At 39.7% G+C, this 117,635-nt stretch overlaps 6 protein-coding genes and 2 long non-coding RNA genes across 13 annotated transcripts; 5 read left to right on the forward strand and 3 right to left on the reverse strand.

Moving 5' to 3' along the window:
• Window positions 1–4,985: 4,985 nt before the first annotated feature.
• gk5 (glycerol kinase 5) lies at window positions 4,986–23,918 on the reverse strand. Its single transcript, XM_032565428.1, has 17 exons — window positions 23,878–23,918; window positions 23,230–23,540; window positions 21,647–21,740; window positions 21,435–21,510; window positions 21,217–21,310; window positions 18,158–18,289; window positions 16,946–17,021; window positions 16,568–16,629; window positions 16,397–16,470; window positions 15,023–15,083; window positions 13,682–13,808; window positions 13,483–13,587; window positions 13,289–13,383; window positions 11,346–11,449; window positions 11,200–11,259; window positions 10,866–10,999; window positions 4,986–8,986 (listed from the first exon to the last, which is right to left on the reverse strand). The coding sequence occupies exons 2-17, from the start codon at window positions 23,365–23,367 to the stop codon at window positions 8,832–8,834; spliced, it is 1,587 nt and encodes a 528-aa protein (XP_032421319.1). The 5' UTR covers window positions 23,368–23,540; window positions 23,878–23,918; the 3' UTR covers window positions 4,986–8,831.
• Window positions 23,877–30,821, forward strand: LOC116721590 (nucleolin-like). 2 transcript variants are annotated; one of them, XM_032565439.1, is made up of 14 exons: window positions 23,877–24,019; window positions 25,093–25,153; window positions 25,243–25,305; window positions 25,572–25,685; window positions 26,576–26,647; window positions 26,729–26,852; window positions 26,953–27,110; window positions 27,449–27,575; window positions 28,940–29,091; window positions 29,177–29,324; window positions 29,403–29,536; window positions 29,613–29,739; window positions 29,856–30,031; window positions 30,546–30,821. In XM_032565439.1, the coding sequence occupies exons 1-14, from the start codon at window positions 24,005–24,007 to the stop codon at window positions 30,551–30,553; spliced, it is 1,479 nt and encodes a 492-aa protein (XP_032421330.1). In that variant the 5' UTR covers window positions 23,877–24,004; the 3' UTR covers window positions 30,554–30,821. The 2 variants fall into 2 exon arrangements, with proteins under 2 accessions (XP_032421330.1, XP_032421331.1); XM_032565440.1 differs by lacking the exon at window positions 23,877–24,019 and adding an exon at window positions 24,056–24,074.
• Window positions 30,822–42,704: 11,883 nt separating this feature from the next.
• Window positions 42,705–45,400, forward strand: LOC116721646 (uncharacterized). Its single transcript, XR_004339642.1, has 4 exons — window positions 42,705–43,364; window positions 44,152–44,313; window positions 44,447–44,608; window positions 44,904–45,400. It is a non-coding gene; the product is annotated as an uncharacterized LOC116721646 (long non-coding RNA).
• A 2,651-nt stretch (window positions 45,401–48,051) lies between these two features.
• On the forward strand, window positions 48,052–77,300 carry LOC116721570 (probable cation-transporting ATPase 13A3). Of its 5 annotated transcripts, XM_032565405.1 has the most exons (32): window positions 48,053–48,368; window positions 51,031–51,100; window positions 51,477–51,650; window positions 52,572–52,742; window positions 52,848–52,918; window positions 54,858–54,941; window positions 55,069–55,138; window positions 55,242–55,376; window positions 55,547–55,619; window positions 55,693–55,824; window positions 56,745–56,912; window positions 57,001–57,158; window positions 58,486–58,674; window positions 59,043–59,104; window positions 59,183–59,333; window positions 59,426–59,548; window positions 61,086–61,236; window positions 61,389–61,509; window positions 62,729–62,853; window positions 62,945–63,108; window positions 65,198–65,296; window positions 65,391–65,470; window positions 65,571–65,613; window positions 66,257–66,366; window positions 67,081–67,177; window positions 67,257–67,329; window positions 67,451–67,628; window positions 69,681–69,865; window positions 69,985–70,073; window positions 71,486–71,566; window positions 71,812–71,907; window positions 74,001–77,300. In XM_032565405.1, the coding sequence occupies exons 2-32, from the start codon at window positions 51,047–51,049 to the stop codon at window positions 74,181–74,183; spliced, it is 3,690 nt and encodes a 1,229-aa protein (XP_032421296.1). In that variant the 5' UTR covers window positions 48,053–48,368; window positions 51,031–51,046; the 3' UTR covers window positions 74,184–77,300. The 5 variants fall into 5 exon arrangements, with proteins under 5 accessions (XP_032421297.1, XP_032421296.1, XP_032421299.1 ...); XM_032565406.1 differs by lacking the exon at window positions 71,812–71,907 and having other exon boundaries at window positions 48,052–48,368; XM_032565408.1 differs by lacking the exon at window positions 51,477–51,650.
• A 1,637-nt stretch (window positions 77,301–78,937) lies between these two features.
• Window positions 78,938–99,467, reverse strand: LOC116721650 (uncharacterized). The gene is made up of 3 exons (XR_004339645.1): window positions 99,457–99,467; window positions 95,500–95,501; window positions 78,938–79,074 (listed from the first exon to the last, which is right to left on the reverse strand). It is a non-coding gene; the product is annotated as an uncharacterized LOC116721650 (long non-coding RNA).
• LOC116721605 (transcription factor HES-1-like) lies at window positions 86,688–90,956 on the forward strand. Its single transcript, XM_032565470.1, has 4 exons — window positions 86,688–88,551; window positions 88,649–88,744; window positions 88,830–88,917; window positions 90,299–90,956. Exons 1-4 carry the CDS (start codon window positions 88,090–88,092, stop codon window positions 90,727–90,729), a joined length of 1,077 nt encoding a protein of 358 aa, XP_032421361.1. The 5' UTR covers window positions 86,688–88,089; the 3' UTR covers window positions 90,730–90,956.
• A 234-nt stretch (window positions 99,468–99,701) lies between the features above and the next one.
• LOC116721585 (carboxypeptidase N subunit 2) lies at window positions 99,702–102,520 on the reverse strand. The gene is made up of 2 exons (XM_032565429.1): window positions 101,983–102,520; window positions 99,702–101,827 (listed from the first exon to the last, which is right to left on the reverse strand). The coding sequence occupies exon 2, from the start codon at window positions 101,820–101,822 to the stop codon at window positions 100,266–100,268; it is 1,557 nt and encodes a 518-aa protein (XP_032421320.1). The 5' UTR covers window positions 101,823–101,827; window positions 101,983–102,520; the 3' UTR covers window positions 99,702–100,265.
• Window positions 102,521–104,334: 1,814 nt separating this feature from the next.
• On the forward strand, window positions 104,335–108,011 carry LOC116721626 (claudin-1-like). The gene is made up of 4 exons (XM_032565498.1): window positions 104,335–104,557; window positions 105,561–105,725; window positions 106,639–106,723; window positions 107,564–108,011. The coding sequence occupies exons 1-4, from the start codon at window positions 104,335–104,337 to the stop codon at window positions 107,721–107,723; spliced, it is 633 nt and encodes a 210-aa protein (XP_032421389.1). The 3' UTR covers window positions 107,724–108,011.
• The last annotated feature ends 9,624 nt before the right edge of the window (window positions 108,012–117,635 follow it).

Raw genomic sequence — 117,635 nt, forward strand, 5'->3', positions numbered from 1 at the left:
AAAGACATTCGAGAGGATTTTCGTTTTCTTTTATTTATTTATTAAAGTTTGACATCATGGTTTTATTGTAGTTTAATCGATCCTGCATCAAAGTCGGAAGTGGTGAGTCACTAAACCAGGCTACACCCTGAGAAAGCAGGACACAGATATGAACCCAAGGTCCATTTAAAGGGCCAGTGCTACGTACTTTCCAAGAACATAGTGGGATTTTATAGCACAATCAAGAATGTAACCTTCAGTTGTTATGAAAATGTTAAGCGTAACTTTAAAGAAATGTAAGCAAATTAAGGTCTTGAAATTGGGCCTCTGTCTCTTTAAGAAGCTCATAGTCTGGCCTTGTTTGGGATCTTTTCTTACTGGCTGAGATATTTTCCTAACTTTAAGAAGATTAGGATGTCACTGCGCAGCTCTTCTGAGCAATTTACACACTTCACTACTACTGCTGGCTAAATGAGCTAGTTTTTCCTCTATACCAGATTAGCTTCTATAACTGTTATTATTGATTTATTCACGTTTCTTTTCCTCTTTTCTTAAGTTTCAATAAATGTACTTTTGATCTATTTTTTAGGTTCCTTCTCTTCTGCTCTTTATTTTACTTTATTTTTACACTCAGATGTATAAAAACATAACTAATTCTGTGCTTTATTTGAAAAAGTGTTTTTTTCTCTCTTTATGTTGCCTTGATGTGCTTGTCTGTTTTTTTGAGTTTTTAACCATTATGTTATAAAGGAAGTTGTACAGTTTGTTTTATTTGTACAATATGATGATTATCTTCTGAATATGCAATTTGTTAAAACCATTCAAAGTTAGGAGGGAAAAAAGAAGCTCCTACTCTTTCCAATTAACCCTTTAACAATATTTTTTACCAGCATTGCACTGTAATACTCAGTTCTTCTAGGTATTTGCTAATTGCTTCTGGCTAGTCTGAAGGAGCTGAGTGGGGGAGTTGTGGGAGGAGGGGCGGTTCGTGAGGCGGAAGCTACCCCGTAACGAGGAGCTGCATGGAAAATACATCACTTTGTGAATGCAAGGGTTTCACTCAGAATGGTTGCCATGGGAGATTCAAGGATTTCTCAAGTAGGCATGAAAAAAATCAAAACAACACTCCAGGTATGTTTTTGATGAGAAAATAACATGAGCTCAAAAAGTCAATTTTGCATTATACTGCATCTTTGAAATCAGCTGCAGTGTGAGAACAGGCAAGAACAGCCTGAGATGCTGCAACACTTACCATGGAAATTTGTGGGTTAAGCAGATCTCTGAGCATGTGGGTTGTGCCCAGGGGCAACCCTAGGCTATTTTTAGAGTTAGAATTTCTTTACAGAAAGGTGACTGCATGTTAACACATCAGACTGCAAGTGATTGTAAAGTTTTAACCAAAAACTACAAGATCTGAGTATTTGTTTCCCGAAGTACATTTTGCTGAAGTTGTCTTGATCAAATTAAGCACAGAAAAAAATGCAGCAGCTTGACTGAAAAAGCAGGAAGATGCCTTCATCTGAGGAGTTGCAGTTAATATGGCAAAAAGCAGCAAAGCTTTTGTTTCATACAAGGATATTTTTCATGGATCCTCTATATTTCCAATAGATTTTACAGTATATTTTAGTTCAATGAGCAGTGCATCCTTGCAGTTTCTACTCCTTGTAGTATCATCATATTTATATTTAGTATAAAATTGTAAGGTATTTAATTTTATCTAATATCTACACATGCTCCTGCTAACTCAGGTTATAAGGTAAGGCAAGGTCATTTTACTTACATAGCTCATTTTCAGCAACCAGGCAGTTCAAAGTGCTTAACAGAAAATAAGATTAGCCACCATATCTACATATCAGCTCTACATTTTGATTTTGACTCTGAACCCATGCATAGAACAAATAAATGTGTAGATGTGCCAAAACGTCTTCCAACTGAACAGAAACAAAACTGAAGTTATCTTAGAAAACGATTATCTTAGAAATGATCTAGATTGCACAGCTTCAGTTACTACAACTGAAAACCAGCGATCAGACCTAAAATCTGGGTGTAGTGATGGACTCTGATCTGAACCTTCAGAGTCACATAAAGACAGTTACAAAGTCGGCCTTCTATCACCTGAAGAACATTTCCAGGATTAGAGGACTAATGTCTCAGCGAGATCTAGAGAAACTCATCATTTTTCTTTAGTTACATTGATTACTGCAGCAGTATCTTCTCAGGTCTGCCTAAAAAAAATCTATCCTCATCCAGAACGCTGCTGCTGGTGTTCTGACTAAAACCAGGAAGACAGAGCATATCACCCCAGTTTTAAAGTCCTTACACTGTCTCCCTGTAGCTCAGAAAATAGACTTTAAAATACTTCTGTTTGTTTAAACATGGTGCCCTGCGACAGACTGGCAACCTGTCCAGGGTGTATCCCGCCTCTCGCCTGAAAAGTTTGCTGGAGATAGGCACCAGCACCCTTCCCAACCCCACTAGGGACAAAGGTGTACAGAAAATGGATGGATGGATATTTAAACATGGAGAAACAGCATCCAGCTTTTATATACCACAAATTGCCTCGTAGTTTTCAGATACACTGTTTAAAAAAGCCCAGGTAGGAACAAGTGCTGCACATTAGCTTAAGTTATAAGCACCATGACATGAGCATGGGACTGCCGCGTTATTCAGTTTGTCTATGTTAATGTGTCCCTATCAAATAAACCTAATAAGATGAAAATAAACGAAAATTAGGAACAAACGTCCAGAAAACTGTAAAACACTATAACACTTACTTCCTTTAAATCTCGACTAAAAATCCACTTGTTTAGAATTGCATTTGAAACATAATCAGTTACGAATTTAATGGCACTTGACTTAATGTAATGTTTTGATTATTGATTCTATGTTGCATCACTTTGTGTTTTTGTGTTTGTTATGATGTAAAGCACTTTGAAATGCCTTGCTGCTGAAATGTGCTATAAAAATAAAATTTGACTGAAATTTGATTGATTTGTATTGGGATCAAGGGTGTGGAACTCAGTGTTCTGTTGCTTCAGAATGGGGTGCGTTACCTGAATTGAAACCCTAATTTTTCAGCTGCGTACAAAATGTGCCTGAAGAGCAAAGGGGCAGTTTCAATCTCACGGCAACAAGCTCTGCAGCTGTAACAGTACACAGATGTTGTTTTTGTTAGAACAACGATCCTGCTTGGCATATTTGGAGCCCCGGAGGATTTGATTTGATCAAAGGCTACTTGCTATTCCTTTCGAGGGAGCATCGGAGAAAGAAGAAGGTATATTACTTTATTCAGAGAGCCTAACTGTAAACCGATGTATTAAAGTTAAAAAACAGAACATTTAGGAGTAGGAGTAAAATTTCATATTACTAATTTATATTTATTTAAATAAACTGGGCTGGGACAGAACCAACTCCCAACTCCCTCTCCTGCCCCCCAACTGAACAATCCCAGTGTGTCACAGAGAGCCGGAGAAGAAGAATGCAGAAGAGACAGTTATATAATGACAAGGGTCCCGCCTGCATGGGGGAAGGGGCCTGGAGTAGCGGTCACACTGCACTCACTTCCTGCTGTCACTCTGAATTTGTTGCAAGGCGAGGTCTAACTGAAATCATGCGATGTAGCACTGGCACACACACACGCAATCTCGTTTTTCTAGCAAAGACGTCCCACTGCTGATGAGAAGCTTTAGCAGGACTGCTAATGTCCTCATGTTTTAGTGACGAAGAGTTCTGCAGTAAACCTCCCAGAATGGACAGAGCTACGTGATGCAAACAACACTCAACTATGCTCTCCTTCTGACAGAATGAACACACAATCCTCCAATTGTCAGTGTGCCCCCACACCCCCCTTATTTGTCCACTCAATTAGCACCCCTCCCAATCCCACTTCGCTCCACCATACCAGCAGGAACACACACCCCGCTTGTTCTCAGCCACTCCATCCTCAAGCTGCCATAGCAACACTCGTAGCGAGTTTTTTTTTTGGTCACGTCAGAGGGACTCCAGACACATCTGACAGTCCGTGTTTCTGATGATTCCCTGGAGGTGAACACTTTGTGCAGCATCTGCTCACTCATGTTGTCAGTGACACCTGTGCAGCTGGAGGCAGCGGGACACGTCACCAGAGTCCATAATTTATTATTAGCCCTTTAATGACACACAAAGTCCTCTTTGGAGAGATTACACAAAAGAATGGGCTGCTTCCCACACATCTGGGCTAACACACCCCTGTGCGTGGGCATTTATTGTGAAAATTTCTTATAAGAATTTTGATTTATCATTGCCTTGATCAACTTATATTAATGTCAACAAACAAAACTGACATTATTGGAAATGTGTTTTTTTTAGTATTTTCTCCACTATTCCGCAAATGTCAGTAAATTTGAAAATATAATTAAAGTTACTGTGTGCAATTTAGTGATATAAATCACATTTCTTTAAATCTGCAGCATGTAACTTATCAAATATGGTATTTTTACATATTGGTTAAAACTATCACCATGTCATGACAGTTCCATATAAGACATGTAATCTGAAAAGATCGACCTCCTGACTTAATCAATAATAAATGTGTCGGAATTCATTGCTTGTGTGACGTTTCTTCTGTCCGGTAGTTTTGAATTCATTCCTGCACAAGAGACTGACAAAGTTTGAGTTATGGTTCCAGATTCTGAATGGAGTCCCAACTTAACTAAAGAAACTCTAAATGTATTAATAATTTCATGAATAAGTTATTAATCATAGTTATTAATAATTACATAAGCCAAACAGTGATGCAAGTTTTGATTCCCAACACCATACTTTTCGTATCTATTTGTGAAATGTGTTAAAAACAATGCATCAATCCTTCATCTTTGCTTCATCTTCATTGGATTGTGTCGGTCAATTGCATAAAAGGCTACTAAACTTTTACTGAAGTTTGAGGTTGTAACACAAAAAAGTTTGAGAGACATGAATACTAGACATATTTCAGAAAATTATGTAAAATCCAAACACCACCCAGCAGGTCAGAGGTGAAGAAAGAAGTTTAAAGTTCTCAGTTACAGAACAATAATGTTAGAAGAATGTCATCAGAGTTCACACTGATCATACGACATCAAAAAAATCTACAATAATAAGCAGAAAAGTATTGGAATGCTTCTTTTTTCTGCCAGTTCAACCATTTCTTATATCCCTGATTCCGTCTTTATAAAACATTATTTAGTACAAACGCTCTTAAATACTGAGTACAGAGGCTTTTACAGGTTCAGAGGAACAATCACATTTTAACAGTGAGTCAATATTTAACACCATTATAATTATAACATTATATACAGACATTCACAAAGGGTTTAAAATAAAGTTGATCCAAATTTCTCAAAGGAAACAGGTATTTTTTTTAAATCAGGTCCTCATCATTTTAAAATGACTATGCAAACATTTCATGTTAAATCACCAAGATGCAGCTTCATAAGAAAAAAAAAAATACTGGTTCTGAAACAACAAGACGTCAGGTCAGTTTATTTTAATCCAAAATGAACTGAAGTTTGTGCTTGAATCTGAATGGATTCTGGCTTGTGTCCCAGGATTAAACATTTAGCACTCGGTTGTTGCTATGGAGCACTCATGAATTAAAAGCTGATAAGCCAGTCGTTGGCGTCATAGCATCGGGTAATATTATTTCATTAACGAGACAAGGAGGCTGAGAAGTGAAATCCAATTTAGACTAGAATGAATAAAGTTATCTTCTGAATAAATGGCACTGTTGAGAAGAAATAATGGAGCAGGAACTTCTTCATGCTAATTGTTCTTTATGGACCCGGTTCAGACTTGGCAGTAACATTCACCTAAAAACGCTTCCTAAATGATCCGATCTGTTTCCAGATTGCTATCAAAATTTTAAAAAGTACTTAATCCCTTACAGATTTCTTCTGTTTTTGCTTTTTTTGGTCACATTTAAAGGTGTCATATCCAACCGTTTTAATATCAGATGATATCAATCTGAGAAAATAATTTTAAAAGAAGGACATTTCCATAAACTCTGCATTTCTAAGAAGGAGAATAAATGAAATTCTCATTTTAAAGCTGGATTTCTTATTTACTCAGATTATCTTTGATACTAAAATTTGTTGATATTCAAAATCATAAAAGTGTGGCAAAGAAACGTCAGAACACAAGAAATCTATACAGAATCCATGGCGACAAGCAGAACATCAGCTGGTCTCCTCATGTTTCTATGAAATCCCTAAAAACCTGAACTATAAAATAATCTTGAACACATTGGAGGTTTATGTGTTGTTGTTTTGTTTTTTTTACACTCACTTCACAAAAACAACAACCCATACATACACACATCTATTAGTGTATATCTTGATCATCTAGACTCTGTGCAGGACTGAAGTTTTTGTTAACTCTAACCACTGTTTTGCACCAATGCAATTACATGATTGCATAGAATTTTTTTCTCAGATCTAAATATTTATATGAATTATAAAATAAACTGTCAGAAAAGTGCTTGAATCTGGAGAAACAGCTGACAAACTTTCTGCTTAAAACATAGTTATTTAATATCAATGTGTTTGTTGTGACAATGACATTTTTGTTTCATTTTGTTTTGTTTCATTGCCAATCATTATGTATATAGAGCACTTTAGCCAACTGTGGTTTAGATGTTCTAAATAAACGCAGTTATCTTTGACTTGATATAAATGAAAATATTTGTATGTTATCTCCTGAAGGCTTATTGCACCTTATTTTGGACCATTTGACTCTTACAAAAATATGACTGATTATGATGAACCAAAATAGATCTGACCAACCTGCTGCTTGTACTGTATTTGTCTTACAATAGAAAATTTTTGCCTAAAAATCTACCTCTAGCTAGATACATAGATTAGTCATTAATTTAGTTTTTATTAGAGTTTCCTTAAAACCAGAAGAATCCAATGTAGAGCTTATATCCCGAGTCATGGGTGGACCTTTAACTGAGTGTTTGTGTTCAGACTACAACGCAAATAAGATTGAAGATATACCGAGAAATCAGATGGTGACCAGAATCTGATTATTTTTATAGTTTGATGGTCAGAAATTTAAAAAATCTGGTCTGCTTCCATTCACATATTTAAGTGCTTCCAGGTCTAACAATAGTCCTCGGTTACTGAGGAAAAAAGACTCAAAGTTAGCTATTTTCCTTTCCAATGAGGTGTTAAACACATTCATGGGAAGTGCAAAAAGTTGTGAGAAATATTTAAAAACAGAGATGCTTTCTTTAGTATGTTGCTTCTTCTTTCTTCCTGAATTTGGCAGGAATTTGGAAACATTGGAGTTAAGGCACTGCAGGGTTTCCCCCAGAAAACTTGCTAAGCCCGGTGGTCGGGGTGCGGAGGCGGTCCACCGTGTTTTTGTATTAAAAGATGTTAAGCAGACAGGAAAAGTAAAAATGTTACTGAGTAATTATATGTTACGGGAAGACATCGCCAGTGAAACAATATTTCGTTCATTAACCACTAAAGCTCCGGCCAACAGGGAACACATAATAAACCTTATCAGCTCACACAGAGCCAGGCGCTGGGCGGCGTGTTGAGATGGAAAAGCCGCACAAAATTCTTTGACCACAAATATAAATCATTCTCACCACTCGCTTAACAGACCTCTGAAAGCGCCACTACAAGCTATTCCTGCGGTTCACGTAGAAACCAGAGCTAACGCGGTGGGGTTTAAACTCCTACTTTGATCAAAAACTCTGGAAAGAAAAATAATTCCTCACTGGGGTTTCGATGTAAATATCCATACAGGTCAGCCTGTGTCCAGTTTGAGTAAAAGGAGGCGCCCGGGATCTGCACTGAGGTAAACTTAAGACATCCAGCTGCTGCAACGCGCAGAGGCAACGCGCAGAGGCAACGCGCAGAGGCGCCAGCGGTGTAATTGGTCCAGCTTTAAATGCATAAACTATAAACCTATCTTCTATAAACATATCTTTTAGGAATAAATCTTCTCCGCCAGTGAAACGCTCAGAGCAACAGAGACGCTTACAATCCAGCTTAAAAAAAAAAGGAAAAAAAGAAGAAGCGACTTTTAATTTATTATTATTTTCCTAAAAACATAAACAAGAAAGGCTTAGCCTGGCATTGGGGCTCGTAAAGCATGGCGGGTCGCCAGGCCTATAATATACTGGGGGAAACCCTGCACTGCGATCTCTATGAGGAACATATAGCGGCTCAGGAAGCTAACAATGCTAACTGCTAATATTAGATGCTGATGATGGTTTAAAACATTTGACTTCAATAATGTATTTGCTTTAAATGACTAAAACCCTGTTTTACAGCACTCCTCACACACAGTGTTGATATAATCAATATCTGACTGCTAGCGATAAATAGATGAGAGAAAATTTAGCACTATTTGGTTAGCTTCTTTTTTTTTAGTTCCCAAAGAGAAACTGGAATTTGCTAAGGTTGCTTTCAGCAAGTCAAAGCTCTAAATGAAAAGTCAATAGTTTCTGGTCGGTACTAGCAGAGTTAAGCTAGTAGCTGAGGTTGTTCATGCTTAGCTTCATGATCTGATCCCCCGGTTTGGTTATTAGTGCCAGGTATGAACAGGGGCTTAGATCAGTTCTGACTTCCCTGGAAAGCTCAGAAGATTTTCATTTTCAAGTAACTTTTGGTCCATTGTACACCTTCCACCAGGTCTCCACCTGCTGCAGTTTTAAGTACCGTGTCTTTAAATTACGCGGACCATGATTCACACAGATAAAGTTATATTCATTTGAAGGCACAGCTGATGGCGGTTAGCTCTGCGTTTCACGTGTACTCAGCAGCTGTTGTGTCGTTTCCATTGGTTCTGGTCCAGACCCTTCCTGTTGGTGCGTCCCACAGTCAGGGTTTGTACCAGTTCATGGAGCGCCTCAGGGCTCTCTCCCAGCTCTGGAGGACGGGGTTGTATTCCTGACCGGGTCCGGCAGCACCTTTAGGCAGGAACACCTTATCAGCGCTCTGCAGCTTCTTCAGCTCTTCACGGGTCATCCAGAAACCTACAGAGACGCAGTTAGCATGTCTTAAAACTAGGCATCCACTTAATCTGCAATAATCTAATTACATAATGCAGAACACAAGGAAATAGCAGGACTCATTTCTGCTTTTGTGGCCCTAGTCAGCAAAATAAAAATAGGACTTTTGATCAGCTTTCAAATGAACACTTGTCATGAGTTGCAATATATTTAGAGTATGAACACTGAAAAAAAAGGATTATTAAAGTGACTGCTTGATAAAGTGGCTTTTTATGTCCTCCATTTAGGTAGAAGAGCATTCCTACCAAATGCTCTTCTAGAATTGTTTATTTAATGAAGAAACATTAGAAAAAATAAAAAAATACAGCAAAAACAGGAATATGTGACAGATCAACTTCCTAAATAAAGTCTAATACCTTACAAATTCACCCAACTAGCAAATAGAGTCCATATTATAAATGCAGCTTTTCAGTGAAGGCCTCAGAAGTTTGTCAGAGAACATTAGCAAACAAACAGCTTCATGAAGACTGGGGGAACACAGCAGACAGGTCATGGAGGACGTTGGAGAGGTTTAAGGCAGATTTAGGATCTAGAATGATATTCCACGCTTTGATGTCACGGAGCTCCGTTCAATCTATCATCTGGCACTGAAATGTAGGACTACAGCAAACATCCCAAGGTGAACGTCCATCTTCACAATTCGATGCCAACTGGGAGAATCTGTTGGCTGGACAGGTTTGTAGAGCACTCCACAAACCTGGTCTTTTTTAAGGAGGAGAAGAAGAAGCCTACTGTTGATAGAACACCGCTGGAAGTCCTGTGTGCATTTAGCCACAGCAAACAAACAGATGAAGATATTCTGTCCAAACGAGACCAAAATTGAACTTTTTGGGACAATAGGCATATCGCTGTAAGCATCACCGTGAAAACACCATCTCCACATTGGTACATAATAGTAGATGCATGATGCTGTGGGGATGCTTTTCTTTAGCAGGGACAAGAAAGCTGGCTTGAGTTGATGTATTGATCAATAAATCCAAGGCAATCCTGGAGGAAAAACCTGCTGGAGAAGGCAGTGGAGGTTCAACCATCCTGATCATACAACCAGAGCTACAATGGAATGGTTTAGATCAAAGAACATCCAGGTGTTTAAAAGGCCCAGTCAAAGTCCAGACCTAAATCCATTAGAGAATCTTACATCCACTCTCCATCCACAAAGATAAATGGTCACAAATTCCAGTAACCAGATGCAGGAAGCTGGTGGAGACAAACCCCAAAGACTCTCATCTCAGCTGTTATGGCAACCGAAGGTGGAAGTACTTATGCTCAATTTCCATGGGACATTGCGGCATGGCTCGGTACGCTATTTTATCTGATTCCATTGTAAAATTCAACACAAACAACCGACCTGTACCACACCATTCTTGGCCCCCTTTCAGTTGTAAGCAGTGGTACAGTAATCCTACTGTACATCCGTACCACACGTGGAACACAACACAGTCTGTTGATTTCTGGACAGAAAAATGCCACTGCTTGTGTCACGTTAGTCACTAGTATGACATCAAGTTAGGCGTTTGGGTTTAACCTTGCCTCTGCAGGGAGAGTCTAACTGGTTCTCCCGAATATGCCGGACCGTAGAATACCACACCGCACCTTCTCCTGATGTACCGCTCAATGGAAACAAGGCAATAGTACTGACTCTGAGGGCTGAATAGTAATTACAGCCACCAGAAATGTAAAAAAAAAAAAAAAATCATGCATCATTTTCTTTCCACTTCTCAGTCATACACTATTTTGTCTTGGTCTGTCACATCAAATCCCTCCAAAATTAGAATTAATGGCTAGAGGTTCGAATACTTTTGCAATCTGGCGTTATGTTTTAAATGAGAGTGTGTTTGCCTACCCACTCCGAGTCCGGCAACAAAAGCGGCCCCCAGAGAGGACATCTCCCGGTGTTGGGGCCGGATCACCTTTCTGCCGAACAGGTCTGCAGTCAGCTGCAGGATGAAGTCGTTGGAGGAAACGCCTCCGTCCACCCTGAAAAAGAGGGGAGCAGAGTGCTCAGCTATCGCTCAAATCATTTCACTGTAACTATGTCAGAGGAGCATCTAGCCAGATAATGTATTATCGATACGCCTGCATTAGCTGGAGCGGGGTCCAGTGAAGTTCAGGCTGACACACCCAGCTTGCTGGATACAATCCAGGTTCCACATATAAGACTGGAGCATTAACCTTACCTGATCTTTGTGATGGGGATGCAGGTCTCTCTGAGCATCGTCTCATACAGCTGCTTGTTTCTGAGGAGAAAGTTAAACCAGTAAGCATGGAGGAGGAGGAGACGAGTTCAAACTGATTCGTTTGAAGCCTGCCCAAAGCCAATCACCTGAAGGCGACCGACTCCAGAATGGCTCGGACCAAATGGCTTTTAGTCGTGGAAGGTTTGAGGCCCATCAGGGAAGCACACGCTCTGGGGTCATTCAGAGGAGCCTTCAATAGGACACACACAGGTTAAACACGAGCCTCCTATCCGAATCAGCTTTCTCTTCATGCATTGACACAGTTATGATGAATTCTCCAGGGTGGAAGGAAAAAACAAAACACATCTTCAATGAACTAAAAACTGGGAGACCAGTGGGACAAAGCCACAATGGACTGTAGCTGATCATTTCTGTTGGTCTGTCACCAAAATGATTGACTGTTGTTTAGAGTTGTAAATACTCTAAACAGAATACAACGATGTCATGGAAGATCTAAGGAGGAGAATGTTTGGCTTATAGTCAATAGTGCCGTTTCTAAACAGCAGCGCCATCCAACCTCATCAATCAGATGCAAGTTATTAGTCTATGTCACCATTTGAACAGGAAGCAAACGGTCAACCTGAGGTGAAAGGAAATAATTTTGGATGTTCAGCGACAATCCAGAACCATCGAGGTTCAAGCTTGGCATTAAGTGGAAGGAGCTGGAAACAGAAGCTATTAGGCTACACTGGCCAAAATATGGCTGGAGAAATTCACCGATACATCGGCTCTGATTTCCTTCATTTGGGGCGATTGGACGATAATTACATGAGAAACTGATCTTATCCACTGTCCTCTTTAGCTCTGCTGTGAGAGAGGACTGACTGGTGTCATTATATAGAAATCCAGGTGGGATAGAAGTGTGGAGCTGAGATATGAAGTGTTTTGGTAGCAACTCATGCAAACCGCATCAAATATATTGTCAAGAAAAACAGGGGGTGAAGAGAAGTTTTCTATGTCTACCAACTCCTTTTTGGACACTTTGCTTTGCTTTCTTGTCTTGTATTTGACTATTTTTTATTTGTGCTTGAAATCAAATCAAATCAAGTCTGATTTGATTTGAACAAATCAAATTTGAATCAACAGTCAAGCCTGGTGGTGGCAACGTTGCATCCCTACCAGCGGTACAAACTCCTAAACCTTTTCAGGTGGATGGCAGACCCTAGACTTCTGGAAAGCACTCAGATCATGTTTTCTATAATCACTGAAGTTGACTGCTGTGTAATCACTCCACTCTGAAAATACAGCAGTTCAAACATAAAGCACAAAATGAATGGATTTCCAGGAGAACACTTAAAACCACTTGGTTAGTGTTTTACTGGAAATGTTGACACGGTCATTCAGCCATTTGATTTATGTTGAAGGAGGAACACAAACTGAAAACATGCAGGAACGCTGGCCATTTTCACTAGGCAACATTCGCCTGGCCAACAAGAGGAGGGGAGACATTTTCTAATCAGAACTAGAATATCAACATCCAGCAGAAAACACTTACAACTGCCAGTTCAAAATGGAGGGCAGAGGGAAAAAAAGAAAAGCATGTTACAGAGAGACAATGCGAAACCTGTGGCGGCATATTAGGGCCATTCTAGACAGAAAAAAAAGGAAAGGAGGAGTAGATTTCTGCTAAAAATCTCAATAAAAATGTCAAGAAAAAAACAAGGAAATATTTGAGTTTGCTAGAAATCTCAGAAATTTGGGGATCAAAAAAATTGTCTACAAAAAAAACTTAGACATTTCTGAGTTTGAAAATTTGCCAGAAAAAAAAATCACTAATTTTCTAAAAAAAAAAAAAAAGAAAACTGATAAAATTTCAGTTTTTTTCATGAAAGTTTATGAGCTTTTATTACAAAATTTCTGATTAATTTACTACTCTTTTTTTCTATCTATTAAGGCCCTAATACACCCTCATAGAAACCAGATGAAAACCATTACCACAACGCATGTGTTTTTATTAGAGGTGGAGATAGGCATGTGCATAAAAATATAATACGTCATATGTTAGCAACAAATATATGAGTGCATTTACCTGCAGGCCGCTGAAGGAAGGGACGAAGCACACTCCATCTGAGTCGCTGACACTGTAAGCCATGTCGCTGGTCTCTCCGACGTCTGAGAAGAGCTCTGCAATGTCATTTTAGATGTGAAGAGGAATAATTATTGGATTTTTTAAGAAAAAAAACCCAAACATTTTTACAATAAGCGACACGGTTCAGTCCTCACCAAGTTCTTGGGCCCATTTGATGGCAGTGCCCGTGTCTGCTGCGTTGCCCTCTGCCAGGTAAACGACGTCTGAGCCAATCTTCCACCCCACCAGCGGATACAGACCTGCAGTAGACGGGTTGGAATAATCCAGCAGGATTAAAATCTGGATGGAAAAAAAAACTAAACAAAACAAAAGAAACATGTGCTGCTCCTCTACCTGCCACAGATGTGTGTGGTTTGCTCCCAGTGTTGATGTCCATGAAGGTGCCGGTTCCCATTGTGATTTTCACGTCGCCCACGTCAAAGCAGCACTCTCCAAACATGGCCGCCTGCTGGTCCGCCATCTGCCACAGGAGGGCAGAGTGAGCTTATGGAGCAGGAACGAAAAACTCCAAGACGCGCCATCCCGTCGATGGGATGGCGCGTCTAAGTTTGACCAAAACTTAGAAAGTTTTGGTCAAAACTTAGAAAATTTTGACCAAACTTAGAAAGTGTTTGATGTTTAAAGTAGGGCTGAAACGATTAATCATGATTAATCATTAACTAATTGTTAACAAATTTAGTAATTGATTAATCGTTCACTGGAGAATACAGACTCCAAAAAAACAATTCATGAAAGAACAAAAAAATATATATATACACTTTGCATTTAAGATAAAAAAACATCTTTGTCTGTAAATCTGTTCTATTCAGAACTCAAGTGGCGTAGTTGTAGCTTTACCTGATTTGTTAAAGGAAAGTTGTTATTGTATTCTACGCTATAAAATGTTTATCTTCTTATTTAAAAAAAGGAGTATAACTTTATTGGTCTTTTTTAATGTATTTTCAATATTGCTTAAGAGGCCAAATGAAAAAAATCAGCAGGATGTGCCAATTTCTTCATCCAAATCATTGATTGATCGTCAAAAAAAAGATCAAATAATCAATTACTAAAATAATTGTTATTTACAGCCAATAATGCCCTGCGAGAGATTGGCGACCTGTCCAGGGGGACCCAGCCTCTCGCCCGAAATGTCTCCCTGGAGACAGGCACCAGCACCTCTCCCGACCCCACAAGGGACAAAGGTGTAAAAAAACGGATGGATGGAGCCAACAAATAAAGCACTTCACACCATTACCCTGGTGTTTCTACTTGGCTGTGAAACCTTCCCGGAGGAGGCCACTGTTACCTACGACTTCCTGTTGTCTTTCTACAGATGATAGAAACACCGGGTGAAGTGTGTTTCTTCTTGATACAAAAACATTGCTGATAGAAGAGCAACAAAGACTGGTCGGTGCTCAGGAAGCGAGGATGTACAAACAAAAGCATCACTCCGTAATTTAAACAGAGCAATTAGACACAGAAAAGCAGGAGATGAGGTCACTATCACCAATAAATTGTCCTTTGAATGTCTAATTAAACTTTGCCTGAGTGAAAATTTTACAGAGTACTTTTTTTTACATTTTAACAACAGAGTAAGTGAGATACGGAGGAACAAATGAGACACAGATTCACTGTGGCTGTTTATTATATTCATGCTGCTGCTGCTGGATTGTGATGCCAAGAACGTTCACTCACCACTGACATGATGGGAATGGACACTCCGAGGATGGACGAATCTGTGGAGCCGAACTTATGGCTGATGGATTATGAAAACAGAAACCAGAGACAACACATTATCTCCTGCTCTCGTCTCATCCATCAGCAATCTGTTCTAATGCAGGAACCGGACCGGGAACATGGCATAATGTACAATACGCTTCATCATAAAAACATGGTGAAATTATTATTAGACCCCCGCCCCCACCACCCCACACAAGCCTGTCCAACAACCTGTTAATGTTTCTACCTCACTGGTTTACCAGCGTGAAAGGAAATGGAGGTTATGTTATTAATACACAGATAGTAGTACGTCATTATCTTTAAAAAGATAAAAATCTAAATCAAATCCACCTACAAAAACTGGTAAAAAAAACTTTCCTAAACAGTTAAAGGGGCAGTGTCATGTAAAATCGACTCTTTTGAGCTGCAGTGTCCAAGCTTCTGCCTCACAGAGCAGCCCTCACCAGCTCTGCTCCTTCAGACTAGCCAGCAGCAATTAGCAAATACCTGGTAGAACTGCACATCTGATTAGCTCATTATACGAGCTACCTCTTAGTGCAACTCTGGTAAAAATGTTAAGGGGTTAACAGAGCCATGTTGTGATGACTTCCTGAAGGTGGAGCTTCAGACAGAGCAGGAGATTTTAAAGAGACAGAGGCCCAATTTTAAGGTGTGAAATCAGGAAGCAAAATTTCTTTTTAGTCATATTTGATATATATAGCATTTTTATAATAACTGAAGGTAACATAGTTACTTGATTATGCTGTAATATGTGCCTTATAAACACATAATACTGCCCCTTTAAGTCTGAATGTAGTCATACCTCCAGAAGTTTTAGATTTGAAATCAATTTCATTGATTTTAGAAGTCTGTATATAAACCGTAACAAAACAATGCAGAAGCGCCAATCAGTTTAGAAACAAACAAAAAAAAAATTGCATTTTCTATTTAAATGTCATGTTAACGATTTATACTCCTTTCAATAATCAAAGGAAACATCTTGGTTAGCATTACACCGATCGAAGCCTTCTTCTAATTGCTGAGCAGCTGTTTGATGTTTCCATGGGAATTTTGGTGATCAGCTGTGAGGTTGGCAGACCTCCTTGCCATCGCCCTAATCTTTAGATCCTCCCACAGATTTTCTGTCAGAGTCAAGCTAATAGTAAATTCCAAGCCTGATCAGCAGCCCTACACCTCCAGGAGAGAAAAGCTTTACAAAAACGAGAAATTGGCCACACAGCTCAGATTGACGTTCATCTCGTTTTTAATGTCTCTGTGTTCTTCTACCGGTAAAAACTTCTACTGACCAGAAGCTGAAACCTCGAGACTTGTAGTGAAGGTTTAACTTACCCTGTATTTTCTACTTGGGGGAATATTGAGAGGGGCAGAGAGACAAGAGAGCAGAGAAACTGACTCCAGCACATCTGTGAAACAACACATGACAGAGAGGTAAAAAAAATGTAAAATACAGTAACCCCACCATGCTGAGCAGAGAGGAAGCAGCAACATGATGCACCACACCTGGTAGGAGTCAAAAATCCCTGTTGAACTGGCGTTGGAGTAGTCTGTGGCGTGGACGCGACCTGAAACAGATTAGGTAGCAATATGTGAAGGAACTGTCTGGAAAAAAAAAAGTCCTAATCGTTTGTTTTCCACTTCCCCTCCTGCAGAGGGCTGAAACATTCCTCAGAAATTGCAGGCAATCAGCGATGCAAGAGAAATGTGTGAGACAAAGAGCGCCCTGTTTGGACCTTAATATCCTATTATAGAAAGTCCACAGAGTCAAACTGGCAGGTTTGGATCACACATTTCTACAAACGCTCTCTGTGTGTAGGTGGGAGCGACTGACTGACTGACGGACTGACTGACTGACTGACTGACAGACTGACTGACACCGACCTTTGGTGAGTTTGAACAGGAGCCAAGTGTCTATGGTTCCAAAGCAGCAGTTGCCTTCTTCGATCGCCTGATGGACCTGGAAAAAGAAGAAGCCATGATGAGGAGGAGGAGGAAGAGTACAGTCTGTTCCTGCTGGGATTATTGACCCGGTGTGGAGGTTGGTTTAGAAAACGAGCCACACTGGGACCATGTCTTTATGCTGCTCTCATTATAAACTACAGTGCCCTGAAAAAGTATTGTTTCAGATCGTTAAACAAATTCTAGTATTAGTGAAACGTAACCAGAGTTAATACAAAAACATTTCTTAAGTGGTGATTTAATTTATTAATAGTAAAAAGAAAAAAAAGTAAGCCACACCAGCCTGACCCTATTAGGACAGGACAGGCTGTCTTTTACATCTCAGTGGGACTCTTGGTCTCCTTTTCTTAGCAGGATTGTTTGAATTCAGCCCTGTGGAGACGTTTGAGCATGAACAGTCAGCATCCAGGTCTTCACTTTGTGTTTTGGAGCTATTCAGGCTAAAATGGCCGAGGTGCTTTTGTCACTATCCTGCTGTATTACCCAGCTTGAGCTCAAGTCCTTAAACATTTGGGATTTTCTGCTAGACAGCAGAATTCACAGTTCCATCAGTTATGACAAGTTGTCCTGGTCCTATAGCTGGAAACTCAAGCCCAACCACCACCATGTTTAACTATTACTAAAATATACTTTTATTTTTAAAATAAAGTTAGTGAATGATGAAGCACCTTCTAAAAAATTTGAGTTGCACCAATTGTAGTTCCCTGGCTGATCGCTGGATGATTTTCAAAAAGCCTGACCTGCCAATTCCGATTTTGGATGATTCTTTTTTTTTTTTTTGCGAAATAATGTGATAAAGTAAAGGAGGAGGAATTCTTTTTTCACAAAGGTCCAGATTCAAACTGCATTCTACATTAACTCAGGTTAGAGTTCATGTTAATGTTTGTTTTTTTACCCACTTAATTTTTAAAAAATTACCAAAAAAAACAAACCAAAAAAAACAGAACACAATTTGTAAGAGATCTAAAACCTTCGCAGCATTAGAGCTCAAGACGCTGCAAACCCTCTGGAGAGATATCGTTTTAATGCATGCTTGTGGGTTTTACTTTATCTACCTAGGCAGAAAACAGAAGCACATCAGCACAGCTTCATTTAAACTTCCTGTTGTGTTCACCAGCCGGGTCGTCCACACACCTGCTTGTAGTGGGCCAACACCCACACGAGGCGAAAGGTGACGTGCTGAGTGGAAAAGACGATGAGGCTCGCTGCGAGCGACCGCTTGTCCCGCGTCAGGAAGTAGGCCACCTTCATTGCACCGTGGATTATCTGAGAGTGTTAAAAAAAAAAAAAAGAATAAAGATAAAAAGATGGTGAATGAGTGGTCATCATGTTCAGCTCCAGCTCAGTCATATTTATCTAAAACCTGAGTCAAAGTCATGCTGCTATTAGCCACATGACTGATAGCGGGTATCTGGTAGTTTATATCCATGATGTACCCACTGTACTGATAATCAAGTTTGTTTGGGACTGATTATGTTGCTGCCGTGGAATACAAAGTATTAATGTGATTATCAGCGGGAATAGAGTTTACATACATCCTAAAGTTGTGTTAAACTAGAAGAAGAGCGACAGCCAATCACATGACAGAGTAGAGGTCAGAGTGCATTCCCACAACTTATCATTACACTGTCATTTTTACATTTCATAATTACATTAAAGAGTCATTTTATTATTTTTAAATGATGCCATGTGACGGCACCCTCCACCTTTATGTATCTCTGATAAAAATAAAAGAAATTTCACCAACATGACCTCACATTGAAAAGACGTTAAGCTCTCTGTTCTTCAGCGAACATGTTTTCTACAGGATTTAGGTCTGAGGACTGAGGTGGGCATGGAACTATGAGGAGTTAGTCTGGTGAAAAATCTCTATGTTGATTTGGACACAGGTTCTGGATCATTGTCCAGATTCCCACGCACCTTAGCAAGGTTCTGATGAAAGAGAAGCAGGCCCACAGCATCACGGATCCTCCACCATAAATGACAGTGGCCTTAATTTGCCGTTCTACATGTTCGTCCACATCAGCGAATCTCAGTATACGCAATATTATATTATTAGCCAGAAGGACTGTCATGTGGAAAGTTTCTGCGAATGTATTTTATATATAGCTGCAACTACTAATTGTTTTAGTAATCGATTAATCAATTAATTATTCTGACGATTAATCGGATTAAGAAAAAGTCACATTAAGCAGATTTTTCATTTAACCACTTAAGCTTATCTTATATATAATAAATAAGAAAATACAAATTGTATTGCCTAAAATGCAGTCACATGGCATTCCTTTAGTGAATGCATTTGTTTTATGAGATGCGTCCGCAGCTAAAATAATGTGAAAAGCTCAGGCCTTTCTGCTTGGCACGGCATCAGTACAGTGTCAGGTGATGTTATGATTAAGTTTTTGATTAAGCAAATGATAATTGTATAGCAAAATCTGCTAAACAGAATAATAATAATAAAACTATGCTACTTAAGGAGTTCAGGTTAGAACATATTACAGACAAAGAAGTTTTATTATTAGTATTTTTAAATGCAAAATGTATATTTTTTGTTACATTTTTGCTCAATTACTGCCCTGAATTTGTTGTTCTTTTAACAATTGGCTTTTTTTTTTACTTGCATACTCCCTTTAACGATTAATCGATTACTAAATTAGTTGTCAATTATCTCAATAATCGATTCATATCTCAATAAATGGGCCTGAAACTAGATTCATCGTTTCAGGCCTGGTTTCATGCGCCACAGGTTTCCACTCTGCAGTCAGTAGGATATTTAGGTTGTGGGATGGACTGGAAGCAGAGTTAAAAATGGCTGCCTAACCTGCAGAGCTTGTTGATGAAATGCTCATTCTTACGCCCCCTTCGGGCCGCTGCTCCAAATTACACACGCAAACATGAACCCCCACCCTATGAATCACTTACTGGTGTATCACACTGGGTGGACATGAGGAGAACACAATTACTCAGCGTTTTGAGTAAGGGATTTAAAGAGATTTTAAATAATTACACTTAGCAATTCCAATGTCTGGGAAAACGGATTATAAGCAGAAAACATTCCCAGGTCTGGCTGTTCACCCTGAAAGCAGTCAGCAAGATCCTAAAAGAAGTTACCAAACCTCTAAAATGTCCTTATGGGACCAGCAGCAGGCTGTTGCTACTGTTGATATGACGGTGCATACTTGTACAATCAGAGAGATACACTAGTTTAACTATCAAGGACGCTGTGCAAGAAGGAAACCTTTGTTCTGTACGAAGGCCAGAATAATGTTTACCAGGAACAACAGAAACAAAGACAAGGACTTCTGGAATCATGGCTGATCCTGATTTGGACCCCAGATCAGGGGTCCAGGGGCACGCCGAAAGCAAAGCATTCCAGAAAAGACGAGGAGGTGGAAGTGAAGCTTCCTAATTCAATTCTTTTAGCTCAACACCAGCTGGTATTGTACGAGGTGTGCAACTTTTTTCTTCAGTTAAGAGACACATTTCTATTTATGTCTTTAAATTAAAATCTCAATCTATATTGATTAATTAATTAACAAGCCAATTAGATTAATGCAACATGTAAATATTGCTCTATATTGTAAAGTTTAAGATACGTTTCTAATTTGAACTTCCGAACTTTGGAGTCTGGAATTGGATTGTGACATACTTTGTGTTATTGGCAAACACAAACGCTGTAGTCTAAACAAATCAATCTAATGTTTATAGATAAAGCAGGTGATTTTTATTTTACTAAAAATAGTAATCAAATATTTTTAATGGTCATATTTTATTGTTTTCTTTAATAGATTTTATCGCATCACAGAAATTATTGCGCTAAACTACGTATCTTCACTTTTGTGACTACTGTAAATAAATCTGTTTATTCCAGAGAACATCTTTTCTTAACGAAGAAAAGAGGATTTATATGTGCTTCTTTAAACAATACAAGTCTAAGAGTTTCTTGGAAAATCTCATTTAAAAAAATGAATTTAAAATATTTAAACATTCAAATCCCTATGTGGTTACATAAAGTACTACCTCTATGAAAATATACTTTCTTATGTGATGTTTATTAAAGATATATAAGAGATGTCAAGGAGCCCTGTAATGGACCAGCCTCTGGATGTATGTATGTATGTCTGTCTGTCTGTCTGGGTGGGTGGGTGGATGGATGGATGGATGGATGGATGGATGGATGGATGGAGATCCACCTTCATGATGCAGGATCTGTTCCAAGACTTCACCAGGTCTGCAGCTCTTTGGTCCTGCCAGCTGATGAAGTTGTGAAAAGGAACCCCCGTCCTTCTGTTAAAGTTCAAACACAACGAGAGAGAAGAGGAATCACAGCAACGTCAAACCAGAAGCGTTCTCGCTCACTTTCCAGCTTCTCAATGAATGAGAAACTGTCAGGCTGTTTCATTTCTGCGACCTGTCCCAGGTGGTGAAGGTTGCTCTCTGAGTGGAGATGCCGAGGGCCTCCATCTGGCACATCTGGACTCCTGCGTCTGTAACGGGAACGCAGCAACACTTAAAAAATATCAGCGTAATACTGTAACAGTAAACGCTGCTTGAATCCTGTTAGCATTGCTGCCCTGACACCGCTGCAGATGGATTCGATAACAGGACGTCGTGCGGCTGTACCTTGCACTGCCCCTTTGACCACAGTGATAAAGCTTTCCCACAATGCATCTGGGTCCATCTCTACGTGTCCCACCTCTGGATACAAAGGGACAACCTGGAACATTCACAGGGAATAATCTGGCTTTAAATGTGGCAGAAAAACAGGTTTACGCAAAGGTCTGCAAAATACTTAAAATACTTCATAACCGTTCTACATTTCTACATTTGCAGAGCATTTTGTTAGTGTGTTAAATAATAAACCAACACAAAGCGGTGCAGCTCAGGTGAGAGGATCTGTCGGCAGTAGGTATGCCACAATAACAAAGTTTGATCGGACAATAAATTGTTCCAGAAATTGTTGTGATAAACAATATCATTGTTGTTTTGAGACCATTTTCAAGGAATATAATGGTAGTGACATAATAATGCAAATTTGTGTCCTCAAAAGACCAAAAAAGTTTAATTTTGTAAAAGAATGCTTAATATTGAAACTAGAATATGTTTTAAATGACCAAACATTATTAGGTAGATAAAAACAATAAACACAATGACCAAAAATAATAAATAATACTACCCCCACACTACCGTAACCATAGATAAAATGGATTATGAAGATTCTGTAAATAAAACTGTCCTTCCAAATATATTAATCATCAGAGTGGAAATAAAGAACTCATTCTAATTTATCGTGCAATTAAATATTCTATTATTTATTGCGACAGGCTTGGTTAATAGAGAAACGATTAGTCAACCACTCCACAAATCTGGTCTTTTTTGTTGAGAGAATTGTTGTTGAAAGAAGCCAACAACAGGTCAGGTTGGCTACATGAGATGAAAAATGAACCATTTGGCCAAAATTTGGAATGATAAGTGTAAGAAAACAAACAGTCTATAAAGGCAACAACTACAGTAGTGCTGGACAATAAACGTGTCACCTAAAAAACATATCACGGTGTAAGCGTTTCACATGAGTCCATGTCGATAAGTATTGACTAGCTTTTTGATTTAAAATATCGGAAAGGCAAGCAAACTGCTGACGTCCCCTATCACTTTTTTATTATTATTTTTAAAGAGTTATGAGGCATGGTGACCACACCTGAAACTGCTGCTGCGCAAGTTACTCAACAACTTGCTGCTAGGTAACTTAGAAACGAGCTAGTTAGTTCATACCCTCAACTTTTCTTGGCTAGCCCTGAGAGGTTGAGCGGCTAAAGCATTTCCTCTGCCTACATCCCCCAGGACGCTGGGAGGTTCTGGCCCTGAGTTCAGATCCATCATTTCTGGATCTGAATTCTGTCCTATCTTGATCAAGTGTCTGTCGTGATATTGCTTTTCTGTCCAGCCCTTGCAACAACCCAGCCAAAGCTAGAGTGAAGCTCATACATACTGTGATCTAAGAGGTTTAGATCACAGTATATCTATGTGTTAGAACGGCCCAGTCATGTGGCTTGAGCTATTTTGCAAAGAAGAATGGACAAACATCTCAGTTTGTTATCATTTAGTACTTCCTGTTACTGTACCACATACAATCCCATTTAAAGGTTTACACCCCTATGAAAATAGCGGGTAAAAACTGAAGAATCTGTTAGATGTAAATATAATACCTTGCTGGTGCATGATCCTCGGATCCTCGCTTCCTTGTCATACACATGACATCTGATTGACGTTGTACCGACGTCCACCGACAGGATAAAGCTTTCCTTCGTTAAGCCGTTTCTCCGACTGCCCATCATTGTAAACATCAGATGAGTTAACAAAAAGAAAACCCTAATTAGGTGTATCGAGTGTTTCTCAGAGGAATCCCGGGTCCTCCATGGTCAGCTCCCACCGGCTCTGTTTTGAGCCTGGGCGGATGGTGGGACTGTAACTCGAACCCTGGACTTTGGTTTCTTTGAACTTCCAGTTCCAGTCCAACCTGCTCAGAAACAAACATAGTGCGGCAGATTACATTTCCGGGCAAACAAAGCTACAATCTGCTCTAATAACATACCGACATCCTGGAAAAAGCTAACACGATTACGTATCTGGAGAGTCTCTACAGACTGGGTGGTGAATACATAGGGAAACTATTAGATTAGACTCAAGCTAAGGCTACATGGTTAGCTGTTAGAAATAGATATTTAAATGATTATTTGTTTAAAATGAGACTGTTATAAACCATTACATGCTACATAGATAATGTTTACAACGTCGACGGTTGTCATTAAAGGAGGAATTCACAAACTGTTCAGTTGTAGTTTTCGCGTACGCACCTGAACAGCGCGCTCTCCCTGCCGGCATCCGTAGATTAGTGTAACACATGCGCAGTGTGTAGCATACGCTTAACTTGCATCTCTGACACGTGTGTTTTTCTGTCTACGCTTCCTGTTGGAGCATAACATGGCAAAGAAACAAGTAAGAATTGTATTTATGTTCATATTAACTGCTGCTGGCGGCGTTTGTAGACAACGTAAGTTAACCGTTATAAGTAAACCGTCAAGCTAACAAGTTAGCTTGTTATTTAGCAGCTTAGCTTAACAAAACATGGAACTTCTGCGTGAAAGGACTATTTTATGTATTAGAATTTCGTAACAAGTTAAATGTATTTTTTAGTGGCGATAACTTTATTAACTCTGTTATTACTACCGTTCTATTACTTATAGACCTGTACGGTTTTTAGTCACTTTCTGAGACTACAGCTACAGATGGACGTATATTTAAACGTGTTAGCAAAATATTAGGAAACTTGGAACAAATTGCCATGCAGATCTCTGTTGGTGACATGCCTTATATTATTCCAGATTTATATGCATACATAAAATAAATACTTTTGTGAAGCTTTTTAGCTTCCTCATTTTTCAAACTCTGAAACAAAAGGACAATATTGTTTTGTGGGATCCAGGAGATGTTGAAAAAAATCCAACAGGGAAATAAATTTTTCTGAGGAAGCAGCAAAAAAAAAAAAAAAAAAATGTAGTCAGACATTAAACCAAAACTTAGAAAACAGATGCAGTTAAGTTACAAATGTAAGATCTGATAATTGTGAACAGGAGTTAAGCTGGAAAATATGTGTAGGTTCCTAACACTGACCTCTGGAGGGATGGCCTTTTTTAAGTGTTGAATATTTACCCCAAATTTTAATACGGCCCAGTTTGTAGGAAAAATTAAGGATTGTCTGATAGTTCAGAGTGCAGAGTAAAATGTCTACCCACCTTCAAGTCCAGAAGTTGGCAAAAATCATTTTCTCAACCTTTGTAAGTGAAGTCATGAACATTCCCATCACTGGTCTGGAAATCCATCAAAATACACAGAATCCTGACATTGATTGTATTTTTTTATGCTTTTGGTGAGGGAACTTACCGCTTTCAAATGTTAGATTTAAAGACATCAATATGCACATTTATCAAACCCGATTTGACTGACAAACAGCCAGCAATGCAGACCCATAACTTTCTTGTTTTCTTTGTTTTTGTTTTGTTTTTTCTTAGAATAAGAGACATAAAAAAAGCCAAAACCACAACATAAAGGAAGAGAACACACACAATAATGGTATGTTATTTTGTCTTAATGCTTTATATGAAGTATAATCTCGTCTTTTCATTTGCATGATGATAATAAAAATCATTTCATTGCACCAGATTGGCAGCCAGAAGAGAACACAGAAGTGAAGATGCGACAGGAGGAGAGTGGAGACGAGCAAGGTACTGTGACTCATAACATGTAACTCTGAGAGGTATTACAAGCCGGATCTGAGATATGTTTGTCACAGTACACACAATTCAATCTCGACACAATATCAAGAATAATGCTAATAGCTTTATTATAAGGACAAGTAGCATAGGGTTCATTTGTTTAAACACAAATAAGTTGATTAAGAACAAAATGGCAACATTTTTAGGGAAACGCCTACTGTACAGCAGCTTTTTGATAAGTCCAATAATTAATGCAAAGTTCTTTTTTTTTTAAGCTCTTCAAATGGACATTGAGGTAAAAAGAAACGTTCCCACGGTAACGGTGTCTTGGGAGAAGAAGGATGCAGAAGGAGAAGACGACAAGACAGACGACAAGACAGAGAGGACAGGTGCTGGTCAGGGTTGTTTCCATGGTGATGCTGTGAGCTCTTAATTCTGGTTCAGTTTTACTAATCAGAAGTTTGTGACTGATTTAAAAATCTCTGGTTATAGAAAAGGTTTGACCTGCTGGTTTCTCCTCAGGAAATGATATAAAAACACACTGGGGCACCTTCCATGATGTACTTTCTAGTGCATCATGAGACAAGCATAACCATAACCATATAAGAAGTGGGAGGGGCTTACGGCAGTGATGGGTGCTTCACGTTTTATAGAGAAAGTTACTAATAACAGAAAAGAGTCAAAAGATTTGTCGTTAGTAGCCTTTAAAAAAGTTGCTAAAAAATCAATAAGTTGGCAACAATGCGCTAGACCTCATCCCCACACTTAGCCACGCTCTCAGTGTTTCTTGGCTCCTCCCACTTTGGTGGTTTTGACTGGTCGCGGGGTTTTGCTTTCACAAGGGGGGTTAGTTACACTTTAATTAGCTTCTGTGCTTTGTCTAATTTCATTTAAAAAACTCTTCACAGGTACTTAAAAAAAAGCTAGCGTTGAATTTCTTCTGTCAGTAACAGAGTTCTCCCTGAAGAGTGTTGCTGGCAGTAAAACATAGCAGCGCTTGTGTAGGATGAATTTAGTTTCTAGTGAATGATTTCAGTTCTGAGCTAAAGGCCAGTCCAGGTGAAATCGTTTGATTCTTGTTACTGGGGGTTTAGCATAGTGAAATAACTAGAGGAATCATAGCTCAGTAATGAATTAATGTGGTTAATGGTTTGTTTATTTTTCTAAAGATATGTTTTATTTCTTAGGCTGAGACCGTTTCTGTTTTAACAGCTGTCATTGGAGAATAAAGTTTTCTTTAATGTGTTGGTTGCTGATTGTCTGAATTTGTGTCTTACAGTAAATAGAAAACGGAAAGCAGACGCTGCCTCCGATTCTTCCCCGTCAAAGAAAACCAAACCGACAAACGACGGTATGAACTCATTCTGTTGTGGATACCCAAACGCCAGCTTCTTTCAGTAAACAGCGCTTCACATGTTTTCCTCCGTTGCAGGTCTTTGTCTTTATGTTGGCAACCTGAACTTCACCAAAACATCAGAGGAAATCAGAAGCTCTCTGGCGAAATGCTTCATGGCGCAAAGTCTGCTGTTTCAGGACATCCGGTTGGGACAGTCCAAGTGAGTTTGTTTAGATGTTCACGGTTGAGGTTTTTTTTTGTTATTGGAGCTGCTGATGTATGAAACGGTTAATAAAACGAACAACTTTCTGTTCCTGTAGGAGGCATGCGTTTGTAGATATGGCCTCAGATATGGACCTGAAGAAAGCTTTGGCCCTGAATGGAGAGGAAATCCTCGATAAGCCCATGCAGATGGCGAAAGCCAAAGTTAAAAGCAACGACCAGGGCAAGTCGAAAACGCCACCTGTGGATAAGAAAGGTAAAGCTGTACAGCAGACCCCAGATATTCGAGGGGGTGAATGTCTACAGCTCAAAGACACCCTCTAAAACACTTATCACTGCCTATTTGCAAACGCCAGCCAATGCTGTGTCAGGTAGCATTGTGCCTAAATATTTCAGCTTCCCAAGCTGCATTTTCTTTAAATATTTTAGATATTCTCTAAGGAGAAATTCGGAGTTCTGTTCCACAGAGAAATTGACTAATAGTCAGTTTTGCACCGTATGTACTGACCTGTAGAAGTGATATCAGAATCTGTTCTAAGAACACTGAAACTCACACCCAGGAAAATATATTTTGTATTTGTTTTGTTTTGTCAGTGAAAGATAAGCGGTGCTTGTTTCTGAAGAACGTCCCATACGACGCAACTGAAGAAGACATCCGAAAGGTTTTCCGCAAAGCCATCTCTGTTCGCTTTGCTGGCGGAGCCAAAAGTCCGACTCATGGGTGAGAGTTTGGACTTTTTAATGTTTCTCCCTGCTACAGTTGAAACCAAAAGGTTGAATTGTACAAGAGGGGTAACTATGGGTGGGCAATATGGACTTTAGCTTTCATCACAATGTCTTTTTATTCAGTGTTCAGATAAAAAGACACATGCAGAAGAACTACTCTTGTTTTAGGTCAGTTAGATTACTTTTGTTTACTAAATGTCACAGTAATAGTGTACAGTTGTGATAATAAAAATGATAATTAGGTCTTTCTTTTTTTATGTAGCTGTATAGCTGTGACTGCATGAGAGCATTTATAACGCCACAAACACAAATATTGTTCTTGGCTTTTTGAGGACACCACTTAACTAAAGAAGTGTGATCTATATCACTAAACTCCATACAATAACTATATTAATATTTATTGACACTGTCGTGGAACAAAAATGGGTGAAAATAGTAAAGCAAGAGTTCCTATAATACCGTCAGTTTTTGTCTCTTAACACCTTTTATTCGAATTTATCAAAACAATAATTAGTCAAAACAGTGATAAAAGCCCAGCTCTGCAGGTAACTCACTGCAAAGAAGTGATGAAGTTGAAAAACAAATCAAGATAAATGGAATAAAAGAACATCTAAAGCAGCAGTGCAAATGTTTTTTAGTTGCCTGATGTTTTTTTAGGCTCTCAGTTCAATGGGAATGTGACCAAATACAGAGGAAATGTATGTAAACATCTGATTTCAAGGATATTGTTGAATAAATCTTTGACTACTTCTTTCTGTTATTATTGTGGCAATTAGCAAAAAGAAATCATTCTTGTAATTCTAATTCTCAAACAGGTTTTTGATCTGATTTAACTTCAGACAGTAGCTGCATTTCCATACAAATGTATGCAAAACTATGTCAATATCTTGCTAATGTCGGACAAAACACAATTTTACAGTCGCGGTGTTTCCATTAAATAAGTAACAAAATTAAAATCCCATGTGATGAGCCACTTTGTGCACCATCATCCTCCCACCGCTTCCTGTCGTCATCTTCTTCGTGGTTTCCACCAGTAGTAACATCCGGTTGTTGATCATGCGATGCCAAAAAATTTTTTTCCATTACAGTTTTGTGAAATAAACCAGTTTTGATCCAGCAACAACCCATCCTCCAGCCCCCCACATCGTTCTAGCATCAGAACCTTTTATTAAAAACCAAGATTCTTTTTTAATTAGTGTTTCTATTAAGCAAATATATTTTAGAAATGTCAAATTATGTAGTGGTCAATGGAAACGCAGATAGTGAGGGGAAAAAAGCATCATCCGTCTTTTTATCGATGTTTTATGAGGAAAGCATTTCTCACAGATTTCTCATCTAATGGACTTTTTTTTTTTACAGCATTGCCTTTGTGGAGTTTAAAAACAAAGCCATTGCTGAGGAAATGCTTAAGAAAAAACAAAAAGCTCAGATTAAAGGCCGGGACCTGATCGTGGATCGTGTACAACAAAGAGCGGCCGCTAAATCCAAAACCAGCGGTAAAAAAACGAAGGGTAAGAAGACCTCATCATCAAAGAAAGTCTGTTAGCCGCCTGACATTTTTAAAAATGATTAAAGAAATCCTCTTAATTCCAACAGCTGCAGCTCCTCCAAATAACATCTTATTCGTAAGCCGTCTGCCTGGAAAAGCAAAAGAAATCCACCTGAAGTCCGCCTTTAAAAAAGCTGTTGGTGTGAGGATTCTCACACGGCCAGGAGTCACTGCAGGGAAAGACGAAAGAAAACGGTAACCCAACGATTTCTCTACTCTTTATGGAACGGATTCCCGTCAGGACCCTCACCAAGCATTTGCGATTCTCTGCAGGTTTGCCTTTGTCGAGTTTGCAACCGTGGCCAACGCTGAAAAAGCGCTGCAGTGGTCCAAAACTGTCAAGATCTGCAACCAAAAGGTCAAAGTTGAAAGGAGTCGCAGCAGTGTGGAGCCTCAGAAAGCTGAAGGTACTTTAAAGATTTCTTCATCAGTTGAATGTGCCAGGCTCTCCAGAAGCGAATAAGTGAGCGGTTTTGTGTTTAGGTCAGCTGAAAACCCTGTTTGTTGCCGGCCTGGCTGAGACGACGACCGCAGAAACTCTCCAGAGCGCTTTTGACGGAGCCGTCAGCGCAAGAGTCGCCATTGATAAGAACACCGGAGCTTCAAAACGGTTGGTGTCACGTGGTTTTATCAGTGGATCATGTTAGCTTTTTTAAAACAAACAAACAAAAAAACCATCTTTTTCTGATTACTCTGCTTTTTGCTATTTTACTATTTTTCCTCCAGGTTTGGATTTGTAGAATTTGACAGTGAGGAAAACTGTAAAGCTGCCAAAGACAGCATGGAGGACTGTGAGATCGACGGCAGCGGGGTCACTGTAATTTACGCCGCACCAAAGGGTGAAAGTTCATCTGGGCCTGCTGGGGGGCCGTCGCCTGGCACACACAGCAGGAAACACAAAGGTATACGGGACGGCATCACTGTGAACCCAACAAAGAAGGGCTGGAACTAAACGTTGTTTTACTAATCGATTTATTCTGGTAATTTTATTGGCTAAAATGCAACAACAACGTTCCTTCAGTGAATGCTTGATCATTTGTAACAAAGGAATCATCTGCAGTCAAACAAATCCTTCCAACATCAACATGTGAAAAGCTCAGGCCTTTCTGCTGGACTGATCTTTTGATTCATTCTTTGGTTAACAGATTAATAATTGGACAGCAAAAGATGCTTCATAAGAATTTTTGTTTTTACAGAATTTCAACCTAATACTATGCAATGATCTTTATATTGGACAAAATTTTTTGTCCAATTGTATTTTTGAGCTGAACCCACTCTTCTTTATCAGTTCAGCAAAGAAACTGTTTGGCCTCATTTTATTAAGAGACCAAACAAAGTGTAAAAAAATCATTTTTTATAAATATGTTCTTTAAAGAAGAAGATGATTTGCTTGTCTTTTTTGTGTGTTTTTTTTAGGTAAATGATGTGGATCTGGAATGCGCCACCAAGCTGCTGAAGAAGTGAATACTACAATTTAACTTCTGGAAGACTTTTCTGCTGATGTTTCTTTGTTTCAGTTTGTAACACCTTTAAGCTTCTTTCAGTACAACTGTAACATATTTTTAAACAGATCTTGTAATTAGAAGTCATGTTTTGGATTGTGAAACATTCACCGTTCATTTATTAAAAGTTTGCCAATAAAAACATTGTCAGATGATAAAGTTTTCTACCGTTGATAAATTATTTAAAACCCAACCTAGTGTTTTTGGTGTTTGTTAAATATTAAAAAGTCCAGCATGTAGATAAAGTCTCCTAACAAAGCATTGACCTTCATGTCCTTTTGACTATTTAAGTGCAAATAATTGATTATTTTCTAATACATTTTATAGCTTCTAGGATATTCATGAATAGAAGCTCAATGCTGTTTCTCCATGTTTGGTTCTGGTTCTGGAGATGCAGAGCAGAACCAGAAGACCTGAGAGGTTCTGGAAGGTTGAACAACAACAGCAGATCTTTAATGTGTTGTGCTAAACCGTTCAGTGATTTATAAACTAGCAATATTTTAAAGTGTAATTACTCTAGAACTGGGTGATGTGCTCTATCTTCCTGGTTTTAAGTTTTAGCTGCAGCTGCCTGATTATTCATTTATTTATTAGGCAGACCTGTGAAGACTCTGCTGCAGTAATCAATGTGACCAAAGATAAATGCATCTTAAGACCAATTCTCCAGACTTTTCAAGTCTTTGGCAGAAAGAGTCAGAGACGCAAGGAAAACATACAATCATGCAAATCAAGGTCGTTTTAATGTGTCATGTGATTAATTGATTTATTGCGACAGGCTTATGCATGAGGCTGAATGGCCCTAATGTAGAACCGTCTACAGGTGCTGATATTGGAGAGGCCCAGTGTTGGAGCCAATGACTACATCAGTGCAGCTACACCTGCTCCATGCTGCACCATGTTGGAAAGAGAAGACAGCATTTTAGGTAGATTAAACAATGCTACCCCCATGCATAAATAAAATGTGACCCCCAATCAAAGTTGTTTCGTCTAATGTCCATGCAAGGAATCTCCTGTCTGATTATCATTCAGTAGTTCACTGATGGGCATTTGCTGGGCATTATTAGATCATAGATGTGGCGATGTTCCTGTGGCACCAAAGAATGGAAGCTACACTTATAACACCTTAGAATGACTTATAACAAGATAACAATTCAACATTAATATTAAAATATTATTATGTTATAATTATATATATTAATATATTTTTTGCCTTGTAAGAGTGATTTGAACTGAGCTATGTGCTACAACACAAGGTGCCCTGCATGAATCTTTTGCTATTTAGCTGGTGCAATTTGCAACTTCTGTAGTCCAATTTCTCTCACGTACCAGCGCGTGCTTCCGTCATTGAGCCTTCGTCAATGAAAGTCATGGAAACGACGTCAGCGGCGGCAACCCTATAAATGACGCTGAGCTTCTGAAATCTTTCCCTTTGCTACGGGACTTTTGAAGGAGACGCCTGAAGGAGCATAACGCCTCGGAAGGTTTGAACCCATTGAGAAGTCTGCTTTGCAAAACTTGCTGAAGAAGAACTAAAACCCGCGAAAGATGGATCCTGGCCAGGAGAAGAATCAGCAGGGTGACCAGCTGGAAGGTTAATATCATTCTTCTACTATTTTTAATAAACAAAAAGAAGTTATTACTAAAATAATAATGAATTGTTTAGTTTATTTTGTGTTTGTGTGCGTGTTTTTCTACGAAATACTGCCTGCTGTACAAAAAAAGACAAGTAGCATTCTTGCTAGCATAGATCTTTCTTAATTAATGAGCCTTTTTCTTGACTTAATTTCCAGGAAATGTCAGGAATGTTAAACTGTAGAGTAGTGTTTTAAGAAATATATGCATTTTAGCTAATTAATGTCGTTGTAGTTGAATTAATGTCAAATTCTTGAAAAATTTGCTTGGTCTTGACAGTTATTTTTTGAAAAATGCTCCGATAAACACTCAGTTTCCATGGATACGCTAAATATAGTACATTAGCTATTTAATGTTACTTAAAAATCATTTAACAACATGTATTTTCCCCTACATGTATTTTCCCATTTGATAGCCTGTAATTTAATTGTTTGGTTTAGTTTTTTTCTTAAGAACGGAACGTGTAGACCTGTTTTAGTTGTTGTTGTTGTTGTTTTTTTTTTAGCATATGCTAAAATCTGCAGATTGGTTGAAACAAAGGTGCTATACTGAGAATATCAGATTTAATGACTTTGCGTCCAATGCTTTATTAACGCTAGTGTTTGAGAAAAACTGTTATGGTGATTTTGAAAAGAAAGTAGAAAAAAACTGTTCCGTTCAGTTGTTGGAAAGTTTGCTTGTTTTTGACCTTTATTTTTTGAAAAATGCCGTGATACACACTCGGTATCCATGGATACGCTGAATGAAATGCATTAAAAATTCTATATTACTTTAAAAAGCATTTTAAAAAAATGTATTTTCCCTATGACAGTCTATGATTTAATTGTTTAGTTTTATTATTTTTTCAAGATAAGGACATGTTGATCTGTTTTATAGCATAGCCAGGAATGCTAACGTGGGTGAATTGATTTGAAAAAGCTAAAACTTTGCTATTTAATCTAAGAGTATCAGGTTTGATGAGTTTGTAGTCCAATACTTCAAAATTTTGTTGACTTCTTTGAAATATATAGCTTTAATAGGTCTTTTTTGCATTTGTGGGATGAAACAAATTTGTGACGGGAAAACTAGCTTGTTCTTGACCGTTTTTTTTTTGTTTTTTTTTTAAATGCCCCGGCAAAACAATTTTGGTTTCCATGGCAATGACATCAGACTTGTAGAGGTTTATTAGTACACTCAAAGACGCTTTACATAAAATCAGTAATTTCCATTAATGCACACGTTCACACACTTATGATGATAAGCTAATGGATTGTAGCCACAGCTGTTCAAGCCATTGACCCTTCTGACCAGCACCAGCAGGAAAGGTGGGAGAAATGTCTTGACCAAGGACAGGACAGAGGCGGGCCATTGCAGGGCAAACTCCTACCACTTTCACCCCAGTAATAAGCATTATATGTGTGTGTGCGTGTCTGTGTCGTAGTGATCATCAATCAAAGCTGATTTTCAAATACAAAATAATTATTTGTGTGTGAAAATCAACTTTTATGACTTTGGTGTCCAATTTATTGGCAAACTGGATGGTTCTTTGCCCATTTTTCTTTTTGAAAAATGCCCAAGCATATTTAGTTTCCATGGATACATTAGGGAAGTTAAATAAAATGATTTCAATTAAGAGTTAAGAAAGACAACAACTTTTCAAACATGTACCTCCTATAATACCCCTAAATTATTTAGTTTATCTCTTTTAGATCTAATTTTAGAAATGTCACAAATGCTTATGGTGATTATCTTGTTTTGTTTTCAGACAATATTTAAAAAATATATATATTTGATCTAAAACAGATAAACAAACTAGATTGTTCTTGACCTATTTTTAAAATATGCCCTGAGAAGCATGTTTGTTTTCCATGGATGCACTGATCTGAATACAATAAATAATCCTAATACTTAGAATATGTACAACATAAATTTCTAATGATAGACTTTAATATATGTGTTTATTTTTCCTACATGGGTGAACTGATCTGAAAAGAAAAAAAAACATTATTTGATGGGTTGTGAATAAGACTGTCATGACACCGTCATTAACATGACATAACACCTGTCATGAACATGAGTAAGGCTTCATGAATATTTATGACTGTTGTCGTAAAGTGTCATTCGGTAAATCATGACACTTTTAATACAAAGTTGACATTATTCAAAATGTCTTTGTTATGAGAACTTGACATTAACCAATAAATCATGATCTGACATAAATTTGTTATAAAAGTATTACTGGTTAAATTTTAAAAATTATGTAGCTTTAAAAATTACATAAAATTATGTAATTTTAAAAATCAGTATTACTGATTAAAGCTAAAGTTTAATCAGTAATACTTTAATCAGAGACTCTGAGTGAAGATACTCTGTTTTCTCAAGACAGTCTCATGAAGAGGATGTTCATGATTGTTCTGATGTATTGCATTTGGAGCAATATAATTGTGTGAACATTCATCTGAGGTTATTGCTGGGTTGTGTGCAGCCATGATCTTCAGACTGATGTGATGAATTTCATAACACTACCTTCAGCCATGACTGAGCCATTTGGAGTAATATTAACATGTGATAAGACTTTGAGGCATCATGTGCACATAAGGGATACAGATTATTATTTTCATTATTTTGTCTGGCTTATCTCCAGACAAAATATAATGGGCATTTTAACACTGGATATGGATTTCTAAACCAGATAAACAGTTTTATTTTTGTAGGAGCCTCTTTTTACTGGATACTTGTGTCGACCTGTTTATTTAGATCCCCAGTCTTTAGAGTCTGACTTTTACAGATGTACATTTCTGCTGTTAATGGAGTATATAAATACATATGCTCCTGTACGTATAGGAGTATATGTATTTATTCATACTGTAGGTTTTACTGATGGGGTGTCAGAGTAGCTGTGGTTGTGATTCTGAAAATTTGTGGCGCTCGGGGGAATTAAATTTAATTAACTGCAGTTAGCGTTTTAGTAATTTAAAAATGCTAATGGAAACATATTAATTATTTTTTCAATTCTCTTATAGTGTTAAAGTTATGTAAGCAGTAATTTAAGTTGAATAGTAATGAATGGCTCATGTATCTTGTTTTGGCTATTAAGTTAAAACTTACCTGTTCAGCAGCATCAAAGATTTGTGAGAGTTATAGAAGGGTAAACTGAGTAACTTGTTGCAGTATTTTATTTTATTCACACTAATAGTACAATGTAAGATTAAAGGTATTTTATTAGCTATTAAAAAGTCCTCAACACAGGACATACTTCGTTAATTTATATTTAGACATTCTCTAACCTGGGTATTTTTTTATTTCAGTGTTCTCTTTAAACATTGCTTTGGATTTTTGTGAAGGTCTTGATACTGAACTATAGTTTTTTCTTGTTTTCCTTCACAGCTCATAGTGTAGCGCTTCCAGCAGATGGATCCCCAACGTTGGAGAAACATCTAGACGATGGTAAGGATCTTGGTAAGGTGTGGTCACATGTTTTCCCGGAAACCATGTCAGGCAACATGGTTTCTGGAGATCATGGAGAGGAGTCGCGGTGTAGTTCACCTCCTCTGTCTGTTGACTGTACTACCAGCTCCAGTAGTAGCTCCAGTCAAGATGACTGGGCTACCAGTTTCAGTGGTAGCTGTATTAGCAGCACCAGTGGTAGCTCTACTACCATCTTCAGTGAAGATGAGGTAGGTAGTGAGTGGACTAGCAGTTACGGTAGTATCAGTACTACCAGCTGTAGTCCAACAGTGGACCGTCCTTACGCTGAGCTCGAGATGGCTCAGACCTCACTTGAATCCACACGTGGACTTGACAAGCGGGAAGAGCCCCTTTTGAGTTCAGCTGACTACAGACTTTTTGGTATCTCACAAAGTCATCAGGTAGGATTGGTAGGGAATGTGGCTCGTGTGACATCTGTGACCGGCGTAAGAAGAAAGAGGACAAAGGGCAGTGACTCTGAAGAGGAACCCCCTGCCAAGAAGACTAGGGACACTGTTGCGGAAGAGGAGCTCTCCTCCAAGAGGACCAGGAAGAGTGATTATGCTGAAGAGGAGCTCCCCTCCAAGAGGACCAGGAAGAGTGATTATGCTGAAGAGGAGCCCTCTGCCAAAAGCACCAGGTATAATCAAACTAGAGAGGAGCTCCCGTCCAAGAGGACCAGGGACAGTGGTGCTGAAGAGGAGATCCCTGCCAAGAGGTCCAGGAACAGCGATGATGAAGAGGAACCTGTTCTCAGTCCTTCCACAAATACGTTGTGTGAGGATCCCCTTCTGTCATCCCCTGTTATCAGTCCCTCACAAGGGTCGGTGCAAGAGGATTCTTTTCAGTCATCCCCTGTCTCCAGTCCTTTGCCCATGACATTCTGGGTGGATCCCATTTTTTCACCCTTCAGTCTTTCACCTCAGAGTGCATGTGAGGATCCCATTCTGTCCTCCCCTGTCTTCAGTCCCTCACCAAGAATGCCATGTGAAGGTCCCATTGTGTCAGTTCATGCCATCAGTCCCCCAATCAGTGAAGATCCTATTTTGTCATCCCCTGTCCTCAGTCGTCCACGAAGGACAGCGTGTGAAGATCCCATTGTGTCTTCCCCTGTCGTTAGTTCTTCACCATCACCATACTGCAAAATTCCAAGTTTGTCATTCCCTTGCATATGTGTCTGGATGAAGTCTCAAATGGACAAAGAAGAGGAACCAATACCTTCAACATCTGAGATTGGATCTGACAGAACTGGAGAAAGAGTGAGTTCCAGACAAGTGTGGATTAGACCTCACTACGACTTGTCAAGTGATGACTCTGATTAGATTGGGATCTTGAGAAACTGAAGATCTTCCTGAGAAGTCCTATTAGGATACCACAATTTCTCTGTTTTTGTTAAAGCCAATGGCTTTCTAGCAGGACCGAGGATGCCTTAGGTAGCGTCTGGCACCGGGGCTTTTCTTTATCCCGCTGCTAGATTTTACATTTTAGGTGTTAAGGATTCTAGCAGGACCGAGGATGCCTTAGGTAGCGTCTTGCACCGGGGCGTTTCTTTATCCCGCTGCTAGATTGTTCATTTTACATGTTAAGGATTCTAGCAGGACCGAGGATGCCTTAGGTAGCGTCTTGCACCGGGGCTTTTCTTTATCCCGCTGCTAGATTTTACATTTTAGGTGTTAAGGATTCTAGCAGGACCGAGGATGCCTTAGGTAGCGTCTTGCACCGGGGCTTTTCTTTATCCCGCTGCTAGATTTTTCATTTCAGATGTTAAGAATTCTGGCTGAACAGGCAATGCTAACTTTTTTGCGATTAACCAATGAATGACTAAATGCTGGAGATGGCTAATTAAATTTTTTGAGGAACAAGACCATATTGCTGAACAAAAAACACTAAAAGGAGTCGGACATGGCTGGTGCATAAAAGATAAATGATAAAAGAAATGAGACAACGCTACAGGATTAATACTAAATCTAAAACAATCTTGCTGGGTAAAAATCAAACCTAAAAACGATTAAGACAACGCGGCTCGGGACACTGGAATCAATACAATTGAGACAACACTGCTGCAAATTTAAGACATGAAAAAACACAAATTGAGACACAATATAATCGGTTGAGCTGTGGTATAAACGGATTGAAACAGCGGTTTTAAAGTTATAACCATTTTGGTCTGGACATTATAAAATCCATTATAAAAATGAGGCGTTTTTGCGTATGAAATAACAACTGCAGGGACAATAACAATGGGAGTTAATTCAAATGTTCAAAGATAACAAGAGGAAGAGAGAAATGGGCAGGTCCTTTGAATCCCAGAAATAAACTGTTTGGTGGCTGGATTCCAAAACCCTCAAGTCCACATGTTAAAATGTCGTTGAACTCGGGTGATAATGGTTTTAAAAGTAGGTAATGCTGCTGGGTGTCAAGCCTAAAATCACTTAGAACTGAGAAGAGACAACACTTTTCGGGACAATTTCATCTCTCTAAGGATGGAGACAACGCTTCTGCGGACAAATGAAATCTTTCAAATAGTGAGAAATTTAAATCTTTTAGGACTAATATGATTCCATGGTGGATAAATTAAGATGTAGAGGAATTAAAACAACCCTGCGGAGTACAAATTAAAAATTTTAAGGATAAAAGAAAAAGACAGAGATAAATCTTTGGTTAATTCTTGGTCCAGTGACTTGGACCATCATAGATATATTCTGAGGACCACCAGGAGCTGCGGTCACCTTTCTGATAAAGCAAAAGTAAGTATCAGTCCCAGACAGAGCAGCGCGCAGTGAGACTGCTTCTTCCAAGATTCTCTCTGTGCTTCTGTCTCTGTTTTCCTCTCTGCTCTCCCATGTTTCAGGTGTAGTAGCGGTGCTTCCCCACACGGTGCTCTCTGATATAATTGTTCTCACCTGTTCTTCCATTAATCCACTCTCCCAGTCTTAATCTTTCAGGTTTTAGCTGCTAATCGCTGGATTCTTTCGTCGTTGTCCATGTGGTTCCTGTCCTCGTGGTTCCTGCTTGTAAGTTTTTGCATTCCACAACACATAATACTGCTTGTTAATACACCTGCTCATGGGTCAGACGTTGAATATTAAAGAATTTTAGAAACATTATAGAAAACCCAGCGCTGGTTTCTGATCCCAGATTCAGATTCTGCAGATCAATAGTGTCTCTGATTATCTCAGGTTGGATCTCCTGGACCTGCAAACCTCCACCTTCAACACCATCATTCAGGAAGAGGAAGATAAGAGAACCCAGTTGACAAAAAAAAGTAAGAACATTTACTTTTACACAACAAAAAGTTTTCAATATGCATGACGTTGAGGTCAATACTCAAATCTGATTCCTACTTTCTGCTGTACTTTTTCCTCACTGACCTTTTTGTTTTGTCTGGTTTTTTTTTTCATTGAGTCATTTCCTAACAGCAGAGCTTTGATGAGCTTTGTGCTGATGGAAGGAGGATCAGGAATAGAGCAGAGGACCTGCTGACCTACTGCTTATAGTAGACTTTATAAATGGTGAGGTCATGATTATAACTTGATCAGAATGTCTGATTCAATCATCTATTATTTTGACAGAAATTAAGGAATGTGTGTCTGATCATGTGTTGGTTCACTAGCATGACTGAAACTGTCAGGATCTGTGTTTTTCTATGTTTATTTAGAGTTTCTGTGTCCGTAAGTCTCTTCGTTGTCCTGTCCTCCCCTTGATTGTTCCCAGGTGTGTCTCGTCCCTGTGATTACCCTCCCGTGTATTTAACTCCACCTGTGTTCTTTGTTCCTCGTCGGGTCCTCGTCAATGTCTAGTCTATCCGTTGTCAGTGTGTGTACTACCTGTTGCTGGGTTTATTTATAATTAAAATCAACATTTTCATCATACCTGGGTCCGCTGCGTCTGCCTCACCACCTCAACACACCACCTCATGACAGAAGGACCCGACCATACCGAACGGTGAGGCTGCTAAAAAAATGGACCCAGCTGGAGTGAGGTTCCCTCCAAAAAGGCAGAGCGGAGGGAGGCAGAGATCAAGCAGGGAGGAGACGGAGCTAGCTGAAGCCCTCGCCGACCTGCAGCGGGAGCTATTCCGGGGGACAAGGCTGGTGTTGGCACCCCCCGGATACGGCCCCCGTCGATACCTCCGTCCGGGAAGCCAGCGACCTGAGCCGCCGGTGGAGCTGGCCCCTCGTCGCTTTCCGGAGCCGCCACCTCCGCTGTCTGCCCGGAGACAGCGACGTGAGCCGCCGGCAGACCCGGCCCCTCGTCGCTTTCCGGAGCCGCCACCTCCACGGTCAGCCCGGAGACAGCGACGTGAGCCGCCGGTGGACCCGGCCCCTCGTCGCTTTCCGGAGCCGCCACCTCCACGGTCAGCCCGGAGACAGCGACGTGAGCCGCCGGCAGACCCGGCCCCTCGTCGCTTTCCGGAGCCGCCACCTCCGCTGTCTGCTCGGAGACAGCGACGTGAGCCGCCGGCGGACCCGGCCCCTCGTCGCTTTCCGGAGCCGCCACCTCCACGGTCAGCCCGGAGACAGCGACGTGAGCCGCCGGCAGACCCGGCCCCTCGTCGCTTTCCGGAGCCGCCACCTCCGCTGTCTGCTCGGAGACAGCGACGTGAGCCGCCGGCAGACCCGGCCCCTCGTCGCTTTCCGGAGCCGCCACCTCCACGGTCAGCCCGGAGACAGCGACGTGAGCCGCCGGTGGACCCGGCCCCTCGTCGCCTTCCGGAGCTGTCACCCCCGCAGCCGGTTCCAAGGCTTCGCTGCGGCTCGCCCCCGCGGCCGGTTCCAAGGCTTCGCTGCGGCTCGCCCCCGCGGCCGGTTCCAAGGCTTCGCTGCGGCTCGCCCCCGCGGCCGGTTCCAAGGCTTCGCTGCGGCTCGCCCCCGCGGCCGGTTCCAAGGCTTCGCTGCGGCTCGCCCCCGCGGCCGGTTCCAAGGCTTCGCTGCGGCTCGCCCCCGCGGCCGGTTCCAAGGCTTCGCTGCGGCTCGCCTCCGCGGCCGGTTCCAAGGCTTCGCTGCGGCTCGCCTCCGCGGCCGGCTCCAAGGCTTCGCTGCGGCTCGCCTACGCGGCCTGTTCCAAGGCTTCGCTCCGGCGCACCCGAGGCCGAATCAGCCGGCGTTCCAGCCGGCGCACCCGAGGCCGAATCAGCCGGCGTTCCAGCCGGCGCACCCGAGGCCGAATCAGCCGGCGTTCCAGCCGGCGCACCCGAGGCCGAATCAGCCGGCGTTCCAGCCGGCGCACCTTCCGAGACTCCCAGTGTTCCTTCCGAGACTCCCAGTGTTCCTTCCGAGACTCCCAGTGTTCCTTCCGAGACTCCCAGCGTTCCTTCCGAGACCCAGACTCCCAGCGTTCCTTCCGAGACGACTCAGACTCCCAGCGTTCCTTCCGAGACGACTGAGACTCCCTGTGTTCCTTCCGAGACCCCCAGCGTTCCTCCTGAGACCCTGACTTTCTGCGTTCCTCCTGAGACCCTGACCTCCTGCGTTCCTCCTGAGACCCTGACCTCCTGCGTTCCTCCTGAGACCCTGACCTCCTGCGTTCCTCCTGAGACCCTGACCTCCTGCGTTCCTCCTGAGACCCTGACCTCCTGCGTTCCACCCGAGACCGAGACTCCCTGCGTTCCACCCGAGACCGAGACTCCCTGCGTTCCACCCGAGACCGAGACTCCCTGCGTTCCACCCGAGACCGAGACTCCCTGCGTTCCACCCGAGACCGAGACTCCCGGCGTTCCACCCGAGACCGAGACTCCCTGCGTTCCACCCGAGACCCCCAGCGTTCCGACCGAGACCCCCTGTGCTCCACCAGAGACCCTGCCTCGGGGGGCTCGTCGTCGCCGTCTGTGGGCGGCCCCCGGGACTCATCGCCACCTCCAGCGCCGCGGACGGCCGCCGGACCGCCTCCGTGGTTCCCGCCTCCAGCGCCGCGGACGGCCGCCGGACCGCCGCCGGACCGCCTCCGTGGTTCTTGCCTCCAGCGCCGCGGACGGCCGCCGGACCACCTCCGTGGTTCCCGCCTCCAGCGCCGCGGACGGCCGCCGGACCGCCTCCGTGGTTCCCGCCGCCGCGGACGACCGCCGGACCACCTCCGTGGTTCCTGCCTCCTTTGCCTCCGCCCACCCTGTGGGTAGTTTTTTGTTGTTTTTGGACTCTTGGCCCTTCCTGTGTTTCCGCCCACAATGGTGGGTTGTTTTTTGTTTTTTCTGGACTCTGGCCCCCCGTCCGGCGCCCCTCCGCCCACCCTTGTTGTGTTTTTGTTTTGTGGGCGTCTGGTAGCCGCCCTTGAGGGGGGGGTACTGTCAGGATCTGTGTTTTTCTATGTTTATTTAGAGTTTCTGTGTCCGTAAGTCTCTTCGTTGTCCTGTCCTCCCCTTGATTGTTCCCAGGTGTGTCTCGTCCCTGTGATTACCCTCCCGTGTATTTAACTCCACCTGTGTTCTTTGTTCCTCGTCGGGTCCTCGTCAATGTCTAGTCTATCCGTTGTCAGTGTGTGTACTACCTGTTGCTGGGTTTATTTATAATTAAAATCAACATTTTCATCATACCTGGGTCCGCTGCGTCTGCCTCACCACCTCAACACACCACCTCATGACAGAAACAAGTCAACAGCACTGGACCAATGAGGAGAGGGAAGACACAGAGGACTGAGGAGACACAGAAAACCGTGCTGGAAATCCAGAGAAGTTTCCTGATGCATCATCGGGTCACCTGAGGACGGGACGCAGAATAAAGAGACAGAGATCATGTGAAGTGGATCCTCATCAGCCTGTAATCCTCCACCTTCAACACCACCAGTCAGGTGGAGGAAGATAAGAGAACCCAGTTGACAAAAAAAGTAAGAACATTTTATCTAAACAACATAGCTAAACATTTCAGATGAAGCTGCGTAGAGTTGAGTTGAAAGTTAGAAACTGGTTCTGTCTGCTGTCCATGCATATTTTCCTCTTTAACTCTGTTGTCTTTTCTCTTTATTTCATTTCTCCGTCAACTCGTGTCACATGACTTGAGTTGACCAACAATTAAAGCAGAAGACCTGCTCCACCTGCTGTTCTACTGGTTGTAACAGATTGTGGGAAAGGTGAGGACATGATGATGACTTGATCAGAGAGTCCCCTTCAATCATCTGTTATTTAGACTGAATGTGTTGACTCTCCAGCATTTCAAATTAAAATTCACCTGTTCAGGGTAAGACGTTGAATATTAAAGAATTTTAGAAACATTATAGAAAATCCAGCGCTGGTTTCTGATCCCAGATTCAGATTCTGCAGATCAATAATGTCTCTGATCATCCCACGTTGGATCTCCTGAACCTGCAAACCTCCACCTTCAACACCATCAATCAGGAAGAGGAAGATAAGAGAACCCAGTTCAGAAAAAAAAATAAAAAAACATATTTTTACCCACCTAACAATTTAAAATACGGATGAAATTGAGATCACTGTCAAAACTGTGACAGTAACATTTCTTCTGTCCATGTGTATTCTCTTTATTTAACCCTGTTGTCTTTTCTCTGTATTTAATTTCTCTATCAACTTATGTCACACGATTTGAGCTGCTGATCTACTGGTTGTAACAGATTGTGAAGAGGTGACGTCATGATGATGACTTGATCAGATACGGTGACCAACAAGTGTAAACGTGCAGCAAACAGTGAAACGAGCTGCAATCAGGTGAAACGGCACAGAAAACGTGAAACAAAAAGATCTTTTTACATTTCCAAACTGAACTTGCTTATACCGTCACTGAAGCCAAAAACATGTTTCTCTCATTTTTTCAAGTGACAAGTTCACTAGTCAAGTGACAAGTGTATTGCTCCATAGTTTAATTTAACACTGAAACCATTTGTGTTTTGTGTTTATAAGACAATTCTGTGCAGGATAAATCAGATATTTACTGAAGGGGCAGTATTATGTATTTTCCAGGCACATAGTGTCATGTTACTGCACAATGAAGTACCTACAGTACAGACCAAAAGTTTGGACACACCTTTCTAATTCAATGGGTTTTTTTTTATTTTCATGACTATTTATAAGGCAAGAAATCCCACTTATTAACCTGACAGGGCACAGCTATGAAGTGAAAACCATTTCAGGTGACTACCTCTTGAAGCTCATCAAGAAAATGCAGAGTGTGTGCAAAGCAGTAATCACAGCAAAATGTTGCTATTTTGAAGAAACTAGAATATAAGGGGTATTTTCAGTTGTTTTACACTTTTTTGTTTAGTTCATATTTCCACATGTGTTATTCATAGTTTTGATGCCTTCAATGTGAATCTACAATGTCAATAGTCATGAAAATAAAGGAAACTCCTTGAATTATAAGGTGTGTCCAAACTTTTGGTCTGTACTGTATGTTACCTTCAGCTGTTATGGAAATGCTGTATATATCAAATATGATGTAAACGAAATTTGACTTCATAATTTAACATCTAGAAATTGGGCCTTTTCTTTCTTTCAGCACATCATCACTTTGCCCCTCCATAAGACCTTTAATAAGGCTGCAGCTTCAAGGATGAGCTTTTTAGACATAGACTTGGTAAAACAAAGATTCTTACACCGTCGCCATGGAATATTAAAGAATTTCTCAAACTTTCACAACAGAATCAAGGCAACACTCCAGGTATGTTTTTGATGAGGGAATAACGTAATATGATGTAAAGCTAAAAAATTAGATTTCACATAACACTGTCCCAGGTCTGCAGTAGTATATTGATTTATGTTTTTGGTTATTGTTCTCTACCATACATATCCAGTGCAGCTACGTTGAATGAAGATCAGTCAGATGACAGACATGGAAACATCTTACAAACTGCTGGTTGCTTTCAGTTCTCTGTGATTGTCGATGACAAAGAGAAGATTGTGAAAGACTTCGAACAGTGGTCCATCATTTACCACAATCATTTCTCTATTCAAAGGTAATGTTTCTCATCTTTAATTAAACAATTAGCTATGTTAATTAGTTACTATTTTGTTGCAGTTAAAATAAGTGAATGTAGGCTAAGAATCGACAGTAGACAAATAAGTAAGACCCTGATTCAAGTGCTTGACTAACTGGAGAAAATATGCAGTTAGTGGATTTGGAATATTACCTGTGCTAAACAAAAAACAAGATTAGAGATATTAATGTTTATGTGTGACAGTAAAACATCCATTTAATAGCATGCTCATTTTAGCATCATTAAAGTGATGGTTGTTCTAAATGTTTCCTAGATTCAAGAATGGCCTTTCAACCCTGGATTTCATTTATGCTTTGGAGCTTCATGCTTCTGCGTTCAGGCCCTTTATGTGCGGAAAAGCTGAAATGTTAGAGGAAATCTTTGAAGTTCGGCTCAGCGAAAAGGGCAGCACCAGATGACAAGAGGAAACCAGACTGCTAGGATTCTCCTGGAGACAGACCATACCTCGCTTTCCTGTTCAAACACTGTCAAAACACTAATGCCCAAGACATACGATCAGTTTCAAAAAAGACATGGACTTTGACTCGGTCATAAACTGTCCCAATTCCTCCTGGGAGTCTGGGGACCCACAGTCTGTTCTGCCAAACCGAGGAGTAAAATATGCACAGGAAAGTTTAGTTTAGTTATATAGTAACATTTCTTCATTCAACTGTCACTACCAACTGCTATGACTATTGTTGAAAACTGTTTAATAATGCTTAATTGTATTTATGTCATCAGAAATTGTTACAATAAAAAGTGACATACTAACACATGGCAGATTTTTTTTTTTGTTAAATTATTTTTGAAAGCTGCCAAACAGGCAACAAATTAACCATATGTTAATTAAATAAATGAGAAAAAATAACCAAAAAACCCTTGTTAGGTACGTGGTACATTACATCCGGATTACCAGATGCACCGTGAGACTGTTTAGCAGGTCTGATGGTATTTGTATTCCATCTTTCCTTGCTTTCATCAATGTCACATTGCAACATACCCGTGAACACAAACCGCACTAGACATGTCTGTACATGACTGCCACTAAAGACGTGTATCTCCTTCAGATCACTCATCAGATCATCCAGAACTGGAACTAACAACAAACCAAAAGTATAACAAATTAAGGAAAATTTCAGAGGAGAAGACACAAACAGTCTAGAATGACATTGGTTTCCAAAAAATTGATAATTTCTTAAATTTGCTCTTTGCGAAGGCTCATTTGAACATTGTGAACTGCTGGCAAGAAATCCAAAACTTCTGCGTGACTGTAGCCGTCATGAAAGTATGTCTTAATCAGATCCTCTTCTGAGAGCGAGTCCAGCACCGACCCTGTTAAACAAAATAGAGCAGAATAGAAATTCTTTCACTGTCCAACAATGGAGAAATTCAGGTGCTAAACTCAGATTTGTTGTGGTTAGTACCAAATAACACTAGGTGTTATCTGGTACATAAAATGGCGACATATTGCCTTCTGTTGCCATTCTATGTAAACAACCTAAATATAAATCAAATATTTGACACTCATATTTAGATATATCCCAATTGGACCATTCCATCTTTTTTTTTGCTTAAATTGATACGAAACAGTGCTAGGTGAAATCCATAGTTCAGAAGAAGAACAATCAATTTAACTTTGCCTTTATTACCTCTAATATTCATATAAAGTAGTTTTCTGCCATTATCCTGCTAGTTTGCTCAACCAGCTGGCAGACGCTGCATCTTTTTTTTTAAGCGACAGAAGGAGATTTGTTTCATCTGCTGTGGAAGACCCAGTTGCCAGGGCCTTTCGGGAGATCCCTGCGAACTTTCCCATACAGCTGGTGCCAACTTCACCTCTGAGCTTGAGCAAGAGCACAAGGTTCATTTGAGACGCCTTAAAAGACTTTGCTCGACTGAAAATTCATTTCATTTATTAATTTTTTTAAGTATCTTATTGAGGCCAACAGGAAATACTGCTGTCATGACATTCTTGTAAATTCCTTTCTTAACATTCTATTGCTGAATTCTTTCAAAATGAGGCAAAGCTTCACCTACTGAACAGCTTTCAGAAAATTCAAGATACGCCTTGATGCAGACCATAAGAACTTTAACTGGGACACTCTGACCTAGTTGGAGGTCTTGGTTACTTTCCTCTTTCCAAATACTTCATTTACAACAACTTTTTCATATGTCCACCTGCTGGATTTAGTGGAGGACACTTGTAGAAACAAGGTGCAAACTCTGAACCATGAGACAAAATATCAATGCTTGGTTGGACCTCCTGTTGCATGAATTCCTGCATTGACGCACCATGGCATAGGCGATCAGCCCAGATTGCTTCTGGTCATCTGCTTTGTTGGGTCTGGCTTCTCTCGTCTTCCTCTCCACAACAGCCCGTAGATTTTCTCGGGGGTTGAGGTAAGAAGAGTTTTCTGGTCAATCAAGAACAGGTACATGATGGTCACTGAAGCAGCTTTTGGCATTTTTGGCAGTTTGATAGATGTCTGTGTTGACAGTAGACTTCAGAAAACCCAGAGGACCAACATCAGCAATGACATGGCACCCCAAACCGTCACTGACTATAGAAACTTCACACTGGACTTTCTGTGTCTCTCCACTCTTCCTCCACACTGTGGGATGTCGATTTCTAAATGAAATGCAGAATTTACTTTCATATAGGACTCTGGACCTTTTCTCCTTAGCCGAGGTAAGACATCGTCTCTGGTTCCGGAGTGGCTTTACGTGGGAAAGGAACTTTTGTGTCTAGTACTCAGATGTCTTGCTGGTGGCTCCTATGGAATGGATTTTGCTTGACAGTCTGTTCCAAGCTGCGGTGCTCCCTGTTTTTGGTGCACCTTTTCCCACTTCTTAACTTCCACCCCGTTTTCTGTTAAAATGGTTGCACACAGAACTTTATGAGCAACCCCCTCCTTCAGCAATGGCCTATTGTGGCTTACCCTTCTTGTGAAGGGTGTCAATGACTGTCTTCTGGACATCAGTCAAGTCAGCAGTCTTCTCTATGATTGTGTCTTACTGACCAACCCAGAGTGAAAGAGGCGTTCAAAGGCTTGGGAAACCTCTGGCTTCGGTGTTTTCACTTGAAGCTGTTTGGGATGTGACAGGAGGAGTTTCCATTAACAACTTTTTTGACATTTTTCAAATTTTTTGAGACCCTAAATTTTGGGTTTTCATTATTTGTGCACGATAATCTTCAAAATTGGAATATGTCACTTCATTTTCTGAAAGTGCAAGACATATTGCACTTTTAAGCATTATTAATTTCTTACGTATTGGTAGTACTTGCAAAATACCAGTATTATTCTGCATTGGGTTAAGAAGCAGTCACATAATGGAGAGGTTGTTGGACTAAATGTCCACTCGGTTTGCCGTAGTTTCCCCGAGTCTTGAACGTGTCCTCTGAATACCTGCTGCGTGGACACGTGGACATGCCGCTGCCGTGCAACGATTTGTTTAAACTTCCAGAAACTCAACTTTAACCCCCCCCAAACAAACAAAAACAAACAAACAAAAAACAAACAAACACACACACTGTGTCCCCCGTGATGACTTCACATCCTGTTTTCCCCACTTCCTTCTGAATGATCGGCGTGGACTGGGACCGTCCTGTCTCCACGCACCGTGTGCCGCGATCGCACGCTGTCAGATCTGGGGGGACCGTGGAGTTTTTCCAAAGCGACGATCCGGACTCACAAGCATGCAGCGGCTGATTTGTTGACACAGAAGAAAGGAGGCGTCGGTAAGTCTCCACTGCGAGTGGAAACGTCCTCAGTTAAATTCTGGGATTTAAGGTGTTTTAAAAAGATCACATTCTAACTTTATCTGCAACTTGAAACTTGAATGATTTTGTGTAATCCATGGTACAAAATCTATGCAATGTGCTTGTTTTGATTGTGCAAGAGCTTTTCTTATGGCATCGACAACCTGACTGGAAATAAACAAAATATTCCGCTATGATTAACTTTTTTTTTTATTTCTGCATTGTCTGCGTTCTGCGTTGGAGTCCACTTCCTTGGCTCTTCAGGCTGATTTATGAGCTGAAAACTCCTGATATTTGCAGTAATCCTCTAATCTGAGTTCCTATCGCAGCTGAACTCTTGGTTCTGTGTGAATGGCTTTATGTCAGCTCAGCATTCTTGCATTCTTTCCTCTGAGCTGAAGTGTTTAGTTTGTGACAGCGACGCAGTAGTGATTTTTTGTCAGCACACCATGCACTCCCTTCCCCAGTGCTTGGGTGCCTCTTCCCCCCAGCAAGGTGCCGTGGTGTTGGGTGTGTAGAGTGTAGCTTAATATTACTCTTAGTAAAGAAAGAGTTATGTGTAGCTTTTATCTTCTACCTTATCTGCAAAGTAGAGGTGGGCGGATCAATCCAAAAATATTGATAATATCATTATCAATATGCCCCCACCCACCTTTTTTTCCCAGTCTGCTGTGAATCCTCAGGCTAGTTAGCATGACCACCGATGAAAGGTTTTCCTGTACCAGTGAGTTGTTTCTCCATATGAATACATGAGTATGATTGACAGCGCTAAGCCCCTCCTCCTGGCTCTGGTTCTTTGTTTTTGACCAGAAGTGGTGCATTTCTTCAGAAAAACAGTAGCAGCTCAGGGAGGAGGTGAAGGAGATCGATCTTTTCATATATTAACTGTCTTATACTGTAAAAACATCAAACAGATTAGATTTTTAGTCTGTTTGATTTTCTTTTTCTTTCTTGTTGTCTGTTGTTTTTAACTTTTTTGTACAAGCACTTTGAATTGTCTCTGACTGGAAGGGGCTATATAAATAAAGTTGCCTTGCCTTATATTGTCACGACATGGTGAGAGTTTTATCTAATATGTAAAAAACTTTTTCTTTTTTCTTTTTTTTTTTAATCAAATTTACATACTGCAACTTTAAGTGAAATAATCTGCCAGGAGAGCTAGTACTTTGTATCATCATTAAGGAATTATTGACTCAAAACAAGCTCCTGTCTCTTTCTCACTTGGAAGTAAGTTTTGTTTTATTTCAAGTGTTACTAAGACATTTGCGCAAGAAACTGGACAAAAAATACCTGGTAAGATTTTGTGGTTTTTGAGGTGCATACAAAAAACACTTTATAGCTTTTTATTAGTGAAAAATGCTGAAGATCAGCAGCCACATACAACCTGATTGAAGTACAATGGGTTTGTGGTTATGAAGTGACAAAATGTGAATAGTTTCACGTGAGGCGTTAACACTCTGCAGGGAGCTGAGAAGAATCTGAACAGGGTAATTCTTCTGTGTGCTTCAAAGAGCCGGGCTGCCTGAGGATCAGACGTTATTGTCGGTAAAGCTGTTCCAGAGTGTGAACATGTGTACATGGTGCCCAGGTTCAGATGTATTACAGCCTATATTCCACTGGATCGCTGGTTAACACCACGGCAGTCACATTGCACATGAGAAATTGCACAACAGTGTCAATAAAAGTTTAAGTAGAGATTGTCGGCATGGAGATCCAGATAATGTAAAGTTACAGGTTTTTCAACAGAACAGGAACCGTTTGGCCACACGGTTCTTGTTCTGGTAGTGATTTTTTTTGCTTCCCTTCCTTCTGTTTATGTCTTCCAACGACTCACAGTTAAATGCCTGACATCATCTTTATTCAAGTTTTGTTGCTAAAGTTATTTACCATTTAAGTCCTAAACGTAGTGGTGACGATCCAGCCAAATTTGTAGTACCGTGATTCCGTCGCACTGCGCTGTCTGAAAAATTCCAACGGTTTCTGAACGGGGAAGCGTTGCCCTTTCCAGCCAATATCAGGTTATTACGGTAATTTCACTCCCACCGTAGCAGGGAGTGAAATTAATCTTGGGACGCTTTTTTAATAGATGGTAAATTGCGAAAATAACTTGCTAGATATTGAAAGTTCTAGTTGTTATGGATAAATGGGCTAATATATGTACTCGCAGGACATTTAAAAAACTGCGTAAAATAAGCAAAAATATCCAGGTGGAGATTTTCAATTTAGTAAATAAAGGGTTAAATAGTATTAGGAGGCTTCTTTGTGTTAAAGGGGAGTTTTCCTTTCTGCTGTCGCCACATGCATGCTCATTGTAAGCTATTGCTGCAAACCCAAAGACACGAGTTGGTATTTGACAAAATATAAATTGAACTTCACTGCATATTTTAATAACTAGAATCACTTTGAAGTGTATGTAAATGACTTTGAATCAGTCTGTATGATTGAATAGAATTTCTAATTATTTATAATTATGTTGTGAATTGCTCTACACAAATAAACTGAATTGAATTAAATGTAATCTATTTTATGCTCTTGGTAAGAGATTATGTTTTAATGATAATGATAATTATAGAGAGTTAAAGTTTTGTCTCTGTAAGGAATAAAATTGATTTGTCCTCACGTATTTATATTTCCTTTGCAGATGTTAGGTTGACAAAATGAAGACAAGAGAAGATGTAAAAATAATCAACCAGGGTCTGGACGGTGAGATGGTAAATACAACTGTTTTGTTTCATTACTTATTGTTCAGACAATATTCCCGCGTTATACTAAAATTAGAAATTGTGACGATATATTTGGCTCCAAATACATGTAAACTCAATTGTTCTTACATTATTTTTAAGTTTAGCAAATAGAAATAATGTTGGTAATCCTAACTGATCTAAAACACAATGGCAGGTATTACAATACCTGCCATTGTGTTATTCACTAGTACATAAAAAAATATCACAGCAAACTTGATATTTTTTGGTTGTTCACGTAACACTTCCTTTAAAACACGGCGATGCATTTGACTGTGAAGCGTTTCAGCAGAAACGGTTGTGCGTGGGTGGGTGTGTGTGTGTGCGTGTGTGTGTGTGTGTCCAGGAAGTCAGCGGCTACCGCCCCTGTCTGTGGAAGCTGGTCCTGGTTGGGGTGGGTGCAGTTTGCTCTGGGGGTCTCCTCCTCCTGCTGCTCTACTGGCTGCCTGAGTGGGGCGTCAAGGGGACTTGCACACACACGTCTCTGAGCGATGCACACACCCTGCTGCTCAGAACCAAGGTGCAAAACAAAACCAACATTAAGCAACGAACTTTGATAATTTATTCATAACCTGTTTGGACTTGTTTTCATACGAGCAAAACATGGGAAGAGTAGAAAACACCTGATTTGTGTATATTCTGCATGTTGTATTTCCTTGATTAATTTGAACAGCAAATGTTAAAGCTCTAGTATGTAACTTTTATTAATAAAAATATATTTTTTTACATACTTGTTGAAACTGTCACTATGTCAAGAGAGGACAATATGAGACAGATAATCTGAAAAAATTGAGCTCCTCTGCATTGTCAGTCCTCTGCTCCTCTTTATCACCCTACAGCAGGGGTGGGAAATCCTGGTCCTCGAGGGCCGGTGTCCTGCAACTCTTAGAAGTCTCCCTTTTCCAACACACTTGAATCCAACAGCTGAATCACCTCCTAAGTGCAGTCAAGTTCTCCAGAGTCCTGCTAATGACCTTATTATTTGACTTAGGTGTGTTGAAGTAGAGATACATCTAAACGTTGCAGGAGACCGGTCCTCGAGGCCTGGAGTTGCCCACCGCTGCCTTACAGTGAACACAGCGTATCATGACTCCTAAGGCTAGTTAGCATAGCCACCGATGAAGGCGAATAAACAGTTTTCCTGTTGTTTCTCCGCCATTAGCACATTTAGTGACGCATACATGAGGATTATTGACAGGGTTAAGCCCCTCCTCCTGGCTCTGATTGGTTGTTTAGGTCAGGAGTGGCGCATTTCTTCAGACGGCAATAATAATTCAGGATAGAGGTGGAGGAGATCAAACTTCTCACATTATCTGTCTCATAGCTAACTGTCACAGCATGGTGACAGTTTTATCAAATATGTCAAAAACCTTTTTTTTAAAAATAAAAGTTACAACATACTGAAGCTTTGAGGAATGTCTTTTTTGGGTGAACTCTGTAGGATGAGTTCAGGCAGTGGTTTCGAGTCAGAGTCCACAGAATGCTGGCTCCAGGCAGGAAGCCCTTTGACGATTTGGATGTAAAACCCAGAAGTCAGCTCGCAAACGGAAACTTCGGTCACCAGGTCTGCTCTGTTCAAGATGAACAGCTTCCCCAGGAGCAGCAGGTTCAGGTACGTTATATTACATGTGGTTTTACTTATATGGAGTATATTATTGTGGAACATAATGACGAAGAATTTGTCCTCTGATCGTCTTAGTCTCCTTTCCCCCCTTAGATACAATACTTCACACACCACAGCTTTAGATACTACTGGAATGATGCCATCCAGAACTTTGCATTCTATCAGTAAGTGGTTCCCACAGCCATTTCACCTATATTGCCTTATATTGAGACAATAAACCACTAAAATGAACTAAGTCTCTACTTATGAAGTGATAGCACAACTTGTCTGACAAACTTACATACAGTTGAGCCCACAATTACAGTTCTGCTGAAATTGTGTAATATTAATTATTGTGCTGAGAAATAAAGTTAAATATTTTCATGTTTCAAGGAAACAAAGTCAGACAATAAAGCTGATGGACAATAAATCATCCATCAGGATGATTTGGTCAGATGTTATCTCTGCAGTCTCGCAGCGTTTTAGTTTCTGGTTCAGATTCTCTATCGGCTTCATATTTCTGGCTGGACTATTCCAAACTGTTGCCATTGTTTTCTGGTAACTGTCCACTCAGTGGGCAGAAAACTGTCCACTCAGTGCAGGTTGATGCAGGTTGATGTCCGATCTTTTCTGTATTTGTTTTTATTCTAGCTTGGAATTGGTAGCAGGTAGAAACCCAATGTTTCCCTAAAGGGGCGGTATTATGTGTTTTCCAGGCACATAGTGCCATTTTATAACTCAATTAAATAATTATGTTTCCATCAGTTGTTATAAAAATGCTACATATATATATCAAACATGACGTAAAAGAAATTTGACCTTGCAATTTAAGGCCTTGAAATTGGACGTCTGTCTCTTTAAGAAGCTCCTGCTCTTAGAATGTCATCACAAGAACCTTTCTCTGTTAAGAGCTGGACTGAGAAATAGTTCATGTAATGAGCTCAGGAGGTGACCAGTTCCACTTGGTGTTTGCTAATTGATTCTGGCTAGTCTGAAGGAGCAGAGTGGGGGAGTCGTGGGGAGGAGGGGTGCCCTGTGAGGCGGAAGCTCGAAGGCATCGCTCAGTTTCACCAAACGTTTTGCAAACCTGAATAGTTGCCAGGGGAGATTTAAGGATTTCTCACACATGCATGAAATAATGAAAGCGACACTCCAGGCATGTATTTGATGAGGGAATAACTTTATAACATTATGTAAAGCTCTAAAAAGTCAACTTTACATAATACAGCCCTTTTAAGGGGGACACATTATACTTCATTTTAAACGGGTTAGGATTGGTCTATGGGCTATACAATTTATTATTATTAAATTTTTTGTATCATTCTCATAAAATGAGATTTCACCTCCTCATCCTGCTTATTTTGAACTCATCTCAGAATGAACCGTTTTAGGTCTCTATCACTTTTATGCAAATGAGCTGTTGCTGACCACGACCCCCAACTCACTGTTTACACTCGACTTTTTCAGTAGCCACTGTACAGAGCAAACAGTGATAAAACCAGCTGACCAGCTTAGTTTGGGTTGCTAGGTAACAAATATATCAGTGCCTGCCAATTGTGACGCCATAATCGAGAGGTTTTTAAAACGGCTCGTTTTCCACACAACAAAAACACATGAACTTTTAGCCAGAAAATGATTGAATGTTTTTTTTCTTCTTTTTTGTTACTAAAAGCGGTACAGAACCAAGTGAAAGTACAAAAACATTTCAAAACAATAGTTCCCCTTCAAGTGAATCGACCGGCTCACTAGCTTGAACTGAAGTCATTAATCCAACCCACTGAGACTAATATTGTTATAAAATGGCAATTTACCATCTAACCATTTCTTCTTTCATCCTGTGGAAGAGGTCTGGTGAAATGTAGCATCTCAAATGTTACTCTGTGAAGAACAATAAGGCTCTTTCTGGTCTCTTCTTTAATCCAACATACTGGGTCCCAATTTTTGATCCAAAGTTTGGTTCAGACAGCACACACCCAGGTTTTTTTTTTGAAGAAAACAGCCAGCGTATTTTAGTGTGTAGCTGATGTGGATCTGTGCATGGTTTATGCATGAGGGCCCTGACGTTGTTATGAGTGGAAGAGCTGTCCACACGGCAATAGAAGATAAGACTCTGTGCTTCCCTAGAGGCCTGGAGGATGTGAAGGTGAGCTGTGCCCACATCCACGCCGAACACAGCCGTGGGCTGACCAAAGCACTGCAGGACTACAGGTATCTCTCTGCATTAGAGTTTTATTTTATTTATTTATTTATTTGATGAATAAAAAAAAAAGAGTCAATTCCCACAAATTTACTGGTGACAAAATAAAAAAGGATTAAATCTCAAACATTCTTTCAGGAGGTTGTTTTTCGGGGAGAATGAGATCGCTGTGAGAGTCCCCTCTCTGTTCAAGCTTCTCACCAAGGAGGTGAGCGTTGAACCCACGCCTCTTCCTTTAACACTCCCGCTTTAATCAGCTCTGCTTCCAACAGTTCCAGATGGTTTTTTGTTTCTCTCTTATTTCCCACCAGGTGCTGAATCCTTTCTACATCTTCCAGCTCTTCAGTGTTGTTCTGTGGACCGCCGAAGACTACTACTATTACGCCACAGCCATCGTTTTCATGTCGGTCATATCCATAGCTACCTCACTGTACACCATTAGGAAGGTGAGGCATAGACGAGCGAAAGCTGACCGGAGCTGACCCTGTTCAACTTGTTTCTCTTCTAGATTTCTACACATAATGTTTGTCACTGGAATTCTGGTAGTCATGTGACCGTTTCTTTTATTATTATTATTATTATTTCTGAGTAAATCTCCCTGCTGACTGTTCTGCAGCAATACGTGATGCTGCACGACATGGTGGCGTCTCACAGCGTGGTGCGAGTGTCGGTTTGCAGAGGAGACAAAGGCATGTTTGACGTTCTGCTGCACGTCGCTGCTGGAGTGCCCGCTCTCCTCGCTCACTGTTGTGTCCGTCTCAGACACAGAACAGGCCATGTCGACGGAGCTCGTGCCCGGTGATGTCATCGCCATCCCGGCCAATGGGATGGTGATGCCGTGTGACGCCGTGCTTTTCCAAGGGACCTGCGTTGTGAACGAGAGCATGCTGACAGGTGTGGATGTTTGCTGGGCTTCAGGTTCTTTTAAGTTTTAAAGGTGCAGTATGTAACTTTTATTTAAAAAAAAATGTTTTATAGAGTTGGGTAGTAACTAGTTACATTTACTCAGTTACATTTACTTAAGTAGGTTTATAAAATAAATGTACTTTTAGGGGTATTTTTAGTAATACCCAATTTCCTCATTTCCTCCTTAAAAAGAAGTACTTTTTACTTTTACTTGAGTAATTTTGTCATGAAGTATTTTTACTCTTACTTGAGTAAAATTCCAGATTCTGAATGAAAAAACAAACATGTTTTAACCAAAACAATTCACCGGACACAGACACACACCTGCAGATTTTTGTTAAAGTTTCATAAGTTTTATATGAAAATAAATAGATTTTGCAAAAATGTTCCTTATGAATGATCTTATTTTCTATTTACGCCATTTATATGAGTTATTTTCATTCTGGTCTTTAACATACCAAAATGTCCACAAAACTTTATATTTTGGTTCGTCTGATGACGTCATTTTTAATTGTTAAATGATTAATGTTTTGATCAGTTCAGTCGCCTTTTTACCAAATACTTTTTTACTCTAACTTGAGTAATTTCTTGGACAGCTACTTTTTACTTTTACTTGAGTGAAAACATGTTGAAGTAGTGCTGCTCTTACTTGAGTACAGTTTTTGGTACTCTATCCAGCTCTGGAAATGAGACAGATATGATTGAGCTAGCATAATGCAAGACTCGAAAAGTCAATTTTACATAATTCTGCCCCTTTAAAATCTTCATTTGTTCCTGACCTGTGGAAATATTCTGAGAATTATTTTCTACTAATGGCATCCTAAGTGCTACAGTTTGAGCTAAAAAGAAAAAAATCCATCCAAACTTGGCGTTCACTGGATATCTCTCCACATGCCTTCTTTCTGCAGGCGAAAGCGTTCCAGTGACCAAAACCAGTCTGCCCAGTTCAGGCGACGAGGCGGCGAGGAGATACAGCATGGAGGAACACAAGAGACACACGCTGTTCTGTGGAACCGACGTCATCCAGACCCGATTCTACGCTGGCGAGCTGGTGAAGGCCGTGGTGATCCGAACAGGTGAGGCACCAGCTTAAAAATGTCCGTCATCAAAACGCAAAAATGACAACAATCTCTATGACTTCCCTCCGCCTAACCCCCCCCACAGGCTTCAGTACAGAGAAGGGCCAGCTGGTGCGCTGCATTCTCCACCCTAAGCCCACAGACTTCAGGCTGTACCGGGACGCCTACCTCTTTCTGCTGTGTCTGGTCGGCGTGGCGGGCATCGGCTTCGTCTACACCATCGTCCTCAGCATCATGAACAAGGTCCCACTTCTGCTGTTCTACACACGTCTGCAGGGGCTTATCATGTTTCTCAGCGTAAAGATGTGGAAACGCATTATGTTGCAGTGGCATGAATTCAAATGAAAAAGTGTAGAAAAATCCAACCTTTAATTTGTACATTTATACAGTTGGGAGGGCGGGGGGGGAATACCACGTGAGTAAATAGTTTTTCACCAATATAAGCCGTGTGATAACAAATGTTGCTGGAGGATAAGTTATAAGTTGTGACAGAGGTTCTTGGCATAAACGATAATGTTGTTGTTTTGAGTCCATTTCCAAGTAATATAAGACAATACACCCAAACACCAGTCTCCCAGCTGAGTTTAGTGCATGTTTATCTTTGTGATAGTAGGACAGAATAGACTTTTTTCTTGCATAACTATTAAGCAATGTCGCTCCTATCTGCAACTGTCCTATCAGTAAGTTTTAGAGGTTGATTTGCCTCCCTTCCTTTGTTCTCAATGTGAGATATCAACGTAAATATAGGTGCCACTTAATCTGCATTCCCCTGGGAAAAAGGAGGCCATGGGTTACTTATTAAAAGTTCCTACAAACCCTGATCAGCTTTTAGAAAGTTTAAAGGAAATTGATTTCCTCTGTTATATTTTGTGTATTTGGGTCAGTGGAAATTTTGTGGTAACAATTATTTCTTAAAATGGATTCCCCCCGTTAAAGGGTCAGTATGATGTAAAATTGACTTTTTTAAGCGTTACTTCTTGTTATAATGTTATTCCCTCATCAAACACATACTTGTGAGGGTTGCTTTGATTCTTTCATGCAAAAGTTTGAGAAATCATTTTATCTCCCGTGGCAACCATTCAGATGTTGAAGGCAACCTAGTGCCAGCTGAGTGTCAGCCCTTCCACCGCAACGCCACCCCTTGGCTCCTTCAGACTAGCATATACCTTCTTTCCTAATTTGCAGCAATTAGCAAACACCTGGTGGAACTTTGTGCCTAATGAGCTCATTATAGGAGCTATTTCTCAGTGCAACGCTGGTAAAAATCTTGTTAAAGAGTTAGTAGAGGAGCCATGTTGTGATGACTTCCTGAAGGCAGAGTTTCAGAAAGAGCAGAGATTTTAAAGAGACAGAGGCCCAATTTCAAGGAGTTAACTTACAAAGTCAAATTTCATATTTGATATACAGTATATGACATCTGAAGGTGTTTTATAGCATGACGTTGCTATAAAATGGCACTACGTAGCTGCAGATAATGATGCCCCTTTAAGGCTTTTCCCATGTCTTTACTAGGGATGCCTCTAAATGTGGGATTTGTAGTTTTCATTGACGGTGTCTGAAAAACATGAAGGTTCCAGCTAAAACCATCATCATCGAGTCTCTGGACATCATCACCATCACCATTCCGCCGGCCTTACCGGCGGCCATGACAGCCGGCATAGTGTACGCACAGCGGCGTCTGAAGCGCGTCGGCATCTTTTGCATCAGTCCTCAGAGGATCAACATGTGCGGCCAGCTTAACCTGGTCTGCTTTGACAAGGTAATCCACCGCAACAAGACAAGTTCACATTTCATTAGCAGATTTTTTTCAGTTGCACCAAAACATTTTCCCATGTTGTTAGTGAAACAGTCTGCTAGTAGAACTGGTACTTTTAAAAAAAAATCAATTTTCAAGAATTATTGACTTTAAACAAGCTGAAAAGTTACTTGTAAGTTAGTTTTGTCTTATTTCAAGTGCACTAAGATATTTGCACTATGAACCAGATCAAAAATACTTGGAAAAGATTTTGTGTTTTTGCAGTTCTAAAAATGATCTCATGAAAAGGAAGCAGTTTAAGAGTGAAGCAAAGATCCTGACTGAAATACTCTGGTTGGTGCTTTAGCTGCATGTTTGTATTTATCCTGCAGACTGGCACCCTCACTGAGGATGGATTGGACCTGTGGGGCATCCATAGAGCAGAACATGGCAGGTAGAGGAAACGTCTCTCTCTCTCTCCCTCATTTCCTCCCTAAAAACAAACGCAGAACTCCGCGACTTGCTACTGCAGCTTTGTAGCTCCGGAGCCGGGCCCAGCCGAGGAGCGCCTGGTGAAGAGCGCCTTCGTGGCCTGCATGGCAACGTGTCACTCTCTCACCAAAATAGAGGGAGAGCTCTCCGGAGACCCTTTAGATCTGAAGATGTTTGCCTCCACAGGCTGGGTGAGTAAAACGTTCTTTCAGACAGAAAGGGTTTGAATGTGTTTCTGTTTCTCCAAAGAAATATTTATGGATTTTTTCCCCCCACTCTTTAGGTCTTAGAGGAGCCAACAGAAGAAGAAACTGCTCTTCACAATCCGCTGATGCCAACAGTGGTCCGACCTCCAAAGCGAGCCATCACTGGAGACGGTCAGAGCCAGTCACAAGTCCAGAACATGGTACATGTCCAACATGTCCACTTTTACATTAGTGCAAGACAGGACATTCACGTTCTGTCACATAACAACCACAAGCTTCAGCAGATTTGATCAGGATTCTATTCAACAGACCAACACAAAGTAGGGCGTAATTGTGAAGCAGAAGGAAAATGATTCATGTTTTGTTTTTTTTTCTTTATAAATAAAGGTCTGAAAAGTGTGGCATACATTTGTAGTCGGGTCTCTTCTACTGTGATGCTTCTAAATAAAATCCAGCGGAACCAGTTTCCTTCAGAATCATGAAATCAGTAAATATATCCGCTTGTAATTTAATTAGTGTCTGAATCCAGCTGCTCTGTGAAGAACACTGCAAAAACGCAAAATATTACCAAGTATATTTTGTCTGGTTTCTACTTCAAATATCTTGGTTCATTTAAAACCTGACATAACTAACTTACATGCAGCTTTCCAACTTGTTTTAAGTCAATTATCTTTTTAAAGGTTTTGTTGGCTCTAGTGGCCTTTATTTGAAAGTAGTTTGACAGGAAAGAGGATAATGAGAGAGGGGGGAAGATGATGCGACAAATGTCGCCAGGCCGGGAGTCGAACCTGCGACCACCGGCATGAGGACTAAGGCCTCAATATGGGGGTCGTGCTTTGCCCCTGCACTACCACAGCACCCCAAGTCAATAATTCTTGAATATTGATAAATAGTAACAGTTCCATTGGTTGATTGTTTCAGTTATAAAATGGGAAAAATATGTTGTTAAGAGAACAAAATATGCTGGTGAAACTACAACTTTTTATTAATATTCAAGAATTATTGACTTAAAATAGGCTCCTATAATCTTGTTGGAAAATTACTTGTAATTTAAATTTGTCTTATTTCAAGTGACCTGAGATATTTTCAAAAACTAGACCAAAAACTACTGAAGAGTTTATGTTTTTGCAGTGAAATCCAGTTGAAATGTTGCCATAAGCATTTTTGGGAATACTTTTCATAGCTGTGTGTGAGAGTTACAAAAACTGATCAAATCAAAACTGATCTCTGATCAAAACACTGATCATCACCACAGTTAAACACGGAAGTGACTGCATCGCGATGTAGGGTTTCTTTTTTTTCCCAGCGATTCCGGTGAAGGTAGCCAGAGTTGATCCAGGGAGAAAGGCTGAAAAAAAACGTAGAAAACCAACCAGATTTAATATTTTCAACATGTTTTCAACATTTAATGTTTTCAACATTAAATCTAACGATTCTGAACTGTAAAGTCAGTTTGTGGGCAAAGGGTTAGGATTAGGGTTAAAAAGTGCTTTAATGTAAAGCTCTTGGAACTGCCTTATTGCTGAAATGTGCTATACAAATAAACGTGATTGATTCATTTATAGCAAATTTTTTACTTTTGGTGCTCAGAATTTTTTTCTAGAAGATTTCGGAGCTTAATCTCAAAATTTCTGAATTTTTGGTGGAAATTTTCTCCTTTTTCTGTCGCCCTAACACGGCGTTGTGGGCATGGAGAAAATGAAAATTTTAAAGTTTTTATTAACGTTGTCTCCCCAGTCCTGTGAGTTGGGCATAGTGCGACAGTTCCCCTTCTCCTCGGTGCTGCAGAGGATGAGCGTGGTGGTCAGGAGGCTTGGGGACAAACACATGGAAGCCTTCCTGAAGGGGGCACCGGAGGTCGTGGCTGGCCTATGCAAACCACACTCAGGTCAGGCCTTCTTCTTTTGGGGTGAAGACAGCCTCTTCTTTTTTGTCTTCTTTATAATAATAGCAAGAAAGTGGCAGCAGAATGGTTTGGTCCCTCATCCAGGGGCCTAGTGCGTCCAGACCGGTCTGATCCCATCCTGTCCTTCCTTTCAGTCCCACAGAGTTTCACTGAGACTCTGGAGAGCTACACCAGGCAGGGCTTCAGGGTGATTGCACTGGCACACCGACAGCTGGAGTCCAAACTGTCCTGGCACAAAGTCCAGACGCTCAGCAGGTACGTCACTAATCCCAGATAAAAAGCGTTGGCACTGCATGCGCTCGCTCCCACCTGGATTCCGAATCTGTCTGCCCGCATTTCCACTGTTAATGTTTAAACTCCGACCCTGATCTTCTCCCGTCTCTTCTACAAGCAAATATGACTTTCACACTGCGTAAACTTTATGTTACATCACAACCACAAACTTCAATTTGTTATTTGGGGATTTTATTCCATTCAGCAAAACCTTTAACCTCCAGCTGTGAAACACTAGTAAAGAAATGCCTCAGAAGACGGGCAGCCATTACAACGCTTGGCGATATGGACTTAAAGTTTTATCACAATATTTTATGGTGTTATTGTGATAACAATAAAAGTGAGGATAAGAACTAATTATTACTTTTATTTTAGGTAACCATGTAGCTGTGACGACATGACACAGCAATCAGAGCCACACAAATACTGATTCGAAAAAGAAAAATCCATCTGTAACATGCTTTTTTAGGACCCTAGTCACAGAAAGAAGTCTAATTTGTATCACTAATATGATACACTAAGCTTGTATCATATTTTTAAATTAATTCATATGTATTGATACTTTTCTTGAACAAATATAGAGAAAACCGTAAAAATAACAGTCCTGACAGTTTTGTGGGGTTTTATTTAATTAGCTGGAATTTATCGTGGCAGCAATAAATCAAAAATCATATCAGACTAAGAAATTTAAACGGTACAATAAATGCCCAACCCTAAGCTAGTAGAAGAACTAATATGAAAATTTGGGTCAATTTCAATATCCCTGTAAGCATTGTTGTTATGGCCGACTGCCGATATTTACCGATATTGTATAATTTATATATCTCACAACACTTCTGGCACCTTAAAAAAAAAAAATCAACCACTCTCACTGTCACATGACCAAACAAGCACCACATGATCAAAAACCAGAAACAAATGGCAACAAGATAGAAATTAATATCGGTAGTTAATATTTTATACGACCGATACCGATATATTACTAAATGACTAATATCGGCCGATACCAATGACGCTGCTATATCATAGATCTCTAAGCAGAAACATTTTATTTATCATTCTCTAAGCACCTTATTTAATTTCCCTTTTGTATAAATAAAGTATTTTTCATTTGAATTTGGATTTCATCGACTCATTGTTTCTGTTTACTCTGATATTACAGTCAAACAGGCGTTTGGTTTTTTTTTTGTTTTTTTTTCAGAGATTTGATAGAGACCAACATGGAGTTCCTCGGGTTGATCGTCATGCAGAACAAAATCAAACAGGAGACGGCTGGCGTTCTGACTGAGCTCCGGAGGGCTAACATCCGCACTCTGATGGTCACAGGTATCTCCGCTCCGTGAAGACGTTCGCTCATCGGGGATAACGTACGCCGGTCCGCGCTGACGCCCTCTTTCTGACCGCTTTTCTCTTTCAGGGGACAACATGCTGACAGCTGTCTCTGTGGCTCGAGACTGCGGCATGGTCCGTCCACACGAGAACGTCATTGTCGCTGACGCTGCGCCCCCCAGAGACTCACTCCCCCCCTGCATCACGTGGCGTTATGTGGACAAACCCGCTCAGACCGCCAGCGATGATCAGGTGAGCCTGGAGGTTTCGAGGAATGCTAGGTTGAAGTCGTTAAAAGCAAAAGTAATGATTAAGAAACGTTTAAAACACGTTATTTTCAATAATAATGATTACTGTTTTAAAGAAAAAGAACAAAAGAAGGCAGGAACTTGATATTAATTTTTTTGTTGTCTGTTAACCAGTGGTGGGCACCGCTAACCAAAAGGTTAGCTGCCAAACCCTAAAGTACTAATAATAAACATTAGTTCCGCTAACGCTAAGGCATTACACCAACAATATTTTCAGAAGCTAATGCTAAGGCGCTAACTTTATTTCAAATCTTATCTGCCCTTGAAAGACTACAATCCTTCAGCACAAAATTAGTTGACATTGTAATTTCATTTACCATAATGCCCTTAGACATTGTATTTATGTTTATAGCTTGTTCTCATTCCCTGCCGTCTGTTTTATTGTTCCTGCATGTTTCTTGTTTGGAATAAAGCTATTTGGGGAGAAAAGACAGAGAAAGTTAGGAGACGAAATGGAACTAAACAGCTTCCAAATGAAGAGCAGGGATATAAACTTAGCGGTTTAGCTGAAGTGTTCCCATCACTGCTAGTAACCTGTCAAAGTTTATAAATATTTCTTTTGACTATTTCATAAAAAAGTTTCCAGAAAGAGATTGAAAGACTTTCACTGTCTAATACATGTACTCCATTTTTTTCCTCAAGAGCAAAAACAATTCAACAATCAAAATGATAAAAGTTACACACACTGCTCCTTACACACATTAAGTAAGGAGCAACCAAATGAGGTTAATCCTCAGATTTCTACATCATTACCAGCTCACAGATCTCTGCAGGACTTTCTGCTTTTCGCTCTTCCATGATGTCAATGATGTCATAGTATTTGTGCAGGTGTCTCCCCACATCAAACACTCAACCCACACACCCCTCCACCCACCGGGGACTCAGTTTTTAACAGCTTTCTGCTGCTATAGTTGTTATCCTGTGACAGCGAGCTTCTCAGACCTACGGCTCTGTGAACAAGTACAGATTGGTTCTGCTTGTCACACTGTCATATTTTAGATCATCAAGCAAATTTTAGACAAAGATAACCTATTAGTACAATAAGCAGTTTTCAGTTGATTATTTCATTTGTTTAGAAATTTAGCTATCAGATGCTTGTGGAAATTGACAGTAAGTGTTTTCTCCCACTCTAGAGTAATTTTGGCCCACTCACATAAAGTTGTTTTTAATTCAGGCAAAGTGGAGTTTTTTTTCAATTATTAATGACTTGTTTAAAGTCATTCCACAGCATCTTAGTCTGATTCCAGTCCACACTTTGACTTTGATGAAAACTTTCATTTTGATCTTTTTGTGAGACATTTAGAGGTGAAGTTGCTGATGTGCTTCGGATCATTTAAATGCTGCGGAATCAGAAAGTGATGGTTAAATTTTCTCCTTCAGTATTTTCTGCTGGAGATCAGAGTTAATGTTCCCATCGACTAAAACTACAACCAACCCTGGAGTCCCTGTGGAATGAGGCTGGTTCTCCAGCTCAGCTGTGGTCTGAACCAGGAAGTGACTAGAAGTCCAAAGGCAGTTCAGTCAAGGGTTTCGGCTTTTCATTATAGTTTAGTTTTATTTTCTTGTGGCTTTTTGTTTGACTAATTCATTCAGATTTAATTTGTTTTTAGAGTCTGTTTGCTAGTTATTAGTTAAATATTGTTTAGTTTTAGTTTATATCAGTTATTGTAATAGTTTTAGTTTTTTCATACTTTGGTTGTATTTATTCTTTTATTATTGCTTCTGGTGCTTTTTTTTTTTTTTTTTTGAAAAATTGAAAATCTTAAGAATGCAGGAGACAGACAAATAGATCATAAACCTCTAATAGTAACTTTAGCAAGATTCTTTGATAACAGCTGTTCTCTTCTGGTTGACATAAATATGTAACATAAAATAAAGAACAGTACATTTTCATCTCTTATGTAAATACTTAAATCAGTATTGAATGACTTTGTGTTGTTCCTGATTTAATTATGTTGTACATTGGTATAATAACTTGAGATGAATTGAGATGAAATTATCAGTTTGCCCACACCATGAACTATCTCCCTCAGACTGCACAGATCCTCGTGGAGGAGGAGATGTATCACTTCGCTCTGAACGGTAGAGCCTTTGCTGTTATCACAGAACACTTTCCTCAGCTAATACAGAAGGTACTTTCTTGTTTTTGCACGTTGACACGTTGTTTTGCTTTTCTCGCTTCTGTAGTTGTAATGACATTTTTCCTCCCACATGGGGGCGCTGCAGCTCGCGCTAAGAGCCACCGTGTTCGCACGCATGGCGCCAGATCAGAAGACCCAGCTGGTGGAGGTCCTGCAGGGCATTGAGTGAGCCTCTCTGATTCTGCTGCTGCAGCTGCAGCTGCACTTTGGCTCATTTCCGTCTGTTTTCACTGCTGCAGCTTCATCCACTCTGTTTACTTTCCAGCTACATTGTTGGAATGTGTGGCGACGGCGCCAATGACTGTGGGGTAAGTTTGGGTTCTCTAAACTGCTGGTGCATTGGCAAATCAGTTCATGTGAAATATGATGGGATGTTGCTCAGACAGCTCAGGTAGACACGTAATGGTAATATGCTCCACAAGCTGATTGATAATAATAATCTAATTTAAAATATATAGCACTTTTCCAAACAATCAAAGATACTTTACAGGAATCAAGTAAAATTACAAACAGAACACTAGGTAGATCAAACAGAATCATAAAGGAGAAAACTTAAATACACAGCACATTAAAAACAAACAGGAAAAGCAAAGAAATGTAAAATGTAACATTAAAAATCATATTAATTTAGTTTTAGGAAATATTGAGTACTAGAGTTTAGATTACAGTTTTTTTCAGCCTCTTGCAAAAGTATGTATTTCTCTGCAACAGACGACTTTATTTGTCTGCTGCATACTTTATTCTCGTATTATAAACACTTTATTCTGGTAATATGATTTTATTGTTACCTTACGAGGACTTTTTTTTCTCTTAATATTTAGACCTTATTTTCATATGACTTTATTCTCATAATGTTATGTTTTTATTCTCGTAAATTAGAACAAGAAATTAACTTAGAAAATGAATACTCTGTCGCCTGTCTCAGAGTAACCGAAGGCGTTTCCCTCTCAGGCCCTGAAGAGAGCACACAGTGGGATTTCTCTGTCTGAGCTGGAGGCGTCGGTCGCCTCTCCCTTCACTTCCTCCACCTCCAACATCTCCTGTGTCCCCAACCTCATCAGGTACGATGAAGACCAGGTCCTGACCCGGAGCGTCGATGAGCAAAGTGACACATATGTTAGCAACTTTTCACACTTTTCTCCTGGTGTCTGATAGAGATGCACCGATCTGATATTAATTTCTGTATTGGTCCTGATATTGGAAAAAAAAAAATTCTAGCTCAAGTGTTGATGACAATGTACCTGATCCGTAAGGGCAGATCTATTCAGTCTAATTCTATGCTTTTATACTCTCCACGACGTCATGCTTTATTATCTATTTTACATTATATTTAGAATTCCTAATTGCACTTTCTAAACCATTTGAAAGAAAGTTTGTTACAGTTTATTTTTACATGTTTGACCAATGTAGTCAGCCTGTTGTTTTTATCCGTTTCAGTTTCTTTGTCATTTATTTTCCATTGGCTGTTAGCCTCCTAATTGCTCTGACTGAACAAATGAAAGTAATTTTTTACATGTTTGTCCAAGCTTATGAAGCTGTTGGTGTATTTACCTATAGTGTACTGATGCAAAGTTATCAAATTAATTTGTAATAAGTCAATTCAGCACTATTTTTCTGTATCAGATCTTATCGGCTGACACAAAAACCTCAGAACCTAGTTAGTGTCTGATGGAAAACTACACATTTTCCATGAGATTAAAATTCTTCATTTAGTGATAATGATAAAATAATTGTAGTCGATAATGTGAAAGCTTGAATATTTATGTTTTCCAAAGGGAGGGACGAGCCGCCCTCATCACGTCGTTCTGCGTCTTTAAGTTCATGGCTCTCTACAGCATCATCCAGTACATCAGTGTCATTTTGCTTTACTGGGTAAATACTCCACTGATCTCTTTTTTTTCTGTGTCTTCTCCTTTTTATTTGCGCAGTTTTAACCTTTTTGTTAACGCAGATCCTCAGCAACTTGGGAGACTTCCAGTTTCTCTTCATTGACCTCGTCATCATTCTCATCATTGCCTTCACAAGTGAGCTCCAGCTGAACGGGTTGTCAGTCACCGGAGGTCACTCTGCTGATGCCTGTGTGTGTGTGTGTGGGTGTGTGTGCGTGTGTATGTGTGTTTTCTTTTTTGTTTGGCCTGTCTTCAGTGAGTCTGAACCCAGCGTGGAAGGATCTGGTGAGGCAGCGTCCTCCGTCCAGTCTTATTTCGGGCCCACTGCTCTGCTCGGTTCTGACCCAGATCCTCACCTGCCTGGCCTTCCAGGTATTGGCTTTCTACTTGGTGCAGCAGCAGAGCTGGTACGAGACATGGACGCCTCAGTCAGAGTGAGTCACCGTCACTGTGGGACACCGATGGCTTCCCCGGTCAGGCCACTCAGGCCTACCGCAGCAGCATCAGTGTGTTCGATCATTGGCTTTTCTTCAAGTTTGAGGTCCAAAAGTCTTGGTTCATCCTTTTTTTCTCATCTTTCCCTCTACTGAATCAGACTTGTCCTAACTTTTTTAAAGTAAAAAAAAAAAAAAATATATATATATATATATATACTGTATATATATATATACTGTATATATATATTTATTTATTTATTTTTTGCCTGTTCCATGGCAAGAAAGATCAAGATGTGTGGCGTAAAAAAGTGTAGGACATTGAAGTCCATCCGATTGTGTCAAAACTGGTTGAAAGGATTTTTTTGTTACATTAACAACCACAAATTATAACATGCAGCTCTGGATCACTTAAAATGATCCGTTTCTCTGATTTGACTTTTTATAGGCATATGTTTGTGTTGCGTCCTGGAAGTATTTTATTTAAATGACAATTTTTTTTTAATTTATGGATAAAACACTCTATTCATTTATTTAACATATTTTATTTGCCCAGTTGCTTTTGTTCAGCCGCAGAAGCATTACAGAATCTGAGCTGTGCGCTACGTCACCGTTTTGTTGCGTAGCTGGGGGTGTGTCAGTTGGTCAGTTGGTCAGTTGTAAGGTTGTAGCTCTTAAACAAGAAACTTTGTAGCGGTTTTGTTTCTGTGCGTCTGCTGCTTCTGAGAAGAACAATTCCAAATAAAAAAAAAAAAATCCACAGCCTGGTGCAAATAAAGTTGCCGAAGCTGAAGAAGGACTTCTGTCTGTTTCGTGAGTGCAACATTTGGGTAAAATGAACATGTTTTATTCTATGAACTACTGACAACATGTCTCCGAAATTCCAAGCAAACATTTTGCATTTATTTGCAGAAAATGAGAAATTGTCAAAATAACGACAAAGATGCATTGCTGTCAGACCTCAAATAATGCAAATAAACAAGTTGATATTCGTTTAGAAACTGAGTTAATACTAATGTTTTAACTCAAGAAGAGTTCAGAAATCAATATTTGGTGGAACAACCAGAAGGTTTTCAACAAGGTTCAGTGCAGTGGACTCTTCATTTGTCTCAGAGCTGTATGTTGTTCTACATGATAGACAAACACACTTTTGTGAGGTGGAAGGACAACTAAACTATACATGGTTTTCATGTTTTGCAAAAAAAAAAACAAACAACAAAATTCAATGTAGGTTTCCTGCATTTGCATTCAACCCTCTGGTTCAGTAAAGTTACAGCTGTACATATTTTGCAGTGTGTGTCTCTGGTGTTAGCTTTTTACCACAGCGTTATACGTGTCATTTAAAAACACACAGCCGATTCCTCATGTTTGTTGTGTCTACCAAACCACTTGCGGCAAAATCCAAGCATGATTTTTGTTTTGCTAGTTTTTTCCATCCAGCAATTCGTCAGTCTTGCCTAAAAGTTGCAAATTTGTGGAGTTACACAACTGAACGTAATCCTGTCAACAGATTCTATGCTTTTCCGAATAACACCCGATCATCCAGAGCCGTGTCTAAAATGACCAGTTACAAGGACTTGGTTGCAAAATCTGAAGGAATTTGGCATTTAAGACTTCCTCACCTTGGCCCGACTGGGGGTACATTTTAGCTACAAGAAACAATCTAATGGGACAGTGGAAAAGACTGTTGTGCTAAAAGGACAACAACAGTCCTTGTTGTTGGGAACATGTCGTCCTTCCAGGAGTTAGCCTATGAGCTAAGATATTCTAGTCTAAAATAGCATCTCAGTGGTAAACATTTAGCAGCAGCACAAACATTTCAAAATAAGAATTCTTTTTCAAAGAAATTCTGTGAATGATCAGGGTGCAATCTGAAGTTATATAATAGCACTTTATACTTTATCAATATATAATTTTTGATTAAAATGTGACCTTCCAATTAGGCTGATAAAAATTTTTCATCGATTCGCTGCATGAATCATTTTGATTTACAGAAGTTATTTTATTGTGGAATCAGTTTATTTATTTTCTTGCGTTCCCTCTGTCCTGCAGCGCCTGTAACGTCTCCCGACCCAGCAGCTTCTCCGACCGCCGGAACGGAACGACCTCTCACGACCACAAAAACATCCGCAATTACGAGAACACGTCCCTCTTCTACGTGTCGTCCTTCCAGTATTTAGCCGTGGCTATAGTTTTCTCCAAGGGGAAGCCCTTCAGGCAGCCGAGTTACAAGAACTGTAAGTCAGCTGCAGCGACGCGCGTTTATTGATGTGTTGCCTTTGTGATATGTGAAGTCAAGGCAAACATAAAAACACCATCTGAACGTCTCTTTTTTTTATTTTAAATCTTTCATAAGGGCCGTTCATGCTGTCCTGTGTCGGTCTCTACTCTTTTCTCCTCTTCATCATGCTGTACCCCATCTCTGCTATCGATAACTTTCTAGAGGTAAACGTTTTGACTACTTTTTCATTAATTCTGGGTGTAAATCCAAGGCACTGCTTAGTTGGTAGTTGCATGCTAATGGACGATAAAAGAATGCCATCGATACATTCATTCAAACATTCTTTTTTTACAGCATGATTAAAGCTGCAGTATTAAATATATATATTTTTTTACATATTTGTTGAAACTGTCACCATGTCATGAGAGTATGCTATGAAAGATAATTTGTGAAAAGATCCGAGCTCCTCTACCTTCTCCAAGTGTTAACTAGAAACAACCACAGTCTAACAAAAAGACCACAGATGTCATGAAGTGCGGTGGTGTTGGTGGTGAGGCAGATGCAGCGGACCCAGGTATGATGAATATGATGAGTTTAATTATAAATAAATCCAACAACGAGCAGCAGGCACCAGGAAACACAGACGAAACAGAAGCTAACATTGACGACGACTAGACTGGACATTGACGAGGACCCGACGAGGAACAAGGAACACAGGTGGAGTTAAATACACGGGAGGGTAATCACAGAGACGAGACACACCTGGGAACAATCAAGGGGAGGACAGGACAACGAAGAGACTAAGGACACAGAAAACTCTAAATAAACACAGAAAAACACAGATCCTGACAACAGAAAGTGTTCTTTAGTTATCCTTTATTTATTTAACCCGTTAGTCTTGGTGCATACTTTTATTAATTTAATTATCTATTTTGTTATTCTTTTTTCTCTCTCTTTTCCACTTCTACCCAAAATACCTGTGACGCTAGGTTAATTCAGGAATATTAGAGAGTAAGACAATAATAAATTTAAAGATTATAAAATTATTTTGCACAAATCTTTTGATCTGTAATGTTTGTTCTGTGTGCACTAATTTATAAACCCCCCCAAAAAAACAATCAATCAAAGCAAGGAAACAGGTCTTAGCGTTGTCAGTCATCCTCCGTGTGGCGCTGCTCATCCCTCTTGCTCCTTGCTATGCTACAGCTAGCAAAGCCTGTAGTGAATGCTACACTAGTTAGCATGCTCACTGTGGAAGGTGTATGAACAATTTTCCTGTAACTGTAAGTTGTTTCTCCACCATTAGCACGTTTAGCTGTGAATGCATGAGGATGATTGACAGCTGTAAGCCCCGCCTCCTGACTCTGATTGGTTGTTTTTAGTGCATTTCATCAGACGGTGATAGCTGCTCAGGGAGAAGGTGGAGGAGATCGATCTTTTCACAGATTATCTGTCTAATAACAAACTGTCACCACATAGTGACAGTTTTAACAAAAATATTAAAAATATATATATTTTTATAAAAGTTACATACTGCAGCTTTAAAGTAAAGTGACCGGTTGTGTGAGAAAAAGTATTTTGTGTGATGCTGTTTGCACTGCTCATCACGTCCCCCTCCAATCCCCCCACCCATCAGATCGTGTGTGTTCCACATGACTGGCGCGTTGCTCTGGTCATCGTTGTTGCAGCGAATGCCGTTGTGTCTTTCATGTTGGAGGTACGACATCACATCCTGTCTCTGACCAGTCTGCCTCAATATGCAGAGTGTGATTTGCATGCATTGAAATTTTTTTTTTTCCTTGACCAAAATCCTGCTTGTAGCTGCACAATTGCTTCTTAATGAATGAAAGACGTTAATTAAATCTTTTAAATTTGTGACACTTGCCGTTTTTCTGGTGCTGTAACTCGATCTTGATGATTAGCTGACTCTTGAAGTTCCCCTCCCCTGAAATCTCCCTTTAGATTTTGATCGTTGACATCATCTTGTGGAGGCTTGTTTTCAGAGGAAGTCAGGGGGCAAATGGCCCCAGAGAGTCCTCCTCTGGCGACACACCACAGGTTGGGAAGCCTTTTTTTTCTCTCTTACTAAAATCTGCTTCATTCGGTCTCACTGTTTAGATAGCACCTTGTACTTAACTCTAGCTCTCTTTCACTCCTAAACCTGCTGTCTGTCTTTTCTTGATAAGCGTGGTGGTTCAGTGTGTATGAAAATCTCGTTTTAGTGGGTTTAAATGTGAAGACAATTTTGCACATTTGGTGAAACATGAACATATGTGTGTTGCTCTTGATTCGTCAACATTTGGTATAGTGCATGGTACTCGGATCAAAGGTGTGCTACTGTGACGTCATTTCTTTCTTTTTCCTGCCTGACCATCTGATACTGAAAGCTCAACGCTTATTACAAAGTCTACGGATCAATCAAGATTTCTGATTGATCCAAATCAATCAGAAAATAGGCCAGATTTCACTCACTGAGCTATTTGTAGGTGAGCAGATCTTCATTAGTGCAGAAGGAGCAGCTAAATGTTTAGTTATGCTGTATAAAGATGTAGCCTTTTTATTTTTCATGTCTGTAATTAAATCAGACCAAACATGTCCTGTTTTCAGTTAAGGTCACCCAAATTCTGTCTTTTTCCCAAATGCCAAAAACATGCAAGATAAATTTTTTTGAGAGTATTAATTCATAGATTTCCATATTTTCTTAGTATTTGGTAGAATTGATATTTTTACTGAATGACTTAGCTCAAGCTTTTCACAGTAGTTTGCTGAATTTTGTCCCAGTTCTTCTGTGTAACTGAGGCTGCGTTAACAGTCTTCACCCACTTCAAAATAAGAGCGTTAATATAAATGCCTTACTACTTTAAGAATTCATAACAGTCAATGGCAAAAACGTCAACACAGATGTCGAACTTTATTCAACTGAAAGTTAACAAAACAGCCAAGTACATCGGCACTTTATCTGGAAAGATTTGTTTATGAAGAAGCTAAATGCGCTAAGCGTTTTCAAAGATATCAAAAATGCTCAACGAAAAGTTAGCTCTGCTATTAGCACATTAAAGGACTAGCAGATGTGCTTTTTCTTCCATGACGTCACCCAAGACGGCTTTGTTTAAGTTGTTGCCTTAAAATACTTTGTCATGATTGTCCCAGTTTAATTCAACCTTTTAAATGTAGCTATCAGAAGCTTATAAAGCCATGACATCACCACCTGGCTTTTCTCAAACTATTTAAACACAGAGCAATCTGAGTGTGTACAAACTTCCTAATTTGAAAAAAATTAATATTAAACCTGACAAATTAAACATTAAAGTTTAATTTGTTTCTTTTTTTAGACAGTGAAAAAAATTGTTGTGTTTCTCTATGAAATGTATGTGAATCTCTATTTTCAATGCTTTATGTACCAATCTAGAATGCTGAAGCAATATTTACCTCCAACCATTTATTTATACACTGCAAAAACACAAAGTCTTACTAGGTATTTTTGGTCTACTTTCTGGTGCAAATATCTTAGTACACTTGAAATAAGACAAAACCGACGTACAATTAATTTTTGAGTGAGATATAAAAGGTTGTTTTCAGTAAATCATTCCTTAATATTGATAAAAAGTAATGGTTCCACAGGCAGATTATTTCATTGATAACACTGAAATGTCATTGTTATAACAAGTGAATAACACTTGTTACTACATCTTAAGTCAATAATTAACTTAAGACGTAGTGCTAAAAAGCCACTTAAGTTACTTTTGTCTCATTTCAAGTGTACTAAGATATTTGCACTAGAAACTAGAGCAAAAATATCTAGTAAGACCTTGTGTTTTTACAGTGTAGATACACAAGACAGGTGTAGCAGGAGTAGATAGTACACGCTTTTATTTTGTTTAGTTTTTTTATTTTGGTAACTTTCTATGATGATGAAAATGTAGCAGAATCCTCTTAAAAAAGCTTTGTAAACAAATTCAGAATTTCAGGAATGTGTTTATTGTGCTGCTCATTTAAAAACATAGATTTCTGCATCTTTTTAGTTAAATATCAACTAAAAAGTTGATATTTGAAAGTTGATATTTCCTAGATTGAATAGCTAATCTAGGAGTCAAAGCACTTCTAGGAGTGCTTTGACTCCTAGATTTGTGTTGGTGTTGATGTGTTGACAGGTTGCTAATGACAGCTGGGGCGCGTTGTTCCTGTCCCGGTTGTTCTGTCGGAGGAACAAGCCGCCGAAGGTTCTGTACAGGCACCTGGCCCTGGAGCTGCAGGACGACGCCAACTGGCCCCCCAAACCCTCTACTGTCACATATGCCGCTGAAGCACAACCCCACATCTCTGCAACTCTCTGATCCCTGCAGGAGGTGGAGCCTGACATGTCCTACTGATACAGACTAACGCACACACACCCACGCCCACACACACGGTCTCCTACTTGATGTCCTTCATTCTTACCCGCCATATCAAAGTGAACTAAACTCTGAATCCTGGGTTGAGCCAGAGGTCTTTCCATTTCTGGAGCCTTGTATGCTAATGCTAATGCTCTGGAGCAACTGTCATGAATCATACTTGAATATTCTAATGAGTGCAGAAATCACGAGCATACCGTAAAAAATGGTTTGCCCTCATACAGATTTCATCTCTTTTGTTGTCACAGTTACATGTTTCAGATCACCAAACAGACAAAGATAACCTGACTAAATACAAATTGTTCAACAGACGTATGTAAAAGGTAAATTACTCCTGAACCTGAGAACTGCCTGATCTGGGTTGCGCAAAACTTTGCCAATATTCCCCTAATTAAAAAAAAAAACACAATTTTGCTAATGCGGTGTTTCCATTAAATAAAAAATGCAAATAAAATCACACGTGAATATGTTTGCTCAGGCGATAAGTCATTAAAAATCATTCCTCGCCATCATCCTCCAACTACTTCCTGTTGACTTCTTCTTCATGGTTTGTGCCGATGGGAACATCTGGTTGATGATCATGTGACTTCTGTGATGCAAAAGAAAAAAACATAAGTGTTTCCACTGCAGTTTTGCAAAATAAAACAATTTCAGTACGGCCAAAAAAATCCCTCCATCTCACCTTATCCCAAACCTTTCATCGAAAAACGAGATTTTTTCCTACAGTGCCGTGTTTCTATTAAGCTAAACTACTTTCATAATGTCACACTGCGTATCTATACAGTCAATGGAAACACAGCTTGTTTTACCTAGAGAGACAACAACAGCCTTCAAGAACTGCTGATTAATTTTTTACATGACTGTAAAAGAGTTGTGGTTCACTCTTTACGGCAGAATTCTTGAATTCAGTCAAACTGGAGAGTGTTTGAGCATGTACGCCCAAAGGTCGTACATGATGTACACTTAAAGTAATTTTCAATTCAGTCCAGTTTATTTATAATTCACGACACAAAATTATTTCAGCGAAAATCGCCTGCATTGTGTCATTAACTTTACCACAATCCTTCAGACCGATCATGCATGTAGCGATAGTGGGCAGGAAAAACTCCCCTTTAACAGGAAGAAACTTCCAGCAGAACCAGAACCTGGCTCAGTACAAGCAGCTGTCTGCCTGGGGGTTTGAGAAGACAGAGCAGAGACACAAAACAGAAACAGGAGTAACTTCATTGTTAATAAAAAAGTAAAAATTAACAGCAGGAGAGGGAGAAGGATTAGTTGATGGCAGTATTATCTCAGCTGGCGCCGTCTTCCAAGACGGAGTCACAGCCAAACAGAACGCCAGACCAGGCGTGGCCTCTGTGGAGAGAAGAAAACGGAGAGAAAACAGACATTTCAACGTTAAGATTAAATAACAATGAAGTTTGTTTCTCACCACTTTCTAGACTTGTTTAGATCGGGACGTGATGTGTTGTTTTTCGGGATCTCTGTGTGCCTCATGTTGTCAGACAGGTCCTGCTGTTGGCATGTCTGCAAACAGGTCTGGAACTAACCAGGCCTGGTTGTGGTTAGTAAAACTGAACCAACTCCCCTAACCCCCCCCCCCCCCCCCCCCCCCCCCCCAAAAAAAAACAACACCTGGTTAATCATAGTTAATTCATAACAAGATGGACTTTTACTCTTTCACATAGTAGCAGGTCAGTTAGAACAGCTTTCTGAATGAAGTCATCCCTTTCTGTATTTAATCAGGTTATCTGTCTGATGTCAAAATTGGCTTGTTGGTTTGGTGATCTGAAATACATCAAACTAAAGTAAGGGTCAGATACTTTTTTTTTCTTTTTTTTTTTTTTTTACAGTTGTGAGGTTTATATTTCATGTCCTCTCGTCTGCAAGTCATTTGCAACTTGAGTTATTAAAAGGTTCAGAAGTGGTACAGAATATAATTGCACATATTAAACACTGACTACTGTAATAATAGTTTTTTATGAATTCATCTTACTAGGCTAACAGTGCTGAGACAAAATACAAACACTGCAGGCGACTCCGAGTTTATCATGGAGTTTATTTTACTATCATCAAGCCGTCATTATTCAAATAAGCTTGAAGTTTAACATGACGATGATGTGATGCGTTTAAGGATAAATGGAAGATTTAGTCATAAACGAAAGAAAGCACACCCTCTTTCATTTCTAGGCTCATCTCTCTACAAGGTTGTAAAATGAATTCAATCTAACCTTCTGTCAAAAATTAACAACAGATGCAACTCTGTGATTATTTCTCTGGAGAACTAAGTACACCCCATGTCTAAGTAGCTTTAAGAGCAACCTGCAGCAGCATTAGGTCTCTGGAGCCGTTTTGGTTCATCAGACTGTTGTGGAGATTCTTTTGCTCACTTTTCTTTCCAGTTTGTAAAGAAAACTACTCCTGTTTCATTTCTTTGAGGTTGTCTGCCACATGGCGTACTAGAGCCCAAGGGAAGAGTAAATTTCCGCCAAAAAATCTCAGAAATTTTGAGATTAAGCTCAGAAATTTTCTAGAAAAAACTTGGGAAGTTCTTGAGTTTGAAAACTCAAAAATTTGCTAGAAAAAAATGATGAAATTTTGACATTAATCTCAGAAGTTTTCTAGAGACTGTTGATCAGTATTCCACTTACTGCTAATCAATAGTAAAAATAAACATTTGGCTTTTAATGTGTAAATGAACTCAGTGTTTTGGCCATTCTAGGAGTTCTTTCCATATTAATACAGCATAAAAGCTGAATGCTGTTTCTGATTGATAATACCATACAAATGAAAGAGGGTGTCATTTTACTGGTGATTGTAATCTAAGTTTATTAAAAATATGCAGGGCTGTTGTACTTTTGAGATAGAAAGCATTAAATTAGCTTTTTGTTTTCTTATAGAGACAGAATTCTTCCTGTGGAAGAGAAAAGAAACAACCACCTGTCTTCCTGTAGATGCTTTTGTCCTCCGTTTCTGATTGATATGACTCTCTTTTTTATGATTATGGTACATTCCACTTTAATAATTGCATATTAAAATGTCCTGGGACTGAAAACTTGATTTTATCAGATTTTTGTGTCCGTAGATTCTTGTTTACATAAAGTGTTTCCCAGTCAGCTCCACAAAAATAAATCTGTGAAAATGTGGAAAAAGTCTCATTTGAATGAAAATGTAATTCCGTATTTGTACATATATGTATCTTTTTTTCTTTTTCTTTTTTTTTTGATGCCAGTGTTTGCTCTGCAGAACTTCCATGAAATTCCCCCAGTAAATGTGTATTTGAAGCCAATGTTGCAGACTTCGTGGGGGGCTGACCTTGGTCACACTTTTTCAGCCAAGACTCACTGATCAATTATGGGCTTTCCCAGCCTCCTCGCTGCCTGGCATATGGGCCCTTAAGGGCGCAGGAGTGGAGGAGAAAGAGTGCTATCATTTCATGTGGAGATCAGGGCCTACGGGCCGTGAATGGACGGATTTAGCGGGGACCGTGAATAAGGGGAAGGGGTTCCTCGCTTGTAGCCAAAAGAAAGGAATCTCCCACAGATCAGGGAAGGGGCCTTTTATTTCAGGGGAATATTCATGATGAGGATGAGGAGGCATCATGAATTCATGTGTCTCTGTGACTTGTGGGATCATCTTTTCGGTAAACACCGATGTCTTGCCTTCGCCGGCTTGTTTGCCGTGTGGTGTTTTTTGCGGATAGTGTTGCCTCTGCACAGAGAGACGTGGGTTGGCGTGTGTGTGTGTGTGTGTACTCTCTGCTGTATTGCTTTTGTGTCCGTAGTCGGAACAGATGGAGAGTGGTGAAGACAAATAAAGAAGCTAAAACAAACAGTCTTTCTTCCTCGCAGCTAGCAACTCACCCAAAAAGATTTTCTCAAGCTTGCTCTCAGACGTGTGCTATTTCAGACATTGTTAAGTTTTTTTTTTCTTTCTTAATCTGTCTTTTAAGTAACACTTTTTTTTCTCTAGGTTGGCCACTTTCAAGATTTGTTTACACTCCCCCTTCTTACAGTGTCCCCTGAATTCAGCGTTAAATGGATAGTTCAGGATTTTTTAAATAAGGTTCTGTTAATACCTTCCAAACTGTTATTTTACTTTTAGTAAATGAAGCTCTTTGCGTCTTGTTCTACGCTTCACTTCGTCCAGAGGCAGTGGACTCTCGGCTATCAAGAAACGATTGCTTGCTGGAGGCGTGGACACTGCGGAAGCTTGAAACTTTACCCAACCGCTAACTTTTGGCTGTGACGCTGGTCGCTATGAAGCTAACCGGAAATTTTCTGCGCTGTAAACAACAATCCTCCATCGTGAAGAAGGAATAGGATGGCTGTTAATCCTATTCCATGGCTGTTAATTCAATATTTGGAGGTGTGGCCAACACGGACTGGACTGGACGACTTCCTCCGCCGCCGTTGCTAAAAGTACAGACAGACTGCAATTCTGAAAACCGTTGTCATCGTTCACAACTTCTCCTTCTGTTCATTGATTCGCCTGATGGAAATTCTACCAAAGGAATCAAATTCAATTGGAGAAAGCCCAGACGGAACACTGAAGGAAAATGAGCATTGAGCAGAATTGCGTAGAAAAGCAATGGCCAGACTATCCAAGCGGAACCAAGACAAAAGCAGATTTCTGCTCCGATATCAGAAACATTGTGGCATCATTCTGTGAACTTTTAAACTGTTATGTTGTTTTGAGTGTTTATTTATGGAAATGGAAATGTTGGACTATGTGATGGACTGGTGACATGTCCAGGGTGTACCCTGCCTCTCACCTAGTGACTACTGGAGAAACACACCAGACATTTTTTTTTTCTTTAATGTCTTTGCTATTACTCAGATGCTTTGTAATTTCTATGCAATGAATTTGAGATAAGGAATCATAAGCATTTAAAAGAAGGAGATCCAGAACTTGGCTGTAGCTAAATTAGATTAAATATTCTCCAAAAACAATTGTAGATTGACAGTGTTCCCTTTAATTGCCAGTTTTAAACTCCAGCTTACAAATAAACTTGAACTAAAACAGCGCAAGGACAAAGTGAGACAGAAAAGAAAAAGAGTGTTTCATTACTGTTGGGGTTTCTCGTGCAAACAGTGATTCACTGTTTTTAATAACTTCTGGATATACAAAGAGACTTTACGCTTGTAACATTTGAAAACTGCTTTTAAACATCTCAGCTAAGTATGTGGACATGCTGTGCAAACACAACACTATTTTCAGTTTCTCAAACTACTTTGAGCAGACCTGCAGTAATAATTCAGCATTTTTCATAATGTTACTGTTGTATCCGTTAGTCTTAATTGCAAAGGCCAACATGTTCTGTTTGTGGTTGCATACGAGATTGGTGCTGGTACAATGTTTCCTCCTTCCATTTCCTGTGTTAACAACCAGCCAATGACGGTGTGAAGAATCATAAAGTAGCAATAAGATAAACTGACATTTAGTCTAAACTTGTTTTAAGATGTAAAAGTCCCCTTTGGTCTGTTCCCAATCTTTAAACCAAATTAAAATGCCAAGAGAAATATGTATTGCTGGTAAGATATGAAATGCTTTTAAACTTTTAACAGATTTTTACAGCTCCCTGCAAAAATCCCGAACCATTACTTTTGTGACGATTTTTATCAAGTCTTCAACTTTTGTATTTCTACTTTGCAAAAGACCTATTTGCATGCTGTTTCTACTAAAGTTCTTAGACCCAGTTGAGGCCCCGTTTTTGATTAATAGTCGGGACATAAGGCCAGCCTGATGCTCACATACCAATGGCCTCATTTTACAGATGATACAAAGGCAATCACGTCTGGTAAAAGGTCTGTGACCCACCAGCTGGTCACAAAGCCCCTTTCCTCCCCAATGTCCCCCTGAGCATCGTCTCCTCACCCCGGGTCCTCATGCCATCGCTGTCCCCCTTCATTTATCAGTCCTTCCTGGCCTGAATGGGCTCTGTGGTTGGTCAATAAATTCAGTGATTCAGGGGGTGGACAGTTGCAGTCGTGTTAGCGTTTGTTCACAGGCTTGTCGGAGGGATGGGCGCCGCCCAGCTGCGCTTTGTCTCCTGTGGTCCCTCATCAGGTTAGAAGTCAATGGAGAGCCTTGTGCAGAGGTGGTTGGGGCATGGATGGAGCCGCCTCTCACATGGCGTTCACACAGGGGGAGGACTGCTTCGGATCACTGTGACACTTGTTCATGTGGGGCCGTGCAACATTGCCCGGTTGCCTGTCTTGTTCTCCCGCGAGGGCCTGTGCGATCTTCAGAGCTTAGAACAAACTAATGGCTGAGGCTGCAGACTTGTAGTGGGGGGGTAAGTTGATCTGCACTCCCAGGCCTCGCAGTGCCCGTGCTGAAAAGGAGCGCACAAGTCTATCTTACGATCTCACTTTACAGATGAGACTCACAATAAAATGAGGTCAGGCCTTCATTTGGGAGTGATGGTAAATCCACTCGTTAAAACTTGCCATAGAGTAGCACTTATGCACTTTTGTGTCTTCTAAAGATGTCACATTGTTGCGGAGTTTTGGCCCCTTTCTGTGGATCAGCTGAGCCCATGCATGGGAGCAACCAAAGCCAAAGAAAAGAGACAGAAAGCCATAGATAAGGCAACACAGGGACGGCAGAGGGCATTAGGAGACGGAAAACAGAGGACAGAAAAAGACGCTCTGTGACTGAAGAGGGACTTAGAGACATGACTGAAGCCTGACTGTCATGAGAAGATGAGTTTCCATGGCCACCCAGGCAGCATTTAAGCAGGGGAGGCTCGGGGGTCCTGGGTTCTGGGCCCAGGCTGGTGAATCACACGCAACAACTAGGGATTATGTGCATAAGTGATGAGCGCTAAGCTGGCAGGTGAAGAAGGGAGGCCCAGGGACAAGGACTGCGGCATCCCTCAGGACAGCACTGTCTGTAAGAAGCAGACTTTTTTCTTTTCCACCCCAAGTGAGGATGATCTGCCATGTGAAGGGGACTCAGCCAGAGGTCCTCGAGAGCTGAAAGGGCATCCCACAGGCGGCTTTCACACCATAAGTGGCCATAACGCTGGTCTTGTGAGTCGTCTTGAGTGGCAAGAATGGGGCATCTTCACATTCAGAAATGCCAACACAAACACCCTCATGGATATGGACTGAGCTCGCAGGAGGCTAAGCCCCACATGGCAGGGCATCAGCAATGCTCTCGCTGAGTGGAGCTTTTGACCTGCAGTGCGTATAAAAGAACAGAGGTTACATTGGCGCTCGTTTTGAGACAAGGAGCTCTTGTTTCTGTCCCCGATCAACAGGTTCGCAGGTTGTTCTGATGCAGGGAATCAACCCTCGTAATGTCCACGGCCTTTACAGGAATGCGTTTGAACTTTGGTGGCACAAAGAAATCGCATTCCCGTGGTGGCACGGAAAAAAATGCACAGTTCACCAACCTACCCCCCCAATACCTTTTCAAGACGACGGTATCCCTGAACAGATTAACATGTAAATACACTTAGATGCTTTGACAATGCACTGAAATGCATATAATCTACATGCTAACGAGCGCTTTAAAGAGTTGCCACGGCTGAATGTGGTTTAAGCAACACTTTCATGTCTGGGTTTTAAAAATTAAACATGAGGCCTCTCTTGGAATCTCGAAAAGCCTTTTTTTTTAATTTGTTGAGGGATAAGGCGATGGCTGGGTTTCCCTTTCAAAGGGACTTTAATAGGGCTTCAATCTCATTCCATTTGCCTTCAAGCTGAACATATCAATGCTGTTTTTTTCCCCACCCTTTTATGCAGGATCTTGCCACATTAGATGACAGATGGAAGGTTGTGATGGTGAAATACCAGTTACTATGGTGCCAGTTGTCCTCAGCAGCTTCTCCAGGCATACCGAAGCGTCCCTCCTGAAAACCCGTCTACTGACTCGGAATAAGCTGACTTGAATCTTCTCAGGTTGTTGTTGACAAACACGAGCCTGGATGAGTCCCCTAATCTCCCGCTCCTTTATTAGCCTTTTATTGCCGTATAAACTGGTCTGAATGGATTAAAAACTAAACCTCTGTTTTCAGCCTTCTCTTATCTCACCCAGGGTTTAATCTAATGCCCTCTACCCTTTAGACATCTCTGCCTCAGCTAAACTCGACCATATTTTTGATTCAACTCATCGCCATGGTAACCAGTTATTTCCCATCCTCGTGCTCCCACCCTCGGCTTCTCTCCTCCATTGACACTGCTACCTCCTCCCTGTGCCTGCGATTTCTTCAGTTTTTTTGTCCAAATAAAACAAAGCAGAGAGTGAATGTGCTCTGAGGTAGGTAAATGTATTCAGTGACATCAGCCAGGACGGGTCTATTCTGCCGGATTCCTGTTCCACTTGTTTCCAGCCTTGTCTGGGGGCTGGACACTCTGTTGGGCCCATTGTCCCACATGTATTCCACACAGGCCTGCAATTAATAGAGGCCTTGTCTAAGGCTCCTGGAGCAGAAACTGCTATTGGGGAGGGGGGACAAAAGGCAGGCAGAGACAGGGGGCTGGGAGTTGCTAAGGGAGCAGCCCCTCCCTTCTCTCTTTATGGGGGGAATTAAAAGGGAGAAGGAGGGACGAAGAGAGAGCAGAGCCCTGGATTGAGATCTTTAAGTGATCCCTTCTGTCTGCACCCTCCCCTCCTGGCCTGAGAGGTTTTCATACCAGCCTCTGAAAAGGGAGTCCTTGCTGTATTTGATGATGAGGATGATCATTTCACTGCCTGCACGGCAGGGTGCTTGCTGACTGGGTGGGAGGAACAGCAAGCAGAGGCTGTAGCTGATAAACCAGGTGAAGAGGGGAGTGAAGGTGACGGCACCATGCAGGTGGATGTGAAGAGACATCCACAACATTTTATGCATTCTTACGGGATTGCTTGGCTCCTTCGGTCACTAAGGAGGGTGCATACACACCAACCCTGTTTAGTTCTGAACTCGAGTAGTAACCATAGAAAGTCAGATTTGTTCTGAGAGGTGTGAAAGCGCAATCGAACTCTGATGCGGACCAAGAAAAGGCAAACTTTGGTCAACCTTCAGACCGAGGTTGACCTAAGTGCTTCGGCTAGGTTTAAGTGAACTCTGGTGTGGTGCGAATGTATATGTGAACGCCAACTCCCCCACGCATCTCCTTCAGACTAGCCAGCAGCAATTAGCAAAGACCTGGTGGAACTGCACATCTGCTGAGTTCCTTATACAAGCTACTTCTGAGTGAAGCGCTGGAAAAAAAACGTTCTTAAAGGGTTAATAAAGCAGCGATGTTGTGATGACTGTCTGAAAGTGGAGTTTCAGAAAGAGCAGGAGTTTTTAAAGAGACAGAGGCCCAATTTCAAAGTATTAATATTACAGTGTCAAATTTCTTTTAAGTCATGTTTGATATATGCAGTATTTTCATAGCAACAGAAAGTAACATAGTCACTTGATTGTGCTATAAATACATAATACTGCCTCTTTAAGGATAATTATAAATATTTTTTCTGTTTTTTGCTACGTCCGTGGATTGGATCCATAACTCTCCGCTCCAGAATATTCTTTTTCTGAAATGTTTGAATGAGTTTTAAAGCATGGAAGATGTGTATTAACACAAGGCTTGACTTATTTATTTTTTATTGTGTTAATTTAAACAGTGGATGTAAACAGTGACCAGCTTCTTGGGTCATTTCACCTCTGAAAAGGGCTTGAACTCTGTCAGAGAGGACAAGGAAGTCCTACCAGCCTAATAGGTCAGAAGGTCAAATAGCCTGTACACTGACAGTTCAATTTGATGCGTTTAGCATTTGGGATGGTATAGATTCAAGATCTAAATGCTAAAAACAATTATGTTGTTTTACAGTGAGGCAATTGAGGGGGGAAAATGCAGTAATAAACCACAATAATATGATAAACCTTCTCTGAACGCTGTGGGTAAAATGTGGTTTCAGGTCATATTTTCCAGATCAAAAGGAATCCTGCTATGAAAATGCAAATAAATAAGGGCATTTTATGGATCCTCAAGACAACTTTCTAATATTTCAGAGATAAAAACAAGTGGACAGGAATACTTTTAGACAGTTGGGAAAGCAAAACAGATTTCATGTGTGATGCATTCTTAAACTACAGAGGCGATGTTTCATATACAGTTGAAATTTTTAAAAAGTAACTTGATTTCTCTAAAAGTATACTAATGTCCATTTAAACCTAATGTTTTCTGTAAAAAAAAAAGTTTATATCTTTCAAAATACAGAATTACACATTGTATTAACTGTGAATTTAAGAATTTGCTCAAAAATGTATTTGCTTTAAATCTGTCTTAGTTGTGTCTAAACCTTTGTTTTGAAATGCATCTTGGGAAAGCTTTCCTGTCATCAAAGATATTTTAATAATATCTTACACAAAGAAAGTTCCCGACCAAAAGAAAAGCTCTTTTAGGTTTTCATGATGATGAAGACAATAAGCACAGACAATTTTTATTAAATGGGATTAATGTAATGCCAGAAGGGTATTCATACCCTTTGACTTTTTTCTATTTTGTCACATTGACACAACTGAAAACTTCAATGAGCGTTTTTTTTTAATTTTTGGTGATAGATTGAGACCATGCCCCTAAATTAAGTTCTCTGCAATCAACTGCATTCAGAAGTCACCTAATCAGTAAATCTGTGTGTATTATATTCTCAGTGTAAATCCAGCTAGTCTGCCAAGGTCCTCGGTGGTTTGCTTGAAAACATTATAGAGCAAACAAAACCTAGGATACCAGCAGGCACGTCACGGTTAACGCAGGGTTAAACAAAATCTCAGTAAAACATTTTGGTTGCGACGTTATGGTTTGGATATCAGTGGCATGGTCCCTGGGGGCCCCGGGCTGTTGGCCTCCCTAACAAGGAAGAGGGGGGGATCTAAAAATGACAAAGAAACTTAATTTTAAAAAATTATTTAGCGTAGTTTAATCTTAATAGTATGTGCCTGAATTTTCCCTGACAAACTCCTGTGGGTTCCAGAAATGGAGCTAAATAGCCAATCATATGTGGTTCCTAGGGAAAAATGAGAAAACATTTGACCAATCAGCATTGCTGAATTTAATAAGCAGGAAATATGACCCTGCTTAGAAGATGCCGGAACGTTTTTGGGTTGCTACGGTGATAAAATTCGTGATGGCGACGATGGCAGTCGAGGAGGGAAGCTTAGACAGAATTCTCCACCTTCAATGACAGTACAGAGGATTGTTCCAGATGGCCAGTAAGCTACAGCTTCCGTTGCTCATTGTGCTTTCTAAGTTTTAGCAACCATATTGCTCTGCTCTTTTTTTCGGTTTATTTTTCGTCAGCTGCTAACAACTGTTAGTTAGTAATCAGTTATGAACGTTGCCGTGGTTTATATGATGCTTTTATTGCAGTTACAATGCTAATACCGCTCTGGGTAAATGTTGCTAAGACTTCTTTTTTAGAAATCGTTAACAATAATAATGACTGCTTTTGGGTTTCTGCTGCTGTTCTAATGTTAACGTTTGGTTGATATGTTTGCCGGATATAAGATGGCCGTTCTGATGTGATGTAGCAGTAGGACGAGCTTAAGGCCTGTTTACTGATCTTTGAACAACCATATTTGTAATATTTGCAGCTGGATCAAACTTTAGAAAGTACGAAGCCCCCCAGGGGCCATAGGGAATTGTTCTTTTGCATTCCCCCGCAAATATTTTTTGCATTCCCTCGCAATACGTTTGGGTTACCACGCAATCATTTTTGCGTTCCCTCGCAATATTCTTACCGCAATATTTGCTGCTCTATTTTGTATGCGGTCACAAATGTCAATTTAAAATTTCAAATATATACACATCTAAAGAGCCTCAGTGAAAACGTGTTTATTATTAACTCATTGATGCGAAGAACTGATTGAAAATCGATTTATTCACTGCATGTTTATGTCTGTTTGTTTATGGTTGAGATGGAACCGCACATGAAATCGGCCCTTTATTAACCATTCAGACCAACACAAAAGAGACACAATCAAAACTGTCAGATGACTCACTACCCCGCAATAATAACTCAGAAAAAGTCCAAATAGTTTGGATGTATTATTTATTTATTTATTTCTTATGAAAAGTTTCTGTCTGTATCATAGGTTTGTGGTGTATTTCTATCCTAAAGAAAAAGATATAAAAGTTCAGATATTTCACAACGAGATATTAACATGTGGAAAAACCTCACAAAAGCCTTATAACACGGATGTCAGTCTCCAGTTCTCAAGGGCCACTGTCCTGCAACTTTTAGATGTGTCTCTGCTGCACCACACATTAGCAAGGCTCTGGAGAACTGATCTACACAAGGAGGAGATAATGAAGCCATTTCATTCCAGTGTTTCATACCTGAGGTACATCTAAAAACTGCAGGACAGCGGCCCTTGAGGACTGGAGTTTGACACCTGTGGCTTACAGTATTCAGTCATGAACTAATGACTAATCATTTCATTAATACGAGAGAACGCAATAGCAAAAAAAAAAAACATCGCCCCATCTCCTAAGGGGCCCTGTTGCCCAGGGTCCCAAATTTTGAAGGGGCCCCAAAGATTTTGATTTTCTGTTTAGTTTTTTTTTGTTGTTGTTGTTTGGTTGTTTGTTTTAAGTAGAATGTTTTACAAATGTTGTACTTTATACTTTATTTTATTTATTTATTTGATGGGGACCAGTAGAAACATATACTGTATGTTTTATACAGCATTTATAGCCATGGCTAATTTACTCTGCTGGTCCCTAGAAGGATCTTTATATAACCCTACAGACCCACATTAGGTGAGTTGTATTCATATTTGGGGATTTTTATGAATATAAAAAATATAAAATATTGGAAAATGTCTTTGGAAACAATATGGCGTCATATCGCACCTATACCATGCATCAATTCACACTACTGACATACAGGATTACATATTGATATACTGTAATTTGCATTAGTAAAATAAATTTTCCTCAGTAACTGGGGCACCAATCCAGCCCTTGGACCAATCCCTGTTTAGCAGAGATCCTGATTGTTAGAAAAATGCATTGGCTTTGCTTTTGGTTATGTTCCAGCAGAACCTGGTTAAGTTCTTATGATTTCTGGGTTAATATTATATTTATATAAAATATTTATATATTATAACTATACTTACTTTTATCCTATACCAGTGTGTTTTAGTTTTTTTGGGGTAGGAAGGCCTCTGCTGTCTGGTGTCATTAATTGATTCTCTTCAGGCTTAATAGAATTGATTCAGAGTTAAACTTCTAGGTAATCATAGAGTTTGGTATTTTTCACAATTTTGAGTCTACTTCAGAGTTTGCTTTTGACACTGATTTAGTGATTAAATGCTGTACATTTTGCAATTTACTGGACATACCTTTTACTTTTAGCTAATGTCACCCTTCATGTGTTTTGCTGTATGAAGAATGTCATATTTTTGTGCAATTGTAGTAATTGTTTTACTGTTCATTAGAATCCTTATATTGGAAATGCAGAGGCACGTTACTGCTACCAGGACTTTTTTTTTTTTTTTACCATAATCGCTTCACTCAAAGCTGAATACCAAATTATGACACACTTTTCAGATTTGTTTTTGGTGGTATTTTTTAATTTGCAAAACCGTAGTTGACTTCATTGACTTCAGAATTATGTACAACTATGATGATATAGTTTTTGACATAGAATTATGAAAGATTATAATTGACGTTTGTGGGTTTATGTAACCATAATACATTTTTCTCTCCCTAAGACCAAATAGTACTTCTCCAAAGTACTATTTGGAGAATGTGAGAAAAATGTGTGACTTATTTATGATGATGTAACCACGACCTGAAACAGATGAAAAGTAGTACATTTACTTCAGGAATTTTTTCTCTTTCGCTTTTCACAAGGCTGGTTTTTAATGCTTCCAACTGTGACTTTGCAAGTTTTTGTATATTTATCAGTAACCGGACAGGTAGCCAATAAGAGCGCCTTGCCGCACGAGCCCTCGCCTGCTCTGCACCGTATCCCGCGCGCTTATTGGACAAGCGGAGGGAACCCCGACGTGTCACACGAGCCGCTCGCGTGCATGCTGCGATTGCATAAATACCGAGCAGAATCGCTTGTGTCTGGAGTGCTGCAGTTGGGCTCGGAGACAGCTCGGACTGCTGTCATTTTTTATAGTCAGCTAGCTACCCTGAGAGCTGCCAGGAGACGGCGGGACTCTCGGCCGTTTACTTTTCGGTTGTTTTTCCACTCTCATGCGAACCTGAAGATGCCAGCCGGTACGTTCGAAAGAGCATCTCCGTCTGGCGTTGCGGCCGTCCCGGCAAGAGGCGACTGTACCCCAGGGAAACCCCGCACTCTGTCAGAGAACAGAAAGGTAGGCTTTCTGAGCGCAATCATTTTACTTACACATGTAATAACTTTTATACCCTAACAACAACAACACTAACTGCATTTTTACCTGCTCGTGGAAGTCCTCCAAGCCAATTATGGAGAAGCGGCGACGCGCGCGCATCAATGAGAGCCTGGGTCAGCTGAAGACCCTCATCCTGGACGCGCTCAAGAAAGACGTAAGAGTCTCAGCGAGCCACTGTCAATGACTTCTTCAAATGTAATGAGAGTTTTAAAACACATCTGCTCTGTTTTTGTCTGAAGAGCTCCAGACACTCCAAGCTGGAGAAGGCCGACATCCTGGAGATGACGGTAAAGCACCTGAGGAACCTCCAGCGGCTTCAGATGACAGGTATGTAAGCTCAGTCACCTCGGTTTTAGTTTTATATTAATAAGTACACAGTATGTGTACTTTTTGACTGTGAAAATGTTGCCTTGAAGAGACATTAATTACAGAGTTAAGAAAAGCACACCAACAGGAAAAAAAAGAATGGTTAAAATTTTTACCAATTAAACTGCTGTAACAATTTACATACCTTTTTTTATTTGGATACATTTTATCCAGCATTTGTTCTAGAAATTGTGCAAGTTTAACAGCTACAAAATAAACTAATTAGGCAATTAATTTGACTTGGTTTTACATCTAATTAATTCAGACATTATACTTAGTCATATTCAATAAATTAGAATATGCCTTCCAATGAGTCTTGTCAGATTGGACATACCTTTTGAAAATAGTCTTTAAACAGGTATTAAACATACTTTTCATATAGACCTTTTTTTGCTTTTAAAAATGTTGGTTGAGTGTACTGTAAGAAGAAAATCATAATTAGCAAAAATAAAGGCTTTAAAGCATAATGACAGTAATTAATTGATACAACACATTTCACATAGTGAATTGAGGTGAAATGAACTTTTAAAAATAATATTCTAATTTATTGAGTATGACTGTAAATGAGTAGTTTAATTATTCCAGTAAATGAGGATGGGACTATTATTGTTTTTAGAACGACTTGAATTGTAGATATTTGCAATATCTGACAGTTTATATTTTTTAATCTAATGGAAGTTCAAAATGTCTGGACAAGCAGCTGGATAACGGCACGTTTAAGATTTCTGTAGCCAGAATCATATCATGCATTTAAACGTTTAGGTTCATAAAGATAAATACACTTGATTATTGGAATTAAAATGAAAGTTTTACAGCTGCACTCATTAGTGCATGCATGTGACATTTTTTCAGTGTTATAAACCTCAGCATCCTAAGTTTGACTTCATCATTATGAATATTGAATACCATTTCTAAATTAGCTAAAAGCTGGACACAAACTAAAACTCTGCTCCAAAACTTGAGCTTTCTTAACCACAAGTTTTATGACTGTACTAAACGTTTACAAAGTTGTTATATTCATTCACAACATGACGCATAAAAGCATATCAGCCTTAATGTTGGACACTTCACACGATGAGTAACTGCTGACCAAACCAGCATCGTTAAACATTACATTTACAAGTAGCCTGATGAAAATAAAGCTAAATCTATATCTAATATTTAAAAGCCTCCGCAATATTTTTTAAGTGTGCTTAGCCTACCTATAACTCTATCAGATGAAAACCAAGCAGAACTCTCCGTTTTTAATCCTTTCTGCCTAGTTTTGGGTGTTATGTGTTTGAAATGTCTTAGGTTGTTTGCCCTTCTTTCCATTTCTTAACATTTTTTTCTTCTTCTCTAGCGGCTTTAAACACAGACCCATCCATCCTGGGGAAGTACCGAGCTGGATTCAGCGAGTGCGTTGGAGAGGTTACCCGTTTCCTGTCCACGTGTGAAGGGGTCACGGCCGAGGTGAGGACTCACCTCCTCAGCCACCTTGCGGCCTGTGTGACCCAGATTAACCTGTATGGACCTCACCTGGGCGACCTGGGACAGACCAGCGGTACACAGGTCACCGCGCCTCCGGGCCTGCGGGCGCCCCTCAAGGGTGGTTCACTATCACCCGAAGCCATGAAACTGTACGGAGGCTTCCAGGTGGTGGCATCGCCAGACGGACACTTTGCGTTTCTTATTCCCGGCGCAGCTCTCACACCTCTGAGTGTACAAAACTGCCACCATGTGTCACCTGTCGCACCTGCTGTCACCTCAGACTCTGTGTGGAGACCATGGTAGGAACCATGGAGGGGGAAAAAATTGACAATAAGACAATAAATCATATTGTACATTTTGTAAATGTTTTTGTAAATTTAGGGAATACTTCTTAGCAGATTATTTTATCTACATTTGTATTGTATTGGTATACTTGAATGGGAAGAGATATTTATCTGTCTCTTTGCCTTAGTCGACATAAAATGCTGATTGTTCTTTAAAGCACTGCCTGTACATAAATAAATAAAACGTGTTTATAATGTGTAAAAGATGTGTTATTTAAAAAGAATAGCCATCTGACCATATTACTTTCATTTATTCTCTACCCACACTTTATTGTCTCAGTTTTCTGGCTGGATTAAATATTTATTTAAAGAGGTAAAAATCCTAAAACGGTTCTTGTCATATTCAAATAGATGAAACTTGACTCAAAAGGGTTCAAAATCTGAGTTTATGTTTATAAGACACTGGCTCAGCAGGGTCAGTCTAAGTGTTGTCTATCATTAGGCTGGCCGTCCTTACATCTGTCCTGAATATTAGGCTGGGGATTCTACACAACACTCAGCACAGACCCTGGAAAGACAAGGCGTTCCCACCAATAGACTGGTTTCTGAGGGATCACGGCCTACAGGATGTATCAGACCAACTAAAGCCAGCTGAGCCCAAAATCACAAGAGTGACGGTTTAGAGATGTCTACAGTGCGGCTTGGAGGCCACTTGTGTGCCTCTGGACTGATTTTGTTTGGTTCCAGATCCACAGTTTGAGAAAGGTGCATATTACTGCCAGGCCAAACTAAAGTAATTTCTTTTTTATCGGCAAATTTAAATCATTTTATATTAGGTTGAGCACAAAGTATTCATCTTCTAATAGTCATGGTTTTTACTTTCTTTTTAAATTCATAGTAAACAGGGTCACAAAATCCATTGACATTTACTCAAACTCTGACCTGGATTCATGCAAGACTTCAGTTAATTGATCTATTGATCTTTCCTAAACATAGCAAATGTTTTTCAAAAATAGGGTGGCTGAAGCCATGTCCTTGTGGAAAAATCCTTTTTTTGTGGCTCCCAAGCACTTTCTACGGAAAAGGATTAGGGCCACCGAAAAAAAAAAAAAAAAAGAATTCAGACTTTAAAGTCAGAATTATTATTATTTTTTTTTTCAGTGGCCCTAATCCTCTTCCGTAACTTTCAGCTTGACCATCCCGTGTGGACACCACTAGTAATACACCAAACATACCAGTAGGTGGCAGTAAAAGTGGATGTTCTCAGAATTCAGATAGGCAAAATTTATTTCCCTCTCCACTCTAAAATAAAAGAGATTGATTACCTTTAAAGGTGGATTTATTCTAAAAAATGGTATTATCATCACTAGAAGACGTGTCCTCAGTCAGCATCATCCTCATATTGATGCAAACACTCCAGATTTATAGGCAAGGCAAGTTTACTTCTATGGCACCCATTCATACACAGTGCAGTCCAAAGTGCTTTCCAGGATATTGGAAGAAAAGCAAAGAAAAAATAAAGTATAAGCATCACAGCAATGCATAAGAGATAAATGTTAAATTAAAATATGAATATTAAAAACATTAAAGAAACAGCTGTTTATTTGTCAGATTATTTGATAAAAAGCTGCTGTAAGCAAAAATGTTCTCAGTCCTGATTTACAGGAACCAGCAGTTTGATATCTCAGGTTTTCAGGGAGTTTGTCCAGAGATGAGGAGTGTGCTGGGATGGGAAATGTCCTGGGAATACTGAGTAAGTAGGTACCTGAATGTTTAGGCGTGTACATAGTTCATACTTGAGACTCCGAGATTTTGCTCTATAGAACAATAGTGGAATTTTAAAATCTAGTCTTTTACAAACGGAGAACCACTGCAGTGTTTTAAGAACTGGAGTGATATGATCTATTTTCCTGCCATTGGTCAGAACTCTGGCTTCAGCCTTGTGGATGAGCTGCAGCTGATTTTTTTTTACCTATACTAGTGTAAACATTATTAATCTACTGAAAATAAAGGCATGCACCAGTTTTTCTGTCCTTTTTTGACAGAAAACTCTTCATTCAGGCAATATTTTTAAGATGTGACAGACAGACTTTGTAGTTGTCAAAATTTAGATTTGAGCTCAAAACAACAACCAGGTTCCTTGTATGCTCCCAGTAAACTTTTTAACCAATTTGTACAATAGACTGAATTTGACTACACTGTTTGATAACTAGATTCAGTTGGAACTGTTTTTGTAAAGTGCCTTCAGATGATTTGTTGTGAATTGGTGCTGTACAATTATGTCAATTACATACAAGCCCCACATCATGGCCCCGGTCCTTTTCCTTGGGCAACATACATGGATTCAAACCTAAAGGACGTTTTGTGCTGACTATGCACCACTTTGTTTCTATATTGAGGATGTTTCATACTGACCCAGCACCGTTTGTACCCAAGAGGACGTCTCATACCAACCAAGCATCGAGCCATACCAGGAAAATAGTCGATTGGTCCTAAGTTCACACCAACTATAAGCTGTGTTTCCTTTGGCCATAATTGCACAACTTGATATTTCAAAAATAAATTAAGTCAATGGACATTTTAAAAAATGAGGATGAGGCGCTTCAAAATTGGTTTATTTTTGAAAACTGCAATTGAAACCCATTTTCGCATCAGGACTCATATGATCAACAACCGAATGTTGCCCCTGGCCCAAACCATGAAGAAGAATACGACAGGAAATAGTTTGAGGATGGTGGTGCTGCATTTTTTTAATTACTTATTGATTATTCACGTGTGATTTTAATTGCATCTCTTATTAAATGGAAACACCGCAATTGTGCAATTTTGCTTTTTCGACCGTTTCAGAATACAGTCAGTTTTGCGCACATTTGTAATGGAAACACAGCTGAACCTATCTAGGCTCTGTTTATATTAGCTTCATTCTGGATTTCTGTTAAAGTGCTGATCCAAAGACATCTGTTTCACCTCAACAGATATTGAAACCCAGAACTTAACTTTGTGTTGTTTTAGTTAAGCTGAGAAGGTGCCTGACAGTAAAGAGAACTCAAAGACAAAACGAGAGCCCCTCCACTTATCACATCATTTGAGAAGACCCTCCGAAACCCAAAAACAAAGACGGGCCCCCCTCAGTGGCTCCTCTCATTGTGACCCTCTCCATCTTCATAAAGGGCCTTCCACTTGTTTATCCAAGAAAAGGTTTAATAGCAGGGAGGGGGAGGACCATGCTGTCACTTTCACCACCGTAAAGAAGGCTTATTGTTGCTTGCTCCCTGAGGTCCTGTGCCTAAAGGCTTTCTCAAGAACTAACCAGGCCACGCTGTGCTCTACACAGAAGAAGACCCATTAAGACACTGACAGTTTACTTAGCTATGTCACGGAAAAGTTGAGCAGCCTTCAGAGACACATATTCATTTGCGTCAGGTTGTGCCTGATCACTTTTTATTCGTCTCCCCGCCCCTACCTAATTGAACTCTTTTTGGGGAAGCGGTACATGAAGATTAGCATGGTAAACATGAAACTGGGAAGGGCCTGCCCCTTCCGTCCGCTCCATGATTGATGGTGTCCTCTTAGAATTGGAGAGTGGACGGTGATGGTTTCTCTGTGACACACACCGGAAACCTCTCTGGGTGAATTGTTCTTAGAGCCGTTCTGGTACTTGATGGGGGTCGAAGGAGGCAGAGGTTCACATCACAGTTAGCGCATATATTATGCACTCTGTATCAATGGTGAATGAACAGTACTCTTTGTCACTTGACTCCAATTACAACAATATTTCTTTCTATTCTTTTTGAACTTAGAACTTAGAAGTGGAGGAGAAGCTTCCGACAGCAAATTTACAATCCCACTGACGTGCGACAGGAAAATTTCACACACACACCTTTCTTCTTCCAAATAATGTTTATGTTTTTGAAGGAGGAATCCTCCTGTAGAAAACACCAAAAATGATTCTTGTGGATCACAATCTATTCTGACTCATTTGCTGTCCCACCTTCCAATTACACTAGCTGGTTGCATTTTGAATATCATTGAGCTTGGCAGGATAACTGTGAAACAGCAAGATAGATTTTTTAAATTGTTTTAAGTAAACAGAAATGAAGTGAATTATCTGGTCTTGGGTCTTGGTTTGGGTCTTTTACTATTTTTGTTAGTAATTTTGAAAACCACGCATCATCATCTGAGGCAGACTTTAGAAAGGGCTTACAGGGCAGTAGCCCAGGGCCAAAGACTTTTTTTGTTTGTTTATTTTAATGAATGTGTGTTATGCATTGTACTCACATAAGCCCATATCAGATTAATTGTATTAATATTTTGGGATTTTTATAAATGTAAACAATACTCAACTATTTTAAAATATTGAAGTTATAGCAATTTCTTTGGGAACAACATGGAGCTACTGCATTAAACCTGCCATGCATCAATTTCTCTGTAGAACCACTTAATAATGTCTTGTTAAGTGGTTAAGTGGTTAACATTAGTAGAAGAATTTTGTGTAGTGGATTCTCCAGGTTTTGGTGCCAGGTTGTAAATCCGGCCATGATCATGTTGGTCTATCACATAAAATAATAAAAAACACTGAAGACTTGTGGTTGTAACATAAGTAGGAAAAACTCAAGGAGTATGAATGCTTCTGCAAAGTACCAAAAAAAAAATACCTATAAGCTGGAATTTCTGATACTTATGCGTGGCTATATTTTCATGTCTTACAACAATAGCCTCTTCAGAAAGTACTTATGCAGTTGGTAGCTTAAGTGTGGGAGGTATTTCAGATGTTTGGTGGCAAATAAACCACTCAGTGTTGCACTCGCTCTCTGCTAGAACTACTACTGCTAGACAATGCCGCCTGCATGTATGCATAATAAAACCCTCTCCATCTGGGAGGCTCAAAACAAAATGAGGCTCGCTTTTTGGAGAGCATGATCCAGAAGGTCATAGTTCTTCTTTCTCAAGACTATAGTTCCACAATAATTGTAATGTGATGATAAGGAGCTTATAGCTTGTTGTTGTGTTCCAATTGGGATAGACAAGACAAAGGCCAGCAAACCAGTACGATGAAAGATTACCATTATGGTGACATCGCCATGTCCACTTAACACCCACATCAGGTCAGCTGTTCTTAATTTGGTCACCAACCCCAGTTTAGCTTAGATCCAGGGGTCTGGATGCCTGGAGGGGGAAATCGTGACCTCTGTTTGTAAGCAAGGCTCCCAGTCTGAGGGGGAAAAACGGCCCATTTGTGTTCTTGAGATGTTTGGGTCATTGTATCATGGAGGAGTGAGTGTTGTCCTCTCATTGGGTAAGAGAGTGGAGCTAATAGGCACCTACCTACCCAATAGGAGCTGGTCTTGGGAATCATTTCACATCTGAATGAAATTATTTCAATGATGCTGAGAGGAGGAATACTTTTAGTGTTAACCTTAATCCCTTGTTTTTTAGATAAAGTGATAAAGTACTGACCAAAACCCCTTAAAAGGTCTTCACGTTCCTGCGGTATCATAATGTCTAACTGGATATTCTTAAAGGTGCAGTATGTAAAAATCAACTTTTTTGAGCTTTACATCATGTTATAATGTTCTTCCCTCATCAGAAACAAACCTTGAATGTTGCTATGATCCTTTCGTGCATGTTTGAGAAATCCTGTCATCTCTCGTGGAAACCATCCAGCTGTGTAAAACATCTGGGTGAACCTAGCCCCGCCTTCAAGGACAAAGCTCCTCCTCTGAGCTGAAGTTTTCAGGCTTCCACCACACAGAGCCCATATCCACCTCAACTGTCCCTCTCAGCGTTATTGTCTCAGTTGTTGGCAGACGATCCAGCAGCTATTAGCAAACACCTGGTGGAACTGCACATCCACTGAGCTCATTATATGAGCTACTTCACTTGTGAAAATGATGCAAAAGTGTTAATACAAGAGCATTGTTTTTGATGACTCCCTGAAAGCAGAGTTTTAGAAAGAGCAGGAGTTATTAAAAAGACAGACGCCCAAATTCCAGGCATTAAATTACAAAGTCAAATTTCTTTTAAGTCGTATTTGATATATGCAGCATTTTTATAACAGTTTAGGGTAACTTGATTGTGCTATAAAGTGGCACTATGTGCCTAGTAGAAAATACACAATTCTGCCCCTTTAATGCATTTTTAATTTTTAGATAGCAAGTTGGTAATGTGGACGCTGTCTTGAGTTATTTCAGATCTTCTGATCACAATTCTTTCACAATTCTTCCCCTCTCCCCCCACCCTAGCCTCCATGCACTGGGCCTTAGCTGACCTTTACTCCTTGTCCTGAGGTGGTGGCTTGCCCTCTCCACCTCTAGGTTCCCTGGTCAGTCTGAACACTGTGGGAACCTCCCCCCCCCCACAACCTCCCACTCTGGTGCTTTGTATTGTTCTGGACAGATAAAGTCTCCTCCCCTGTTTCTTTCCTTTTCAATCTGTTTAGAGCGTGGAGTCCTGCTGTAAAAAAAAATCTCAGTGCACAGGATAAAGAGATGAGATCTCACAGCAGATTGTTCTCCTCCCTCACAGGGAGGCACCAGGCGCTCTGTCTCTGTTCACTGAGCACTGGGAGACACTGGTTTTTACTGGCAGGTGATAGGGGATTAAGGATGACTCCATTAGTGTCTCATGTTATTCCAGTGTACTGTGTCTTGAGAAAGCATTCATTCCTCTTGAACTGTTTCACATTTGCCAGTTTACCACCACAAACAGCAATGCACTTAACTGGGTCTACTTGGGATTTACTGGGTCAGACTGATGGGTATCGGCAAATTTGCACTGAGGAACTAAAATAATTCAAAGTTTTGTAATGGGTTTAAAATTTTTCCTTGGAAAGGTGAGGTCAAGGAATAGGATTCCATTCCAGTATTTTTGCTCCAATCATACAATAATGCATTGGATATATAAAATATTTTTTAGTACAGAAATATGGAGACTTGCAGTTCCACCAGGTGTTTGCTAATTGCTGCTGCTGCTAGTCTGAAGGAGCTGAGTGGTATATTTAATACCTATTTCTAGGATATTATTTTCAAAGATACTTTTAATCTGACAAACGAGCCTCATTGGAACACATATTCTAATTTACTGAATGTGACTGTGCATAAAGGCAGGTTGTCATCTGGCCTTTGGTAAGAAGATCCTCGGTTTGAAACCAAACCAGGATCTTTCTACATGAGTTTGTTCTCCCTGCATGCTTGTGTTTGTGCTTGTTTATTGTTATAATTGGAGTATCTGAGCAATTAACCAATGCTAGGTTAATTGAGCCCTCTAAACTGCCAGTAGCGTTTGTCTCTGTGTTGGCCTGTAATGAACTGGCAACCTTGAATGTAACGTCTATTTTGCTTAAAAGGAAGAATAGTCAGTATAAGCAACATTTTTGAGCTTTACATTATGTTATAACGTTATTCCTTCATTAAAAGCATACCTGGAGTATTGTCGTGATTCTTTAATGCATGTTTGAGAAATCTCCCATAGCAACCATTCAGGGGTGCCTGCTCTCTTAGAGCTCCTCCTTGGAGCTGCAATCTCCAACTGAGCTTCCCCCTCACAGAGCAGCTCTCCTCCACCCTTCCCTCACCCCCACCCCACCCAGCTCCCTCAGACTAGCTGCAGCAGCAATTAGCAACATTAGACTAGCAACACAACTGGTGCAACTGCGTGTCTCCATAGCTTATCATAGGAACTACTTCTCAATCCAGTCCTCCTAAGAATGTTGTTAAAGGCTTATTGGCAAAAACATTAAGTGATGAACATGGAACGTCGGACGGAGCAGGAGCTTCTTAAAGGGACAGAAGCAAATTTCAAAGCATTAAATCGCAAAGTCAATTTTTTGAACTTATTTTTGATATATGCAGCATTTTCTTAATGACTGAACTTGTAGCTTCATTATGCTATAAAATGCCACTATGTGCCTGATAAATACATATTACTGCCCCTTTAAGAACTCCTGAAGACCTTCACAAGCCGTCTACTGACCCTGCATGGATAAACAGTTACAGACAATGATTGTCAGCATGATTGTTTTGTATGTCTACTAAATCAATTGTAACACTTACATCACTAGTTGTGGTTTTGTTTATCTATTTATACTTGCATATTGGTCCTAAGTGTTTTATTGTTTTTAAGGTGTAAAGCATTTCGAACTGCCTGGTTGCTGAAATGTGCTATGCAAATAGACTTGAATTGACTGTAATAGTCTAATTTCTCCTTTAGAACATTAAATATTTACAGCCCACATTCGTCCTGTTATCTAAAGCAATAGTTTCAGATAAGTGAGAATTAGTTTCAGTTTAGGCGATCCAATCAGAGCTTTGGAAATCTGACCGCTTCATCTTGTTTTTGTCCTGGTTAATGTGATGCCATTCACATCACATTGAAGAGCTAATTGAACCCCTGCCATTCGACCCTTGTTAACCACCAGTAAGTGCTGTATTCAAGGTGTAGCCATCTGTGTGCCTTGCTGTGCAAAGGGGGAACCTCCTCCTGCACTCTTTTGTCATCCCTCTGAGTCTTCAGGACCAGAGTGCTGACCACAGGACGACCGGTCAGTCTCTGTGGATACTATGAAACTATGAATCAAAAACATGTGATAAGTAAAACAAAAAGTTAGCATGAACAAAAACGTCTAAGCACTTGAAGACTTCTTAAACGTGGATAACCAAAACTTCAACACAGATGTCCAGCAGGTGTCTCTACTCCAAAATGTTTTAGATTTTTCAGTGTCAGAGTTCACAGTTGGTCAAAAACGTACAGGATTTAACTTGCATCAGTATTTGTTTGGTGTATGAGATAAAACCAATCTGCAGTGTTCTTTACACGGTCTTTGGACGACTTGGTTTGCCAATGAATCAGTGCTCAGATGTTCTAGTTTTGAGTAATTCCAGAATTTAAAATGGTTCATATTTTCTTAAACATCCTCTTTTTTTTGTCCAATTTATGCCACTGAATTTAAGAAAAGTAGCAACTCCCACAAAATTATCAAATTAAAAACACAGGTCAAACAAGAGTTTTACTTTTTTATTCAGATGTCAAAATGTATTCACCTGGAAGTTCATAAAAAAAGAATTTTAAGTTAGATTGTATCTCCCAAGTTTATTTTCCAGAAAATAAACTTGGGAAACTACGCACGGCAAATGTTTTCAAGGTTAGCAAAAAAATGCTAAAGCGCTGAGCCAAAAGGTAGCTCAGATATTAGCTCACTGGAGCAAGTGTGTCCAGGATTAAATTACACACAGGTGGACTTTTGTGATTGGATGACTTCTGAAGACATTTTGTTGCACTAAATTTTATTTAGGGGCATCTGAGTAAATACATATGCACATTTTCTGTTTTATCAGTACTCGTTCTTTTAAGTCACTGCAGGACCTTAAATAAAAAAACAACTAGCTAAAGTTTGCACAAAAAGAGCTTTATCCACACTCTGTCATCTAGCAGCATTTCTTCATACTGGTTATCAGTCAGGGAGTCAGATATTTGCTTACAGTGCTGACTAACAGTCAGGCAACATCATCGACCCCTGGTGTGAAGAAAGAATTTGATCACTGGACAAAGTCCTTGAAGCTAATCGATGGTGCTCTCTCTCAGCGTCTCATTGCTACATTGAGCTTTATCAGACTCTTTTTCCAAAATGTGCTCCCTAACCTCACCATTTTCCTCTTGAAACTGCACTTTAACCGTCAGGGGAGAGCACTTTTCCACGCTGCACCTGACGACCACGGTGTCGTTAGATACTTGCAGGCTGCAGGAGTTCAGCTCAGGCATCCGGTCTGCCGGCAGGTGACAGACCAACTGATCCCTGCTGATGGAAACCAGGGTTCGTTTTCTCAGAGAGTCTGGCCTCTCGCAGGCCACCAGGTCCGACAGCTCCACGTCCTGTAAGTTCTGCATTAACCAGTCGTGAAGGTACCACAGCTGGCATTCGCACCTCCAGGGGTTCCCGTGAAGCCTCACCGTTGGCCGCAAGATAAATTGATCGAAAAGTCCCAGCTGGAGCGTCTCCAGCTTGTTGTCGGACAGGTAGAGCCTCTTAAGTAAAATCTGGTCCTGAAACAGTTTGGAGTCCAGCTCAGTCAGGCTGTTATTGTGGAAGTTGATCACCTCAATGCTCAACAGGTTTTTAAAGATCCCTTCAGGCAGAGAGGTGAGCTGGTTGTCAGACAGGTCCAGGCTCTCCAAGAAGGTTAGATTTCTGAAAAGGTTTTCTGTGAGGCTGGAAAGCTGGTTGTCCGACAACGTGAGATCTGTCAGTGAGCTCAGGCTCTCCAGAGACAACTCAGTCAGTCTGTTGCCTTTGAGGTTCAGCTCCGTTAGATTTGTCGGCTCTCCTCCGAAGACTTTATCGGCGAAGACTGTCAGGCGGTTCCCACGGAGGTTCAGCACACTCAGGTTTGCCAACGCAGAGAAGACGCCGTCGTCGAGCTGCGCTATCCCGTTCCACTCTAGGTGAAGCTCGGTGAGCTGCGAAGTGTTGCGGAACGTGTCAGACGTGAGGTTGCCAATGAGGTTGTTGCCCAACTTCAGAATCTCCAAACTGGCCAGGCCAGAAAAGGTCTCTCCTGTGACTTCTTGGATTCTGTTTTGGGAGAGATCAAGAACGCGCAGCGAGCTGAGGTTCCGGAAAAGGAACGGAGGTAGATCTGACAACACGTTGCTCTTCATCTGCAGAACCTCCAGCTGTGTCAGAGGGTCAAACAGCCCAGGAAGTATTGTTTTCAGGCTGTTATAGTTGAGCAGCAGTTTGGTTAGCCTCTCCTGCTTGGAGAAGGTTCCCAGGTAGAGATGATCCAGCAGGGAATTCCCGCTGATCTCCAGCTCCTGGAGCTCGGTCAGATCCTCAAACGCGCTCAAGTGGATACTTTTCAGGGCATTGTTTAGGAAGATGAGCTTGGTGAGCTGTGGGCTCTCCATCAGCGAGTGGGGAAAGAGGTACGCCAAGGAGGACGTCATTATAATAACCTCCCTGACCTGTCTGGAGATGTCCCTGGGTAAAGTCGACATCCTCTCATCGGCACACAGCACTTGAAGCTCAGTGAAGCATTGGCATTTGTATGGACAGGCACTGATGCCTATACGGCAGAGAAGCAGCATCAAGAGAGTCCGACCCAACTGTCTGTCCATGGTTACTGCAAAAACAATGTGAAGGAAGAATGTAAAATAACAGATTTAAAGACATTTGATGGGGGTGGATATATTAAACTGCCACAATTTCTGTTCACCCACAATTCAATCACAAAAGAACCCGACTTTTCCAATAAAAGTCAAAAGAATTCCAACGTACCTGTGTGTTACGGCGATTCCATAGCACTGAGATAAATGTGCGGGTGGATCGGCAAAGCAGCTGACGCAGACTGCAAACAACAAGCCTGACTTAGGAGAGATAAAAACCTTTGGACAGCAGCCTGGGTGCTGCCACGATTTCATCAGACCAACATCACAAAAGGTTACTGCTGAGATAAGTGGACTGTTAGTTTCAGCAAAACAAAACAAAACACAGAGGTTTAGTAAAACAAAGCAAACAGATTCAAGAGAAAAGGGTTTTCTCACTGTGTCAGATTATAGTTCCAGGTCACATCATAATACGTCAAGAAATCTATTCATGTCAATAATTCAGTTAAAATCGAGAACCTCATAATAGTTCCAATATTTATGGATACTGATGTCAAGTAGGGATGAGAGAATTAATCAGATGAATCAATTATTGAAATAATCAGCATCTAATTTAGTATTCAGATGACCGTTTTCTGGAGAATCCAGACCCTAAAAAGACAAAACTGTACAAAAAAATAGATCCATTTTGAATTTAAGATGAAAACCCTTTTTTTTTGTCTGTAAATATGTTCTATCCAGAACGCCTCAAGTGGCAGTTTTACTTTCATCTGGTTCAAATTCTATAAAAAAAAAAAAAAAATTCTATAAGCACACTTTACTATTTAATTGCTAATGGGCTAATGCAAAAACCAAAGATCAACCCAAAACTGCATTGACATTAAGTCCAGCAGAAAGGGTTGATGTTTTCACTTGTAGATGTTAGAAATATATTTTTTTTAGCTGTAGATGCTTCCTTTTCTACAAATGATCAAGGATTCACTAAACACATTCTGACATTGCATTTTAGGCAGTTAAAAGTTTGTTTTATTATTTAAGAGAGGAAATTAAATATGTAGTGGCACTCTGCGTCCCAAAAGTTAGTTGTACCACCTTTGCAGTTTGTCTAACAACAAATATTTGAATCACTCGACTGAAACCAAGTCTTCTTTTATGATGTTTACTTAAAGAACTCCAAAAGTACACTTACAGAAAAAAATGAGAGGCTCGGTACAGATCGGTCAAAAAATTGTGTTGCTTCCACCGTATCCAACTGCAATCTGACCTCAAACGTGCATACGAGCAATGTTAATGTTATGCATTACGTAGTGGAAGCCAAAATTACTTTTCACAATAAAAGTATCCCTTTATATTAACTAAGTTATACATTCCAGAAAATATACTCATCATGAATTTCTTAAAATTAAATTAAGCATATTTATACATTTTTAATCTAAATTATTATTCTATATGAATTCCCCATTAACTGGCTCTTACAAAATATTTGTTAAATTTTATTTTACATCTATTTTTGATATTGTATAAAATATGCGTTTTTTTTAAATCCAATTGCTCAGAATCTTGTCAGAATACAAGATTAGCAAAATAATCATAAGTTGCAGCCCTAATTTTGGGCATTTTGATAAATATGTTTTACTGCTAATTTAAGTTATTCAGAAAAACGTAATATTACATACGACTGAAAGATTTTAATATAGTAAGCCCTCTAAAAACTATGTCCATGTACAGTACAATATTATCCACTTAGTACTTGGTCTGGGTTCCTTTAACATGAATGATTGCTTTAATGCAGAGAGGTATCGAGGAGATCAGCAGAGGATAGAACACAGTAAACAAAACGGGGCTGAGAACGGAGCCTTGAGGAACCCCATATGTCACGTTTGTTTCAGATTTATAATGACCAAGTCAGACCTGATAAGAGCAGAACCAATCAGTCTTCCCTGTGACTATACAAATCACAATATAATATAACATTCATACAGTAAAAATATATATAAATTTGGACTTATATAATATTTGATTCTACAAAGAATCTGAATTTTGTGTTTTCATTTATCTGTAATCAATAACCGTCAAAATAATGAGAAATAAATTACTCGGCATATTAAATATAAACTATGTGTTTGTGATATGTTAAGGTTTTAATTTGAATGATATTCTATGAATATTCCTATAATTGCACAGACTTTGGAGATTGTGTAGCAAACCCCACTTATGTCTGAATGATATTTTATTGTTTTTTTCTCCAGTTTAAGGATTTTAAGCAATTCCCTTCATTGCAGTAGAAGCTCAGGTCCACATAGTGTCACCATTTTTCTTCTTCACTGGATGAAAGGCAGTGAGAGTCCTGGATCCTCCCTTTTCCTCCAGGTTCTTACCAAGGGAATGCACAGCTGCATACCTGTTGTTTTTTTTCTTTTCTTTCTGTGATCCACAGGGAAAGAACATCAAGCCAGGTTCCAATCTTTAAAAACTTTCTCTCTCTACTTCACAGCATTTGTTTCATCCTTCTAAAGGTCAAAAAATGCCAAACTCTGGAGTTCAGCTTCTTGGCTTCTCCCTGGCCTTCCTGGGCTTCGTTGGGACAATCGCATGCACGGCCATGGTGGAGTGGAAAGCTTCGTCGTACACGGGGAGCAACATCATCACAGCTCAGGCCATGTATGAGGGTCTGTGGAAGAGCTGCGTGTGGCAGAGCACCGGGCAGATTCAGTGTAAAATCTTCGACTCGCTCCTTCAGCTGCCACGTAAGTTTTAGCGATGCCCTCCTTAGTCAGATTGCTTTACTGCAAGCTCTAAAGCAAAGTAAAATATTTTGTTTTACGCTGATTCCAAAATTTGGACAATTAAGTTTAACTGGTAGGAATGTTACATGAAAATATAGTAGATTTATGCCTCATTTTGGAATACATACAGGCTGTAGCATCACAAAAGACGTCCCACTGAACATCAGGGACATTTTGATATCTTCAGGAACACAAACTCTTACCAAGTTTAGTTTCCAGTGCAAATATCTAAGTACACTTGAAATAAGACAAAACTAAGTTACAAACAACTTTTCAGCAAGAAATCTGAGTTTGTTTTAAGTCAATAATTCCGTAATATTGATGGAAAAAGTATTAGTTCCACTGGCAGATTATTTCACTTATAACAAGTTTTTAGTCAAATAATCTCGTAGTGGAACTAGATAGATAGATAGATAGATAGATAGATAGATAGATAGATAGATAGATAGATAGATAGATAGATAGATAGATAGATAGATAGATAGATAGATAGATAGATAGATAGATAGATAGATAGATAGATAGATAGATAGATAGATAGATAGATAGATAGATAGATTTTTTATTAATTATTTATTATGTTAACTATTGAGATAGTCAGTAAAACTATGGAATTTAGCATTTTCAGGTTGTCTGAATGAAGGATTATTGGTTTTGAGCAATCTGATGGCCAATGGGAGGTAATCATTTCTAATGTGACTGAATTAAAACTATACTCCAAAGTATTGTTTTATTCTCCAAAGTGCTGGAAAAGACCTGCAAGTCAGAAGCCCTGTATGGCGGAAGTTCCCAAAAACGACGAAACAACCAGTTATTTGCTTCAGAGAGGAATGGATTGTTTTTTGTTTTAAATAGCATTATCATTTGAAATCTACAGTTTATATGTAAAGTTTTGTCTGATACTAAAATTTGATTGAAGATCTGAAACATTCTTCAATGTTGCTGTGGATATGTGTGCCTCCAGCGAACATACAGGGGACCCGGGCGCTCATGTGTGCAGCCATCTTGCTCTGCTTCGTTTCCATGATGGTGACGGTGGTGGGCTTGGAGTGCACCACCTGTATGGCAGAACAGCCGCAGCAGAAGTCCAAGGTGGCTCTGGCTGGAGGAGTGATCTTCATAATAGCTGGTGAGAGACTCGACACAATTTGGGTTTTTTGAGTTTTTCATTAAGAAACATTTTAACGAATCGACTAGAAAGTCTCTAGTAACCCTTAAAATACAGTATGTGTTAAACAGTGCTTTGCATGCAGTTCAGTGAAATAAGTGCTTAAGTGCACTACACTGCAGCCAGTATTTTAACTCAGCTCCATCACTTAATTAATAACAGATAAGATCATTCATCTACAGAATCAGTTTCTTTCATTCTAATCTCTCCACCTGACTCTGTAGCGGCGTTTATGTTAACCATAAAAAATTTAAATTCTGAAAATAACTGGACTTAATGTAAATAGGACAATTTCAAATAACAAAACAACACGTTTTTTAATAAAAAGTTGTTGCTCTAGGATGACGTATTTTTTAAATAGATGTTTCACAACTGCAAAGGAAACACTTTTTTTAACGCATCCCGAGTCACATGATCAACAACCGGATGTTACTACTGGTGGAAGCAGTGAAGAAGACAACAGGAAGTAGTGGCAAAATGATGGTTTGTTGAATGTGCCGATAGATGATTGGCTGACAGATGACGAGCCAATGATCTATCAGCCAGTTACATCTCATGTAACTGTGTATTTGAAGAAAGACTTTGAAATATGTTAAAATGCTCTTTTTTTTTTTTTAGGAAGGTTAGCTTTTTTGTAAGACCACGTTATGACAAAAATAAAGCTTAAAAAATGTGCAAAGTCATTTTAGGCCTCAAAAATCACAACAACACATTGAAATATCCTGGAGGGACTTCATAAAAATATGAACCATTTAGCTTTTAGCTTTTGAGAAATACTTTATATTCTTTCTTTTGACGTTATAATTTAGCAAGTTGAACCTGGATTATGGAAGAATGAATTCTGATCCGCCTTTCCTTGCTGCTGGTTTTCCAGGTGTGATTGCCCTGATTGGAACATCCTGGTACGGCCACAGAATAGCCCAGGACTTCTACAGCCCATTAACTCCCACTAACTCCAGGTAAGGAGCTCCTCACTCATTTACCCCCAAAGCTCCAAAGAAGGTATTACTAATCACAACGGATAAGTTTTAATAAATGAAGCTAAATATTCAGCTCCAAATTAAATATTCAGCTCACAAATATTTAGATCTAGACTAATTATTAAACTCCAAATGAAATATTTAGTAAACTAAGTAAGGTTTACTTACTCATATTAGTTATATAAGTAGTTCTAGATGTTGGATGGATAGCATAAAATCTGAAAATCTAAAGTTAATGAGAGATTAACTGTAGATTTAATGTTAATCTAATCTTAGTTTGTTAGTAAACTAAGTTTATATTAGTTATGTTATGGCAAAAATAAAGCTTAAAATATGTGCAAAGTCGTTTCAGGCTGCAAAATGACTTGTGGCCTGATATAAACTAAACAACATTAGTTTATATTAGTAACTAAACTTTATTTATTTTACTAAATATTTACCTCTAAATTAAATATTTATCTTACAAACTAAGCATGTAGTAAACAACGATAAAAATATTTAGCTTCCAACTAGATATTTAGTTAGCCAGCAAAATGTTTAGTTTCAAGCTAAATATTTAGCTCTGAACCAAACTTTTAGAGCTCAGCTAAATATTTAGCTAACTTACAAATTCACTTGTCCATAGCTGGAAGTAGGCTATCAAAATAAAAGCTGGGTCTTGCAAAGCTTTTTATAAAATCCTCAACAGCATCAGTGTCCAAAGCCTAATCGGAACTGTTGCAACTGGATGTGCTGTTGTTCATTTTTTATTATCATTCAGTGCACAGACGTCTAAAACCGTATGCTTTGCAGCGTCACGGTGATCTGTGTTATCCACAGGTATGAATTCGGGTCTGCCTTGTACGTCGGATGGGGAGCGGCCTGCATGTGCATCATTGGTGGGGGCTTCCTGTGCTGCATGTGCTCAGACAGGGGCTCCTCCGAGAAAGGCCCCCGCTACCCTCCGTCCAGCTCTGCAGGAGGCAGAGGCTACGTGTGAGGAGGAGCTCTGGCTCTGCAGCCTCTGCTAAGGCACCAGTCCACCGGGATATACAGCTCTATGTCAATAAACGGCATGTTTTCTATTTCTTTGTTTTGTCCAAACGTTATGGAAATCCAAAACTATTGTTTGAGTTTTAACGTGACGTCCACTTCTTTTACTGTAATGGGTTTTTTTTAGAGCTGATGTAAAATGTAGGGAAGGGAAGTGTTCTTTCATCTGAATTTCTTGATTTTTTAAATTATTATGATTAAATACAAAATAAAATCTGAGAAACATTTCCATCTATAAGTGTGTCCTTCTGTACTAGTGAATTAAAAGGAACACCAGATGTATTTTTTTTTTTAAAAACTGCCATCTAATTCCTGTTTTTACATGGCTTATTTCCCAAATCCAAGTACTCAATATCAAATATCTCTCTAGAGAAATATCTGTAGGAGAGGTTTTATCTCATGACCTTTCCTACAACCTTTTGCATAGTGTAGACAGCTGTACATGCCTGGAACATTCAGGCTGTATGCGAATTTTAATAAAATATCCAATAAATAATTAAAACTTTTTGTGTGCAAATGGCTGTTGATGTGCAAATCTATGTTTAAAGGGGCAGTAGTATGTGTTTTTCCAGGCACATAGTGCCATCTATTAGCACAATCAAGTAATTTTGTTACCTTCAGTTGTTATAAAAATGCTGTGTATGTCAAACATGACTTAGAAGAAACTTGACTTCCCAACATGACATCTTGAAATTGGGCCTCTGTCTCTTTAAGAAACTCCTACTCTTTCTGAAGCTCTCCCTTCAGGAAGTCATCACAACATGGCTCCTCTATTAACCCTGACAACGTTTTTACCAGCATTGGTCGCCATGGGAGATTTCTTAAACATGTACAAAAGAATCAAGGTAACACTCCAGGTATGTTTTGATGATGGAATAACATCACAACATGATGTAAAGTAAAAGAAAAAAAGTCAATTTTACATAAGATTTTTTATTTGTCATTATCTTTCAAGAGTATAACAAAATTGGAGTGGTACCCTGATTGATGAACAAATAAAGTCTTTATCAGTTATTAAGGTGCATGTCAAGAGGGATACTTACTTATTACTGTTGACAAAAAGGCTTACACAAATAAGTATGTCAAGCATAAAATGCAGGTTAAAAATAAGATAGATAAAACAACATAATCACAAGTTATATAAAACCAGAAGTTCAATTCAATTCCGTTTCTAAAGCACCATTTCACAACAAATATTGCCTAAAGGCACTTTTCCAAAAACGTCATTTCAGTTCAGTCACACATACATTTCGATTGGTCCTCGTTGAACCAACATTCTACTGGGTAAAACCACATTCTGCAACATCAAAAGTCTGAATAGAAAAAGTCACCGACACAGAGGGTCATGTTTTAGTGTGAGGTTAACATCAATGACTCCTTCTGTGTCAAACAATACTTTGAAAATGAAAAGTAGATTTGTTGTTATAAATCTTCAATCTTCAAAGTTGTAAATATGTACCAGCAGATTTTTAAAGGCTTAGAAATCCTTAAAACAAGACTTTTTATTATTTGCTGCCATGGAGTCAAATCTCAAACCTATGAACTTTATGTGACCATAGCAACATAGTTTGATTATAAAACTCTCACTGAATGCCTGGTTTATGGGGAATGACTTAGATTTTCGACTGAAATGCTGTTTTTCTGCCTCAGGCAGTGAATCTGCTGCGTTTATAGAACTAACTGTTTTTGATAACATAACATCCTCAGCTTTGTCTTTGCAGTGTCTTCAGATTGTGCCCTTTTCCACCGACTCCCTTTTTCTTTTGTACCTTTTAGGTTGTTCTGATGTGTTTTCCAGCCCACCACCTCCCTGTTCAATATGACCTTGAGCCAGCAGAAGAGGGAAGGAATCGGTTGAATGCAAACATCTCCACGCTTTTAACAAAAGTGATGTGGCAGATAAAATCATGCAAAAACAAACAAACACACATCTTTTAATATTCTTCGTCTTTACGTTGTTGAGATTTCTGGTGACGCTTAACGGGAACAAAAAGGTTTACTTTCAAAGGATTTGTTAACTACCCTAAGAACAGGTAAAAATGTGTCGCCTGGAGGAATGTCCTTCACCTGGAAACCAGGGGGGCGGGGCCTGCTGACAGACCAGATGTTCCAACATGCCTGTTCACTTCAAGAAACATGTCAGGAGACATTTGTTGCAACATGAAAGAATGACATGCTATGGCGCCCAAAGTATGCTTTAATTATCTGGAAGAAAAAGCAGGAAGAGTGTCTGAAGCGAAGGTTTTCCTCCTCCTCCCTCTGACTAGAGAACATCCAGCCTGGTTGTTTGGTGCGTCTTAATGGACTCTGTTTTCTATATCAATGTGATGATGCTCTGATGGGCTGGTGGAGAGTTTACCTTTGACTGCAGGAGAAACGCCACCGCAACACTGGACAGGAAAAGTTTGGAAAATTTAGGGGAGTTCCTAAATCCGCTCCAAGTGTTTTAGACAACACTTGGAGCGGAGAGAGGGCGCCACCATGTGGTCAGGCTTCATTAAACCTTTCATTACAGTTAAAAGTCTACAAGAATCTTTGATAGCAAATATTGTAAAGGTGAACACACACTGTTTCCACAGTTAGGTATTAACTTCTTACATTTTTGGGGAAAAGAATTACTTTTAGGAACATTTTTACTACGCTGTGCTTTTTACTTTTACGTGAGTGTTTTTATTATGAAGTATCACTACTCCGAGCAAAAACTTCTGGATGCTCTACCCTCTGTGAGAAACTTCACTGAATGAAGAACAAACTTATCTTAGAAAAAATTCACCAGACACACAGTCTTTGTTTAATGTCGACAGAAATTTATTTGGAAAAATGTTTTTTTGTTGTTGTTTTTTTTTGCCTGATTATGTTATTTTGTAATAATATTATTTATATAAATTATTTTTATTTTGGTCTTTAAAATACCAAAATTTCCACATTACTATATTTTGGTCTATCTGATTAATTTCACTTGAGCTAAAATAAGTAAAAGTAGCTCTGCTCTTACTTGAGTATTTTTAGTTCTCTACCATCTGGCTGTTTCCGTGACAACAGGTTCAAACTCCCATAAATTTCACTTCCAACTTGTGGAATACACTAGCATGTATTTGCTAATTTACATTTTCTAATGAGAACTAAAAGTGGTATCATATCATAAAAAACACATTAATTATTAAAGATACCCATTCACAGAAATAGAAAAATACAGACATCTAAATGCACATAAAAAAGAGAACATAAAAAAATCTAGATGAAGCTAATAATGAATAACAGAACCATAAATTAGATCATGATTTATGAAAAATATTATGTATTTAGTTTATTAATCAGAAGGTAAAAATGTGTTGTTTTTTTTTGGCCCAGTAGAATTGTCTTTGCAATTTTTAATTAAAAAATACAAATAAAAAATACAAATAAAACTGAATTAAAATGAGTAAAATATAAGAAGAAAATGGATAATACCCTCAGTTACTAACCACAGGAAATACGTTTTACATGTTCATGACAAACTGTTTTGTCAAAACACCATAAAGTGTAACTGAAATATAGTATCTTAAACCTAATTTTGAAGCTATGAGATTTTTCTATAACTTAGAGGAGTAATGTAGGGCGGTGGCCACTAGAGGGAAGCAGAATCTATGTTTCCACTTTTTATGCTTTTTTTTTTTCTTTTCACTTTCAAGGATCTCAGCAAAAAACAGGTAAACAGCTTGACATGAATAGATTCAGACATGTTTATTGGTATAAAATTGAACATTTTTTGGCTCATGAGCTGTTGGACAGAAGTCACACTGTGGGAGGTGACATTGGCAGAGGATGAATAATGGGCTTAAGAGGTGAAGTGATTTACTTTGAAGTAGATGAAGACACTTAGTTCCTCTCCTGGCCTCTCACTACATCTCCCAACACCAACATTGCCTCACACCGAGAGCTTTTCGTAGCAAAATAGAAAGTCTGAAAATGTGAAATGACAACTCAGAACTGGAGTAAACACATCTGAGGTGATAAATGTGTGAGCATCTTGTCACTGCAAAGTCTCAGCTGCTGCCATAATTCTGTAATAGGCTTACCTAGGTGAGTGGGCAAACTCTCCTCCTCTGCTTGCTTGCTAACATGTTCCCTGCTAAGCTAAACAAGAGTCAGAGGTAAAAGGCGAAGCTAAACATAAACAGTTCAGAGGGGAAAGGAAAAGGTCGACAGATTGCACAAACAGAGGAGCTCGGTGATCTATAACCCGCTCTCACAACTGACCTCTGGGCCTCTGTCATCAGCGTTTACTCTCATTTTAGGAAGCAACTTTGAATAACTCAAGTGAGTTCAGCCTGCATTTGTAGTCCAGGCTTCAATCCTGTTTCCCCCGAGATAACCAGCTGTTCTGTTCAGAATACACAAGAGGCACGTTTTTAATCTGCATTTCAGATTTTCTTCTAAAGAAGATGTGCTGCAGAATGACATTTTCTCTTTTGAAGGAAAGCTCAATGTAAAGACTGGTGTGATTTGAAGAGGCACGTACTGGATCGCATGCTCCTCTTCAATCACTGGAAAACAAAAAGATTTGTTGAAAAATGCAAATGAGAATCATATATGAAGAAATTTGTTTACAGCAAGGGTGGTCAAAGTGAGGCCTAGGGGCCATTTTTGGCCCCTGGACTCATTCGGACCACAGCTCAAGACTAAATTAGAACAAAACTGCGCTTTTAAAATCAAAATCTACTTACAGGAATGTTAGATGCAATACAAAATGGTCCCCTTTTCCAAGATTTCTGTTTTGGTTATATCGTCATGGTAACTACAACCATATTGAGTTATAGTCTAAAATCCACCTTGGTGTAAAGAGATTTGCTTTTATTTGCTGTATTAAACTTGACTAAGTACAGCAAGTGTTTTAAAAGGAAGACTGACCAAGATGCTGTTCTTATTGTTGAAAATAATAAAAAATGTTTTTTAAGTTTCTGTTAATCAAGCTTTAAATAATAAGCAAACTGGATGCTTTTCATTTAACAAGGAAAAATTATCTAAAGTTTAGGATCAACAATCCCAATCCTATGCAAACATCTGATTATTTGTTTTATTAAAATAATTCATGCTTAATTTATAGTTTAGCTGAGTTTTTTTTTTTATCACATTTTGGTCATTTTAGTTTAAAAAAAAAAAATTTTTGGCCTGCGAATAATTTTGAGCTAATGATTTTGACAAAATGTTTGGACATCCCTGGTTTACAGGCAGTTGCCAGAGCCTCTGACAGGCAGTCAAAGCAGTCAGTAAAGATCTTTAAACAGAGGAATCCACAGAGATTTCCTTTAAAGGTTTACCAGGCCTTCATTAGGTTTGATAGTCACATGTTGGCAAAAATGGTCTGAATGTGGACCAAATGACATGTTTCCATACATGGTGCTATGAAAAAGTTTGCTCCCTCACAGATTTTTGCTTTTTTGTCACATTTAAATGTTTCAAGTAATCAATTTACATTCAATTAGTTCAGTTAGAATTAATTTTAGAAAGCTGAGATATATTTGACAAGTCCAGACCTGTGGAATCCAGAAATTCCTCAGATAGATCCGGTCTGACATCATGAAGTAGGCTGGAAGATCTCAAATATTGTGCACCAAGCTGAAGAAATTCAAAAACAGGTCAGAAACAAAGTTTGAGGCATCCACATTTAAGTAGATGTCTACAACTAGTAGACAACAAGTAGTACTAGCAGTAGTACAAAGCCATTTTTGTGGATGTGGGTGAGAGTTATTATCCACAAATACAGAAAATGAAACAGTGTTCTGAGGAGTTTCTTTTGTATCAAAATTACAAAGAAGCAAATCAACGATCCATTAATGAACTCACAAAATAAAGAACAACATTCAAAATGAGCTAAAAAAGTAGCTAACAAACGAAATATTTATCTTGCAAACTAATTTGCATATTAGCTAAATATTTAGCTTGGACTTAAATATTTAGATACAAGTTTGGAGTATAAATGTTTAGTTTGGGAATTAAATGTTTTGTTGAAATATACATATACATGTAGTTTGAAAACTAAATATTTAGCACAGACTTAAGCACCTAGTTGGGAACTAAATATTTAGCCTCCTAACCAAATATTTAATTTCAAAAATGTGAATTTATGAACTAAATATTTAGCTTATGAATAATATATTTAGTTTGGAACTCTGATTTGTAAATGTATGGTGAAAATATGACTTTGAAAAATGAACACCTACATGTTTTTCTTTTTGATAAGCTAAATAAACCAAAAATATTGCTGTTAATTTTTTACTGTGTATGTTTACAAAGAGCACCCCATATTTTTCCTGTGGGTTAAGCCAGCAGCAGGGTGTTCCTCCTGCAATATATGACAGTACGCCTCAGTATGGTTCCAATCTGAGAGCTGCAGCTCTCAGATCAAAATAACCTGATCTGCTAATCCAATCACTCAACTGCTCTGACATTTGTTTCTACGTGGAACCTGTGCTGCTGCGGAATATTAACACACACTCCGTCAGCAATACTAAAGCAGCTCTAAGCGATGTGGGGTCAGCATATTTGCTTTTGAACTTAAACTAATTTTCTCAAGTTCTAGACTGCAAAAACACAAGCATCTTGATGCTGAGTTTACCATGTAATCCCCCGTAATCTGCCATAGTTCTGGAGGTACTTTCCCTCTCACTGCACTGTAACCCAGAGCAGAAGGAAGCACACACACACACACACCCCTACGCCCACACACCTGTATGAGTTGCACTTGTTAGACTGGATACAGCGATCATTTCTGATAAAGATGTTGCTGCCTAAAAGCAACAAAAGGGATCTGTTTGGATCATTTGATTCTGATGGAGCAAAATGCACTCAGTGGATGTGTGTCAGGACCTTTACATGTCGACTCCTTTTAACCAACACACCCCCACACGCGCACGCACACACACCAGCATTCTCAGGCCACGTGAGCCTTAACGGGTAGCTAATAAGCTTGGCGTGTCTTAGAGGTTTTTCTTCCAACTTAGCAGCCAGTCTAAGTTCTTAACGTACATGCTGGTTGTGTGTGAACCGTCTAGCAAGCCCAGCATGTGTACGTCCCCATAAACACCTTAGGAGTCAAAATGGTGTCGGAAACCACAAAGGCGTGTAGGCGTGTGTTTGTGTTTCATGCCATTTTTGTTTGATTTTTCCAATGAATTGGCCAGCAGTTCACCATCACTGACATTCTCTAACACCTGGATTCTGTTCCACACACAACAGATGAGGGTCTCCATGGGAACAGGGTCCTTTCCTGCGGATTTCTCAGGGTTTGCTGCTGCAAAAATAAACATGAGTTTCTCCATCTGCTGCCTCTACTGACCGCTGGGGAACAGCTGTGTTTGGTACAAAAAAAACACACACACACACGCCTACACACCCACACACACACTGAGCCTCTATTTTTACACCGTGTTCCAAATTATTATGCAAATGATATTTTCTCAGATTTTCTCTAACGGTCAAAGTAAGCGATGGTCAGTATAATTTTCAAGTCATGAACTATTATAATATAAATCAAATTTTACTGAACAAAGCTCCCCATGAGAACAGTATTTTTTTCAAACATAAAAAACTCAAAATGCACTGCTCCAAATTATTATGCACAGCAGAGTGTGTTGATGTTCTCTTTCTGATGTTGGATTTTCCTGTGATAGGTTGGTGACCTGTCCAGGGTGACCCTGCTTCTCACCCTTTGAGATAGACACCAGCACCTGTCACAACCCCACTAGGGTTGAGGGTTGTGTCCTGGAAGGTGAACGTCCACCCCAGCTTCAAACATTTTAGTCAAGTGAAATTTAATTGTTTAGGACATTTCAGCAACAAGGCAGTTCAAAGTGTTTTAAACCATAAAAACATAAACAGCAACCAATTATAAAACAAGCAATCAACATTACATTGTGTCAAATGCAATCAAAGTCATTGCTCCAATATGTCAATACCAAGTTTGCATCAGGGTTGGATTGATAATAGATTGGTAATATTCTTACTCCAGTTTCAGATTCCTTCTTGAAATTTTACTTTTAGGATTGTAGTTTCTCAACTCCACTCAAAAAAATTATTTTGATTTGCTCTCAAATTACATATATTTTTTGCACTTTGATTATTTAGAAAAAACGCACACAAAGTTGTTTTATTTTTTTATTGTTTCTATTGTTCTACTTGTCATGTTAATATATTATTAAAGTATTTCATTGACACCTATAAACTTTGTCCAAAGGTTTTAACAAAATAATTCAGAGGAAAAAACACAAAAACAGATAAAGGTCAGAAGTTTGTTGATGTATCAAACTTTAATGATAGAAAGTATCGGTATAGGTATTGGTGACAGTGGCCCTTAATTTAATTGGTATCGGATCAATACCAAAATATGCAGCATCACACACCTCGACTCCGTGTAGCAACCTGTCAACAATGGCTTTTCTTTTTGTAACTGAAGGTGGACATGCTGGATTTTTTTCTATTATGTTGCAAATTTGACTTGTTGTTTCCTTGCTGACCTGAGTTGCTCACTCAATGAGATCCATAAACCAAGAGGATCATTTAATGATGAAAACATCAAAGCTGCAATGCAACTTTGTTTCTCAATCCTGCTTTCTGTAGAGCTCTGAAATAAAATAAAAGATGATAAACTTCCTGTATCTAACTAACTGTTACCCATCTAATCATTTCTTCTTTTTCTACTGTAAAACATTTGTAAAGCACCCCTGCTTCTCAAGTTTTCCCCAGACCTCCATGTCACTGGCTGAAGCAGGTCATAGAAACTTTCTCAAACCTCAGATGAGATCAACCAAAATGTGGTTGGGGGAACTGCATCTCTCTGTGCTGCCCCCTCTTAAAGGGAAAGTTCAGAAGTGTGTACTTTAAAAGACACTGTCTTGAGCAGTGTTGTATAAAGTACTGAAATCTCAGAGTCAAGTAAAAGTACAAGTACCTCTCCAAAATATGACTTTGGTAAAAGTCGAAGTCACTGACTGAAATGTTACTTGAGTAAAAGTCTTAAAGTATTTGAAACTTCTTGTACTTAAGTATGGAAATTACTGTAAAAATGGATGTACTCAAGTAATGTAATGAAAAGTACAAGTAAAAAGTAAAACAAAGCAAATGCAGTTTGAATGACATTTTTTATATTTTGGTAAACTTGTCAAATACACTTAAAATAATGTACCCAAACCCAACCAAGTGCAGGCAAAATTAAACCTGCTAATAGATATACCTGCAGGCATCATTTAGTTAAGAAAATTAGGTGCTTTACCTATAGCACAAGGTTAACTTAACCTGCTTTACAACTGAACCAGCTTCTTAGTAAACCCTCCAGGACAGAAAATACAAAGTTTTTGTAAGCCTTAAGTTTTCCCTTCAAGTAAGGTCAGTGCTGAAAATGAGAAAAATAAATAGTACAGAAAATGCGGCCAACATGAAGAAAAAGAGCTGTTACGATTACTCTACTTCACAAATCAGTGAATCAGTCAATGCTACAGTCAGTAGGTGGTGCACACAGCTGGTCATTATGCAAAAGAAAAAAAGAATTGGGAGGGAAATGCAGCTTATTGGCATCTGTAAACCTGGTTTTGAACTTGCATGCCTTTCCTATATTCGTTAAATTTAGTCTAAATTGCTATTGCTATGGCTTCTGTCCCCCCTTGAACAGAGGAGTCTAGGTAGCCTGCTACAGTCAACATTAAGCCTAAGCTAAATACACCACGTGTGGAACTGAAACAATGCCAAACAAAGTTCATTTATGGTCAAGATTTCACAATACAGTAGTGCCTAGTGACCAAGCTATAGTTACTGAAACAGGAGGATTATAACCATTTCATAAGAAGTTACCTCGATGTGTTTCTTCAAGTTGGACGGGGAGTTT

This window comes from Xiphophorus hellerii, chromosome 6 (assembly GCF_003331165.1).
Source record: "Xiphophorus hellerii strain 12219 chromosome 6, Xiphophorus_hellerii-4.1, whole genome shotgun sequence".
NCBI lineage: Eukaryota > Metazoa > Chordata > Actinopteri > Cyprinodontiformes > Poeciliidae > Xiphophorus > Xiphophorus hellerii.

Bases quoted from the DNA above. Each gene is read 5' to 3' on its own strand.
- gk5 (XM_032565428.1), bottom strand. From the start codon at position 23,367: ATGTTTACAATGATGGGCAGTCGGAGAAACGGCTTAACGAAGGAAAGC. The intron at 11,000-11,199 runs GTAAGGTTAATG...CCTCTTTTTCAG, and splicing joins ATCCCCATCACAAAGATCAG to GGTGGACGGAGGCGTTTCCT. The intron at 8,987-10,865 runs GTAGGCAAACAC...GCGTCTCTGTAG, and splicing joins TGTTGCCGGACTCGGAGTGG to GTTTCTGGATGACCCGTGAA.
- LOC116721590 (XM_032565439.1), top strand. The intron at 26,648-26,728 runs GTATGAACTCAT...CCTCCGTTGCAG, and splicing joins AACCAAACCGACAAACGACG to GTCTTTGTCTTTATGTTGGC. The intron at 26,853-26,952 runs GTGAGTTTGTTT...CTGTTCCTGTAG, and splicing joins ATCCGGTTGGGACAGTCCAA to GAGGCATGCGTTTGTAGATA.
- LOC116721570 (XM_032565405.1), top strand. From the start codon at position 51,047: ATGAAGACAAGAGAAGATGTAAAAATAATCAACCAGGGTCTGGACGGT. The intron at 65,471-65,570 runs GTGAGCCTCTCT...TTTACTTTCCAG, and splicing joins GAGGTCCTGCAGGGCATTGA to CTACATTGTTGGAATGTGTG. The intron at 66,367-67,080 runs GTACGATGAAGA...TGTTTTCCAAAG, and splicing joins TGTGTCCCCAACCTCATCAG to GGAGGGACGAGCCGCCCTCA.
- LOC116721605 (XM_032565470.1), top strand. From the start codon at position 88,090: ATGCTTCCAACTGTGACTTTGCAAGTTTTTGTATATTTATCAGTAACC. The intron at 88,745-88,829 runs GTAAGAGTCTCA...TTTTGTCTGAAG, and splicing joins TGGACGCGCTCAAGAAAGAC to AGCTCCAGACACTCCAAGCT. The intron at 88,918-90,298 runs GTATGTAAGCTC...CTTCTTCTCTAG, and splicing joins CCAGCGGCTTCAGATGACAG to CGGCTTTAAACACAGACCCA.
- LOC116721585 (XM_032565429.1), bottom strand. From the start codon at position 101,822: ATGGACAGACAGTTGGGTCGGACTCTCTTGATGCTGCTTCTCTGCCGT.
- LOC116721626 (XM_032565498.1), top strand. From the start codon at position 104,335: ATGCCAAACTCTGGAGTTCAGCTTCTTGGCTTCTCCCTGGCCTTCCTG. The intron at 104,558-105,560 runs GTAAGTTTTAGC...GTGTGCCTCCAG, and splicing joins CTCGCTCCTTCAGCTGCCAC to CGAACATACAGGGGACCCGG. The intron at 105,726-106,638 runs GTGAGAGACTCG...CTGGTTTTCCAG, and splicing joins AGTGATCTTCATAATAGCTG to GTGTGATTGCCCTGATTGGA.